This window comes from Drosophila kikkawai, chromosome 3R (genome assembly GCF_030179895.1).
Source record: "Drosophila kikkawai strain 14028-0561.14 chromosome 3R, DkikHiC1v2, whole genome shotgun sequence".
NCBI classification, from domain to species: domain Eukaryota; kingdom Metazoa; phylum Arthropoda; class Insecta; order Diptera; family Drosophilidae; genus Drosophila; species Drosophila kikkawai.
Genome location: NC_091731.1, coordinates 28,434,581 through 28,541,760, shown reverse-complemented (window position 1 = coordinate 28,541,760; position 107,180 = coordinate 28,434,581). Strand labels below are relative to the sequence as shown.

The 107,180-nt window shown below is 44.4% G+C and overlaps 14 protein-coding genes and 1 non-coding gene across 18 annotated transcripts; 2 read left to right on the top strand and 13 right to left on the bottom strand.

Annotated features, from left to right (window-relative positions):
* The first annotated feature begins 8,853 nt into the window (after nucleotides 1-8,853).
* Nucleotides 8,854-9,600, top strand: LOC108080896 (uncharacterized). Its single transcript, XM_017175798.2, has 4 exons — nucleotides 8,854-8,913; nucleotides 9,006-9,161; nucleotides 9,217-9,384; nucleotides 9,440-9,600. The coding sequence occupies exons 1-4, from the start codon at nucleotides 8,854-8,856 to the stop codon at nucleotides 9,593-9,595; spliced, it is 540 nt and encodes a 179-aa protein (XP_017031287.1). The 3' UTR covers nucleotides 9,596-9,600.
* A 449-nt stretch (nucleotides 9,601-10,049) lies between these two features.
* Nucleotides 10,050-12,373, bottom strand: LOC108080938 (uncharacterized). 2 transcript variants are annotated; one of them, XM_017175842.3, is made up of 3 exons: nucleotides 12,186-12,373; nucleotides 11,632-12,129; nucleotides 10,050-11,360 (listed from the first exon to the last, which is right to left on the bottom strand). In XM_017175842.3, the coding sequence occupies exon 3, from the start codon at nucleotides 11,356-11,358 to the stop codon at nucleotides 10,141-10,143; it is 1,218 nt and encodes a 405-aa protein (XP_017031331.1). In that variant the 5' UTR covers nucleotides 11,359-11,360; nucleotides 11,632-12,129; nucleotides 12,186-12,373; the 3' UTR covers nucleotides 10,050-10,140. The 2 variants fall into 2 exon arrangements, with proteins under 2 accessions (XP_017031331.1, XP_017031333.1); XM_017175844.3 differs by having other exon boundaries at nucleotides 11,632-11,912.
* A 608-nt stretch (nucleotides 12,374-12,981) lies between these two features.
* Nucleotides 12,982-34,073, top strand: beat-IV (beaten path IV). The gene is made up of 7 exons (XM_070287429.1): nucleotides 12,982-13,386; nucleotides 21,378-21,835; nucleotides 27,346-28,046; nucleotides 28,158-28,293; nucleotides 29,917-30,050; nucleotides 32,633-32,861; nucleotides 32,942-34,073. Exons 2-7 carry the CDS (start codon nucleotides 21,781-21,783, stop codon nucleotides 33,046-33,048), a joined length of 1,362 nt encoding a protein of 453 aa, XP_070143530.1. The 5' UTR covers nucleotides 12,982-13,386; nucleotides 21,378-21,780; the 3' UTR covers nucleotides 33,049-34,073.
* An 8,445-nt stretch (nucleotides 34,074-42,518) lies between these two features.
* On the bottom strand, nucleotides 42,519-45,119 carry LOC108080984 (nose resistant to fluoxetine protein 6). Its single transcript, XM_017175910.2, has 9 exons — nucleotides 44,849-45,119; nucleotides 44,424-44,796; nucleotides 44,287-44,360; nucleotides 44,024-44,226; nucleotides 43,858-43,970; nucleotides 43,588-43,798; nucleotides 43,347-43,528; nucleotides 42,824-43,289; nucleotides 42,519-42,757 (listed from the first exon to the last, which is right to left on the bottom strand). The coding sequence occupies exons 1-9, from the start codon at nucleotides 45,117-45,119 to the stop codon at nucleotides 42,548-42,550; spliced, it is 2,103 nt and encodes a 700-aa protein (XP_017031399.1). The 3' UTR covers nucleotides 42,519-42,547.
* Nucleotides 45,120-45,510: 391 nt separating this feature from the next.
* Nucleotides 45,511-48,585, bottom strand: LOC108080934 (nose resistant to fluoxetine protein 6-like). 2 transcript variants are annotated; one of them, XM_017175838.3, is made up of 9 exons: nucleotides 48,286-48,585; nucleotides 47,849-48,221; nucleotides 47,720-47,793; nucleotides 47,461-47,663; nucleotides 47,293-47,405; nucleotides 46,914-47,124; nucleotides 46,680-46,861; nucleotides 46,158-46,623; nucleotides 45,511-46,097 (listed from the first exon to the last, which is right to left on the bottom strand). In XM_017175838.3, the coding sequence occupies exons 1-9, from the start codon at nucleotides 48,542-48,544 to the stop codon at nucleotides 45,918-45,920; spliced, it is 2,061 nt and encodes a 686-aa protein (XP_017031327.1). In that variant the 5' UTR covers nucleotides 48,545-48,585; the 3' UTR covers nucleotides 45,511-45,917. The 2 variants fall into 2 exon arrangements, with proteins under 2 accessions (XP_017031327.1, XP_070143470.1); XM_070287369.1 differs by lacking the exons at nucleotides 47,849-48,221; nucleotides 48,286-48,585 and having other exon boundaries at nucleotides 47,293-47,640; nucleotides 47,720-47,789.
* A 489-nt stretch (nucleotides 48,586-49,074) lies between these two features.
* LOC108080895 (nose resistant to fluoxetine protein 6-like) lies at nucleotides 49,075-51,954 on the bottom strand. The gene is made up of 10 exons (XM_017175797.2): nucleotides 51,559-51,954; nucleotides 51,133-51,499; nucleotides 51,005-51,078; nucleotides 50,741-50,943; nucleotides 50,575-50,687; nucleotides 50,306-50,516; nucleotides 50,062-50,243; nucleotides 49,541-50,006; nucleotides 49,257-49,478; nucleotides 49,075-49,202 (listed from the first exon to the last, which is right to left on the bottom strand). The coding sequence occupies exons 1-9, from the start codon at nucleotides 51,836-51,838 to the stop codon at nucleotides 49,257-49,259; spliced, it is 2,118 nt and encodes a 705-aa protein (XP_017031286.1). The 5' UTR covers nucleotides 51,839-51,954; the 3' UTR covers nucleotides 49,075-49,202.
* A 300-nt stretch (nucleotides 51,955-52,254) lies between these two features.
* On the bottom strand, nucleotides 52,255-54,907 carry LOC108080933 (nose resistant to fluoxetine protein 6-like). Its single transcript, XM_017175837.2, has 9 exons — nucleotides 54,632-54,907; nucleotides 54,201-54,573; nucleotides 54,073-54,146; nucleotides 53,816-54,018; nucleotides 53,632-53,744; nucleotides 53,368-53,578; nucleotides 53,126-53,307; nucleotides 52,605-53,070; nucleotides 52,255-52,550 (listed from the first exon to the last, which is right to left on the bottom strand). The coding sequence occupies exons 1-9, from the start codon at nucleotides 54,900-54,902 to the stop codon at nucleotides 52,317-52,319; spliced, it is 2,127 nt and encodes a 708-aa protein (XP_017031326.1). The 5' UTR covers nucleotides 54,903-54,907; the 3' UTR covers nucleotides 52,255-52,316.
* A 1,135-nt stretch (nucleotides 54,908-56,042) lies between these two features.
* LOC108080893 (nose resistant to fluoxetine protein 6-like) lies at nucleotides 56,043-58,609 on the bottom strand. Its single transcript, XM_017175796.2, has 9 exons — nucleotides 58,342-58,609; nucleotides 57,934-58,288; nucleotides 57,804-57,877; nucleotides 57,547-57,749; nucleotides 57,382-57,494; nucleotides 57,116-57,326; nucleotides 56,869-57,050; nucleotides 56,347-56,812; nucleotides 56,043-56,286 (listed from the first exon to the last, which is right to left on the bottom strand). The coding sequence occupies exons 1-9, from the start codon at nucleotides 58,607-58,609 to the stop codon at nucleotides 56,053-56,055; spliced, it is 2,106 nt and encodes a 701-aa protein (XP_017031285.1). The 3' UTR covers nucleotides 56,043-56,052.
* An 805-nt stretch (nucleotides 58,610-59,414) lies between these two features.
* LOC108080892 (nose resistant to fluoxetine protein 6-like) lies at nucleotides 59,415-62,277 on the bottom strand. The gene is made up of 8 exons (XM_070286800.1): nucleotides 61,424-62,277; nucleotides 61,294-61,367; nucleotides 61,036-61,238; nucleotides 60,869-60,981; nucleotides 60,602-60,809; nucleotides 60,355-60,536; nucleotides 59,830-60,292; nucleotides 59,415-59,763 (listed from the first exon to the last, which is right to left on the bottom strand). The coding sequence occupies exons 1-8, from the start codon at nucleotides 61,555-61,557 to the stop codon at nucleotides 59,527-59,529; spliced, it is 1,614 nt and encodes a 537-aa protein (XP_070142901.1). The 5' UTR covers nucleotides 61,558-62,277; the 3' UTR covers nucleotides 59,415-59,526.
* A 530-nt stretch (nucleotides 62,278-62,807) lies between these two features.
* LOC108080931 (nose resistant to fluoxetine protein 6-like) lies at nucleotides 62,808-65,331 on the bottom strand. The gene is made up of 9 exons (XM_017175835.2): nucleotides 65,038-65,331; nucleotides 64,625-64,982; nucleotides 64,498-64,571; nucleotides 64,231-64,433; nucleotides 64,053-64,168; nucleotides 63,786-63,996; nucleotides 63,559-63,701; nucleotides 63,033-63,504; nucleotides 62,808-62,971 (listed from the first exon to the last, which is right to left on the bottom strand). The coding sequence occupies exons 1-9, from the start codon at nucleotides 65,303-65,305 to the stop codon at nucleotides 62,837-62,839; spliced, it is 1,980 nt and encodes a 659-aa protein (XP_017031324.1). The 5' UTR covers nucleotides 65,306-65,331; the 3' UTR covers nucleotides 62,808-62,836.
* Nucleotides 65,332-65,747: 416 nt separating this feature from the next.
* Nucleotides 65,748-68,458, bottom strand: LOC108080985 (nose resistant to fluoxetine protein 6). Its single transcript, XM_017175911.3, has 9 exons — nucleotides 68,188-68,458; nucleotides 67,802-68,129; nucleotides 67,672-67,745; nucleotides 67,407-67,609; nucleotides 67,235-67,347; nucleotides 66,968-67,181; nucleotides 66,593-66,774; nucleotides 66,060-66,534; nucleotides 65,748-66,000 (listed from the first exon to the last, which is right to left on the bottom strand). Exons 1-9 carry the CDS (start codon nucleotides 68,456-68,458, stop codon nucleotides 65,788-65,790), a joined length of 2,073 nt encoding a protein of 690 aa, XP_017031400.1. The 3' UTR covers nucleotides 65,748-65,787.
* Nucleotides 68,459-68,769: 311 nt separating this feature from the next.
* Nucleotides 68,770-71,378, bottom strand: LOC108080891 (nose resistant to fluoxetine protein 6). Its single transcript, XM_070286805.1, has 9 exons — nucleotides 71,144-71,378; nucleotides 70,700-71,072; nucleotides 70,572-70,645; nucleotides 70,311-70,513; nucleotides 70,140-70,252; nucleotides 69,862-70,075; nucleotides 69,624-69,805; nucleotides 69,094-69,565; nucleotides 68,770-69,030 (listed from the first exon to the last, which is right to left on the bottom strand). Exons 1-9 carry the CDS (start codon nucleotides 71,376-71,378, stop codon nucleotides 68,836-68,838), a joined length of 2,061 nt encoding a protein of 686 aa, XP_070142906.1. The 3' UTR covers nucleotides 68,770-68,835.
* A 2,366-nt stretch (nucleotides 71,379-73,744) lies between these two features.
* Nucleotides 73,745-73,868, bottom strand: TRNAL-CAA (transfer RNA leucine (anticodon CAA)). Its single transcript has 2 exons — nucleotides 73,831-73,868; nucleotides 73,745-73,789 (listed from the first exon to the last, which is right to left on the bottom strand). It is a non-coding gene; the product is annotated as a tRNA-Leu (tRNA).
* Nucleotides 73,869-74,991: 1,123 nt separating this feature from the next.
* Nucleotides 74,992-78,005, bottom strand: LOC108080925 (uncharacterized). The gene is made up of 6 exons (XM_017175829.3): nucleotides 77,932-78,005; nucleotides 77,331-77,546; nucleotides 76,203-76,277; nucleotides 75,706-76,114; nucleotides 75,468-75,604; nucleotides 74,992-75,413 (listed from the first exon to the last, which is right to left on the bottom strand). Exons 2-6 carry the CDS (start codon nucleotides 77,542-77,544, stop codon nucleotides 75,094-75,096), a joined length of 1,155 nt encoding a protein of 384 aa, XP_017031318.1. The 5' UTR covers nucleotides 77,545-77,546; nucleotides 77,932-78,005; the 3' UTR covers nucleotides 74,992-75,093.
* Nucleotides 78,006-78,426: 421 nt separating this feature from the next.
* Nucleotides 78,427-105,687, bottom strand: LOC108081139 (extracellular serine/threonine protein CG31145). Of its 2 annotated transcripts, XM_017176168.3 has the most exons (12): nucleotides 105,649-105,687; nucleotides 104,546-105,315; nucleotides 99,768-100,643; nucleotides 95,808-96,086; nucleotides 88,311-88,435; nucleotides 87,283-87,361; nucleotides 86,514-86,606; nucleotides 84,205-84,448; nucleotides 81,068-81,148; nucleotides 80,660-80,772; nucleotides 79,850-79,990; nucleotides 78,427-79,744 (listed from the first exon to the last, which is right to left on the bottom strand). In XM_017176168.3, the coding sequence occupies exons 1-12, from the start codon at nucleotides 105,670-105,672 to the stop codon at nucleotides 79,546-79,548; spliced, it is 3,024 nt and encodes a 1,007-aa protein (XP_017031657.1). In that variant the 5' UTR covers nucleotides 105,673-105,687; the 3' UTR covers nucleotides 78,427-79,545. The 2 variants fall into 2 exon arrangements, with proteins under 2 accessions (XP_017031657.1, XP_017031658.1); XM_017176169.3 differs by lacking the exons at nucleotides 78,427-79,744; nucleotides 79,850-79,990; nucleotides 80,660-80,772; ... (4 more) ...; nucleotides 88,311-88,435; nucleotides 95,808-96,086 and adding an exon at nucleotides 98,100-99,412.
* Between the last annotated feature and the right edge of the window lie 1,493 nt (nucleotides 105,688-107,180).

The window sequence follows — 107,180 nt, the reverse complement described above, 5'->3', positions numbered from 1 at the left end:
TTAGCCCGATGGCTTAATTAGGAAATGTACCCGGTGGGAGCTCAACTCTGTTCGCCGATTGAAAAGATTGATGAACCGTGTAAGCCCCGTTTCAGAGAGGGACGCCAGATTGCAGGCACGCCCCTCACAATTAAAAGCCTTTAATCTGCCCTGGGCATAGGCTGTCGTCTCATATCGCCATTAAAGATTTATGGCTCGACTGTGTATCTGCCATTAGGCATTCCCTTTGTTCTCGCCCGAAACAAAGAATCTGGTCCGTAGGCGTCTTATCTGCTTGTTGCTCTGTTGATTCAGGCAGCCCGCCCTGGTTTCTTTTGTGCTTCGGCTGCCTCGTCCTTCTTGTCCTCGTCTTCGTCTTCGTCCTCGTCTTCCACTGAGTGCAAGAGCCGCATAATCCTTTCTGGCAATTAGCTGGCAAATCAATGCCGCCTGTCAGCGGCTATCGGACGAATCTCTGTCCCAGCCGAGCGGAGTTAATTTGATTTATGCTCCGTTAATTGGATGCCCGCACCCAATTGGCCCAAGTGTGTTGGTGTAAGGGCCAGCATTAATCCACTAATAGGAGCATGAAAGTATTATGTGTAAACACGCACATAAACACGTGCACACACACACTCACGCACCAGCAAGGATACAAAAGCAGGCGGACACGGACGGGCAGGAGCCGCTGCGAAAACTTACGGAGGGTCATGGTGATGGGACTAAAGTTTGCTCCGAAAGCAACAGGACGTCCTTGACTGAAAAACATTAAATATAATTACGAGTGAAGCGGCATCCCCTTCGCACGCATACACGAGCAGAGCTAAAAACAGAGGATGCCATCCCTGCCAACTGTTGGACATTAGCTGGTGCTTATGACAGGATCCCTAACTACTTCTTTGCCTGCACTTTTCAGGCTGCCGGGCACTGAGAGAAATAAAAGGAATTGGGTTTCTTTTTGGAAATTAGTATATCATAAAGAAAAATATAACTAAACCTTTAATTAACTTTTTAATATGAGGAAATTGAGTCTTGATATTTTAGTAACAATTTCATCAACATTTTGCCTCAGTGTAGTTTATTAAATTTACGGCCATTGCATCCGATATATCTCTTCTTCAGCTGAAATTCTTTGCCAGAGCTACATACGTCGGGGAATTATAAGCAGCCAACATGTTAGTCACACTCTTTTGGCTCCGACTGAGCTCGGGCTGCCAGCTCAATACACCGTCAAATAGCTGGCCATCAACAAGTCAGCACATGGGTATAAAAAGGGGAATTGCTGAAATAAAATCAATGAAAACAATTGGTGTTTCACCCAGGAGAGAAGCGTGCGACGACAAGGACCCGTACTCCGAGCGAGCGGGACGCAAATTGAATGACTGACAAATGCACTTATCTCCCAGCCAGTTGGCCGAGCTTTTGGGGATTTGCATACGCAAAAGCCAACAAGGAAGTACACAAGAACATACATACTCGAGCAGCAAAATCCTGACAAGAACAACAAGTAATCAAACAAAATGAAATCACAAAAAAGCGAATTCTCCAAAGTCCCTCGCACGAGTCCTTAAATACATGAATAATAAAAGGCACTGTAAATCATCCCCTGCCCTCGGCGACCGTTGAAAAGTATGCAATGAATTTCGAGTGATTGAATTTTGTTTGATTAGAGAATAGCCGAACGTCAGTCCGTCCGTCCGTAGGTCCATCTTGAGGAGTGCGGTCCATAGTCGTGCTGCCCCCGGCCATATTGTGCATTATTTATTGTGCGTAAAGGGCCAAGAACACACATGAACAGCGCACATAAATCTATATATGTATGGGCAAAAGCACAATAATAATTTTCCTTGCCAGCATAGAAATCTTGCACATAATAAACAACTGCAGCAATGCCATACTTGAGGGTACTTTTTAATAAAAGCAAAATGACCACAAAAGCTCTCGGGAATCGTTGGTTATATTAAAGCAGGCAGCAGGGGCGGCAGCCGTCTCTACAAAAGCATTTCCCAGGCACATCGAAACAGCTCGCGGGCAGCTCAGTTCGACTCGGGGAAATCAGAGGAAAGTTGAGACGGCGGAGGCAGCGGCAGGCTGGGAAAAAATACAATAAAAATTACTGAACCGAATGCATCATAATGTTTATGTCAAAAATGAACAACAGCATGAAAGGGCCGCTCCATGGGCCAAGTCCAAGGAGTTCAGCCAGCTGCCAGCTGCCCGGGCCAAGATGCATTTCCTGTCCCCAGGCGCAGGGCAGTGGTGGCCCTTTGTTCCAAGGATCTACCGCCACAGATAGAAAGGGATATGCTCAAGAAACCCACAGCTCACACCAACACTCAGCCGGTGAAGCGTCTAAATTGATTACGGCCAGCCGAGGCCAAGGTATGTGAGGCAAGTAAATAGAGGCCAGGAAGAAGCTGCAGTTAGGTAAGTTTTTCAGGCCAAGTCGGGTCTATTTTTCCGAATCAAAGCAGCTTTAAGAGTGTTGTGGCTTCCACAATTAAAGTCTAGCCCGGGATACCTTGAATATTACGTTGCACTCGGCTGCTCTTGACTGTCAACGTCAGCTCCAGAAACATTATCGGAGTAACGCACAGCTTTTAGCTGCTAAAAACAGCATCACATAATTACGAGGTGTCAGTTTCTGGGTGGCTCTCTCTCTAGCATAATGTGAGTTGGGTATGATGAGGCTTTAAAGAAGTGCATTCAGTAAAAATTACTGCGAATGAATAACCAACAAGTAAGTATAAGTTACTGAGTAAGTAGCATCTAGTACAAGGGTATTCTTCAACTGAATACATTTATTTACAATTTATTTTTTGTGCTGCTCTTACACTTTATTTTGTAACTCATTTTTCTGGTTTTAATTCGCTTTTAACTAAGTATCGCCTAGTCGGTTCATCAGGTGGCGCCCGTGGCCGCTGCCATTAGGCAACCTGCTCGACAAGCATCATCTCCAGCCCCTCACTGTCGGCCACCAAGTGTCATAGAGAAGTGTGCTAAAAACAGAAAGAAAAAAAAAAACACATTTGGAGCGGCATTTCTGTGCTGTGTATTATTCCAGTGTTTTTCATTTCCTACTCCGGCAAAACGCCGCAAAGCGCCCGAGAGCGCACTTCATTCACACTCGATGCGTACTGCCATTGCCGGGGCGACAGTTGCCGTTGCCGTTACAGGTGGAAATGAAAAAAAAAAAACACACAACAAAAAAAAAAAATATCAGCAAAAATGAAACGACTTCACTCTACTTCAGGCTGCCAGGCACTGGTGCTGTTTTCATGGCGAAATATTTACGATTTGGCATGTAAAGTGGCGTTTCTTGTGCACTTTTCCGGTAAATTCACACCCCTCACCTGCGGGCCTCGGATTTAAAAGCCACCTCCTGCCCATCACCCGGTCCTTACCTTTGTTTGCCCTGCAATCCTTTTAATGCTCCCGTCAAGTACTCGCCTTTGTGGCAGTGCCAGAGAATGTTTGTGGTCCGACCCGGCGATGATTAAAATACTCGATTTGGTCCATTTGACTGATTGAGCGGATCACAGCAATCATATTTATTTCCATGAAAGATGCATCGTGGCCGAGACAGGGGCCCGAGATTCTCCCACTCGTCCTTGAGCTGTCCGGGGCTCTCGCAGTCAAGGAGCGGGGCTCAGGTCGCATTCTTCATCCCCGGCGACCGCCTGTCAATTTGTCTTTTCATTTTTCTTTTGCCACTTATTTCCTGGCGCGCTGCCGTTGAATGCATTTTTAATTGGCTTCAAATTTCCGGCCGAGCTCTCAGAAAGACGAGGCACAAAGGGCTCAGGATGAAATTGAGTTTTATTATTAAACGCTCGGGTGTAGTGGGCAATCAGCTCCGGAATTGATTGTAAGCTTAAGCGCGACGGCGACGGAAATGGTGCACAATAAAAGGCTAAACATGATATCCAATGTTTACTTTTTTCTTAACACTCTAGCAGATATTTATTTATATTTGTTTATAGAAGGTCAACAAAATACTAAAAGCAATGACTTCTTTTGAAGGAAAACAAGAAAGGAAACTAACTTCTGTATACCCTAGCAGTTTGCCATAGGATCATCATCGAATAGAGAAAATCAATCATAACTAAGCCAAAAACTCATTCATTTCAATTCGGAAAGCATTTTTACTGTGTTAGATTTAGGTTAATAAATCGGAATACTAAATTAAAAATTTAAATGTTAGCCAGATATGTCTGGAAAGACTCGCCTGTTGATGCTAATCAAGGCTACATATGATTCTAAGGGTCGCTAATGGATTCTTCTGACTAAAATGATAATGCCCTGCAATGATATTTCATAAATCATAGTTTCTTTGTCAGCATAAATATTTAGGTTTCCACTATAGTAAAACTTAATAAATGAATATTAAATTTAAGTAGAAGTTACCGCCTTAAAGTCCATTTCAACACGATTCTTGAAATTTATTTTATTTTGATTACAGTGTGGACTGGAGAAATTGCCACTAGACTATCAGGGCAGCACCATCTCCGTCTCCATCTGGTCGTCATAATTCAGAGCTTCGCCACCACCACCATCACACAATTCCCTGACCTGGTCAGACAAACTTTTCGGGCCGAGAGAAATCTTTCAACTTTGTCTGGGGCAGGAAAAGTGCTCACCGTACCGTTCCACTCCCCGGTGCCTTAAAATCGCACTTAGAACCACTTTGCCGGCGTTTATTGATTTCAATGATGACCCCAAATTGCTGCAATGAAAGTTGACCACGCTGGCTGGGCCACTCGAGGCGACCGGAAATGAGGTAAAGTGCTGGGCGGGCAGGTGAGGGACTCAGGGACGCAGGGACGTCGATGAGGAGCAAGGTGAATGCGAGCAGAAGGCCTTGACATTTTCCATCCGTTGGCGTATCACGAAAGCTTGGCAAAGTATTTAATTAAAATGAAACGCAATCACACTCGCACACAAACACACTCGGGGCAGAGAGCTCACTTAATCCATCTGCACTTCTGGGGAATACCTGTGCTGCTGCATTTTGCGGCAATAAATTCAAAACCAACTGCGTGTGATGCTCAACAAACTGCCAACTAACACACACGGATGCAAATGGGCATAGACAGGCCAACAGGAGCGCACACACCGGCAGGAGACAACACTCATACGCAGTGTGACCGACCCAGTGCAGTGCTGATCTCTCCTGTGGGCCTCCCTGCACATTTTTGTTACCAAGATTTTAACTGTCAGCAAGTTGGGCGACTTAATTTGAATTTACGGCACCGCCAGGGGCGCCTCCCCCCTCTCCCCGTGGGGCCTGGCTATTATTTCGCACAAACAGTATTAAATAGTGGCGTAGCTGCTGGTCTGGCCCTGGTTCCGCTTCTATCTCCTTTCTGGTCTCCAGGTCGAGGTCTGTCCAAGTAAACCTGTGTTCGTGCCTGTTCCACGGGTGCGCCCTCTGTGTGAGTGTGGGGGTGACAATAATATTCAAATTCCACTCTGCTGCAGTTGCATGGGCAGAGGCTGGCGTGGGTAGTGGGAGATGGGCGTGGCAATGACACTTTTACACTCCATATATCTGCCTAGGAAGTCGCCACTCTCCTGGCTATCCCTTTGAGTGCACTGAGAGCAAAATATATCTTTTTAAAGACAAGGGTTATTGAGAATGAGGTAGCCAAATTAGAATAAATATAAATTAGAATTAGCTTCTAGCTTGGTTTATTTTGGTTATCCAGTGAATACTCCATTCTATGTATTTTATGACTTCCGTAACTTTAGTTTTTTAATGACTTTATATATTTTTTAGCTTAATTGATGTCCCATAAATACAACTACATATATTTATTTATAGCCAGCAAGGACTTTCTCCGAGTGCTGTTCTCAAGCCCCGCTGGCGCTCTCATATTTATGTGTCTCCTGATAGCGCCGCTGCAGTCAAAAGTTTTTCTTGCGGCCCGCCGTTTGCGAGTGTGCATGTTTATATGCTAATACTTTAGCGCACATGGCAGGGCGCTATTATCGCCACTGCCACTTGGGCGTCGAACTTCCGTTCAGCCCTGCTCCATGCTCCTGGCCCGGGATGGAGCGGAGGATCTCTTGGCACTGAGCTCTCGGCAGCCCAGAAGCATTTGCAATTTGGGTTTGCATTCGAGCTCTCGGGCGCTGCTTTCGCCGCCCGCTGAATGTTGCAAAATGAATTTTACTTCATTTTGATATGTTCTCCCCGCTGGCTTCAGCGCCGGGCACATAAATACTTGGGGGATGTGTGGGGCGTTCTGTTCAGTTTGTTTTGCCACTATCGCCATGATAATAAATTTTATTAATCTCGCCGTCGCCCACACACACCCACGCGAGCAAGAGCGGAATGGATATGGATGGCGGAAGCTCCCGCTCCAGACACTCGCTGATCAAGTGCTCAACTAGTCGAAGGCATTTGTAAACGTGGTCGCAAACAAGGACGCGCTCCTCCCGCGGGACCCGTCGACGTCCTGCCACTTATTTTCATTTACATTTCGTGGCAGCTGCCGCCGGAAGACGCTGCGCTTGCAGTTGCATTCCCAGTTGCAGCTGTGCGGCGAATTTATTATGTAATTATTTGTTGTGCATTCTAATTGTGTGGCTCCAGCATTTCGCCGACTCGAGGGATTTTTTTTGCGAAATAAGCAGAGCGCCAATTAGCGGGAATGAAAATTGGGAAAAAGACTTTCACTGGCTCTGAATTAGTTTGAATTTGCTCTCAAGAAATCTCAACACGATTGATTACTGTCACAGGGTCCTGTTTACTTTTAAACTTTTATATTTGACCAATTCGTCTTAAATCTATCTTGCTTTTCCTCATAGTGCCTACATCCTCGAATTGACCCACTACAATATACCATCGCTTGCCAAGCTAATCAGGCCACTTTCACAGAGGTCCTCGGAAAAAGCGGTCCACCGCCGTGAGCAAAACTAAATCCCAGCGAAAGCCGCCTCGTTCCAAAGGGCCGAGTGCAGAATATACTATATACAGATGTGGTCTGGCTGCTGCAACTCGTGCGGAAGCGGGCCCAACTGGCTAATCAAAAATTTATTTAATTTCTTGGATGCTCAAAGGCCGGCCGCAGCGAAAGTGCGTCCGCAGCCCGGACACCCCGGCGCCCAGGCCCCGATCCCGATCCCCAGAAGACAGGCGGCGGCGAGGATGGGGGGGGGATGTGTCCGTAAATGCCCGGCATCAAATTTGATGATGTCAACCATGAGCCTGTGCGATGGCCATGTCCTGTTGCCGCTGGTGCTGCTGTGCCGTTGCTGTGGCTGTTTCTGTTTCTGCGGGAAATGCAGTCTAAAAACCAACAAATGCCGGAAATGCGCCGCTGCCGCTGCAGCTGCCGCAGCCATTGCGATTAAACTTTCCGCATTAAATATTTCGCCCGGACCCGGCGCACGAAGTTGGATACTGGCTTCTGGCTGCCGGCAAGTGGAACTGGGACGCCGGGCGGATGTTGCGGCTGCCTTTTCGCCAAATCTAATTGCAAATTTCATGTACCGACAGCCTCTGCCATGCTCACGCCTCCCAGGACGTGCCACGCCCACGCGACAACTATATAAACATTGTGGCCACTGGCAACTGTCATTTTTTCCTTGTTCGCGCTTCCCGTATGGCTGCAGTAAATCATGAAATTTATTTAGCAACATGCGAGCGTCCAGAAGCGCCGCAAAAAACAGGCAAATAAATTGCACAAATGTTGTCCGCACTTCGAGTGGCACTGTTGCCATGGCTTCCTTCAGGCCGGGCTTACACCCAACACCACATCCACACGAACGGGGGCGGTCGCCCCTCCCCCGGGGCGAAGTGTCATTAATTTTGATGTGTTTTTAATTCGGTTTTGTTGGGCAAACTCATTGACAAAGCCTCTAAAGAACACACGCCTCGGAGAGTGCAGCATGGAAATGCTGTTTGGGATTTAATTAAAACTAATGAAAACTTTGCCCTAGCCCCTCTCACCACCTCTGCTCCTGCATCCCCCCCGTCGGCCGACAGTCAATCTTGCAATTTGTGCCCAACGACAGATGACAAGAGGCAGAGAGCGGCCGCAAAGGTCCTGCAGCACAAGCCAAGCCGGGCCAGGCCGGGCACTTGGCCGACATTTCTCCAAATCCAACCGGACTCGAAGGGCGGGGGAGGGGAGGGGGGTTTGGGTTCGACCTCCAGGCAAAATGACAGAGGAAAGTTGAAAACACTTTGGCCACAATTGCGCAAACCGAGCAAAATGAGCTGCAGCCACGCACTCGAGGCCACCTCTGAAATGAGCAATGAAAGTGCGTGGCCAGGGTGGAGACCATCCAGCAATTAGGCAACTCCTCCAGTAAAGTAAGCAAAAATTTTAACTTTTCGTCTCCTCACAAATGGTTTGATGTAAGTCAGACATGTAATTATAAACAAGAGGAATTACTACTTATCTATCTAGTTGGGTTTTTTGGTGATTAATTTGAATGAAATATAAGAGGCTTAAAATACTTAAAATAATGCTCTGCAATTTGTTAATATACAAACAATTTAAAAGGTTTTGTATGGCAGACTTCATACTTGTCGCACTTAATGACTTTGTTTTAAATATCAGAAACAGCTGAATCTAAAAAATGAGTTTAATTTTGTTTAGTTCAGTGTGTTCCATTTTTTTATGGAGTGCTGCTAATTGTGAATCATAAAGTAATTACTCTTATAAATATAAAATTTATGGTTCAAAAAGCATCAATGTATTTATTAAATGCTCTGGCCCACATACTTTATATATTTAAAAATTCTGATAATATTTCTGAACTTAATGTTTCCGATGAGATCTTAATTGCTTTTTAATTCCGTTCTGCCCAATGATCTTAGCGCTTTTCACGTATTTTTTCAGTTTGTCCACTTCATTCACGATGAGTTTTGTGTACATTCTATTAATGCAGGCTACGGTGATCCTCTACTTACATTCGGAAGTAAAACTCGAAGACTTAAATTAGTTTCCAAAATCATGTAATATTCCTGAAGAATATGACCTAAAAAGGGGAAAATCTATTTCATATTTCAGGTCACCGGTAAAGTAGAATTCACCAACTTAAAGTGCACTTCCTTCGACCCGAAGTTCAGTGAATTTGAGTATTGCCACTTCAAGGCGATCAATCGGACCTTTAAATACCTTTCTCTAAAAGTAAAGCTCTACGAAACACCCATTACCAACGTCAAGGTTTTTATGACAAAAATTCAATGCATTTATGATTAATAAAGAGCCGCTCCCGCAGGTAAACGTTGCTCTGCTGAAACGATTCGGTGGATACAAACCGTTTCTGTACAACGTCACGGTAGATGCTTGTAAATTCTTGAAAAATCCAAGTTCAAACGCAGTGATCGTATATCTGCATGGCTTCTTCAAAAGCCACTCCAACATGAACCACACTTGCCCATATGATGTGAGCTCGAAATATTCATAGTGCTAATGCAATAAACTTTATGAAGTTCTTTCAGCACGATCTTATTGTAGACAAACTGACAGCCGACTTCCTCAACACGCAGGTCACGGAGGTTATTTCGTTTCCATTTGGCGAATTTCTTTTTCAATCGCAATGGTTTGCCTACGATATTCTTCGCGCTTCGGTCAACGTATATGTTACCCTCTCTTAAATGAATATCACTCCTAATGTATAGAGAACCCCATATGGAACGCAATCTCTGCTGATTTTTGCAGGATTTACTTTAATACAAATTATCTAAGTCTGTAATTTCCTGGGTTAATACAAACCTGTTTCCTGGAATAGCGATATATGACGCTATGCTCCTGAAGATTTGAGCAAACAATACAGCCAAATATAAATAATCCATATGTTTCGATCCAATTACATATATTATTTTGCATTTATTATTTCTTTACTGGCACTGCACTTGGTTCCTTCTTCTTTAAAGTTTAAACTTCAAGATTCACAAAAACACGTCCACGCTGTTTGATTAGTAGGAAGAAGTAGAAGTGTTGGATAATACAAATATGTTGTTTTGCTTAATATCGATAATGTTTATAACACTATTTATATCGATATCTTTATCTAAACGTTAAATAAATAATAATAAAAATGCATTCAAATTGCGTGTATAGGCGCGGTTTCTGTAAAACTATTTTATTTCAATGAATTTTGTCGAATAACTTTATAAAATCGCCAATAAAACCATTCAAGTCAATCTCTCTTTCTGCCTTGGTAATATTTGGCAGGGGAAGAGACTTTTAGAAAAGAGGATGGCGTCTTCTGCAATAATTGAGATCTGACACGTTCTTCGGGGAACTCCTGCTTGGAAGGATATGGGGCAAGCGAGTTCCTTCCACTAATGCTGCAGTTAAGCTCCGATTTTGCACGTTGGGAATGAGAGATGATATTGAATGATGATGGACTCCAGGATAAGCGGAGATGGCTGAATTTGGGATCTGAAATCGGCTTAATGGAGCAATTTGAGGCTCCTCCAGCGGGACTGATCGTCACCATGAAGGAGTGGGAGGATCCCTCATTCAGCAGTCTTTTATTTTGCTGGTTCAGAGTGCAGAGTTCCACGAGGAGATCGCCGATCTGTTTAGTGATCTGCCGGCCTCTTACAGTAATACTTGGGCTCTCCGCGGACTTCTCTAGGTGCTTATGGCTTATAATGCTGGGGATCCCACCCTGATATACAGGTTTTGGCGTTTGGGGTTTCTTTGTGGTAGGTTCTTCTACAATGGATATATCGGGACCCAACTGCTTATTGTCCTCATCCTTCCGCTTGATATCAAAGGTGCCCTGTCGCTGGATGCCGGGACGCTGGGGGAGCTCAGCTGTAGGTGCCTCCGTGTCCGGAACTGGAATGTGCTTTGGCGAACCCCGCAACTGCTCCAGCTTAAGGATAACCTCCTCAATGCTGGTGTTGCTGTTGTTGCTCATAGTTGGGGTGATGCAGGTGTCATTATTTTCCTCCTCTGGAGGCCAAAAGGTGAGATCGTACATATCCTTCTGAAATCGTTGCTCTTCCTCCGCAGCTTTAAGCTCCGCCAGAGCTCTGGCACTTAAGTTGATGGGCATATCCAGCTCTGGAGGTGGCTCTGTGTCTTCCAGCAGCTGAAGGCGTCTGCTTTCAATATCCTTCAATACGTGCTCCATCCTCTTTTGTTCTACTCGGCTGAGAGCCAGGTCCAGGCCGCTACGCGTGGTGAAAGGTGCGCCATCTACCAAGATAAATGGTACGCCATCATCATTGGTCCCATGAGCAAGATCTTCCAAACCTAACAGCGTGTCGTTGGTAGCTTGGACATTGGCGGGTCCAGGCAGATCTTCAATGCCTGATAAGGTGTCATTAGGGTTGACGGCATTCAATGAATCGGTTGGATTTGGTAACGGAGCACCTTGGCTCTTCTTTTTATTCAGCATCATTCCTGAGTAAAACGTAGAAATGTAAATTAGTTTATATACGACAAATGTTCATGAGGTGACTGATATGAATAAAATGTAATCATATTCTACTATACTACACTATACTACTGCTAGATGTCGCCGAACAACTTAAGATGACCCTGTTTATAGATGTATGCACTTGCTTCGACCAAAAATCCATTTCGAATAGGCGACGCCAATCGCATTGGTGCATTTGCTTGTGGGCCAAACGGCAAGACCGTGATTAGGCCAACATGAAGCTCAAGAACTCACCTGTTCTCCAAGAAGCCGACGTGTTCGCTCCCACGGTTGCTTTGTTGGCTGCTCGGCAGCAAACAGAAATTTAAATCCCTTAGAAGTACTCGCCAAGAAAAACGAAATTGAAAAGGATAAAAGTTCTGCGTGCCCGAGAATCAACACGAACGACCCTTCAGCCCCTGATCCAGAGCCTGCTCCTGCTCCTCCTCTTGCCACTACTACTCCTGGGCACTTGTGGCTGCCTTTGGCCAAATAATGCGCGGGACGGTGGAGGGGGCTTCGGGCGAGGTGCGGGCCTGGAACACAATCCGTAAACCAAAACTTTATTTTGTGCTGATAAAAACTTAAATGTTGCTGCCGCTGCCGCTACCACTGCCACGCAATCGTAAATGTTTGATATCCCCAAAGGTTAACAATTTCCGTTGCCGCTTGGCTTTGCTTTGCTCAGCTTCGGCCGGCCAAGTTAGTTCTCCTTGTTTTCTTTATTTTGTTTGGCAAGAATTTTGCGGTTGGCTAAATGAAACCGCAGCGTTGCTGAGTGCCGCATACATACGTATTCGAATACAGACCTGGTTGCGGGGTGAGTTTGTCTTTGGCCTGTCTGTTGGTCGGCCTGGTGTTGTGTTCGAACTGGGGTAGGGATGGGCGACTACTTGCTACTTGGGAAATGGCATACTCAGTTCAATTTAGATAATTTAGACATTGACAAAAGTAAAGGAACGCAAGTTGCCTTAGTGAAATAATCGGTGGAACTGAAGGACACCCTGCTTCCAAATTTTGAGGTGATGACAAATCAGGCTAAGCATCTAAGGCTATCGCCTTAACTCTTTCGAGTTATACTTAGTATCAAAAGTAGCTATTATAGTTACATAAATATATAGCTTTTTGAACCAGAAAATCCCAGGCTATTAAAGACACCCTCATTTAATGGAGATACTGACTTCTTTTTGCTTTCACTTACATATAAATTAATGTTGACTATAAAATAAACCGAGCATATTGATTATGCTTCCACTTTAATTTCAATAATTAGAGTACCTTTAAGGAAATGCAGTAAATAATTTTAAAATAATATTTAGTATTGTAAAGGATTGATTATATTATTAAAATGATAACAAAGCAAAGAAGCTAACAATGATAATTTATAATTCACGTTCAATAATCTTGAATGCCTGTTGCCAAATAGCTAAGAGAACGTTATTTTCCTCTCTTAAATTTACGATATTCAAGACTGCTCTCCGTGTTCTAAAAAGCTCTTGTTTGGCGCCGAGGGTTCGGTACGAAGGACTCGCTACGAGGACGAGCCATAAACAAATCCAGCCGCTCCTGTCCGTGGCCCTTCAGTTAAAATCGGTGCGAGCTGTCGAAAGGACGTGCACAGCGGTCTTTGGTCGGTTTCGAAATATTGAGTGAATCGAGTGGCAATCGGGGGCACTAAGGACCGAAGTTCGTGTGTCTGAACGTGGCCAAAGTCAGAAGGCAAAGGCGCGAAAACACATTTGTGGCTAGTGCGATTTTCATCTTTTTTTTGCTCCCAAAACTGAGCCCCCAGCCGTGTGCGGGCAATTAAAGTTCCGGGCGCCCCGCGGACCTGGTGGCCATCGTGAATTGCATGTCGCGGCAACGAGTGCATGTCAGCGTGTGAGCCAGAGCCAGTCGAAGAGGGCTAACAGCGGGTTTCTTTTGGCCAGCTCTCGTTCGCCTAAGTGGAATTATCAGCCAGCAAGACAAACGGCACGTAGCGCCTGGCGAATGAAAACCCCATCAAAGGCAAGTGCAAATACCGTGATGGAGGGGAGTGGCAGGAAATCTAATTAAGGCTAAAATGGCAACCTGTGAAGCCCAGGGAACGGCATTCGGTTGACAAAAACCAAACCCCAACCACAAACCGAAAGGAATTCGCATACATATCAAATTTATGAAAGCCAACTCTCCCACACACGCACCCCAAACTGAACAGGAATGTGTGTACGTGTGTGAGTCCTGGTCAGGGCAGCAATTTATTTATTTGTTTTCTTTACTTATGCAGCAGAAAGGACAGGAGGGCCAGTGAGCCAGACTCTTATAAAAACAAATGTTACACAATGAGGCAGGGCCACTTTAAATTCTTAAAATATTTCCGCTCATTTTATAGGGTTTATGGGAATCTCTTAGTGGAAAAAGAGCAGTTTTATTCTTACTGACTATTAACTTGTTGTCATCTGTTGGATATAAATAGAATTTAATACATGCTTTACAGAAATGCACAAGACTTTAAGGCAATGGAAAACTCAATCGGAAATGTGACAGAAAAACCAAATAAATTATTTATTAATTTATGAATTATTGTTTTGTTTATGGTTTTTATATACTATTTTTGGCTGCCACCCAAACTTGTGTCCACCCAAATTAAAGTCCCAGCTGGAACTTAAACAGGATTTGACCTCTGAACCGGTGCAGAGAGCCCCCTGGGCGGTCATCCAGTGCGTACGTGGGAGTCGGGCGCAAACAATGCACATTCTAATATGCTAAACGGTTGCCATTGTAATCCCGCCCCACGACCGCAACTGAAATTATGGCCAGGCCGCACAAACAAAGCGCGACGGTTAGGAAAACAATGGCTCAGTGCGAATCCGTTGAGCCCGGCTCAGTGGAGCTCCGCTCCGCTCGGCTTGCCTGGGCTGAAGTCGTCATAATTTCAATTAAAATTCAATTGAAATTATATGCAAAAACAAACAATGGTGTAAATTGTGGGGCTTGCCGGCACACCCATAAAAGTCAATTAAATTATGCATTCAGCGATATTTATCAATCCGCCCGCCCTGCACCTACCCCTGCCAGCAAACATCCCAATATATGTGTGTATTTCCCCGTTTTCTGCTCTTTCTTTTTGACCGCTGGCCTTTCGCTTCGATTTCTGTATTGATTGGCCATAGAAAGGTAATTGACATTTCAATAATTCCATAAATAGTTAAGCAACTACCGCCCGCCTAGGGCCAGCCCTGTTTTCTCCGTCTTCCCATTTCCACTGCTTTTATTTTTTCTGCCTTCTATTTTCAATTTAGTTCACGCCACTTGAACGAACTTAAATATTTCTTCACACTTTGCCTTGTCGCCATCGCCTTTTACCGAAAGTTTTCCAATTATATGTCGCCTTTTTTTCGCCAAACAGTTTTTCCGAGCGCGCTTCATATTTGCTTTTCCTCCCCGTTCCATGTCCCGTCCCCCTGTATTTTCCTCTCCGGCCGGAGAAAGTTTTTATCGTCGCGCAGAAAAAATTATGCTGGCATTGCCTTCTCTCATATGATTGGCATCGCGGCGGCCCGAAAGTTTTGCCCTCCGGCAAATGGTTATCATAAGCGAAATCGCTGCACAACCGACGTAGATTTTCCCGTAATGGAAATTTCATCACGAAATGCTTTTCTATGTAGTTTAAATAAATGTCACTTTCCGGAGTCGGATCGAATGCAAATAAGTGTTAATATAGGACAGGCCTAACCTAAACTCAGAAACAAGTCGCGCTAAAATTGTTGAAATTTATAGATTTTTTCTTGACGATATTTGCATTGCAGCAGGATCTGCTTCGGTAACCGTGTATCCGCATCGGAGTATCTGTATCTGTGCCATGTTCCAAGATATGGCATACACGTTATTTCACTTTAGTACATTAGGGCAGACTTCCTTCTGCCGGTGCGCTTAATTTCCGGCGCAGTCAACAATACGAGCCGGGATCCCCGGAGAGGGAGCTAGGTGGCCGGGCATAGGGATTAGGGATTGCTCTGCTCCTCATCCCGCTGCTGGCATTGCTTTCTTGGCAGGTCTTCAAAGGAAGCGGGGACTACAATTATAAGAAAGCTGAGAGAGAGAGAGATGCGACTCCAAGGGTTTTGCTAAAATTAGGGATACTTTTCTAAACTATTTCCCCTATCCTGACCGCATTCACGTGTCCGAACCGACCCTTTTCGCCTTTGTCCAATTAAGGAGCTTAAGTGGTTGGCTCATAATTAGGTTACTCGGCTTACTGCCAGCTTGCCGCAATCTGAATCCTCAAATATGTATACTTTTTCATTTAATTTATTAAAATGCAATTTAATTATTTCAATATTTACGGAACCCCGCAAACATACACATACTCACTCACCCCTCGGGAGAGCCAATCAATTTGGAGTTCATTCGCTTCACATGTAAAATTTATTTTTCTCGTTGCGCAGGCAGGGAGGGCCCTGGCGTATCACTCATACGCACAGGTGCTCGGAGCCTGCAGGTTGATGCCAGGTCCTCTCGGGCACAACATTCGCAGCCAACAAATCTTGCGTATAGCATTTAATTTTTTGACTTCTCTCGCGGCTCACGCGCCAACTTGTGTGGGTGCCCAGGGGGCGGAGGGGTGGCACGTCAGGGGAAGGCGTATCATTTTGGTGGGGAGAGGTACGGAAGCCGATGGATGCCCTTTAAGGGACAGACGTCGGTTTTGGCCGCGTTGAGCTGCGGTTGCCAGACCAACGCCATGGGAATGGGAAAGTACCCGAAGATACGAGGAGGATGTAGCCACAAAGTTGCCTTGGCAATACGAGAAATGCTAGTTGCTGAGGAATGTGTACACTGCGCATAATAATGTATTACTTTTGGGCATTCAAAGGGGGAAAATTAAGAAAATTTCAGTGAAAATAAGTTCGAGCTTTAATTGTTCATTTAATGAAATTAAATCACTTCGTCAGAGGTCAATGTACATTTTCTCTGGACTCTTTAGTTTAGAAATATTATTTCCTGAATTTGAAAGATTTTTCTCCATGTAAGGTCTGTCGGAGGTAGTCTGGCCTAACCGGGCAACTATTTATAGACAGTGCTGATGAGCCTTGGCTTATTCGGAACATGGCACTCCGCTGGGGAAGCCGCAAGCCCTTGGGGAATTCCATTGAATTTGAATTCCGTTTGCTGGTTATTCCTCGAATATTCGCCTTTCAATTTCCATTAGTCTGCCATATTCCACTCGCTTTCGTTTCACTCTGTAAATTGCCTTTCAGTTCGCTTTTGTGAAATATTAAGTACTTTTTCATTTCCTTTTCCGCCGAAAGTCCCTCTGCCTTCGTTTTTGGCTTTGCTGCGGCTCGATTTCTGTTTGTGGCGTCGCGAGAAACAAAAACAAAATTTGTTTGCCATAAAAAATTGTCGCAAGTTACGCGGCTGGGTGACAAAATGTGGAAGCCCGTCGTCCTCCCCCCTCAGATATTCCCTTTCCCCTCCGTCGGCCTCTCTGCCCGCACAATTACGGCACGCCGTGGCTTTCCACTTATTTTCCACGCCGAGCTGCTTTGTGTTTCGCCGGGCGCTTGTATTTTTGTTTGGCTTTCCTTTCTCACCGTTTTCCTTGCTGTACTGTGCTCATTTATTTTTTATGTGTCTTGCACCTGAAACGACACACATTGAGTGCGGAACGCGGAAGGGGGGGACTCGGGATCAGGGGTAGCCGGGTCTCTGGCATTAAAAATTTAAGTTTTATGTCAATGAATGTCCTCCGTTCCGGCCTTTGTTTGCTGCATCGACTTCCTTTATGAGCATTTTTCACGGTGTTTTCCCTGCGCTGTTGATTTAATTTTTGGGCCCAGCCTGCTGACTCGAAAAGTTTAAGTCGAAATTAACATGGGACAAATGCTTGCAAAAAAAAAAAAAATAATGGCCATCATCAAACGTGTCTTCGTGCCGGCTTAGGCAAATGATAATTTATTTATAATAGTTGGGCCTCCGCATGAGGTCTGAGGTCGAAGAACATAAAAAGAGGAAACCATAAACACTTTTTAGTTGGTTCCATTCCATCTTTTTGTGTGCGCTCATAAACTCATTTTATTCCCAGCACGTGATATTTGTCCGCATATGCGAAACTTTATTAGTTGAGCACTCAATGAAAAGGCCATCAAAGAAAACACTCGTCAGGGACCGGCTCTGGCTCTGACTCCTACATTCCCTCCAGCGGTGCGGGCGAATAAAATTTACAACATCGGCAAACATTTCCCCAATGAATTTGCATTGTCAATCATGCGCCGCTTGTTTATTCCCTTATTTGCTGTTATTTTTTGGCAGTTGGCAGCTGCATTTTATGAAATGTTTTTACGACTCACTTTCGTTAGATCGGAACGAATCTAGCAGGAAGCTGGGCAAGAACAAAAAATAAATGTTGCCCATCAATTGTCATCGATATCCTGGTCTCTAATCTGTCAAGCGGCATGGGACTTTCCAAGAGTCGCTGTGTGTGATTTCTGTGTTGCCACAGCAAAGCCACATGAATTTATGGCAGGAGATGGAATTTAATATATTTTCAAAAGGAAAGCCAGACAGCTCCGGAAGTGTCGTGGGAGCAGAGCTTCGCTTGATTTACTCTCTGCCCTGATTGCCATTTAGTGGATCTGTGCGGAGAGCATCTGAAAACACCTCATTAATGTCCCCGAGAGCCAAAACCTCTCTGAGGTTTCCCTTTAATTCCAGCCCGACCACTTTGTTCAGAGCTAATTAACTGCCGGGCCCCACTTATCCGCACTGAATTTGGCCCCGAGCGCTAATGCAAAATGTATTTTAAATTGGATTAAGTGCCAAACATTTTGACTTTGTGCCAACAATAATTTAGCCTGTTGAATTTTAATGCGATTTTTGGTAATGTAACTTTTGCCGTCCACCCTAAACCAACACACACCTGACCAGGCCACCTGTCCGCGCACCCCAGCATATATGAATGTACATGAACGCGTGTGTGTGTAGTGATAAGTGCGACCCATGTGTCAAATGAAAAATCAATAGCATTACAGACACAATGCACATATGGGCACAAACACGTGTACCGAGATGTAAATAGCTGGTTGACATTCTGACAACGACAAACCGTTCGGGGCCGGGCCCTTCAGCTGCGACCCCCGACATTATTAGGTCACTTGTGGCACTATGTGTGTGTGTACATGTGCAGGGGGAAACGAAAATGGAAATCTGGTCGGAGGAACAAATTTAATTTGCCAGGCCATCGCCGTTTGGAAATTATAATAATTGCTAAAATAATCGATTTGGGCCATGGCATTGGCTAATGCATATTAAATTACCATAATACAAATGATATCCCGGCTGCTCACGGATACACACTGCACACTACCTACCCACTAGGTTCCCTCTCCCTCCACCTCCACCTCCACCGAAAACATACCCTCAACAGACCCTACAAAGTTGTGTCAACAATGTGAAAGATAAACAATACCAGCTTGCACGTGTGTGAGTGTGCCAGGATACACACAGGCCAACACAGACACACAGGCACACGGCAAGGACTGAGGAAAAACTTGCGACTCAGCTCTGCGTTTGTTGTTGTTTCGGGTTTTGTTTCACAATAATAAAGTGCGGCTGCAGCTTTAATAACTTCTGCAGTCAACAAGAGCACCAACAATAACAACACAGTCGCTCCGATAGAGACAAAAATACAAAGGATCTGCAGGACGAAAAAGAGCTAGGGCGGGGGTGGGAAAACACACAGAAACTGCAGAGCTGCATGGCGAAAGTTCAGCAGAGGATGGAGCTGCATTCTAATATGATGGGACCGCAACTAGGAAAGTTGCCAACCCAGTGGCAGCGTTGGTTGACGAGCGGTTAAGGGGGGTCCCGAAGCAGCTTCCGGGACCAAAGGGGGCCAGGGGAGGTAGCCGCACACAATGCCAGGAGACGAATTACATTTGTCGCGCGATGTTTGCACATATTTAAGCAACTTAAGAATTAGCCAACTTAGCTGGAAAATGCAGCGTAAAAATGCTGGCAGCCAGCAGTTCATTCGCTCGTTCCTTCACTCCGAGAAAAGCAATGCTCGGGGGCTTACTAAAGAAAGATAATACATAAAAGTATAAAAGCATCAGAATTTCCTTAGACTTTAAGCTGGAGCATTTTATTATATTATAGTGCACAAGAGCTCTTAGTTTTTACCAAGTCTTCAAGGTTATTTTATTTTTATTTTTTAAGTTTTCCTTTAATATTATAAAAACATATACGAAATTAGCTAGTGTACTTTTCTAATTATTTATTCTTTAAAATTATTAAGCAAGAAATGGTTTATTTAACCTAATTTCAACCCGATCCTCCACAAAACCTCAAGTCTCCCTAAGATATTTTTCAATCCCTTGGAATAGGAACTTTTTTGGCTGTGCCATCCATTCGGGATAACTCTCGAGCAACCCAATTTGAGTTGCCCGCGCTTTGCAATGCAAAATGGCGGCGCTCCGAAAGTTTTTGCTGCATAATCGCAGGCGCAGCACTTTGGGCTAAGCTAAGGAGGAGGACCAGCAGGAGTAGTGGCAGGAGCAGGAGCGGCAGAAAGAAAGACAGAGAAGGAGAGCAAACAAACTTTGCTGGCACTGCGCATAATGAAGCAACGCAACAGACAAATCCATCTCCGAGTGTGAACAAAAAGTCCGGGCCGGAATACGGGTCCGGGGTCCGGGGTCCGGGGTCCGGGCAAAGTTTCTGTTCTGTTGCCAAATGCGAAAAGAATAAGACGCGACGAGCGTCACAGTTTACTTGGCATTTACATTTCCGCTCTGCCGGCTGCCACCCGAAAGTTGTTTTCCTTCCATCTTTTTTATGATTATTTCAGCTTCATTTTTCATTAAGAGCCTGGCAGCGCCAAATGTTTGGCCCGGCCCGAGAATCCAAGGATATCAGACCGCAGGACGAACTGCTGGCCCCTTGATTTATGCGCATTTCATGAGCACTTCGACGGCTGAGGGCCCCGGCACGTGTCCTTGAGCATTGTTTTTTGCTAGACAAATGTCCATTAGCTGAGTGGGAATGTGAGGCCGGGAATACGCCTGCCGTTTTTATTTCTTGCGCCGCAGGAAAAAATCCCTGGGCAGGGCATCAGCGGGTCGCCTTCCTGTGAATTTTTCTAATACATTTTGTTGTGTGTTCTTAGAAAGTTTTTTATGGATTTTGATTCAGCTCTGATTTGCTCAAAGGCAAAAGCATTTCCATATGAATTCTTAATTTCGTTCGATTTTGTAATGCTTTGCGGCAGCGGCACACACGACCTGACCTATGACCTCAGCTGCGGCAGTTGCCACAACAGCTGTCAACGCCCACGCCCACGCAACGCCCACGCATTAGCCTACGTCCTTCGTTCATCGTCCTTCGATTTGTAAGGTTTATTTATAAGTTTCGGCACTGGCCAAATCTATTTCCACTCGAACATCTGACGCGAGGAAAGTGTGGCTTGGCTCCTGTGGCAAATATAAATGACAGCCTAATGCTGATGGGAGTGTTATGTAATGAGTCCTCATTTCCATTTCCACTTCTAGTTCCACATTCACTAGCATTTCCATTTCCATTCTCATTCCGAGTGCCAACCAGGAAACAATGAGCACAATCAATAAGTTGTCTCTGCATTCCGGTCACCGAAATCATTTGCTGATGACCAAATTGAGGTTACTGTCATTTGAGAAAAGAGAAACGGATAGCGAAACAATGTCATTTGATTGAGAATTATTCTCGGGCTGCCTTGAAGAGGGAAATGTTTTGCTAGTGCTCTGACCCGGAGAGAAATGGAAATGATGAACTCGGCCAACCTCCCGTTGAGCCAGAGTGCAAAACAAATTGAAAAGCGAACTGTATTTGGGGGCGGGTTGAATGTGAAAAATGGCACAAGCTGGCCAGTATATCAGAGAACCCCTCCCCCGGACCTGAGTCGAACGATTAGGATAACTTTACCTTAGCCAGGCAGGCCATCAAACTTTATTAAAACCCATTTATTTTGCTCTTCTTTGCAGGCTGCAAGAGCGGGACAAAGCCGAGTTTAATGAGCTGGCTGCAGCGGGAACACATGAGACTGTCGGAGCACTTGTCCTTGGCCACAGGATCGAGCCAACTATTAATGGCAACAGGCTGGAAGTTTATGCGAAAAGTTTCCCAAAGTAATACGCAGAGAAAACACAAACCGAGCTAAGTCCCATCAGGCAACAATAAGCGGCAAGGCAACGCAAGGAAAGGAAAGCCAAGCCCTGCCAAGGGAGCCTGGGAAAAACGCTTAAATCAGCACAAGAAGCCAACAGAGTCAGAAAAGTTTTCCCAGCCAGCGGATTTCCAGATTTCCATTCGCCGCACACCGGCATCGTCATCACCATTGCCATCTCTGTTATTGTTTCGCCAAGGATTACATATTATGCGATAAACATGAAATACACAAACGATACACGACTCATTGTGTTCATTTGCTGCCTGCTGCAAGGTGAGTGCAAAGTATTCAATGTCGTTCGATGGGTGGCTGTGGGCGGACGGGCCTTTACCGAGCATTTCCAGTTCAATGCCTGCGCGTGTCGACACCTTGCCAGTCAATAAAAAGCAAATTGTAACTGCTCGACAAAGTCACTTGTGGCGTTTTAACACCCAAACGCACATACCGCAGTCGCATATGTAACTCTCTGTGCGTGTCGGCAGCCCAAAAAAAGGGCATAACCGCCCACTAATCCCCGACATACATTCCGCCATTCAACCAGCCGCCATGCCATTCCCAGGATCCCCTGCCACGACCCGCTCGTTTCACTTATTTCAGTTATTTTTCTTGTGTGCCGCATGCGGAGCGCATACAAATGAGTGAGGAACGACCCAAGGTTGCGCCACTTGGCCGGGCAATTTTCGCTTTATTTTAAATAAAACATGATAATTTTTTTAATAGAATTTCCCGTAGCTTAATGTGCGGCTCCAACTCAGGCCCCGCAGCAGCTCCCCATCCTTCCTCGCTCCTCCGCTGAGTGAGCTGTCAATTTACGTGTGCATGTGTATGTGCCGAAGTTGGCTCAATTTCCATTCGCTTACGCATCTGTCAAGTGCAGCCAGAACGTGACTTGACAGACGCAGGCAGCTCTCCGCCGCTCCACCTGCCGGCTGCATTTTCGCCCCAGTTCTCGGGGGAAATCACTCACACGTATTATACGGTAGTGACGCAAGACCACGGAACGCGAGAGGGTGTGCATAAATTCCATTTCATTTTACAAATATGTAATCGCGCCCAAACCCAAAGTGCAGTGCGCACATCGATTTCCGAAGGGCAAACTCCCGACGATTCCAGCCACTTTCTCGCGAATCGCGCAGCTGCAACAATGGAGAAGAACTTTGGCAAATTGTTTGTGGAACGTGAGCTCCGCCTCATACTTGGTGGATTCCGTGTAATTCTTTCAACTTTAAGTGGCTACAAATGAGTCCTGGCCATGTGATCAAACATTGCGCATACACCGTGCGGCGCGACAGTTTACATGCTGCGCCAGGGCTTTACGTCTTTGTCCGGGCATGGCCATTGTTATTCTTATTTTCAATTACACGCCAGCTCAGCAACCCGCTTTTCCATTTCCCCGGCTTTCCTTTCCCCCTTCCCACTCCCTGTTGGCTCATCACCTGCGGTTATTTTGATTTTAATTTGCTCGTTTCTCGCTCGTCAGCTGCTGTTGCTGTCGCTGTCGGTGTTCTCTTGCTGTTCTCTATTTTATTCATAAATGTTGTGTTGCCAGTCTCGCCATTACACACTCTCTGCCTCAGTGCGAGTGTAAGTGTGTGTGTGTGTTAGTTTGCCTTGTCAGTGTCGCTTAGAGTTGAGTTGCCATTTTGCCTCCGAGTGTCTGTATGTCTGCGTGTGTGTGCGAGGATTTGCGCCAGATTTGTGTCAACTTGAATACATCAGAAGCGCTTGAACAGATTTGCATGTTGTTTCTGCCTTTTTTACCCTTGTTGTGGTGCCTGCAAACAAAAATAACAACGAAAGCAACAAGAACAAAATGCACACGCAATCGCGCAGCGCCAACGGGGCGTATGAGTACTTTCGCCTTCTCTGCCATTTAAAACTGTTGCATACTTTTTTGCGCCGCCGCTGCCGCTACCCAAGCATTGTTCTTGTTTGCCAGCAGCAAGGATAGCCTTTGTTGCCGCTCGGTTACTGCACAAACTCAGCTAAAACTATCCCAAAGGCTTTTTCATTACAATTTCGTCTAGGTCCTTTTTTTCCGCCTCCACATCCTTCTCAGTTTGCATTTTGTTTTCGCCGCTGCCGCTGTGTTTTTTTAAATATAATTGTTTGCGTATTTAGAACAAGGCCACACCACCAATTCGAGGCTGCAGTAATTGTTTTTTAAACGCATTTAATAAACAACATTAAGCGGAGTTTAAGCTGTCAATGCCGCAATAAATATTCATCAGGCACGAGGCCCGAGTCGGGGAGGAGCAAAAAAAGTGCGAGCGAAAAACGAACGTCGGACTTTTTAATGAAGTCTAGACGCCGCAAATAAGAAATGCGGCCTTAATGAGCTGCCGCCTTTCCAACTTGGTCTTCGGTTCACTATCAATGGCAGCCGCCCGTCCCTGTTGTTGTGTCTTCCAGTTTTTTGACACTTTTCGGTAACATTTCCGCGGGACAGCCTATCGCATTGTCTGCCAGGTCTCGGGTTCGGGCCAACATTTAGGGCGCAGAATGATTTAGCAGATAGCAAAGTTTGTTCTACAGTCGCCAGCCAGCCTCCAGCTCCCTGAGCGGGCCGCATAATTGCTGTGAAGGCGCAAACTCATTAGTGGTATAAAGTTAGGGGCCGTTCAACCGATCCGAGTTTCCCCATCATTGATACCAACTAAGCTGCTACAACCGATTTTTGTTGCCGACTTTATCTCCTAATGGCGGCCTTCATTATGCGCTATTTGGCAACGCACAGTGGGTCAGTTTACCTTGTGCCACCCGCCCTTTCCGCTTTTCGCTTTTCCCTTCTCTCGCCCTTCCGGAGCTGCCAGCTCCTTCTTTGTTTGCCTTTCCACTTTTCTGTCCCTCGGCCCTGCTCGGTTCGCTTCATTTCGCTTCTTTTCGTTTTGTTTCGCCTCCTCCCGTCCTGTTTGCCAATTTTATCGAATTATGCTAAACACCAGAGAAGTCGGGGGCTGTCGGATCCGGAGGACTTACTTAACCTGCAGGTGAGCTGAGAGGCAGCTCCAAGCCGGCAACGAGGTGCGGGGTTGCCCTGTTTAAATATGCGTTAATGAACGAAATTATCATGCATACTGAATGATATTCCCTCCTGCTGCTTATGCATATTCAATTTACATCAAGTGCGCCGCGTTGCTTTGCGGATACTTTACATACTAATTTAAATATGAAACTTTATTTTAGCAACTTTGAAAGGAGCGCGGAGCCATAGTCAAGTGGTGCTGCTAGTTTTCAGGCGCTTCGGGGCGAACTGATAGGCAGACGTTTAAAAGTTTTACTCTTTGGGCGAACGCCTTCGTTGTCTTTACCCCAGGGCATACTGGTATTCCCCACATAAATGTTAATTATAATTGAAATTATGGGTGAGGGTTCTTATAATATAGACAAACAAAATATACTCTTTAATAAATATACTTAAATTGGTTACATTTTATGTATCAGAACAGATTAATTAAGACACAATACTATGTACTTCTTTGGATCGACTTTTTATTACAATTAAAATAATTAAGGAAATGTCCATGAGTTTATTTTAAGTTGACACATATTAGAATTTAATAATTACAAATATGTACCTCATTGCTTTGAGCTTCCAAAATTCATTCAAAAGCTTATATTTCCTTCCCTAAAAGGACAGGCCACTTCCCCTCGTAAGGATGCATTTAGACAATGTTGAGATACTTGGCTGCCGGCATGTTTACAACTTGTATGTGTGTTTTTCCACAAATTCATTGAAATGGAATCCCATTCCGGGGCAAGTCAACTTGTAATTTAATTTGGGCTCTGAATGTAAGCTTTCGTCGCTCCGCTCCGCTCGACTTGGCTCTGCTGTTATCAATGCAGGAGGGGTGGCTTGTACGTTTCACTCACTGGGCAAAAATTCTTTGAAAGCACACCCCTTCTGCCCGTCCGCCCGCACCCCTGTTGCAGGCAATTTTAATCAGCTCTCATGCAACTTTCACCCATTGTGCGCGCTGCCATCCCTGCCATCCTTTTCGATCCTGACAGACTGGTTTTCGGCTTTTGGGGCTGTGTGTGTGCTGCTGCTCTGACGGGACTTTGCTGTTTTATAATTAACATTAAGACACTTTGTAGCGTTGCCCAAATGACATGTGTTGGCTGCTGTTCCCGTACCGGGCCGGGCCGGGCCGCTTTTTCTTGACTTGGCTCGCAGCGCACCGCATCTGCAGTCGGCGCCTGTTTGGCCTTTGTTTTGGTTCCAGGCAGCTTAATTTCATTAAGCCTATTTCCCGACTGACATCAGCAGGTGGGCGTGGCGGACGCACCCCGACTCGTCCATCAAAGTCGCTGTCATAAAAATTGGCCAATTAAACAACGTGTGCCGCCATTAAAGCCCACGCCAAGGACTCCACATTCCGCGCTAATTAATGCCCAAATGTAATTAGTTGAAGTTGGCAAGGCAGTACATTTCAATGCAAAATTCTGGCACTGACTCGTTTATATTTCGGCGATGGAAGTGAACGCAATCTAATTCATTCCCTAATTAAATACAGCTCAGAAAATCATAATTGCTTACTGCACTCTCGAATGTCAAGTATACGCCATCGGAACCGCATCCACAGCCGCATGCCAGAGTCCCGCCAATTCAATCGTTCGACATTAGCTTCAATCGGTTTTCCCGGCCCCTGAGAGCCGGAAAAGTTGTGCAGCTGCAATGGAAAAGTTTTGTTCGCAAAGTCCCAGATCAGAGACTGACAATCTGTTTAATCCCATTCAATTGCTGACGTCTTCAAGCGGCCGGCAAAGTTTTCCAGCTGCCAATGGCAGTGCCAATGGCCAATTAGCCGACCTCCCTGCTCCTAATGGCCGGACATTTCAGCTCGGATATTCAAATATTTATGACGGCTGTGAGTCTAATTTAACGCTGGCTGAGCAGCTTCGCCCAAATAAACCGCAAAACGCCGCATTTGTTCGGGGCCAAGTGACAGCCAGGATGTGGATAAACGGCCAATATCCTGTGCTGTGGCCCCTGTCCTTGGGCCGCCACTCCATAATTTGCGGCCTTCGCTCGGCGGCGTTGTAATTTTACAAAGGATTAAGCCCGATTACGCACTCATTTATTAATATTTACGAACCGCCCCGACACAAGATAACAGATAGCCTGCGTTCAGGACGACGGCCTGGCCATTCCACCTGCCGCAATTTGCCCTGCTCCTTCGCCAGCATATTTCAGAATTGCGTCTCATAAATAAGCAATTGACGATCAAACCGTGGGTTCCTTTTAATTAAAACAATAATTGTTTGCCCAGGCCCGCGACAGGACAGGACAATAGAGGCGGGACGGAGTAGTGGCCTAGTCCAGAGGACAAATCAATTATGCAAATACTTGCTCAGCGCTGCCTGGAAGGCGGGAAATTTGCGCCATCATCGGCAACAAAAAGTTGACTCTTCCTGACTGCCCCGGAAAGTGCGGAAAATATTTTAATTTTCCTCCGGCCTTGCTACGACCGTCGTAATCCTTGGCGAATGCCCAGCGGGCCAGCAGAATCCTCTCCTCCCAGCGTTATAGCCTCGCATTCAACGCCCTTTTCTTATGCAAATATGCGCTCTATATCCCCGGGTGCCTTGTCAGTTTATTGATTTCCGAGATGCGCTGATTTCAATATATTTGTCCATATTTTGGCACACGGAAAAATGTCTATATCAAGAAAAAAATTATTTAAGGTCCGTGAAAAACTGATTTTTCTCAGGGTTAAGGCTATGAGTGGTTTTGGCATTTTCAAACTAAAATTTCTAAAAGCCAAATTTCATCCTTGCAGGTGTCGCCGTGGGCCTGCGCATGATCAAGGTCTCCATTCCGGCCTACAAGCTGCGCGGGGAGTCCGCCTTCCTCGAGTGCCAGTACGAGCTTAACCGGACGCACCACACCGTTACGGGCCTGCAGAGCCACTCGGACCACGACAGGGACCGGGACCATGGCCACGGGCACTCTACCCACGGAGGCAACAACGGTGGTGGGGACTTCCACTATCCCGACGGCGAGGCGCTGGATGAGGAGCGCTCGCCATATCGCTCACGGATGCGCCAGAACCAACGGCAGCACGGCCAGCGACAGAGGCAGCGAGAGCCCATTGCCATGCGACAATACCAGAGCAACCACCAGCAGCTGCCGGCTCCACCGGAAAAGTCACCCTACGGCCACAGCGTCTACCGGGGCAGTGCCGCCTCTGGCTATCTCGGCGCCCAGGTAGGTGCCAGCACCCACAGTGGCTCCATGTCGGTGAGCTCTTCGAACAACGGCGGCCCGGCCCTTTACATGCCCGAGTTCGATCGGGCGGACAGCTTGGACGACAGTGTCGATCGGGAGGACAACGAAGAGGAAGAGGAGGAGGAGCCGGCTGAGGAGGGAGAGGCTCTGTACGCAATCAAGTGGTACAAGGACAACGAGGAGTTCTACCGCTACGTGCCAAAGGCCCGGCCACCCAAGACCAGTTACCGGGTGGATGGAGTGCGTGTCATAGTAAGTGTATCTTTTGGATACTTGCAATCCCTACTGTAAAGCCTTTTAATTCTTATACAAAATCTATCCTGACTTTTATTAATTCTGGTAATCTTCGACATCCCTTTTCAGGAGGAGCTCTCCGATGCCAGCCGCGTGCTGCTACGCGGACTAACCCTGAACTCCACCGGACTGTACCGCTGCGAGGTGTCCGCCGAGGCGCCCAACTTCTCCTCCGTGCAGGGCGAGGGTCGCATGGACATTGTGTGTAAGTACCTAGCTCCAATCAATTCACAGTCACGTTTCTGATTTGCCTGAACTAGGGTCCATGTTTTTATTATATTTGCGGCACCCCGCAAGCAGCACAGAAACGAGCAAATGTTTGCCCAAAAAATTTCACATCAATTACAGGCAAATATTGAAAGTGCAAATACGGGAGGAGCGTAGGGCGGGCGGGGGCGGACTTTAAATCCGCTTCCCTCTGGTTTATTATCGGCATCGCAGTGCCGGAGCTTGTTTGCTTATTTGCTCGTCAGCACTCCGATACAGACGGAACCCAAATGTGAATACTATTCATGATTCGTACACAAACTTTCGATTCAATCTGCTGGTGTCCTTGCTGAGCAAGGAATTTCAATAAGCGGCAAAGGAATTACTGACTTTCAATAAACGCTAGTGTGGAAATTGGTCCTGACTGACGATGGACATAGTTTAAATAAGTAAAACAAATGCGATGCCGATGAGGGAAATTCAAATTAAAGTCTGTCATTCATATTGATGGAAATCTCCTTTTACGACCTGGAATGTTAACTGGGACCCTGAAAATCAGCTTCCCCATAAAAGCGTCCCAGCTTTGACCTTCAATAGGGCCCAGGCTCCTTTATTATTCTATTATTTTTGGTAAAAGCTTTAGCTGTTTTAAATTGAATATTTAAAAGCGTTTCCGTTGTTCTGTTTACCATTTCTGCGGTTTGCTTTCCCTGCCGCCGCCCACACACTATATATATATATATATATGTATATATATGTACATTCTGAATCGGATCGAGAGTTCATTTCTGCAGCTTCTGTCCGGCTTTCGCTTTGGTCGCCTAATGCGACTGGCTTGTTGTTGTTTGTTTTGGGTTTCTTTATCGGCGCGAGCGAGCGGAAATGCTTTTAAAAAGTCATTCATAAGCTTTAGTTTCATAACAGCATATTCCTGTAATCCCAGCCGGGTCTCTGCATTTTTTAACGCTTTACACACGCGCTAAACCCGGCTGGCTGGCCTCGCCCCCGCCGCTTCTGCCGTGTTTTACTATTTTTATTTACTTAAACCAAATGGCCAGCGGCAAAGGGAATATATAAAAAGACCTGGTGGAGCGGAGCATGGCGGAGGGTGCGGGGGCCACGCCAGCGATTTATAAGTTAAAATGCCATTTTAATGGATATTTCCGCAGTCTGGCCGCTTACAACATATTTTGTGTAGCGAGTCCTGCCCCTGCAACTGCAGTTGTTGCTGCTGTTGGTTTATCTGTGTGTTTTATGCTCTACTTGGACAGCGGAAAAATATTTATTTGTATATCCCATTGAAATCGTCTGTGCGAAAGGGGGAAGTCCACCAAAATGGGGTGTTTGTGAGTGTGCGTGTGGTGTGTGCCTGGTAAATATTTGCCCGGCAAAGCAGTAGAAAAAATTGTTAATAAATTACACGACCAAAGGGCAAACCAAGAGCGAAGCCGCAGCAAATATTTATTGGAGACTGGTTGCGGGCAAGAATTTGGGGGAACGAACAGGATTCAATGCTGGGGAAGATAACATCGCAACGTATAATATCGGGCATTAATCCACTTGGATTCATGCTAATCTTGTTCCCATAATTGATGTAACCTATATACCTCCTCTCTTTCAGTTCTGCCCCGCGACGGGCCGCACATCAGGGGACAGCAGTATCAGTATCAGATCGGCGAATACTTGTACTTAAACTGCACGTCGGGCAAGTCGCATCCAGCCTCGCATCTTCAGTGGTTTGTCAACGAGCAGCCGGTGAGTTTGTTAACACGGAATTTAGTTTAGATATTCTACACATAGAGAAACTAAGGAGGTACGAGGAGAAACTATACTTTTTTGAAAACGGTAGAGGTTGCAGATTAACTTTTCTAGCATTTTAAATAAAGGAAGAGTTAATATAAAACATAAAGTTTAAGCTAGATTTTATCGGTATACCAGCCAATCCCTCTTTCGCAAATAAAATGTTACAACATTCACTCTTTTTTTGTGTGGGGTCCACACCTAAACGCTCCTTCGCCTCCGCCCCGCGCTAATCAAGAGCCCGCAGGAGGAACAGCAGGAAAAAATGTAGAAATTATGCATACAGTAAATATTTAAGCCTCTAACAACGCGGCAGACAACAGAGCCCCAGGGGGATGGGCTGGGATCGGACTGGGATCGAGGGCCGATGGACCCAGCTGGCCGAGCGAGTGGTTTAGCTTGTTGAAATAATTTCATGAACAAAAATCATGTAGACGGGCAAGCTTCGAATACATTTTTCGGCTTTTCTTCAGCTGCAGCGACGGTCGGGCTCTCGTTTTTGGCTTTGGCATGTTTTATGGCCCGATGTCGGGGGCTCAGGCTGGGCCAGGTGTGGGTGTGGAGTAGGTTTCGGTGGGGACGGGACCGAAACTGAAACCGAAACTGGGACTGGGCCATCCATCTGGCCGAAAGCTCGTTACATGTCTGCCATGGCCGGAACACCAGAATCGAGAGGTGGCCAGCGGGTTGGGGTGGGACCACTGCATTTTATCGTCGGCGCTGACTACATGGCACTCAAATTGTGTGAATCGAGGCGTTAAGGTACGAGTTAGTTCATTGTACCATGCTGACTTCCCCTCGTCCAACGCTGGAGGGGATCGGGATGCGGAAACAGACGGAGTTGGAGTTGGGACGAGGAAGTGGACGGGTGCGGGTGCGGGTGTGGGACCTTCGTGCCCCTTGTTCGCTTTGTATAAATACGAGAAAAATCAATAGGTGCGATTAGGCACGATTCCCGGTTTATTTGCCTTCCAACAATGGCATGGCAGATGGCAACATCCCTCATCACCCTTCCTGAATAATGAAGCGGCGGCGCTCTCGGTTACATCCCTCAAATATATTGGGGTAGCCTGGAGAGCATAAAGTTGTTGAACGTTTATTTAATAACATTTGTCTTGCCCACTGGCCGTTGGTACAACATGTCGTATGCTTGTTCTCCCGCCAGGCATTCGCGCAATTTACAATAAAAGTGTCCATCAGCAGGGGCCAAATATTCCAGCGATTCCACGAAAAAAGCCAAACTTATAATACAACCGCCCCGGCCAGCCCGCAAAATGCGTAGAAATAAATTTTGGCAGCGTCTTCGGGGAAAGTTTCCTGGAATGCGACGGGCATTCTAAGTGCCCTCATTTTATTGCCTGTTTTCCTTATTTCCTCCTTATTTTTATTTTTTGGGCTGGACAGGACAGCTGACGGCATTGCCAGCATGTTTGTTGTGTCAGCAGAGAGTGGGACTCGGTCGCAGTTTTAATTTATGCCTTTAAAGTTTAAACCGAAGCACAAAGGCTGGCACGGGCCAACCAATCGCCTAACAAATGGCAACAATTTCGCTGGCAAAGTGCTAACCCCCTCTTCCCCTCCCCACCGACCCTGCGAGGACAGACCGAATTCGAATTCCCATTCCGATTACCCTCGCAGAACCCAATTTCGAAGCAAATCGAAAAAAAAGCAGCAGGGAAAAAGTTCAAGTTATTTATTTGAGCGTTTCACATTTTTTATCAGGTCTGCACATTTTTCTTATTTATGGCAAATGATTTTATTTCTTTGCGAGCCAGTTGTAAGTATGAGCATCCCTCCCGTTTCGGGATCCCTCTCCTATGCTCACCCTCCATCTTCGCCCCTCGTGATGGCGGTGCACTCTGCTGACAGCGACAAACAATGAAAGGGAGGAATTATCAAGCTCTTGTAATTGTAACCTTCAGCTCAGACTCCGGATGCGACTGCTACTCCAACTCCGATTCCCACTTGGAACACAAAGGCATCCCCCTTAAGCATTTGCCAGACATGTACCAGACACGCCCATTGCCGGTCCCGTTTCTGTTTCCGTTCAGTTGCTCATACGACGCGTGTGCCAACCCCTAGAACTTGATGGAACTAAACTCCTGATGCAGGCTTTTAATTCCGCTGGTACACTGTGCAAACGAATCTAGCTTAAATGTCAATAAAATTGCATTATAATAATCAATTTTTAACTCCTCTATTGGCATTTCAATTTCGATTTAACTTTTAAATGCATATTAATTTATTGACAAAAATAAACAACCGCTTAGAAATTAGATTAGATTTAGTAGAAAACAGATTAGAAGCAACCGCGTTTAAATTAATATTTTGAACACTTAAATTCCACTCACTTTTAAATAGTGACCCCATTCTGGCTCACAAAATTAATGATTTTCAGCCAGATTTAAATCAGTTTTAAATTATCGCTTTTGCATTTAAATTCTTAGATAGACAAAACACTCCAATTTATAGAGGATGCTAGGGTGTTTTTTTGGTAAGTGCATCAGTTAAGCGGTCCCTTGTTCTTTCCGTTGCAGATCCTCGACGAGCACTACCTGCACAAGTACAACGACATCGTGCACAAACACGGGCTAATCACCTCGACGCTGGGCCTGCAGCTGCCGCTGGAGCCTCGCCACTTCCACGAGGGCGACATGCGCGTCAAGTGCCTGGCCAGCATATCGCCGGTCCTGTGGAAGGGCGGCAAGGAGAGCGTCCTGCAGCGGCGGCCGGGGATCATCGACAACCGCGAGGCCATGCTGCTGGGTGAGTGACCTCTGAAACGTTGTGGTCTCCGACCCTTAATAATTCAGCTTTCCCGCCCCTTTGCCACTTAATCCTTGCAGTGAAAGGCGCAGCCGGGCACTCGCAGAGCAGCTTGCTCCGCTCCCTGACCATTGCCATCATCCTGGCCAGGACCGGACAGTGGCTGCTCGGCTCGGAGCTGACCTAAGCGGGCTCCTGGAGATGGCCAGAATTCTGCTCGACTCGTTTCAATTAACAAACATTCATTTCAATTCAATTCAATTGCAATTGCAGAGCATAAATGGTGATTTTGTATACTTTAAGTGTAATATCCTTAGTTGGTAAGCGAGGACGAGAATTGAAATACATACAAACGGGGTAAATGTGTTATAGCATGTAAAAATCACAAGCAACGCGAGCAGAAACGAGTTAAATAGTATTAAAGGATGGGCAGTTCGTCTCGCCAGAGACCCAGAGAATTCAATTAGCAAAATTGTTAAGTAACTAAATTCCAATCCCATATATACGACATATCCCCGCCCATCGTCCCCCCTAGAAGCCCAGCTGAGGGTTCGTTGTGCGTAATTTCTGTGTAAATACTTCAATGGAAGCGACAAAGTCTAGGGCAAACTTTGGACTTTTGTCAAATACGTCTGAGTGGCATCAATTTCGAATGGGAGCCGGCAACTTTGCCATAACAGATGCTTAAACTACATAATTGCTGAGAGCAAAGAATAAAACAAAAAATCGGAAACGTAAGCTGGAAAATTTTCAGTGCCCCCTCTTCAGTTACATCTCTGGCAAGTATTTGCTTCCTGACTCCCAAAAGTATTTTCCATTGTTTTTAGTTTTGTAAATTGAGTCTGGAAAAGGGAGAGGGAGCTCGAAATTAAATTAGATTGTTGACGGATCAATTACTGATAACTCTCCAGCTAAAATCGATCTTAAGCTAGAACCCCCTAGAGGAAATTTCGGTTAGGGCGCACCCTAGTTGTAAGACCTGTATAAAAGAGAACCTGGATATGTGTCATATCTGTAGACGTAAGAACTTTGTTTAACTAGAACTCTAAGCTAGCGGTCTAAGTTGTAGCCGAACTGTCTCCCCAGAAGAACCCCTAATTGTGTGTAGCATTACCTGAAGGATAATGTACGGAGGACATAACTACTATATAGGGCGATATGTATATGTAACAATAAACGAGTACGACAAGACCCTTTTTCCCCAGAGTGTTTAAACAAATATAAATGTGAAAGCAAACAGTGTTGTCTTCTTCTTTTCCGCGCACACAGATACACGGGCAGAGATACGCAACCGGATACGGAAACGTTATCTGCAGCCAGACACACGCAAACACACACACACACACCGTACAGCAGACATTAACACCTGAAGGACCAAAGTTACTCCGGCTTCCCCGCTTGCAGAGGTGTTAAAATCGTGGTGGCCCCTTGCAGCGCCAACAAAGGAGATACAAAAAATAACGCACACATATATAGAACATAAAAGCGGCAAAGTTAAAATAACACGTACAAATTTTGTATGCAAACAAACCGCAGCACACATACTTACACCGCCCATGCCGGCTACCACACACACACACACCCACGCGTTCACACAGGCACGCACGAAATGGCGGCGAATGAAAAAATTGCGTGCAGCCTTTTAGGCGCTGGCGGCTAACGCAACTCTGCTCGCTTTTATATGCCATTGTAGCCGGCTCCTGCTGCCGCCGCCGCCGCTCTTCTTGGCCAGCATTTTGATGGCGCACTAAACTTTATGCGAGGCACATAAATAGAAATGCACGCAAAAACTTTCACAAAGCGCTAAGCGAAATAAAAACAGTGGATCCACGGGAGTGGGTTGATTTTTTGAGTTGAGGAAGCGATGGGTTAGCAAAACATAGGAGGGGGTGGTCACACGCAAATGCCCCGGGTCAGAATGGTACTCATGCGTGGCCAGCGGCAATTCAAGCGATCTGTTTACCTTCGGTAAGCCACCGCTGACCTAGCCCACCTGTTCCATTGTCCTCCACCCATCGCCAGCAACGGGTCAATCTAATCTGCCTCTGCACTTGGCCAGCTTGGCCAAGATTTATGTGTGCCTTGCATTGCATAAGCGGCGCCATTTAAATGTCTGGTCTTAACCTACATAGAGAGAATAGGATATTGGAAATGGGAGATTAAATATTCTGTTTATAAAACAAGAAAGAAAGCTAACTTTGGCCAGCCAAAGTTTGTATACCCTTGCAGGTAACAATTAAAATATATCATAACTAAGCCAAAAATGCATTAATTTCGATTCGGAAAGCAGTTTTGTGTTAGTTTTTATTCATTTAAAAAAATTGCATACCAAACTTAAAATTTTAAGATATCAAAATTTTTTGCCATTTTAATGATGTAACCCCTTATCGAATTTCGCAAAAATGGCCAAAAAATCGATTTCTTCCGGACATGTCTAGAAAGATTCCCCTGTTGATGCTGATCAAGAATATATATGGTTTATGGGGTCGGAAATGATTCCTTGACTTAGAAAATTATTATTTTGTATTATAAAATCTGATTTTTTATATTAAAAAACTTCTTGATTTTTTTTTAAATTAAAAATATCATAACTCGGCCAAAAGAACATTAATTTTAAATCGGAAAACTGTTCTGTGCAATATTTTCTACAGTTCATAAATCTGCATACTTCATTTAAAAATTTTAAAAGTTCAATTTTTTATCAAAATCCAAAATTTTAATGATGTAACCCCTTATCAAATTTCGCAAAAATGGCCAAAAAATCGATTTCTTCCGGACATGTCTAGAAAGATTCCCCTGTTGATGCTGATCAAGAATATATATGGTTTATGGGGTCGGAAATGATTCCTTGACTTATAAAATGATTATTTTGTATTATAAAATCTGATTTTTTATATTAAAAAACTTCTTGATTTTTTTAAAATTAAAAATATAATAACTCGGCCAAAAGAGCCTTAATTTTAAATCGGAAAACAGTTCTGGGCAAGATTTTCTACAGTTAATAAATCTGCATACTTCATTTAAAAATTTTGAAAATTCAATTTTTTATCAAAATCAAAAATTTTAATGATGTAACCCCTTATAAAATTTTGCAAAAATGGCCAAAAAATCGATTTCTTCCTGGCATGTCTAGAAAGATTCCCCTGTTGATCCTGATCAAGAATATATATACTTTATAGGGTCGGAAACGTCTCCTTCACTGCGTTGCAAACTTCTGACTGAAATTATAATACCCTGCAAGGGTATAAATATATTTTCAGCAATAAACTAAGGCTACATTCTAAAAAAAATATTCACCAGCTCAAGAAACCTCTCAAGCCAAGTTAAGGGATTAATATCAGGATTCTTGGACTTTCTTTTTACCGGTGTTGCCATCAGCCGTCATATGTTCGGGCTTGCCAGGAAGTGGGCGTTGCCGTGGGCGGAAGGGCGCTGCGGAGACTAAAAAAATTTATTGCCAGCGATTGCATATTTGATAAATTTAGTTTGCACTCTGTTGGGCGCGGTCAGGAGCCTCACAGCGATGGTGTTGGAAATTATGACGCGTCAATTGGCGGGAGCAAACAGGGTGGAGGTACCACCCCAAGAGCCAACTCACCTGGCCTCCGACCTTTCCCGCTACCTTCCGAAAGAGGTGCGTGCGGAAGTAGCTGACTAAATTGCAGCGGGCTGAAACAACAATTGCTTTTGATTTAAGTTGCATTAAATTAGTTTCCACACGGCGGCTGATTAATGAGTGCAGCGAACTTTCTGACAGCACCAAGTTGCTGCCGAGGAGGGGGCGTGGCAGAGGGTCCTGCCGCAGACACTTAATCAAGGGGGCAGTGCTGAAAGAAGGTGATCAGTGGGCACTTGGCAGACTGAAATTTATGACTGGCAACGGTTGAAAATTTAAGTAAATATTTTTCAGCAATTTGCCAGATTTGTTTTCAGCAACTTGGCTTGCCGCCGCCCGTAACCTTTTAAGTGGCCAGGACTGCGTGATTGGGCGAGGTCAGTCGCACAAAAAGGTTAAAACACAGTGTCCGTGCACGGCCATGCATAATTTATTACGCCACCGCCGATGCCCGTTAAAGGCGAATCAAAATGCACTTTATTGCACAACGAACGAAACGGAATGCAACAAAATAATACGGCATTGCCATTATTTTCCGTCGATTGATATGCAGAAATGAAATGACCGAATGGCTGGCCGGTCGGTCGGATCGGCGGGTGACTTGACCACTTTGGCTATTTGCATAATATTGATTCCATTTCCCAGCCTCACCAGCCGTGGAACACGGACGTAATTTCATTTCGACCTCAGCCGCCTCGCCAGCGAGTCATGCTCCGGCCACATCTTTGGCATGGACTATCCAAATAAATTTCAGACGAGCAAATTGAGTAAATGGGAATCCCATGAACCGCACGACGAGCATATGAAAGTCATGAGCTCCACAATCAGAGCCGCACTTGAGTAGCCCGGCTCGACATTATGCAAATCGAGGAACAGACGGAAACGCAGGCGGAGGCGGAGGCTGATGAACTGCCGCCTCCACTGGCGATTCCATTAGAAATGGTGGAGCCGATGTTCGGCAATTAAGAGAGCCGGCCATCGAAAAACGGAACGATAAATGCTAAAATGAGAAATGCCAATGCCAGTGCCGCAGCCAGATCCAGAGCTAAATTCAGGACACGGGTCTCCTAATGATGTTTCACTCACGAAATGTCCGAAAACCGGAATCGAGTGGGTTCGTCTTCGCATATGTCGCACGACCACGAATGATCCCAACACCCCTTTGCCAACAGAGAAAGAAATTTAACAATCTGCTTTTTAATTTAATCTTATAATCAATATTATTAATAACTTGCTAATATTAAAATTAGGATTTACTGATGTAGAATATCAGGTAAAATTAAAGAGAGCCTTAAGTTTTATATATACATTTGTCAGATATACATTTTGGTCTCAGTGTGCTACCAAACACTGGTGGCATTTGCATGCGAAACTGGCTTGTTACGTTATGAATACCAGAGCTTCGAGAGGCAGGCAGGCAGGCAGGCACTCGCTGTGACCCAACTGGAGGTCAGCTGGAAACTGCAGTGGGTTGCCTATTTACGGCCCAAATTAGCGGTCGAATGATGCACTTTGGGCCGTCGCTCCGGCTCTGACATGCCTATTCGACTGACAAGGGAGTCGAGCCTGGCGCGCGGATATTAAGCCTTTGATTGATGGCCGCGAAATGTGGTAATAGCTTTCGGCCAGCTTCGTTCAAATGGAGGATGCATTGGAGATGCATAGCGGGTGCAGTGTTTCAATTAGCCCGGCAGCCAGTGGGGGGTGAGAGGTGTCCACCCACCCTTGTTCTTGCACAAAGGCATCCACATAAAGTGGCTACAAGTATGCGGCAATTAGCATTTAACGAGCACCACATGCCAGCCACAATGGCATGACACGGCCCAGGACAAGGCAGTGTCCTCAGACACTGGGGGAGTCCTGTCGACATAATAATATACACACAACTACAACACAGTCGCACACACGTAGCTGGTGGGGAACAATGTCATCGACAAAATACAAGCCCTGCTGGGTAGTCCCTGGGCAGGAAACTCTTTTGTTGGCCCAGTCAACATTTCGGACCCCCTCTGGCTACGCCCCCATATAACCCCCGCCCGCCCACAAAAATCCTGATTACTTAACTAAATATGGCAGCTTATGGCGGGACACGGCCACTGGCCAGTGGCACTAAACTCTCTGATTTACACGATTTACATACGCTCGGCCAGAGGCGGGGCATCGGAGCGGAGTGCGAGGCTTTAATTAGCAGTCGCGGGTTTATCAGCTAGCAGCTGTCCACCTGAGTCGGAGAATATCTAATGAAGGCACCAGGACAATGGCCAGAAACATTGTTGGCAGCACAGTGAGCTCTTAAAGCTGATATCATAGGACAAACTTTAAAGGGTTCCGCGGAATAGTGCGACGCCAGTAAACAGTAAACTTTGCAAGGTGAATGGTGTCTAGCTTATAGGTGAAAACCCCAAGTGTTGCTTTGCCTACCTTCTGTAAAAACAAACTTAATTATTTTCCAAAATGGAATTCTATCGAATAAACGGAAAGGAAAACACAAAAGTATCCTAATTACGTTTTTTTGTCCCAAAAATAAAACTTTCCTTTGTGCTCTACTTGGAGGCCCTTTCCTCGCGGAGTTCATTAGCATGTCGCGTCTTCTACAATAACTCAGCCCAAAGACAGGCCAAGGCTTGGGATCCATAGTCTTATCAGTGGACTCTTATCTGGGATACATAAATTCCTGCCTCGACTTGGCGTCGGCAAAGTTTCTTGGGGTTTCATTTGGCTGGCGAAGAGGAGCAGGAGGTGCGGCTGGGACAGAGGCATCTGGAGGTGCGGGATGGGGCGCTAATTAAGACACGCAAAGTGCGGCACCAAGACAAATGGTTCCGTGGCACGTAAGCGGCGCGTCAATCTTGGCCAAGGGCCACGGAGCACGGCTCCACACTCCGCCCACGCCTCGCAGGCCCGCAGGCTCAGACATTTCGTCCAGACTTCGAACAGGTTTTGTTCTCGCAAACTTTACCACTCCCGGCTCCTCGCCGCTTCGAAGAGCACCCCCGACCGCCAAAGGTAACGCCTCGTAAAAAATGTCAATGAAGTGATTTATAAAAGAAGCCTAGACGCCGCCTCCCAAGGCCAACGCGCTAATGTGGCCGCGTTAATGAAAGTTTGCATTTCGGCAATTGTATTCATTTGGTTATCGCCGGTCAGCCTATAATCTCGGCTCAAGCATAATGTCTTTATTTTTCCTCCCAACTCTGTATTGCTGCGTGCTCCGAGCTGCACATTAAATTTTAATGCCATATTTTATCCTGCCAGAATTTACATAAATTCATTGTTGTCGGTACCAGTGTGTGTGTGTGAGTGTGTGGTGTGTGGGGGCTCTAATCAAATCAAAAGAGTGACGGCTTCTCCCTTGCCCTCCATGAATTGCTAAGCAGACATGCAAACTTCTACGGCCGAATGGCCCGGAGTTTTGACTTAAGTAAAAGTCGCTGTCTCCTTCCCACACAAATACATAAAAAAATGTTCGAGCATACAAACAAACACCCATCCAATCTTCTTGTCCATGTTTGTGCTTGTATGTGGCTAGAAAAATAGCAGCTCACGTTGCGCATACGACGCGTTGCCTGGCAGAAGTCCAACGGACCAAACAACCAGTCCCCCAACAATGGCAACAACAGTGCAGGCTCAGCAACAACCAAAACGAGCAAGAAAGCTCACATTTTCTACCTCGACTATGGGGGTACCCGGCATTTAACTCTCCAAATCATAGCGTTGCTCTTGGGGTTAATTATCTGCCAACAAGTTATCTAAAATACACTTCGTGATGTTAACATTTTTCTGATAGAATTATGGCAATCTCAACCTACACACAATACTCCCTAGTGCTTGAGGGGTATCAACAACAATAACGAGAGCCATTGCTCTTTGGGCTCCCATTGTTGTTTTCCTTTGGCTATATAGTATTTTTTCCATTTCTCCAACAACGGAAGGCGTTCCTAGGAAGGCGCATGTATAATTAGAGCTATGAAGCATGTCCGGTGAAGTTTGGCATTTAAATGCGGCAACAACAGCAACAACGGGGCAGCAGCAGAGGTAGCCAGATCGCCATTTTGCCATTGCCGACTTTCGAATTGGGCAAAGCTGGCGAGAAGGGGGATGGGCAGGGGATGGAGTAGCTAGAGCTCCCATTGTTGTTGCCTAGATATATTTTATAATGCCACAAACATGCACGACCCGAGCCCTACATGAGACTCTGTGTGCATTTCGTTTAGTTTACGTACTGCGCCTCCGCATGCAAACAGGACACGAAGGAGGTGCGGAAGCAGGAGGAGCTCGAGCAACCGGAGGAGCCGGAGGAGACCCTAACCAACCGAGTCCCGGTGATCCCCGGAGGAGGAACAGAGCGAGCGGAACAGGAACTTTGTGTGCAACTTTATCTTTTGATTTATACAATAATAAACACAAATGTGCACAAAAGTTCTTTGTACTTTGTTCTTTGCTCTCGCAAAGCGGCACAAATTCCGAAAGTTAAATCGGGAAATGTTTACATGAGCAGTTGACTCCTTGCTAATTGGTAGTCCTGTCAAAGGCTCTCCTCTCCAGGGGCTTTCCTTCTCGGAGCCCATTACTGTGGCTCTTACAAGGGCTTATGGCAAGTGACCTCCCTGTGGGTCAGCAGGGTCGCTGGACACGGCAGATCTATTAGGCGCTGGGATGTATCGAAAACGGTGGTTATACGGGGCATCTACTGTCCGGATCGATTTTCAATTGCAGGCGAACTGGAGACGGGGCCATTCAATGAATCGTAAGTTGCCCGGTCCTCCCACAGAAACAGAAGTGTGCCTTAACCCATTAAATGCAAGCAACTGCAATCGAACACGCAACCCCTCGCGCAGTCACAACACGTTAATGCAACTGAGCCGGCAGTCCAATAGTGTTGCCACCTCTGGTACTTCCTTGCCAATTTGGAAAAACAAAAATGTTGTCATTCTTTAAAAATTTAATTTAATTTACAAAAGTCGAAGAAAATTGATTGAATTCTAAAATTCAGTATGCAGATATGTAAGCCTTGGAAGAACTATCATAGACCAAAATGTTGATATCTTAAAAAATAAATTTATACAATCTTTATATAGTTAAAGTTAGCATCCTCTCTAGTTTTATTTTTTTAATTAGTTATAATTTTAATAAAGTTAAAATATACATTTGTTACGTTTTAAGAACATTTTTATAGCTCTTAGCGACTTTTTGGTTTCCTGAAACTGACAGCACTAGTGCAGCCCTGCAGAAGTCTGCTTTGCCTTGCTCTCTGTTCCTTGTTCCCTGCTCCTGGCTGACTGTTTCCTGGAGCACGATGTGGCGGCGGCGTCAACGCGGTGCACATTAAGCTTAACACCGGTTAAACGCGAGTTGCGCCGAAACGCCACTTTAAGGCGCTGCCTGTAATGGCCGCCAACTGATTCGGTATTCGCCGGAGGTGCCGCGTAATAATGTTAAATATCAGGTGCAATGCAGCTGTCCCTGCCGCAATCGAATTGGAGATGGAAGTGGAAATGGCAGTGGCAGCTCCAGTGCAATTGAAGGGGGAACTGGAAGTTGAAACCGGAGTCGGAGCGCACCAGCAGGTACTAATTAAGTTGCCCGGGAGCCGCGTAACTGCCATAAAATATGCGCAGTGGGAATTCGAATTCGGATCCGGATCCGGATCGGTTTGTCGGCCGGCAGACACTCATTCTCATCGCAGTGCAACGGCTGTGGCAGCGGCAGGGTAGTGGCAGTGGCAGTTGCAGTTGCAACGCCGGTGGCAGTGGCACGTAGTTTATGGCGTCGGGCTAAGCGAAGTCGACGCGAGTCAAGAAGTTCCCCATTTGTTTCAAGCCTTAAATTTCCACGGGACATGCAACCAGAAAGTGACGAGGAAGGGAATTCTATGTGGTGGGTGCTCCACCAGCAGCCGGAAGCGTAAAAGTGCATAGATAAATGTCTTACTCAGTCAGGACCAGGGCCAACATGGAGCTACTAACTGGCCATAGACGACCACAGGGTGTTGGGGATTACAAAAGAATACTCATTAAGGACCTACAATAGATTACATATATTTACATTCTTGGTACATTTTGGGAATATTTTAATCGGCAGGGGTTTTGTTAGAAGTTCCACTTTCTTCTATTTCATTTCGATGAGCTTCAACTACATCTGACTTTTCATTGATGACAGCACTGACCTTAGATTTTGGCCTAAGGAAAATGTCAAGTCCACTAAACGGCGCCTCTATGATCAGGTGCATAAAATAGGAGAACAGCAATGTGACCCCAAAACACGACCAGAAGGAGAGCATCTAAACAAAATATATATTGGAAATAAAGAACCAAGACTCACATTTTCGATAATTGTTAAAGCTTACCACTCTGTAGTCCGAAAAGTAGGAATTCGTCCGGACACTTCTAATGTTTATTTCCTGGAAGAACATGTGCCACATATACACGGAGTAGGAGAGTCTTGATAGGGGCTGCCACAGCGGAGAGGAGAGGAAACTGTTGGCCATTCCCCCGTATCCTTGCATACAGGCAAAGACTACCCAGCAGAGAGCTAAAGGCCAACCCACTCGGGTGAGGGTGTAGTAGAAGGACTCAGCCAAGGTAGACAGAGGAGGACCACTCCATTTTGCATCCGGATACAGGGCGAATATCGATGTGAAGATCATGGCCAGGCAGAGAATCCATCCCGACCACACGGCTATCCTGCTCAACCGGAACTTCTTTCCCCTATTTAAGTACAGGAAATATCCGAACAAGAATCCAATCAGCCAAGGAGCCGCGTGTGTGTGGGTGGCCAAGTACAACTTTCTTGTTGCCTCGGAATTGGTGTTCCTATAAAAAAAAAAGGTTTTTCATATATAGAAAGGTAAACTTGTTTGTGAAACTTACTTTATCAGCATCGAATAGTTGTTGACCATCATAGTGGCAAAGAGGCAGCCAGAGAACAGAACTATTAGGACGAATATTCCAGCTGCTGCCTTCTTGCCCCATTTGTAGAGAGATATCAGCAGGATCGGAGAGAGGATGAACAACTGCATATCCACTGACAGGTACCAAGTATGTCCAGGACACTGAAAGCAATCATTCAGTTTTATTTATTTTATTAAGATTAATATACCCATGGACTTACGGCATTTTCCATGTAGTTGTTCACAAAAAGCAAAGTCCAATACCAGGTGCTCTCGCAAACCGATGTCCCCATGTATCCGCCGGAGAACATCGGTCCACCCGATACTATGCGCATGAGTCTTATGTAAACCAGAATCGCTATCGCCAGAACAGGAAGGATGCGCATCAAGCGATGCAGGTACATCAGTGGCACATTCAACTTCCCCTCGGTTCTGTGGAGTTTCTGGCTATAAATCAAATTTTCAATTGTTAAATAGCGCAGTTTTCTTACTTATCCATTGACCGTAAGGCAATCAACGACACCAACATGCCGCCGAGGAAGAAGAAAGAGTCTACTGAGAAGAAACCGTGGACAATAAAACTGGCATATGGTGATTCAGACCACTAAAAAAGCAACAAATTAATATATCTTTTTGCATTTTAAATAGAAAACTTACCGATAAATAGTGAAAAATATTCAGGTTTGCTCCCATAGTATATATAGTGTATTGATGGCAGTAGACCACCCAGATTAGTGATAAGCACCGAATTCCGTGAAGACAATCGATTACATTGGGGTTGCTCTTGTTCTCCATGACGCGGAAGAGAGCCCGGGAGTTGGCCCTGGCCGAGAACACCTTCACAATTGGGGGAAGCTTATCTGAAATTTAAGAATTATTGTGAAATATTCAGGAAAAAAAAAGCTTGTTGATTAACTCACCTTGGTCTTCACAGAAAAAGTAGTCGTATAGCGTAAAAATAGCCACAATAGCAGCCATCAGTGATAAGATCACCCTATAATCGGAAGGTGTTGTTAGTATGTTTCATTTCCATTGTTTGAAGTAAAGTTATTCTTACACTGTGAAAATGGTAAGTCCATCCCAAGGTTCAGGTTCATCTGTCTGGCAGCTGCTCTCGACTATACTCATACTGCTGCTGGGAATAGTTGAGTTCAGGAACTGCTTCATCAGTTGCCCCAAGAACGTGTTCATGTGAGCAGCCGAGCAGGAGGCGGGAAAACAAGTGGCAGTCTTAACTGACAAGGTCCCAACAATTGAATTATCGAGTCCTAGCATTTTTCCGGGAGAAACCGAGAGGAAGCAGTACTTGCCCCGGATGGTTCTCCCTAGGCTGACCTCTTTTCTTATATTCAGGCACTCGTCAAAGTTTCCCAGGTCGTATACGTTACCAGTAAGGAATCCCGAGGGTATAGAGCCCCACGAATCGATCACTGTCATGATCAGATTTGTAAGATGAGTATTTCTTGAAATATTATTACTTACTTTTTAAGGCCCAATATTGTCCAGCCTTGAGGGCCGTCATGAACTGAGTCCAATCGCTGAGGCACAGTAAATCCTCCTGAGTTGGCAGTCTGGGCTGTTGAAGTCCAAAATCAGGGGTTGTGTCATTCAGGACTTGCTCAGCAAACATAAATCCTAATGATCTGAGCTGTTTGATATGCTGAAAGTCCTGCAGGACACCGGTATCCTTTGGCTCTGCGGCGGCAAAGCGAATAAGTCCGCAGACAAAAATTAACGCGACTATGTTGGCCATGCTAGCTCAACTTGATTTGATGTTTGCTGTCATTTTCAACCGTCTTTTATATGCGAATTAGCTTGCGATAAGCACCTTCTACGAAATTTATTGAACCTTGTGTAGTGATTCACAAACATTGCCTGATAGAGTAATCTTTTTATTTGTTAATCAGTGCCTAGTTAATTGGTCTATCTACCAAAATGTTGTGTTTATATTCTTACCTTATATGTCGAAATTTATTGGGTTTTAATCGAACTTAAAGTAGTTCAAATTTGATGTCTGCAGGCAATGCTGATGATATTTATATACATAGTTGCGAAGAGTTATAGTTTTGCATTTAAGATTGATTCTGCGTAAATGTGCCCTAAATAAAAAGGTACAAAAAAATTATAAATAAGGAAATTATGGATGGTTTTAATATTAAATGATTTATTATTTATATATATTTTAAACCATATATATTCTTGATCATCAGGTGAGACTTGGAGGCTTAACTCTGTTGTTTTTATTAAGAATATGTCTTCGCTTCACTCGATTTCTTTTGAAGTTTTATATGTTCAAGTCCACTGATAGGCGCCTCAACGATAAGGTGCATTACATAGGAAAACAATAAAGTAGCACCAAAAGCCTACGTTTGGTCTACTTATAATAGTTTCACATAAAGTCGATAATCTTCATAATTGTAATGATAATCATTTCATAAAACTCTTACTCTCAAAAGATTTAGATTAACACAAAGTTTTCACAAAACTTGTAAGACTTGTAAGCAAATAGGATATTTAAAGATTATTACTTTTGCCCTAAGCCTAATTATATTTAAGTATTAAGCTCAAAATCACAATTACTTTCCGGCTGTTTGTGGACTGACTTTGTTTTAGATTCCATATTCCTTGGCCTTATAAAATTGTCGAAGCCAGCGAAAGGCGCCTCAATGATAAGATACATAACGTAGGAAAGCAACACTGTGAAACCAAAACACGACCAAAATTTACACATCTGCAAATAAAAAATAAATCTCAATATTTCACTTGATCTATTTAATATTCATAAACAAACCTGGCTATAATCCGAGAAATAAGAGATGGTCCTAGCACTTTTTGCGTTTATCTCCAAAAATAAAATGTGCCATATGTAGACGGAAAATGATAGCCTCGAAAGCGGTTGCCACAATGGAGAGGAGAGGAAGCTATTGGCCAGTCCCCCGTATCCTTGCATGCAGGCGAAGACCACCCAGCAGAGAGCCACTGGCCAAGCAAGTCGGGTGAGTGTGTAGTAGAAGGACTCCGCCAGAGTTGACAGCGGTGAAGCACTCCACTTTTCATCCCAAAAGAGGGCAAAAATTGAGGTGAAGATCATGGCCAGGCAGAGAATCCATCCCGACCACACAGATACCCTGCTCAGTTGGAACTTCTTATTTGTATTCAAATGCAGGAAGTATCCAAATAAGAATCCAATCAGCCAGGGAGTGGCGTGAGTGTGGGTGGCAAAATACACCTTCATAACTCCTGCTCTGCTGATTTTCCTAAATTAAAATTTTTTTAGAATATTTATAGAGGTGCAAACATAAAAGTTATTTACTTAAACAACATTGAGTAGTTGTTTGCCAGCATCGTGGCAAAGAGGCAGCCCGAAAGCAGGACTATGAGTATTACTATTCCAGCAGCAGCCTTCTTGCCCCATTTATAGAGAGAGATCAGGAGGATAGGGGATAATAGGAATAACTGCATGTCTACGGATAAGTACCACGTATGAACGAGACACTGCAACATAATAAATTAGTAGCTAAATTGTGTTCGATAAAGCATAACTTACCCTTCTCTTCTTAAAGTTATTTAGGAATAACACTGTCCAGTACCATTCACTCTCACAAGCTTCCCTTCCACTAAATCCACCTCCGAATAGTGGTCCTCCTGATATAATTGGTATCAGTTTGACATAGACAAGTATCGATATAGCCAGAAGAGGAAGGATGCGGATCAATCGATGCAGGTATATTAATGGCACGTTTAACTTGCCTTTGGTTCTGTAGATTTAATCATATTAGCTAGATTTTAGATTTTTCAAGTATACGAATATGAAATTAAAATGTAAAGGTCTACAGACTTACACATACCGAAGTTAGTTTCCTTTCTCATTACAAATTCAATAAACAGATCATCGCTTTAAATAAGATTTTTGTAGAGACTTTTACCTGACCATTAAGCGCAGCGATATCAAGGCCACCAGCAGGCCGCCGAGGAAGAAGAAAGAGTCCACTGAGAAAATCGCATGACCAATAAAACTTGTAAACGGTTTCTCAGCCCACTATAAAATCTGCAAGATAAGCCTTTATGCATAATGGTAAATATTTTTAAATTACCTCTATAGTGTAGGATGCATTAATATTCGCATCGGCAAGAGATATAAAGTACTGATGACAGAAAACGACCCATATGAGAGTCAAGCACCGAATTCCATGAAGGCAGTCTATAACATTCGGGCTGGAATTATTCTTGACGATGTGGAAAAGTACTCGCGAATTTGCTCTGGCTGAAAAAACCTTTGCAATCGTAGGAAGTTGACCTTAAAGACATATTAAATACTGAAATCAAAGATGAAAACTTTTGCAGCCTACTAACTTGGATTCTCACACAGACAGTAATCGTACAACGTAAAGAGAGCCACGAGAAAACTCATCAGGCATAAAATTATTCTGAAATCCGTAAGTAGGTAAATTTTTCACTAATTTTTATGCATAATAAACTTACACTGTAATAATTGTGAGACCATCCCACGGTTTATTTTGGCTCCACTGACAACTGCTTTCACTGATTCTCATTTCCAAGTTGGGAATAGTTAGGTTTAGGACCTTACTTAAAAGTTGTCCTAAAATGGCGTCCATCTGAGCTGCCGAACAGGAGGCAGGAAAGCAAGTGGCCGTATTGAACTTTAGGGGTTCAGCCAGTGAATGCTCGAGTCCGAGCACTTTTCCGTGGGAAACTGTGAGAAAGCAGTACTTGCCACTTATAGTTCTAGTCTGGTTGATCTCCTCTCTGACGCTTAGGCACTCGTCAAAGTTTCCCAGGTCATACAAGTTGCCGGTCAGGAGACCCGAAGGAATGGAGCCCCAGGCATCGATCACTGATACAAGACAGATTTGAAATGTAAATGTAAAATGTAAATTTACAATAAACGACTCTCTTACTCTTTAAGGCCCAATATTGCCCACTTTGAAGTCCCGTTGCCAGCTTATCTATGTCACTGTGGCATTTCTGATCCCCTTCGCCTGACACGTAATCGGTACTATTCCTTGTTAAATCTATGAAGAGTTCAGCAAACTGAAGACCCAAAGATCTGAGCTGCTTGATCCTCTTGAATTCCCGCAGAACATCTCCTTCCTGGGGCTTTGCGCTGCTGATGAGAACAAGGCCGCAGAGGAAAATAAACCCGACTGAGTGGGCCATGCCAGCTCAAAGCGTTTTAGCGGCTTGAGGTTAAACTCAAGCTCTCTTATATTCGAAGAAGGTTTAAATAAGCGCCAGTTATATGAACAAGTAAGATGAAAAGTTGAGCACTAAAGAGAGACAAATTACGGGCAAGTAGAAGCTTTTCAAGCTGTCTAAAAGGTAATAATTTGTATTGGTATCAGTTAAATGGCCTTAAGCAATTAGACTGCTTAGCTTCGTATATTTATAGAATTATCTCTATGCCTAGTGCGATAATAATCATTTGAGAAATGTTGTGGTATTTTAATTAGATGCATAGCACTTAATGGTATCAGTCGGGTCGAAGCTAAGCGGGAAGCTAAATCAATTCCATAACCTACCTCATATGATCCGGCATAAGTTGTTTGATTCCGGTTTATTTCACCATTATCTTTTAATTAATATATATAATAAATTTAATGCATTTAAATGACGACTTTTAAATTGAGTTTTACAACTATATAAACTATATATATAAACTAAAGTAAAAACCACGAAGCTATGATACTGGTTATATAAAGTTTATTCATACCGTTAAAATCACAATAAATCAAGCAGTAAATCTGTCAGCATATTTAATAAGAACCACATTTCGCATTAACACACTCTAAACATCTCCTCTAGTTAGTGAGGCTTACTAAGCTGGCCGAAGAAAAAGGTTAATTATTATACATAAAAAAAAACTTTTTACCTAATCAGATGTTATTGTTTCCGCTACACTCTGCTGACTAATCATGCTGTCATCCTTTTGGTTCTTATCTGCCTTGTCCAAATCCGGCTTTACCTGGCTGACTGTTTTAGCTTTTGGACGCCGCAAAAAATAAGGTAAGCCGCCAAAGGGCGCCTCAATTAGCAAATACATCATATAGGAGAGCAACAGGGTAACGCCAAGAGTCGACCAAAATTTAAGCATCTGCGGGAAGAAATTACTGAATTATATTTTTAAGACACACTACCTTGCATAAGTAAACCTACCACTTGGTAATCGGAGAAGTACGAATTCGTCCTAGCACTTCTGGTGTTTATCTCTTGAATGAACTTGTGCCACATATAAACTGAATAGGAGAGCCTGGAGAGAGGCTGCCAGAGCGGGGAGGAAAGGAAGCTGTTGGCCAGTCCCCCGTATCCCTGCATGCAGGCGAAGACCACCCAGCAGAGGGCGAGTGGCCAACCCACTCGGGTGAGGGTGTAGTAGAAGGACTCCGCCAGGGTTGACAAGGGTGGAGCACTCGACTGGGCTGCCGGATACAGAGCAAAGATCGAGGTAAAGATCATGGCCAGGCAGAGAATCCATCCGGACCACACGGATACCCTTTTCAAATGAAACACTCTGCCCCTAGTCAAGTACAGGAAGTAGCCGAAGAGAAAGCCGATCAGCCAGGGCGTTGCATGTGTGTGGGTGGCAGAATACATTTTGTTCATTGCCTCTTGACTGAAAGTCCTGTGACAAAAGTTGTTTTAATAAGCAAGCTATCTTGTTTACTAAGGATACTTACTTCATCAGCATTGAGTAATTGTTGACCATCATGGTGGCAAAAAGGCAGCCAGAGAGTAGAACTATGAGGACGAATATTCCTGCAGTCGCCTTCTTGCCCCATTTGTAAAGAGCGATCAGCATGATTGGAGATAAGATAAACATCTGCATATCCACCGACAAATACCAAGTATGGCTAAGGCACTGAAATATAAAAAAATTATATATATTTAATCATTAGCTGATCAATATAATCTGGTTTCTACCTCTTCATTTTTGTAGTTATTTAAAAATAATAATGTCCAGTACCAGCCGCTTTCACATGCCGCTTTTCCACTATAACCGTCTTGCAGAAGAGGTCCGTCTGTCACAACAGTCATGAGCTTGGTGTAGACCAGAATGGCCACGGCTAAGAGGGGAAAGATGCGGAACAAGCGGTACAGATACATCATGGGCACATTAAGCTTTCCATTGGTTCTGCAGATACTCAAAAAAAATTATTATTATTGAAAGGAAAATAATATTGAACACTTACTTTTCCATTGATCGTAAGGCAATCAAGGAGACCAGCAAGCCGCCAAGGAAGAAAAACGAATCCACTGAGAAAAACCCGTGAGCAATAAAGCTGGTAAATGGGAGTTCAAGCCACTAAAAAATTAAACTCATCAAATTACTATTGGAATAAAATTGTAATTGCCTACCTTTATCAATTGAAATTCATTTATATTGGCTGCTATCACTGTGAATTTGTATTCATGAGAAAAAACCACCCAGAAAAGGGACATGCACCTTATTCCATGAAGACACTCGATTACATTGGGGTTCCTGTTGTTCTCTACAACGCGGAATAGCGATCGAGAGTTGGCCCTCGCCGAGAATACAGTCACTAACACAGGAGGCTTATCTGGAAGTTGTCGGTTATTGTGATTTTTTAAATGTAAACAAGTTGCTGCCGATTAGCCAACCTTGGTTCTCGCATAGAAAGAAGTCGTACAGCGTGATGAGACCCACGATAAAGCCCATCAGGGAGAGAAAAGCTCTGTAATCGGAGGAAGTTAATCAAGTGTCATTATTTTAATAAATCCTCACATACACTGTGAAAATGGTGAGTCCATCCCAGGATTCACTTTCACTCGTTTGGCAACTGCTTTCGCTTATACTCATTACAGTGATACTTGAGTTCACCAACTGATTCATCACCTGTCCCACGAGGGTGTTCAAGTGAGCAGCCGAGCAGGAGGCTGGAAAACAAGTGGCAGTCTTTATGGAGAAGAATCCACTTAGCGAATCATCAACTCCGAGAGCTTTCCCTAGTGGAGCTGAGAGGAAACAGTACTTTCCACGGATAGTTCTGGCTGCACTGATCTCCTTTCTGACATTCACGCACTCGTCAAAGTTTCCCAGATCGTATGAGTTGCCAGTCAGGAGTCCCGAAGGAATGGCGCCCCACGCGTCGATCACTGTCATAATAAATAACGTCAAGTGTTTTTTATATTAGTTTACCATAGGAATTGCTTACTCTTCAGGGCCCAATATTCTCCAGTTTTGAGTGCGGTCAAGAACTGAGTCATATCGCTGAGGCACAGCAGATCCTCTTGAGTGGGCACTTTTGGGCCAATGATGTCTGAGGCATTGATAGGTCTGTCCTTTAAGAGTTTTACAAACTCTAATCCAACCAAGCCCGGTTGCCTGACACTCTGGAAATCGTGCAGCACATCTGCGTCCGTCAATTGTGCGGCACTGATGAGGGCAAGTCCACAGAGGAGTTCCCAGGAAAGTACCCAGACTGTTGCTGCCATGATAGAACCTCAACTCGTTTTGATATTTTCCGATCAAGCTCAAAGCCTTTATAGGCAAATTACCAAGCGATAAGCGATTTTAACGAAATCTAATTCCGAACATCACCTTCGGAAGCCGTTATGTGTCAATTAACTGGCGATAAGTACGTTCTATGAATCATATAGTATATTATATAGATTAACTCATGGAGTGCAAGGGTATACAAACAAAATGTATGCCATAAATATAATACAAATTTATTAAACCCATCAACGTTTTTAATACTACTTTGCATTAAATCAACTTTACATATTGAAATAAACTTTGTTTTTTTTTTTTTTTTTTTGAAGCTAATAGAATTATGTTACGTTTATTACGGAGATAGCACTAATTTGCACTTTAAAACTTGGATTTTAATAAAGAAAACCTTGTTAAATACATCAAATTACATCTTTATTGTATACCAAAATAGGAAATATTAGAATTATATGCATCAAATTAATCAGTTCGCGATGGAGCATTTTCTTCTGTCACTCTCAGATCCCTTGCATAGTCATCATTGTTTTTATTCAGCTTTGTCTGAGACGAATCCCGATTTAATATTCCTGCATTAGAAGGCTTCTTCTGAGGCCTTAGAAAGTTATCCAGGCCTCCAAAGGGCGCCTCTACAATCAAGTACATAAAGTAAGAGAGCAAGAGCGTGAAACCAAGAGTCGACCAGAATTTCAGCATCTGCAAAATGGAAATTAAAATCCATGACTCCAATACTTGAACGAGGTAACCTACCATTTGGTAGTCGGAGAAGTAGGTATTGGTCCTGATAGTCTTTGCATTTATCTCCATGATAAACAAGTGCCAGATGAAGGCCGAATAGGAGAGCTTTGACAACGGTTGCCACAGGGGTGAGGAGAGGAAACTATTGGCCAGTCCTCCGTATCCCTGCATGCAGGCAAAGACCACCCAGCACAGAGCTAAGGGCCAACCCACTCGGGTGAGAGTGTAGTAGAAGGACTCCGCTAGAGTTGACAAGGGTGGCGAACCTGACTGCGTCGACGGGTAGAGAGCAAATATTGAGGTAAAGATCATGGCCAGGCAGAGCACCCATCCGACCCAAACGACAACCCAACTCAGCTGAAATTGTTTTCCCCTATTCAAGTACAGGAAGTAGCCGAAAAGGAATCCGATTAGCCAAGGGGTGGCGTGTGTATGAGTAGCATTGTATAACTCCTGAGTCCCATCTGCACCTCCGCTCCTGCGCAGAAACCGGAATGAGAAATATATATGGCAATAGCCCAAGTGTCGCTTACATCAACTGCATGGTGTAGTCGTTGACCATCATCGTGGCAAAGAGGCAGCCAGAGAGCAGAACTATGAGGACAAATATGGCTGCAGCAGCCTTCTTGCCCCATTTGTAGAGAGATATCAGCAGGATCGGTGAGAGGATGAACAACTGCATGTCCACTGACAGGTACCATGAATGGGAAAGGCACTAAAAGATATGGATCGATGCTTGAATCCTTGCTTAATAGCTCAATTAAGTTAGTTTTACCTTTGCTTTAGTGTAGTTATTCACGAATAGCAAGGTCCAATACCAACCAGTTTCACAATCCGATTTCCCCGTGTATCCGCTCTTCATCAGAGGGCCATCTGCCACTGCAGTCATGAGCTTAGTGTAGACCAAAATGGCTGTGGCCAAAATGGGGAGAATGCGAATCAAACGGTGCAGGTACATCAGAAGCACATTAATCTTTCCCTGATTTCTTGAATAGAAATAAGTTAATAATTGTTGTACTACAGTCTCTTCGCATCTTACTTTTCCATAGAGCGAAGTGCCACTAAAGCTACCAACAAGCCGCCAAGGAAAAGAAACGAATCCACCGCGAATCCTCCATGTACAATGAGATTGGAGTATGGAAGCTTCAGCCACTAATAAAGGACACACAGCGGAGATTATTTTAAATAAAATATTAGGTACAAGCGTATGCCATTTGACCTACCGTTATCATTTGCAATATATTAATACACGCAGAGAGAATATTAGCTCCGTATTGGTGGCCAATAATCACCCAGAAGAGGGACATGCAGCGGATTCCATGGAGACATTCGATTACATTCGGTTTCGACTTACTCTGCGTGATGCGGAACAGAGCTCTGGAGTTGGCCCTGGCGGAAAACACCTTCACTATTATCGGTACCTCAGCTAGAAGTTGGTTTAAATTTAGGAATCAAAATAAGCGACTATCAATTATCTTACATTGGTTTTTGCAAAAGAGGTAATCGAACAGCGTGAAGAGCCCCACAGCCAAGGCCATCAGCGATAAGAACACCCTGTAATCACAAGTGTTTAGCTAGTAGAGCTGTTTGAATATGATTCATTATTACACTGTAAAGATCGTGAGTCCGTCCCAGGGTTCACTTTCACTCGTTTGGCAACTGCTTTCGCTGATACTCATACCATCTATAGAACTACTTGAGTTCAAGAAGTGATTCATAAGCTGTCCCACAAACACGTTCATGTGAGACGCCGAGCAGGAGGCCGGAAAGCAGCTTGCTGAATTGAAGCTCAAGGCTGACAGGGCTGCATTATCGACTCCCAGCAGTTGACCAAGGGAAACTTTGAGGAAACAGTACTTGCCACGGATAACTCTAGTTTCACTGATTCCCTTTTTGATATTCAGGCACTCGTCAAAGTTTCCCAGGTCATATGAGTTGCCAGTAAGGAGTCCCGAGGGAATGGAGCCCCACGCATCGATCACTGTCGTTGGATATAGATTTTTTCAAATTACTATTTTCTTAGTCTCAGAATCCCTTACTCCTTAGGGCCCAAAGTTCTCCAGCTTTAAGTGAGGCCATGAACTGTGCCATATCGCCAAGGCAAAGCAGGTCCGCTTCAGTAGGCAGTCTGGGGATCCGAATGCCTAAGTCATCGAGTGTTATATCCTTGAAGAATTCAGCAAACGCAAATCCCAGAGATCTAAGTTCACTGATTCCCAGAAAATTGTGCTGGACATCTTTATCCTTCTGCTGTGCGGCGCTGATGAGGACAAGTCCACAGAAAAAAATGACTCCGAATATGTTTGCCATGGTAGCTTAACTGGAACTAAACGTTTCCAATCAAAATTGAAATCATTTATAGCTTGCGAGAATTGCTTCCTACAAAACAAATTGATAAGCTTTATATGAATTTTTACAAAGAATACTTGTAAGATAATCTTTCAAGTTCTCTGGGAATTCGATTAATCTAGTTTTTATATAGGGAAATATTTTACTGCTCATATTTGTAGAGTTTTGAATAAAGGGTATATCAACTACTAAACACGGAATTATGCTTTTGAATTTACAATTTTCGAAAGTCAAATTTTAACTCTTCTTACTCTTTATTTATTTTGATGATTGTGCTATATTTTTTGAGTCCTAAAATATGGGTTGTAACCAAATTGTTTTTAAGGGAAATGAGAAATTGCGATTAATCGTTACAAATTAAAATCCAAAAACTCAATGACAGTTATTATTTCTTTCAATCCCATTTAACTCTCTGATATCGAAAGCCTTAATCTGCTATAAAGGTTTTCAGTTAGAAATCCCGAAGGAAGGGAGACCCTGGGATCAATCACTGTTATTAAAGATAATATTTGTGAATTTTAGCAATTACCCTACATTAAGAAAAACTTAAATTTCAGCGCCCGATATTTACCAGTTAAAATCCCTGTCTGAAATCACTGAAATGACACGATCTTGTATACTCAAGGACCAAATCATTCAGGATATTATTTTGCCCCTTTGTAGCGATTTAAATTCAATAATTTGAGTTGCCCAATACCTTTAAGGGCATAAATTTTTCAGTTGTCCCAAGCTAATGGCTGTTGATAAAAACCAACACAGAATATTTACACCGATAATGTAGGCCATGCTAGTTAAACGACTATTCCTCATTTCTGATCTACTACCTCAAACCATTTTATATGAGAGTTACCTCACCGAAAAGCTCTATCTCGAAAAGCTTTCTGTTATCATATTCAGTAAAAACTTTCGATGGGGAAGGCATTCATTCCAGTTCTCCCGATCAACTTTCCTATTTGACTTCAAAGAACCGATCAGTCCACGCAAAAAGATCAAAAAGATATCTTTTTTTGATCAACGGCCAAGTCTGAGAGAAAACAAAAAAGTACAATTTATTTCAATAAATTTTGTTTAAGTACTAAGTAATTTCTTATATGAGCTCCATGTTCTATACCTATTCGGTTTGTTTTGGATAAGTTGTTCCAGCTCCTTCCATTTCACTAGAAGCGTTATCATATATCTGACCCTGCTGAGTCTGATCTGAATGAAAGTCAGGATTTTTCACATCGATTGGTTTAATCTGCGGCCGCAGAAAAATATCCAGTCCACCTAAAGGCGCCTCAATGATTAGATACAGCAAATAGGAAACTAATGCGGAAATACCAATATCTGACCACCATTGAAGAATCTGAAAAAAATAAAATTAGAATCTCACCTACTACACATATTCTAGCTACAGTAAACGTACCACTCGGTAATCGGAGAAATAGGAATTCGTCCTAAAATTTCTAGCATTTATCTCTACGATAAATAAATGCCAAATAAAGATGGAGTAGGAGAGTCTGGAGAGGGGCTGCCAAAGCGGAGAGGAAAGAAAGCTATTGGCCAGTCCCCCGTATCCTTGCATGCAGGCGAAGACCACCCAGCAGAGAGCTAAAGGCCAACCCACTCTGGTGAGGGTGTAGTAGAATGACTCCGCCAAGGTCGACAGGGGTGCAGCAGTCCACTTTGCATTCGGATAGAGGGCGAAGATCGAGGTGAAAATCAGGGCCAGGCAGAGAATCCATCCTAAGCCCACGGACAACCAACTAAGCTGGAACTTCTTGCCTCTAGTCACGTGCAGGAAGTACCCAAATATGAACCCAATAAGCCAAGGAGTGGCATGTACATGAGTGGGGTAGTACAGTTTCTGCATGGCATCCGTAGTGGTGCTTCTACGATAAACAAACGTTTCAAAAGAGTGGAATAGAATACTATAAAACGTACTTACTTTAACAACATGGAAAGGTTGTTGACCATCATCGTGGCAAAGAGGCAGCCAGAGAGTAGGATTATGAGGACAAATATTGCAGCAGCTGCCTTCTTGCCCCACTTGAATACAGCGATCAGAAGGATCGGCGAGATGATGTACAGCTGCATGTCCACCGACAAGTACCAGGAGTGACCAAGACACTAAAAGAAGTTATAGTGTGGACAATCTTAAAATTCTATCCAAAACATTAGATTTCTTTGTGTACCTTTGCATTTGTGTAATTATTCACAAACAACAAGGTCCAATACCAGCCGGCCTCACAGTCCGCTTTGCCGCTGTAACCGCTTCGAAGTAGAGGTCCGTCTGCCACGACAGTCATGAGTTTGGTGTAGACCAAAATAGCCACGGCCAAAATAGGAAAGATTCGGATCAAACGATGAAGATACATCTTGAGTATTGGCAGTTTTCCCTTGGTTCTGCTGATAAGTTTAAATTACATGTTTTATTTTAAATGTTTAACAGGTTACTTACTTATCCATTGAGCGCAGTGAAAGCAATGACACCAGCAAACCGCCGAGGAAGAAAAAGGAATCCACTGAAAAGTGGCCGTGTAACACAAAACTAGTGTATGGTAGCTCAGCCCACTAAAAAAATGTATGATAACAATGCCATATCTGATAAAATGAATAAACTTACCGGCACAATATGCGTAAGGTTCAGATTAGGCGAGAGAAGTTTAAGTGAGTATTCGTGGCAGAAAATAACCCAGAAGAGAGTCAAGCACCGGATGCCATGAAGACAGTCAATAACATTCGGGTTGGAGTTACTTCCCACGACTCGGAATAGAGCTCGAGAGTTGGCCCTGGCCGAAAACGCCTTCACTATAGCGGGAAGCTGATCTGAAAAGTGGGGCTTATTGTGAACTTTTCATGGGGTATTTTCTAATAACTCACTTTGATTCTTGCACAGAAAGTAATCGTAGAGCGTAAAGACAGCCACTAAGGCACCCATTAGTGATAGGAGCACACTGTAATCAAAGCCGATTAGCTGTTAAAGGCAATTGAAATTTAAATGAACCCTTACACTGTGAAAATAGTGAGTGCATCCCATGGTTCACTTTCACTCGTCTGGCAGCTGTCATCACTGATACCCATTGTGGTGCTTGGAATGCTAAAGCCAAGAACTCTTTGCATAACCGTGGTCACAAATAGGTTCATATGAGCTGCCGAGCAAGAGGCGGGAAAGCAAGTGGCTGTCCTTATTTTGTATATTTTCGCGAGAATCGCACTTGGAGCAGTTTCTAGGAAACAGTATTTTCCTTGAATGCTGACGCCCTCGATGATATCCTTGTTGATATTGAGGCACTCGTCGTAGTTTCCCAGGTCATACATGTTGCCGGTTAGAAGGCCAGAGGGTATGGAACCCCATGCATCGATCACTGAGAGAACAAGGATAAGTTAATTGATCCTTTTTCTTCAATTGCTTACTTACTTTTCAAGGCCCACATTTGGCCATTGCCTAGAGCACTTGAAAACAGAGTCAAGTCCCGAAGACACAACATATCCTCCTCAGTGGGCAGTCGGGGATCTGCCAAGCTTATATCACTGAGAGTTACATTTTGAAAGAAGTCGGCGAATTCAAAACCTAAATGACGGAGCTGCTTTACCCTTTGGAAATTATTAAGGATATCTTCCTGCGGCAGCGCGGCACTAGAAAAAGCGATACCGCAGAGAATAAGAAAACCGAGTATGTTGTCCATAATAACTGAACGGCAATTGATTGCTCCTGTCTGGAAGCCAAATATTTTATGCGCGACTTACCGAGGCGATAAGTGTCTGATAACAGACATTTAAATGGGTTGTAGCTGGCCCACACGTTTCATTGGTTCAAGAGTCCGATAATGTACAATCTGCGAATTTTAAAGTAGTCCATGTGACTCCGTATTTATGGCTTCAGAGTCTTAATCATCGGTGAGTAATGAACAATTAGAAACTACCATAAACCCCTTAGGAATATAGTGGCGAAGGCAACCTCTACACCAAGAAATCGTTACTAGCCCTGTTAATTTCTATTTAAACTGTAGAGTATTACAAACACTTTTATATCTCTCTATACATAGTCTAACGGGTCGATAATGCTATTAAAAAAATAAACAAAACTTCAAACAAATATATGTATACCAATTAAAACGTATTTAAATAATAATTATAATGGATTTTTTAAGACTTATTTCATGAAATGTAGACTTGTGGGGAAACATTATCATGTACAAACTCTTGGAGCACTTCGTCACTAAGTGGATGTTCTACAACAGTGATTTGCTTAAGAATTCGTTTTGAAATCAAAGATTAGTAATCGCTTATACTTTTATTGACGGACTTGAGTGTCTGGCTAGTATGGGGTTATTTTGTTTACTTTATGAGCTACTTAAAAGATTATTCAAATCGATGATAAGATGTTGATCTTCACGTGATGAAGTCTTATGACTTTAATGCAAAATTGATGGGTGCATTCAGCAGGAATATGTTAAAGTTCTTTTTACTTAAAGTTTTATTTATTTTTATTGTCATTCGTCTTTTCCTTTATAAATAATAGGAATTTTTAATTCCACGTAACACTATTTTATATAAATAAGAGATATAAATAAACTTATATAAAATGAGTTAAATTGAAATCCTAATCAGATTTTGTTGCAACCACCGTTTCCGTCACTTTAAGCTTAGTGGGGACATTATCGTCTACTTTCTGCCCTGATTGTAGCTGAACTGGATAAGAGGTTGATTTTTGGACAGCAGAAGGATTTTTTTGAGGCCGCAGAAAAATGTCAAGCCCACCAATAGGCGCCTCAATGATGAGATACAGCAAAAAGGCTACCAGCACGGAAATACCGATGTCTGACCACCACTGGAGCATCTAAAAAATTCAAGTATAATTTAAGTCAAAACTTAGTGGGAAAATCTTTTGAAAAGCTTAACATACCACTTGGTAGTCGGAGAAATACATGTTCGTCCTAACACTTTTCGCGTTGATCTCCTGGATGAACATATGCCACATGTAGATGGAGTAGGAGAGCCTCGACAAAGGTTGCCACAGCGGGGGGGATAGAAAGCTGTTGGCCAGTCCCCCGTGTCCTTGCATGCAGGCGAAGACAACCCAGCAGAGAGCTAAAGGCCAACCCACTCGTGTGAGGGTGTAGTAGAAGGCTTCTGCAAGGGTTGACGTATGCGTAGACCACTTTGCATCCGGATATAAAGCAAAGATCGAGGTGAAAATCATGGCCAGGCAAAGAATCCACCCCGACCATACAGAAACCCAACTTAGCTGGAACTTCTTGCCCTTGTTCAAGTGCAGGAAGTACCCAAACAAGAACCCTATAAGCCAAGGAGTGGCATGTGTGTGCGTGGCAAAGTACATTTTCCGCATGGCTTCCACACTGAAGTTCCTTTAAAAACAAACAAAAACTAGTTAAAAATGTTCAAAAGCGATCCTGTAAATGTTACTTACTTTAACAACATCGAGTAGTTATTCACCATCATCGTGGCAAAGAGGCATCCAGAAAGCAGGACTATAAGGACGAATATTCCAGCAGCCGCCTTCTTGCCCCATTTGTAGAGAGCGATCAGCAGGATCGGAGATATAATGAACAACTGCATATCCACCGACAAGTACCAGGTATGGCCGAGACACTATAAAAAATTATTAATAATTTTAAGTTACAAAATCAAATTGAAATCTCATCTCCCGAGTGCACCTTTGCATTGGTGTAGTTGTTCACAAACAACAAGGTCCAATACCATCCGGTTTCACATTCTGTTTTCTGACTATAGCTTTGTAACAGAGGTCCGTCTGCCACCACAGTCATAAGTTTGGTATAGACCAGAATAGCCACGGCCAGGATGGGAACGATGCGGATCAATCGGTGTAGGTACATCAGAGGCACATTCAGTTTCCCCTTGGTTCTGCACAGAGGTTTTTAATTGTTTAGCGGTTTGACTTGGAAAGCGTATTTTCTCCTTACTTATCCATTGTGCGAAGTGCAATCAAGGACACCAACAATCCGCCGAGGAAGAAAAATGAATCCACTGAAAAGAATCCGTGCACAATAAAGCTGGAGAACGGAAGCTCGGCCCACTAGAAACCGATAAGATATACTTTTGTTTTTTGGAAGGACTTTCGTTATCTTACCTGAACAGCGTGGAAGAGGTTGAGAAGCGGAGAAAATGGCCTAGTCGTGTACTCATGGCTTATAACCACCCAGAAGAGAGAAAGGCAACGGATTCCATTGAGGCAACTGATGACATTCGGGTTGGAGCTATTCTCCACTATACGGAAAAGAGCTCGAGAGTTGGCTCTAGCCGAAAAAGCCTTCACGATAGCGGGAAGCTGATCTATAAAATTGAAGAACATTATTTAATTGCTCAGAAACCTTTCTGGACAACTCACCTTGGTTTTTGCAGAAGAGGTAATCGTAAGCCGTAAAAACAGTCACAATGGCACACATTAGTGATAAGAGAACTCTGTTATGAAAAGTGGTTAGCCGGTAGTAGTAATTTATGATTTTTTGATTCCTTACACCGTAAAAATAGTGAGTCCATCCCACGGTTCCCTATCACTTGTCTGGCAGCTGTCATCACTGATTTCCATTGCCGAGCTGGGAATGTCCAAGATAAGGATCCTCTGCAACATCTGACTCACAAAAAGATTCATGTGAGCTGCCGAACATGAGGCAGGAAAGCAGGTTGCTGTCTTTAAAGTTATTGATTTAAGTGCACCACTTTCACTGGGGAGCAGTGCACCTGGGGAGGCCTTCAGAAAACAGTATTTAAGAAGTCGGCGAACTCAAATCCTAAGTGACGGATCTTCTTAACCCGCTGGAAATTATTAAGGATTTCCTCCTGCGGCTGCGTTGCGCTAACGAAAACGAGCCCGCACAGAAAAATAAAACCTGCTATGTTGACCATGGTTACTCAAACGGTATTGACGGCTTCTGTCCGGAACCTGATGATTTTATGCCGATTCTTATGCGAATACTATCAAGCGATAAGGGCCTGATTACAAAGGCGTCTGGTAGGTTCCCAGTCGTACAATGTCCATTTCTGAGAAGACGCCTGATAATCGGCAATCTTTTTCATTTGAAGTAGTCCCGGTGACTCCTTATTTATTAATTTACAGTCCTAATCATTGGTGAGCCACGATTTACTAAAAACTTCATCACAATGATATAGGGGATTTTTAATCACTTTTATAATGTGTTTTGGTAGACTTAAGGTAATGCTGCTTGTTTTGACCGCCTTAGCTTCGCGGAAAATTATTTAAATTGTTGATAAGATGTAGACTTTCACGTTGAATTTGAAACTGGGTTAATTCAAAGAAAAACTGTAATCGAGTTCCTTAAGTGTTTTCTGATAACTCGGTTCCAAATTATTATAATTTCTCAAATATATGTACAATTGTGTACTTTAAGGATTAGTTAATTGACTTTTTCAGATCAAAAAATACTAAAGGAGGCTTTTCTTTAAAATTGAAAAAGAAAAAGCTAGTTTAATATTAACTAGCTTTTTCTTTAAAGCCGTAAATAAATAGTCGGTGACGAATTCTACGGATAATAAATCAAATTAATCTAAAATATAAGCCACAGTCGAGAGTGTGAGATACCCAGTTACCTAAGTTGTATAAAAGCTTCTAGTATATTATAGGATTTTAATTAAATTATTAGCACATGTGTATACATCCGTTTAATTCTGTTTAATTTTTAGAGAACAGTTGCTTTTTCTTTTGGCCAGTGATATTTTTCAAGAATCTAATATCTTTATCTAATACCTTTACATATGTATATCTATTCTCCGTTCGCCATAAATTATAACAGTTCGCTTATGGTACCCAGTAAAAAAGGAAAAGCAAATATTAAATTAAATATTTAAAATTATATTCTTAAAGCTGCTTAAATAATATCTAGACACAAGTTAACAGTCAACTAATCGTCATTTTATTCTTGCTGTGGTGTAGTCTTTTTTCGTAACCTGAATAAACTGTCGAATCCTCCCAGAGGTGCTTCAATGATGAGGTAGAATACATAGGACAATATAACGGTGAAGCCAAAGTCCGACCAAAACTTGAGCATCTATTGAAAGCGGAATATAGTTAGTTATCCAAAACATGCACTGTCAGAAAATGATACTCACCGCAGAGTAGTCAGAGAAATATACACTCGTCCTGACGCTTTTGCTGGTTACCTCTACGACGAACATGTGCCAGATGTACACGGAGTAAGAGAGTCTGGAGAGGGGTTGCCACAGCGGCGAGGATAGAAAGCTGTTGGCCAACCCTCCGTATCCCTGCATGCAGGCGAAGACGATCCAGCAGAGAGCCAGTGGCCAAGCCAGTCTACTGAGGGTGTAGTACAGGGACTCCTCCACAGTGGACAGAGCTGGAGCGCTCCACCTGCTCGCTGGATAAAGGGCAAAGAGCGAGGCGGCCAGCATGGACAAACTGAGAAGCCAGCCCGTGATCACAGCCAGAGCATTCAGGCGGAACTTCTTTCCCCGGTTCACATGCAGGAAATAACCAAAAAGAAATCCAATGAGCCAGGGAGCAGCGTGCCTGTGGGTAGCCTGGTACAGCTTGTGACTGGCCAAATCATTTCCACTCGTATTCCTGCAGGGATGGATAACATAAATAAGAAATTCGAAAATTAAGTTGCCGACTTACTTGATCAGAAAGGAGAAGTGGTTTACCATCATGGTGGCCAAAAGGCAGCCCGACAGCAAGACTATGAGTACCCCTATGCCGGTCACAGCCTTCCATCCCCATTTCCAGAGAGCGAGGAGGAGGAACGGTGAGATTAAATACAACTGCATGTCCACAGCCAAGTAATGGAGAATGTAAATAGTAACAGAGACTTATTCAATTAACTTTGAACTTCAATAAAAACTCACAATATCCGTGGTGGCGTAGTTCTGGATAAACAGTAGGGTCCAATACCATCCCTTTTCACAGGCCTCTTTGCCGTGGTAGCCGTTGTAGAAGAGAGGTCCTCCAGAAACAAGGGGCATGAGCTTCATGTAGACGAGAATGGCGACAGCCAGGACGGGCAGGATTCGGATCAGGCGGTGCAGATACATCAGTGGCACGTTCAGTTTTCCCTTCCTATTGTTAAAAATCCCATATAATTATAAATAAATAAAAGCAACTATTAAATTTACGTGTGCACCATCAAACTCAAGGCAATCAGGGAAACCAACAATCCCCCGAGAAAGAAAAAGGAATCTACCGAGAATACACCATGTAGGACAACATTTGCAAAGGGTGTTTCAGCCCACTGAAAAAAAACCACCACGTTTTAATACAAATACTTATTTGGCATAATTCAAAAACCCTTACCGAAATTACTTGAAATAGGTTTATATTGGGCATGGGCATAAAATACAAATATACGTGGGAAAAGACGACCCAGATAATCGATAGGCACCGAATGCCATGCAAGCAATCGATAACTTTTGGGTTGGAATTCCTCTCCACAATACGAAAAAGGGCTCTTGAATTGGCCCTGGCCGAAAATGCCTTAACCAAGGCTGAAGATTCGGCTGCGGAAATACGTAAAAGTTAACTGTACAAATGTGTCTAGGGTATCCTTATTGATCCACGCACCTGCCTGGCTTCCTACAAAATAGTCGTAGATCGTGAATAATGCTACAAGAATAGCCATAGCCGACAAGACCACCCTGCAAAATAAACTATAAGTATCCTGAAACGGTTTAATATGTGACCAACTTACACTGTGAAAATTGTCAGTCCATCCCAGGCCTTGCTTTCGTTTGTCTGGCAAGTTGACTCGCTTATACTCAGACTGGAAGAAATATTAAAGCTGAAGCTGTGCAGGGCTTGTTCCAAATACTCTTCCGCCTGAGCGGCTGAGCACGAGGCTGGAAAGCAAGTTCCTATATTGACGGGCCTAGTCTTCAGAGCAGCAATGCCAAGTATTTCCCCGAGGGACACACTGAGAAGGCAATACTTTCCCCTGATATACGAGCTGTTGAACTGCGTGCTGATGCTCAGGCACTCATCAAAGTTTCCCAGGCTGTAAAAGTTACCGTAATATAGACCCGACGGTTTGGAGCCCCAAGCATCGACCACTAAGAAAATATTATTAGTTTAATTCTTAAAAGAATATTAATAGGACTTACTTACTTTTAAGTGCCCAAAAATCTTTATTCTTCAGGGCTTCAAGCCAGCGGGTCAAGTCTGCAAAGCACGCGACTTCCTTCAGGCCCCAGGCCTTATCCTCGATTTTGGCTATGCTGACATTGGCAAGCTCTACTCCGACCGGCCGTAGTTCCCTTAATCGTTGGGGTAGCATCAAGAGATCTATGAAGTCTGGCCTCGAGGCCTCGATCAATCCAGATGATCCGATGATGCCCAACCAGCAGATCGCAAAAACGGTGGCAACTTTAACCATGCTCGTCAACAATCAGAATACCACTTGTGGCCACCTGCTCTTGGCTTTATATGGCAATCTCGTGTCTTGTAATCGCGGATAAGAGCTACATAGATGCGATAAGCCCTGGGCTAGTTTTGCCACCTGATTAGGTGTACTAGCAGGAGACGTATAGAAGGGAAATTTTACCTTTCACGTATGCCGACTTCCCCGATAGTGAGCAATCAGCGGTATGGTCGTCGGGAACAAGTGACCGTGCTATCAGGACCGAGGTAATCGGAATGTTTGTTGATTTTACTATCAGGCTCCCAGAAATCGGCCTTCTGCGAAATGGTGAATGAACCCGATATAGCAAAAATAGAGAGATATGTTTGACTAAAAGCCGGTAGCTCCTTATTTTTGGATTTCCAAATTTTTATTTAATAAGACAAGTATTTTTTTCGGTTTGAATACGAGATAAATGCATATATACAAATTTATCATTCATATAATAAAATAAAAGGTTAGTCAGACAAAGTTATGGGCTTGTTTTCAGTCTCATTGGGACCTCCCGGCGCATTGCCATGATCTGAAATTAGCTGGGGCCTTTCAACTGCTGGTGAGATCCTGCGAGGCCGAAGTAGGCTGTCAAATCCGCACAGAGGGGCCTCAATTAAAATGTACAAAAGAAAAGACATCAGCACAGTAAAGCCCAAGTCGAACCAAAAGTGTTCCATCTGCAAGAAGTAGATCAATTTAAATTGAAGCCAAGCTGTGAAATACAAATTAAATTTACCGCAGTGTAGTTCGAGAAATAAGAGTTCGTCCTGACATTCCTGCTGTTCACCTCCTGGATGAACATGTGCCAGATGTACATTGAGTAGGAGAGCCTGGAGAGAGGCTGCCACATGGGCGAGGAGAGGAAACTGTTGGCCAGTCCACCGTATCCTTGCATGCAGGCGAAGATGATCCAGCAGATGGCCAGGGGCCAGGCCAAGCGGGTGAGGGTATAGTACAGGGACTCCTCGAGGATGGACAGAGGAGGAGCACTCCATTGGGCCGCCGGATAGAGGGCAAAGATTGAGGTGAAGATCATAGCCAGGCTTAGCAACCATCCTGTCCACACTATTGGCCTTCTTATCAGGAACTTTATGCCTCGATTTACATGAAGGAAGTAACCGAACAGAAATCCAATCAGCCAGGGAGCAGCATGCCTGTGCGTGGCCAAGTACAGTTTCTTATTGGCAATTTCAGTAACTTCTGAGTTATTTCTAAACAATTAAAATGTTATTAGGTAATTGTAACATCGTATACTTGGGAGCTACTTACTTAATGAGTAGTGAGTACTTGTTGATCATCTGTGTGGCAAACAGGCAGCCCGAGAGCAGGACTATTAGGCATACAATTCCAGCAACAGCTTTGTTTTTCCACTTGTAAAGGGCTATTAGCAGAAGCGGAGATATGATGTACAGCTGCATATCCACCGCCAAGTACCAAGTGTGATCCAGACACTGACAGAATAGGAAGTAATCGTATTAGTTAAACTTAATCCACTTTAATGGAGTATCTCTGATTAATTAACTAGTTTTTCCGATAACGCTATCTGAAAGTTATCCCTTTAAAATCATTTGTTTACCCATTACCATGTCGGTAGCAATGCAATTGGTTATACAGATTACGAAATATGTAGTCACAATTACTCACAATGTCCAAGACTGCGTAGTTCTGAATGAAGAGTAAGGTCCAATACCACCCATTCGAGCAAGCCACCTTCCCGTGATATCCGTGTTTGAGCATTGGTCCACCGCTGACCACGTTCATCATCGTCATGTAGACGAGAATGGCGATGGCCACGACTGGCAGGATGCGGATAATGCGGTGCAGATACATCAGCAGCGGGTTTAGTCTTCCCTTTGTTCTGTTAATAGTTTGGGTTTAAAATTAAGCACTGACTGCATTTGATATACAGACTTCTCCATAGCACGTAGAGCAATCATGGAAACGAGTAGGCCACCAAGGACGAAAAAGGAGTCCACCGAAAAGTAGCCGTGCAGAATAAAGCTGGAAAACGGTTGAACGGCCCACTGTAAGTATAATAGGATTTTAGTCAATTCTTGATTCCGAGGTTCATCATCTTTCCTACATCCTGCATATCCGCGCTGTTCAGGTTGGGTGATGTTGTAAAGAATATGTACTCATGGGCATAAATTACCCAGAGGAGTGACATGCAGCGGATACCATGGAAGCACTCGATTACATTTGGGTTCGTTTTGTTGGGCACAATTCGGAAAAGAGCTCTGGAGTTGGCCCGAGCTGAAAGAGCTCTTATCACGGCAGGAAGATTTTCTAGAATAAAAGCATTTAGCTTATATATATCTGGATCTAAAGCATTCTAACTAAGAACTCACTCTGATCATGGCACATAATAAAGTCAAACAGTGTGAACGATATCACTACGCATGCCATCAAAGATAACACCACTCTGTAATGATAAAAATCATTATAATCGAATCACATATCGACTGTAATTACACTGACATTGTGAAAATGGTCAGACCATCCCAAGGTACGAGATCACTTGTCTGGCAGCTGGCTTCACTGATTTTCCCACTTATGCTGGAGTTGCTAGAGTTGATTATTTTGTGAAAAAGTTGGTCCACAAAGGGCTGCATTTGCATGGCTGAACAAGAAGCCGGAAAGCAAGTAGCAATTCTTAAATTGCTTACAAGGAGAAAACAATATTTTCCATTTATTTCCTGCTTGCTGCTAATGGACTGACTAATTGATAGACACTCGTCGAAGTTGCCCAAGTCGAAGGCATTACCAGTTAGAAGTCCAGTGGGAATTGATCCCCACGAATCGATCACTTATAGATAAAAATAACAAAATGTTGGCTCACATTGTATTAACTTGGCTGGACTTACTCTTCAGTGCCCAACGTTGCCTGCTGGAGAGACCTTTTATAACTTCTGCCAAATCCTGGATGCATACGATATCCTCCTGTCTGGGCGCTTGGAAATCCAACACACCCAAGCTTTGCAGAGTGACATTTCTAAAATATTTCGTAAATTCCACTCCCAAGGCTTCAATTTGTTGCAAAATCTCGTATTGCTGCAACACTGCAGGGTCCTTCGACTGCGCGGCACCGATGACAACGAGCCCCGCGAACAATAAAATACTAACAACGTTGGGCATTCTTATTCGCTTTCGATTGATAGCTTTTAGCCAGGTGCCCGTGATTTTATATGGCCATGCGCAATCTGATGATAAGCGCTATCTACAATTATGACAATTGACAACCGATTAGCAAAACCGTATTACCGGGGAAATAGCATTTATACTTAACGCATGCGTATTTAAAACACCGACTGTTTTCGATCACTCAACTTTCCGGACAGCCGGAAATATCAGAAATGTAAGGCCTTTTGGGTCTGTGAAACTAACTCTTCATTATGATTCATATTTATATATTTTACGATTAAGATTTATTCAGTTCATACCACAAATAAATAAAAGAAAATTCCACCATCAATATTATACACAATCATACACATAGAAACAGCAAGTCGGCACTAGGCTGGCGTCGGCTTGTCTGGATTTACGTTGTTATCAGTCTGATTCATGGGAGCCGCAGCTGAAGTCAAGGGCTTTGGATTTCCTCTGGGTCTCCAAAGGGCATCAAGACCTCCGATCGGTGCCTCGATGATGAGATATAAAAAGTAAGACATCACCAGACTGATGCCGAAGTCCGACCAGAAGTTGAGCATCTGCAATGAGTCAGTAAATAAAGATAAATAAAGTGAAAAAAATACTATGTCGTTATTACTCACCACTTTGTAGGTCGAGAAGTAGGTGCTGGTTCTCACATTTCTGCTGTTCACTTCCTGGACAAACATGTGCCAGATGAAGATGGAGTAGGAGAGCCTGGAGAGAGGTTGCCACAACGGCGAGGAGAGCAAGCTGTTCGCCAAGCTGCCGTATCCTTGCATACAGGCTAAGACGATCCAACAGAGGGCCAGTGGCCAGCCCACCCGGGTGAGGGTATAGTACAGGGACTCCTCCACAGTGGACAGAGCAGGAGCACTCCACTTTCCCGCCGGATAGAGGGCGAATATCGAAGTGAAGATCATGGACAGGCTGAGGACCCAACCAGACCACACAACTAGTCTATTAAGCTCGAATTCCTTTCCCCGATTCAGGTGCAGAAAGTAGCCGAAAAGGAACCCAATTAGCCAGGGAGCAGCATGTGTATGGGTGGCCAGGTACAGCTTCGCATTGGCCTCGCTATCTGCCCCGCCCTTACTAAAAAATAAGAACTGCATAAAGTGGATGCAAACCATGGCAACAAAGAGACACCTACTTGCGCATCATGGAGTAGTGGTTGACCATCTGCGTGGCAAACAGACAACCAGAGAGCAGAACGATTAGCACCAATATGCCAGCCGCCGCCTTCTTGCCCCATTTGTAGAGGGCGATCAGCAGGAGCGGGGAGATGATGTAGAGCTGCATGTCCACTGCCAGATACCAGGACTGATCCAGACACTAAAATGGAACCGAGTTAAAAACTAAGGAAAAGGAATTCTCCAATGAGCACTTACCACATTCTCCGTGGCATAATTCTGGACAAAGAGCAAGTCCCAGTACCAACCATTCTCACAAGCCTCTTTGCCATGAAAACCACTCTTAAACAGTGGTCCTCCACTCACTATTGGCATCATCTTCATGTAGACCAGAATGGCCATGGCCAGGACGGGAAGGATTCGAATAATGCGATGCACATACATCATCGGAACATTTAGTTTTCCCTTGGTTCTGAAAAAGGAAAAATTGATCACATTACTAGTTTAAATTAAGGAAATTGTATATTAAAACTCACTTTTCCATAGTCCGCAGGGCTGTCATGGATACTAGTAGGCCGCCAATAAATAGGAACGAATCTACTGAGAAATATCCATGCAAAAAAAAGCTGGCAAATGGTTTCTCCAGCCACTGTAATACAGATCAATAATATATTCTAGTAATTTATTTGGCTTTGGGAAATGCTTACCGAAATTGCATGGGTAAAGTTTATGTTCGGTGAAATCAGGGAGTACATGTGCTCATGGAGGTAAACCACCCAGATGAGGGACAGGCAGCGAATGCCATTCAGACAGGAGATCACATTTGGGTTGGAGCTGTCATCCACCACGCGGAAAAGAGCTCGAGAATTGGCCCTGGCCGATATAATCTTCACCAAAGCTGGAAGTTGCTCTAAAGAGGATAGGATTTAGGAATTATTTAAACAAAAAATGTCCTTTAAATTACTCACTTTGATTTGGACACAGAAAGTAGTCGTAGAGAGTGCACAAAGCCACTATGAAAGTTAGCAGCGACAGAATAACACTGCAATAAAATACATCAGTTCGAGGTATCCACCTTTGATTAATCTTTGCTTACACTGTAAAAATAGTAAGCCAGTCCCAGGGCTCAGATTCGCTCGTCTGGCAACCGTCTTCATCGATACTGATATTCAAGCTACTGTCGCTGGAGTTGAAAATATTTTGGTACATCTGCCCTACAAACATCTCCATTTGGGTGGCCGAGCAGGAGGCCGGAAAACAGGTGGCAATTTTGACCTGCATGGTCTCCAAAGATTCGATTCCAGTATCCACGACATCCTTGAGGGGCACGGCCAAGAAGCAGTATTTTCCCTGGATGGTTTGACTGCTGCTAATCACCTGATGGATTCTAAGACACTCGTCAAAGTTTCCCAGATCGTAGAATGTTCCAGTGAGCAGACCCGAGGGAAAGGATCCCCAAGAATCGATCACTGCGAATTAACAAAGTAAGTTCGCTATGATTAGCATTTAAAATTACTGCAGGACCTTATGTTTGACTTACTTTTTAGTGCCCAGAAGCTTCCAGCTTTCAAGCCCTCCACAACTTTGTCCATGTCTGCCAGGCATTTCCCATCATCTGTTCTTCCAGTTCGTCCTTCCATTATATCCAAATCCAATAAATTGGAAGCCGGAGTCTTCAGGAACTTGAAGTGCTGATGAGTCTCAGCGTCCTTTGGCTGTGAGGCACTAATTATTGCAAGCCCGCAAATCAGCACAATGGCAATACCCTTGACCATGTTGGTTGGATTCCGTTTAATTAACTTGGCCAGTTGGGAAATGCTTTTATACGACGATCCCCCTTGCTGGTAATCTAGCGATAGGCGCTATCAGCGGGTATCCCAACAGGTATTGCCGTATGGAAAAACCCCTTGGGGGGAGCAAAAACTCATGGGAACATCCCTGATAATGCACGAGCATGTGGTGGATGGCTATTTTAAGTACAGACAGACTCGTTTTGGATTTCCCTGGTTGGTGGTAAGAATAATAAAAATATTTTTGATTTGCAAAGCTTAAACGGAGTGAATTATTTATTTCTTTAAGGTTCTAAAAAAATCCCCACACAAATATTTCTACAGTATTAGTTTAAAATATTTTTTGGAGGAGTAGCTTACGATTCCTTTGCGGAACTTCAATCGAAATTTCAACCTACTTATTAGCCAAGGACATCGCACTTTCTCCACTCAGTCGTGCCTTCCTTTCTTTTTGTTCGCAGCTTGAGCCCGACGTAAACCTATTAAATATTTTTTCTCAATAATTTTCAAGGCATTAGCTCATCATCAATTTGCTGCTTTATGAAATTGGCAGCAATCACGTTATGCTCGCCCAGCCACGCCCCCAAAGCACACACACAAACAGTGGGTAAAAGAGGAAGCCAAGCACACACACACACACACACACTGGGGGTGTACACAAACACACCCACCTATACTTAAGCACATTTGCTTAATTTTCGAAATGAGTTCGCATGACTTACAGCACCTCCCCAGGACCCCGAACCGAACCAGCCATCTAAGAACCCAACCCCGCATCTATCATCCTGTATCCTTTATAGCTGACTCTTCTTTCGCCTTTGACGCTGGTCTGAGTCATTCGTTTGCTTTCTCGTTGATTAAATACGGAAATTGTTTGACTTTAGTTAGGCGCATGCAATTAATTAAATTAGAGCACCCGAAAAACCATCAAACGACAGAGTCCTTTCGTTCAATGGAAAAAAGAGTTCAAAGTGCGAGCCATGGAGATGCTCGGGTTGGATTTCAAGGCGGTTATTGAAATTGAATTATCATTTTGTTTCGTTTTTCGGGGGCTGGACTCTATGCAAATTTCCATTTATACAGAGCCCCGAACCGAATCCCGGCCAGCTCCTTGGGCCGGGGTTTACGACTTTATTTCATGACAGATTGTCATTTCAGCTGGCGGTGGGAAAGTGTAACACGCCAATGCCGATCCCCGTCCCGTCGGCATAATGAGGCAATGGCGTTTTTCCATCATATTTTATTGGGCCAAGGAGCTGCGCTATTCATCATGTATCCGTGCATACGGAACGCCGTTCGCCCGTTGGCCAACTTATCCAATCCTGGCAGAAGAGGAGCAAAGCGGCGCGGCGGAGGCGGCGGCGGCACGTGCCATAAAGCGGCGTGGCCAATAAAGTCGGTCGGTGCCGTTTGGGGCGATAATAAACATGCTAATGCCCATTAAGAGGCGAGTTTGAATTGAAAATCCCCTGAAATTAATACGAGCGTCGACGCAACGTGGCTTTTGTTAATTGAACATGTCGACCGTGTAAATGCATAATTAAATTACTTCAACTTTAACTAAATCGCACACACTGGCTGACTGCGAGAAAGGTGCGCTTAAATACTTCATTAGGGCCAATTCATTTGTTTAAATGGCTGGGAAAAGAGCGTGTGCCACATAATTGAATGCACTACATGCTGCACATCTGTCCGCCATTCTGTCGGTCCATGTAATTACGGTAATTGGCTTCAAATGCTATTAAATATTTGTATAACAGAAAGGGCATGTAATTATGTCAAGAGCCCCACTAAACATAGTTTAAATATTATACAAAATGCATAAACAAAAAGTGGGCATTTGTTTTAACTTAACAGCGAACAGGTAAGAGGATGGCTTTTAAGTAGCGTGAACAATAAATACTAATTGAGGATTTTGCAGTTTTACGCTTCGTGTGCCTTTTCTATAAGCTGTTCCATTTAAGCCTTGCCAAGGTTTTATTTATTAACAACAATTATTGAAAAGAAGTTCTCAAATAAGAGATTATTGGCTTAGGCTTAAAAATCATTACTTAAAATAAAAGCTATAAACATCTGTGCACAAATATTCTTTAAAGAATTCAAATATTTTAATTTTTCTAAAATATTAAATTTAGTATGCATAAAAAATTATAAAAAAGCTTTTCGAATTGAAATTAATATTTTCTTTTTGATCGATTTTTGAATCAATGCCGTAAACCTATGGCTTCCATTCTTGTTAGTTTTTGAACTAACCAACCAATTCAAAGACCTTTTTAGCTCTTGTTATAAAAAACATAAAAATCAATTAAAAAAATAAAAAACAACAATAAAATAAAAAACAAAAAAAGCTTTGTCAGAAGTGGGATTCGAACCCACGCCCTCAGAGAGGACCAGAACGCTCGCACACCGCCCTTCTGAGAAGGGCAAGACAGTTCGCCTTGAGTCTGGCGCCTTAGACCGCTCGGCCATCCTGACACGTTGCGAGCGGATGCGCCAGAGCGCACCCATAAGCTGCCGGGTGGAAAAGGGGAGTAACTAGCTCCCGGGGCCTGGTTATTAACTCCTGCTGCGATGACTACGGCGATGATGACGATGATGGTGATGATGATGGAGCGACGGGCCAGAAAGCAATACACCGCAAACACACATTTTCACACCCAGGCAGCGTCGCATGTCTGCCAGCTATTTATAGATTGCCCCCTCTCTCGCAAAGCTCGCGTGTGTGCTTTCCGGTGGAGAGAGCCGAGTAGAGTGGAGAGTGTGGAGTAGAGAGTGGAAAGTGGCTCTTTAATGGGCACATTGCATACTTTCGGGCACAAGTTGAATTCATTGTTGTGCCAGTGCAGGCGAGCCAGGCCCAAACCAGCCGAGAGAGTTGATCAAAACCCCCGCATTCCCAACCGTAATTACTTGCCATTTGGGCAGATGACTCTCGATATACGTTAATCCCGGCCAGCAGCCCAGAATCAGGGCAGACAAAGAGCAACTTTGGGCAAGTCAATTCAATTTCAATTTATCAAATGCTTCAGCAATTTCTCTAATTGAATTTCGTTTCATTTGGCGGAGCATAATTTATAAAATATAACATTTCAATGCCCCCAATCCCGTCTCTTATTGATGCCATTCACTCAGCCCGAAAAGGAGACGACCGGCTCTCTAAGCCATTGTACGTACGGACCGAGGAGCCCACAGTCCGAAGTCCGGAGTTCAGTCCGGCCGTAACGTAATCATTCTGAGCGCATTCCGCATTTCGCCGGCAATAAGTTTGCTTATAAATCACAAACGTCCGACGGCCGGCGAGCAAGGAGCATCCTCCTCCAGGCTTTTAAATCGATGAGCACATCGCTGGATTGACAATAATTTTTTAAAAATAATTTTATTATTTCATTCAGCCGAGCACTCATGCAGACACACAAGGGAAAACTTGGCAGGCAGAGCAGTAGCGGCAGTAGGAATGGAAGGAGTCGGGCTTGGGGGACGGGAATTGGAAGTTGGGGGCCAGGCGGATGTCCATCAGCTTCAGTGGAGCGCTGACCGGTCATGCCTGAATGTAAACGCAGCTCGGAACCACTCAAGGGGCAATAATACAAATTTGAGCTCTTCCTTCGCTCCCTCTATATCTTTAATTAAACGCGACAAAAAGCGAAATCTAGTTGTGTTTGTCTCTGCAGTCATATTCAAACGAATCTAGGTCTTATGCCTAGGCCCTGGGCCAGCGCTTGTCATACTGCCCGATGACGTACTCCAGCTTCCTGATGGCCAGCTCCACCTGCTGGTCATCCACCTGGTGGTAGAGCACAAGGCGGGCAAAGGCCCAGTCCCGGGCACTGGCCTTCACCACAATTCCCGATCCGTATGCGTCCGTCAAGCCAGTCTCAAGTTCTTCGGGCTCCACAGTGCCCAAGCGGGTGGAGAACTCACTGGCTGTTAGGTTTGGCTGAGTGATCTCCACCAGGAGAATGTTGCTCTGCACAGTTTCCAGATCCACAGTGACGTTGGGGCTCTGCAGTGCGTGAATAGCTGGGGAGAAATTCTACAGTAATAATTTGGGCTGGAAAAAGGAGAGCTACTTGCCTTTGGCGATTTTCTTGGTCCGCTCATGATCCTTGCCAAGCAGCGGAACCACCTCCTCCAGAGCCACTAGTCCGGCGGCGGCAAGAATGCCCACCTGGCGCATGCCACCGCCCAAGGCCTTCCTCAGTCGTCGGGCTCTTAAATATTTAAGATAACATTATTTCGATGTCTCAATCATTTTCAACATAAAAAAAAAAAAAAACAGCACTCATCCTGCCAGGTTCTGAAGGAAACTCACTCCGCAATGAAGTCCTTGCCGCCCACTAGCACGGAGCCCACTGGGGCCGATAAGCTCTTGCTGAGGCAAATGGACACGGAGTCGAAGTCGCGGCAGATACGCTCCACGCCCACGCCCAAGGAGGCGGCGGCGTTGAAGACCCGAGCTCCGTCCATGTGCAAGGCAATGCGGGCAGAACCGGTGCCCACGCCTGGCTGGCGAACCAGGGCCGCCAGCTCGTCCAGGAAGGTAAGGGGCACCACCTTGCCGCCGCAGATGTTATGGGTGTTCTCCACCACCACCAGCGAAGTGATGGGCTCGTGGTAGTCATCGTGCCGAATTCGGCGGCGCAGCTCCTGCAGGCTGAAGGTGCCGTCCTGCTCGTTCTTCAGCGTGGCTAATTGGACGCCGGCCAGGTGCGAGGCGCCACCTAAATGTGATTAATGGAGACGTTCCGCAGTCATTGGGTGTGTGTATATAGTATGTGGGCTGCTGCTTCTGTGGTTTGGCGTTCTCACCTTGTTCGTACAGAAAGATGTGCGATAAATCGCCGACCAGGGCCTCCGTGCCGCGACGATGGCAATGAACCATAACTGTAGGGATTAGCAAAGGAAGCACTTGATTATTCACTTGGCCTCCTCCGAAGGATAATCAAGAACTCAACCGCAGACAATTTTCAGTAAATAAGTTAAATAAGTTGTAAATCTTAATTTTTTATCACAAAAGGATGTAATAATTTTAGTTTAAAATATCCGCTCAGTTTCCGGGTACTCTTGATAATCATTCCCAAAAGTTTCTATTAAACGCTCAAAGATTTACCACCTGGCAGACTTAATTGCTTTTTGATTAACTTTAAGTACGTACTTCAATTTTTCGAGATAATTTGTGACTAGCAAATACAAAATCATCCTAATTATGAATTATAAATCTTCCCGAAAGGCAAAAAATATGATAAAGAATTATGATAATAAATACATCTAAATTATAAAAAAATCAAAGAGCTATGCACTTCTTATGCATATATTCCTTAATAATCAACTCAAAGCTCAAAAAAGAAAAGCATATTTATTTCACCTTTTATCGCCGCATACCTAATGAGCGACCCTCGTGAAAAATTAGCACAGTCATAAGTTTGAGTGCATTTTCCTTTCGGCTGAAATGCAAACTTCAGATTCCATTAGAAATATTAATTTGAGGGAATGCATAAATTACTCGAGATTGCGTTGCCCGTAGCTGCTGCTGCTCCTTGGGCGTTCGTCCTTTGGCTCCTCAGTTCCTCGGCTGCGCAGTTCCTCAATTCCGGCGCTCCTTGCTCGACATTGTATATAGTATGCCCCCCAACCTAACGGTGGCACACGTCCACGTCTAATATTAAAGTCTATAAAAATTAATGTTATGTTTATGGCCACCCTTAGCCTTTACGATAATGTACCTGATGCATGATATGAGCCCAGCTTTCTTGTTTCTTTCGCCATTCTGTTGGCTCACCTTGCCCTTTGTAATCTGAGACTGGCCTCACTTTAAACTAATAAACATAAGCGATTCCCCACTACGGAAATCAACTGGCGGAGACCGAAAATGAGCTGCCCGGAGCCGGGTTTATTTACGACCCAGTGCCTGCGCCTGTGCCCTGTCTTGCCACTCACTTGCCAGTAGATTTCCCATGGTGCCGCTGGGCACAAAGAGGCCCGCCTCCTTGCCGAAAATGGCCGCTGTCCGCGCCTCCAGTTCATTCACGGTGGGATCCTCGCCATAGACGTCATCCCCAACTTCGGCGGAGGCCATCCGTGCCCGCATCTGGGCCGTGGGCTGGCTGACGGTGTCCGAGCGCAGGTCAACAACGGCGACGGTGGGGGCCATTTCTGCGAGGGAAGTTGATTAGCTCGGTTATTTGCATAAGGTGTGGGCCACATCCACTTCTTTATGGCCAGCTCCAAAATGGATTTGTACACTCATTTACATCGACACGTCAGTTGCACTGCCTTCAATTAGACACAAAAAATTGATATGGGGAATGCGATAGGCGGTTGGGGATCCAATGCCATTCAAAACAATCTCAATGGGCGGAGTGTGTCTACTCGAGACATTGGAATGCGGCATGTTTTGCGGTTGCATAATCATCCTATTATTAACACTTGACCTCTGACTGAACATGTACATATATTCAGTGTCTTTTTTATAGTCTTAATTCAATTTGCCAAAAATAAAAAGCAATTTAAATAAATGCCCATCAATAACAACACTCACTTTAGCAATTAACAGATAAAGCAGAGAGCGACTATGGAACAACGTGCTCGGACCAGAGCTATCAGAAAACTGACCCCAACAGCTGCTGCTGCCGCCGGAATTAGCTCCGATATTTTACGAGAGAGGAGCCTCCAGCAGTGCTAAATTTGAGCAGAAAAGCTGATAATACTGTTCCCCATTGGACAGCGATCGAACTTATTCATTGGAAGAGCCAGAAGCACTCACGCCGCGCTCTCTGAAGCTCTGTATACACTTTATGTTGGATGAGAACAGTTTGATAAGGCACTCTTTAAAATGTTATATGTTAATTAGAAATATTTATTTATTTATTATTAGTTAATTCGGTCTTCTTAGTAATTTAAAGAAATAATTTTTTTACAGTATAAGATCTAAAGGGAAAAATCTTTAACATATTTGCAATATAATTCTTACTCACCCAATGATTTTCATTTGAAATTTCCACATCAAATTAGATTCAATTCAAACAACTTGACATTTTCTTTGGTACGTTTTTTATTAATTACATCAGAAATTTTCACTAAAATTTTACTAATCCTAACACAATTTAGTTGTTGTTTCCTTACTCGTTTTACCTGTCTCTTCTTGGCCAATTAACAAATTCGGCAGACGACGTCTGCTCGCTCTTTAGCAACCATTCTAGGTACAATTGAAAAACGTTACAATAATAAAAACAAATGTAACTTAACTATGTACGCAATAATATTAATCATTAGACTTTTAACAGTAGTTCTCTTAGTTCTTTTGTTTTGTTTCCCACGTGGTGAAGTACATGATTCTCGCTGGAACTGATTGGACTAACTAATAAGACGATCCGACGGACACGTCGCAATGCGCCCCCGGAATCGGATAAAGCTACGCCTGATATCGATCATAAAGTTAGGTTGACTTACAAACTAAACTTGCAACAACTTTTCTTGAGAAGAGGGGCTCGGGTCTGTGGGGGGACTGGACTGGAGGGGCACTTTGCATACGAGGAAAAACGTACGCTCATAAAAGTTGTAAAATGTATGAAAAAAATTATAAATAAATATTTAGAAAATAGTTTGAATTTTTCAGTAGTTTTCATTTCAGTTTTAGTTCTTCTTGTTAGTGTTTTTTATAGTCTTTTGAAGAAGTTTCCTTCTGGCGCACGCCGGCAACATGTTAAGATTTCCTTCCTTCCTGGGTTGTTTGCACAATGTGTCCTTGTTTATGTTTGGCACCCACTGTATAAGATAGTACTAAGTGTGATTGGGGTGTGCGATTGCGTGGGAGGTACTCTATTTTCATTGCCAATCAAGACCAGAAGGGGACATTCTGCCCAGCAAAACTAGGTGAAAGTATAAACATTAGAGTGAATTCATTTCCGTTCTTGGCTCTCGGCTGATTTGCTGGCTTCCCTTTGTTTTTGTTTTTGGTATGTGCAGACAGAGCGACAGGGAATTGTTTCACTTAGGACGTTGACCTTTTTCAAAGATCGATTGCCACAAACATTAACGCTAATTGTATTGTTTTGTTTTGCTTCAACACACAGGACACGCGACTAACAGCTAGGGGTTTAAGCTAATGCTCTAGGATGATTTGTTGTTCCACTCTCGCCGCCGCTCCTCATTGCTACGAGGAGAGGTCCGTCTCGGACGCATCGACGTCGCCCGGTGGATTTCGCTTGATGCAATCCCGTATGCTTTGCAGGATTATGCCGGTCCGCCGGTCGAGGGCATCCAAGTGAGGCTGCCACAGCACCGGACTGACGGGATCCTGACTCAACGACTCGCTCAACAGCTGCGAAAGCGTCTTGGGGCCGTTGTGAAACCTGGCGGTGGACAGAGTTGAAGAAGTTCGGGGATTAAGTATTAAAATTTTTCTTGTTAGTTTCTTGTATTTCTAAAATATTTTGGTTTTGTAATCATATACTCACTCCAGCAGCTTAACGAGCGTCGACTTGCGTATGAGGCAGCATTGCAGTACGGGCGCCAGGATGGAGAGCTCATCGTGGTAGGGACGCCCAAAGCCACGACCATGGTCCAAATGCAGGGGAAACGTCTCGTTGCCGTAGACCCTGTAAAGCAAACGAAAGCCGTCCCAAATTAGAGTGAATGCTGCAATCAGCCGGTGCCTCTTTTCCCCAGGCGCCAAAAGAAGGCATAATTGCCAGGCCGAGTGGGTGAATATTCGAGGGAAGAGAGGGCAGAATCAAGAGCCAGGGCAGATGAAGGTGTGAGCCAAGTGCCGGCGATGACATCGCCGTAAGCCCAACAAACACTTTTGCATAACAAACAATTTAGCAGCCAGCCAGCCGGGCCAAGTTGGCGAACGAGGAGGTTGGCTCGAAAGCCAAATCCAAAGCCCGGACCCCCGGCATCGATGATGTGGGGCTATGCAGTGCGGCAGTGTCGGCTGAGGCTTACGACGGCTGAGATGTTTCGCAACCTTTCGCAGGCGGGCTGGAAATATCTTTCCAGCTGCTGCATTTGCATCTGGTCCTGGGTCTCGGCCCAAATCTGAAACGGCGGCTGCTTGGCATGCAGGTACTGGCATATCCCTGGCAAATGCAGGCGCTTAGGCGCACACGGGGCGCATACGTAACGTAAGGCAGCGCAACGTGCCGGCGGCGGCAGGAAGCCAACAAAGCCATGTGTGCGGAAATAAACCGATCGCATTAGTTGCCCTGCCAAGGACATGGAGCCACCCAGGTGCACACATCCGGCTCAGCCCGACCAATACTCACTTGAATGTCTCGTAATGATGACGATCCATGTTGCCAGTAAGAAAATCAAACACGGCCATGTCCATGAGGTCGTAGAGCCGCCTGCCCTCGTCGTAGGGCGGAATGTCCCGGACCTAAGTGGATATTGCAATGAGAGGGGATGAGAGAAGGAAAGAGGGAAGGAAGGAAAATCAAATGCAAAATTAAGCTGCAGTTTCTCGGCCAGCGCTGTCTTAATTAAGTCTGCCAAAGCTCCAGTTACAGCTGCCCATCCTCCTCCTCCGCTCCCAGCGACCACAATAAAAACATTTGCATTTCAATCGAGTTTAAATGCAAATTAAATAAAAGAAACCGCAGTGAAGGGAGCTGGAGGTGGACCCAGAGCTGGAGCTGGTGGAAGCGTAGGGCCAAAGGTCTTGGAATACATACCAGGGCACAATAATTGGCATCTGTCTCCCACTGGGCCTTCTTCCTTTTGTGGTAGGAGCGTCGCCAGGGATGCCGCCACAGCTGTTTGGGAGAAAATAAAGAGCAGAGGGTTGGCGGAAATCAATTCCCATTTCTGGAGGCAAACAGCAAACGGAACGGAATACGGGAATGCGGCTAACTGAATTCCCCGAGAAAGCCTTCCTAGGCCAGGCAAGGCCTGTCTTAGCGGCTGCCCTTCGAAGGCACTCGGGTAAAATGTATAAGAATATTAATTTTGCTTTATGGCTGCTTCTCTCGCGAATTCTTCCAACTGCAGGCGAAATTAATTTTGCTTAAATTAAATTATTTGCCCGGCGCACTGGCCAAGGCAGGCAATAAAAGTTTCGCCCAACTTTCGCCCCGCTTCACTTGCGGCCACCGCAACTTACCTTTCGTCCCTGAGTTTTTGGGGCGCAAAGGTGGTTCGAGGGTCGAGGTTGGAGGTTGGAGGTTCGCGGTTAGCGGTTCGCGGTTTCAGTTCGGGTTCGGGGGTCAACAATAGCGACAACAACAAGAACGGTAACAGAAACAGGAACAGCAGCGGGGGCGGGCGTAGCAACAAAAAGAATATATATGAAATATATAAAAGAATTAAAAATAAGGGGTACTGGGGTGGGTTCAGGCGTTACACAAAAATGCATAATAAAAGCTCGGCGCGTTGGGCGTTTTATGCTGAGCGGGAGGCTCCAAAGGGGAGGCTCTCTCCAACGGAGGGTGTAATGACCGGAAGCAGGGGCTATTCGCGCAGGCAGAGGGCAAGGCAAAGCACACACAAACATACAGAACGAGCGGAAAAATGCAAACTGAGGGAAAAGCAACAAACTACAAAAAAATAAAGGAAGCAAACATAAAGCAGAAAACTCAGGTAAGTTGGCGTTGGCATGGCGACCCGACCACCACCCCCTCTGAGCTGCCCTTTTCCCCTTAGCATAGTCGCCGAAAAAAAACACGAAAAACAAAAAATGCATAAATCAAGCAAAATTAAATTTTATAAGACCAGCGGGAAAAATGGCAAAGAAGCGAAAAAGATAGAATGTGAGGCAAGCAATTTGCAATTTTTGTTAGCTTCGCGTTAAATGCATTTGATAAATTCGCAGAGCCCGAGATACTGTCAAGCGATGAAAGTGCTTTAAGATTATATGACATCCATGCCTACAGCAGAGACTATAGATTATTCCACCTGCTTATTTATTAACTTGGCCCTCAAAGCAATTATCGCTTTTGAATGCCAAATGGAATCAATACTAATGACATCACATCAAATATGTGGCTTAGGTTAAAATGATTTTGTTATTATGACGTCATGGTTCTTAGTAAATTTTGTTATTTGGTTAAACAATATCAGAATGTAATGATTAAGATTACAATTTTAAGACGGCATTTAAAATCAAGTTAAATTAATTAAATTGTTACTCGGCTTAAAAGTATGCAGTAAAATGTTTTTTTTAAGCATTAAATGGCTCTTAATGAATAAAATATGTGTTCACGTGATTTAATTCCAATGAATTCTGAATAAAAACTATAAAAACCTTTCTCTTTTAAAACTCATTTAATCTTCCTCTTAATTCACACAATTATTTGTCCATCAACATATCAATGGACTCACTTTCAGCTCATCTCGGAGCTTGCTCTCCCGTGTCCCTTCCAGGAGCTTCTATCCCTGGCTTTCCTTTCAATCTTTGCCATTCAGTTAGATTCCCAAAGCATTTAACAAGCGTGCAAATCAAATTTGCAACTTAATTAAAATTCTGTTCAGTTACAAAAAATTTGCCCGTTGTTTACAGTTCGCTCGCACAGCCAGGGAAAATAGAACTTGGCTGGGCCGGAAAAAAGAAAAGGGCTAGGGAAAAGTGGAAAGTGCTACGAAAAGGAAAACGGACTGGGGGTGGGGTGGGCACTGGAGAAAGAAAAATGATCTCTTGTGCATAATTTACAGTTTTGCCTTACGCCAAATCTCAAGTATACACTTAACCATTTTCTACTTGTAAACTGTTTGGAGAGCGAGCCGCAAAAAAAAAGGGGGGAAATAAAGAGAATTATTCCTTTGAGGCTTCGGGGCAAGGATACTAAAAAAATATATATCTATGTATAAAATAGACTAAAAATAAAATGCCTGCGCTGCGGCAAATCTGTGAGGAAACTGATTCTGGCCGGGATTCGGGCGGGTAGCGGAGACGACGGCGAGAAGGGTCTGCAGATGAACCCTTTTTATAGCCCTCGCAAACTGAGACAGCCGAGTCCTGAAGTGGACTGGACTTGGCTGGTCTGAACAGGGACAGGCACAGGGACAGGGACAGAGACTGGGGCTGGGCTTTAATTTTTCGGTAATTTGCATTTAAAAGCTGTTGCCGTTGTCCCTTTTTTTCCCCTATACTTTTTCATGTTGATGGAGTGGACTCTAGAATTTATTAACGCCAGCGACCGAGTCCCGGGCTCCTGCATTTTATATTCCATTTTACGCTTTACCAGACGCTGAAGAACTGATACAATATTTCTGCTCTTAATTCAACGACCAAACGAACGAATGAATGAAATTCGAATGAAGTGGCTGGGGGATGAGTGGTGGTGGTGGCAAGGTAAGCGGTAAAACGAGCCCCGACAAACAAACAAAGGATAAAAGGCATATAAAAACAAAAAAATTATGCAAATTAAAAGTGAGTTCCCTCCGAGCAGGGCTATTTAAAAATTCCCTCTTACCCGCTTGCCGGGGCTTTAAGTGAGTTGTTTTCGGGCTGGGGTAGAGCTTTTATATGTAGGCAGTTCTAGGAACTCGTGCTGCCCAGTGACCACTTTTCACCGCTCTCACCTGTTGCCCCCCACACACACATACTACCACACACGGGGAGAGCTTAAGGACTAACTAAATAAAGTGATTTGTTAGGCGCCCGAAATTGGTAATGAAAGCGAAGAAGCGGCCAGAGCATAAATTGTAATCCGAGGCAGTGTTGAAGCCGCTCGTGCATTAATCAAAAACCACTTAGGCTGGTCCACACAGACACGAGATGGAGTCCCATTTCAGCCCATTCCATCCCAGTTCCAATCCCATGCGTGCTGAGGATGAGGATGGTGAGGAGGGTCCTGCGACCCAGGATACGTACCTTGCGATTGCCGGACTCAAAGCTGGGCAGAAAGGCGGCGAAGGAGCCCTCCAGCATGTCCGGATTGCCGCAAATGGCATGCGAGGTGTCACAATAGTACGAGCACTTGCCATGGAAGCATAAATTCAGCGATGGCGAAACAAAGAACGTCTTCAATAAATTCTCCTCGGCCAGTTGATAAATTTCGGTCGTAATGTTCAGCGTTCGGCCGGCGACGGGCATGGCACGGCGGAATCCCAGTATCCTGAAACCAGAGAGGGGTGTAGAGGAACGGTTAACAAAATGCCAAATAAAGAAATGTTTTCCACTGGAAAAGAAGCCTATAAAAATGTATTAATTAATTTACATTTACTAGTTAAAATAGCCCTACATTTAATAGAATAATTTAGACTCTTTTATTAACTAATATATCTTATTCTTTAAAACCAAATCCCCAATTACTACTTATATTACCATACTTTTCCCCTCAGTGTCCCAAATAAAAATACACCAAGGGAACTTTTCCTTAATGGTTCAGGGAGGCGGCGGCACAGACGGCGTGTGAAGCGGAATGCGTAATCAAGAATAAGGAAAATATTTGTGGATTGTTGTCAGGGCAACCAACGGTAGGGAAAAAGTACAATAAGGAAAATAATTCTTTGTTTATTTAAGGAAACCCAACCGCATAACAATTGAGCTAATTGGGTGAAACCCAAGCCAGTTTTTTGCCAAATTTTCATCAATCAAAATCGACACCGCCTCCCGTAGATACATCGATTTTCCCCAGCCGAGATTTTTGAGTCATCTTTCCGTTGAGTCACGGTTAATCTCACCGGATCTTAAAGGGTTCAATTTAATCCCCCACACACACGCAGGAGATTTATGGTCGGGTGGGTGTGGTGTCCAGACTGACCAGAAAATATTATCGAAATTATTTGGCAACATGAAGAATGTTCATTGTCTGGGGGTTCGACGGCAGCCTGGGGTCAGCGGGGAAAATACGATAAATTTATATCAACCCACCAGGCGCGCCGCCGCCCCCGTGGCCACTCCATCACTCGCTGGCCAAAAACTCCATTAGAGGGCTGACAGCCTGGACCGGGCCAAGTTTGGCCAATGCTCGAGGACTGTCCGGCCAAGTTGTAAGGGGAGTAGTGGGAGTAATGGCAGCATGTGCGTGCGTATGGCAGCCACAACAATTACACAAGTTATGACGCCTTATCTAAACTCAAAAATCCTCGGCGGGTGGAGACTGGCAATTAACCTGGCTGTCAAAGTTTTTTCAAACGCAAGCAGCTGCTAACTATGCAGACAATATTCCAGTCTGAATTACGGCAGGACATGTCTGGCCACTTGGCCGGGTTAATTAGCCATGAGAGGGGCACAGATATCTATCTGCCTGTGGAATGAAAGTTATGTGGCCACATCATTTACATGAGCGCTCTCGCCCCTTTCGGGAGGGACGAAGGCTTGAAAAATATTCTTAAATATCATTTAATGGCGCCATTTGGCCTTGGCCTCCATGCGAGGCTAAGTGTATGTAAATTTTTTATATTTTATTCGTCCTGCCATCATAAATAATGAACATAAATTGACTGCGGTCTGACCTCAGCATGTGTCCGGGCGCTCCCGGCAGTATGTGTGTGTGTGTGTGTGTTGGAGAGGATTATTGGGATTCTAATCGCAGAGGGTCAGGCATCCAAATTGGTCAAAAGTGTTATAAATTTGAATGCCGAATGTTGGCCCTGGGACCGGCTTACATTGCGGACAAATTGGTTAATTTGATTACTTTGTCAAGCCCTAAAAAAAACATATAACTTTCAAAGAGCCATAAACGTGAAATGTGGCAGAGAAATTTATATTTTTTAAACCCGTTTTCAATGGCAATGTAACCGCGATATCGGTCAATAGAATGTCGGATATTGGTGGGAAATATTCAGAATATATTTTTAAATTAAATTCAGGTAATTCCTCAAACCAGAAACTCAGATTATTCAGCGAACTGCACTGAATACCAGTGTCCGTGTTTGCCTAATTGAATATTTCAAATTGATTTTGCCAGGCATATATTTCCCCCCTCCGCCTTCTCTGTCTGTTTTTGTTGTTGCGGTGCCGGCAATCCATGAAACGCTCACCATAAATATTTACGTATAATTGAAAATTAAATTAAAAATAAATAAAAGTATGTCGGACATTTACACGACGCCGCGTGCAGATTTAATTCAATCGAACGATTCCCGCCCGGAATCCGAATTCTTGTGCACTCGAATGCCTCCGGTTGAATTTCAGCAGCTGAAATGTCGATAGGGACGAGACAACACGACACTCACCTGTCCAGGTGGAAGGCGGCAATCTCGGCGTTGTGGCGCTCGTAGTCCGTGAAGTAGAAATGGTTGGGCAGCGTTTGCTGGTCCCTCGGAAACCTGCGGAAAGGCGATTGCGAATGCAACATAATGAAATGAGGAAAATGAGTAAAATGAATAGAAACTGCGGGCTTCTGTCACCAGCTTAATGCATTTGCGTGGGCCACTTTGGACTTTGCCTCGGCGCTGGGGACTGAGACGGAGACGGAGGGCACCTGCATTGCTACGTGCCGGCTTAATTACTTACACGGCAGCACGAAAGGGAGTGCAATTAAAAAAAAATACATATATTTGAAAAAAAAAAAACGCTTTCATTTAAATTGCAAATGAATGGCATTATAAGGACACTTTGCACTTTGCACCAGCTGCTCCACCTCCTGCCGCCACTGCTCCTTCTCCTCGTGGGATGGTGGGAAAACCAGCACATTGACCAAGCCAACGCGTTTAAATCTCATTAAAAAGTGCATGAATGTTTTAAATTCGCCAGCAGCTTGAAGTGCCACCACAAAACGGCAGCAATGGACGTGGAATTTCCATCGACAGGCCGCAGGAAAGTCAGCGAATAAAAAGCGGAATTTTATTTACTCAGCTACGCGAAAAGTGTTGTCGACAAGTGGGCAAAAGTTGCATTCATTACGGAAAATCGGATGCGGACGTGGCCAGGACAAATGCATTAAGCGGCGACAGACTGCGAAATCTTCCTTGGGCTTTCTCGTCGGGGAAAAACTCAACTCACCGCATCGGCTTCATTAAGGCCTTGATATCGTTGGGATACTCGATGATCAATTTCAGCTGGGTGCCGCCCTCCTTTTGCACTGCGAAAGACATGGAGAAAATGAATGTAAATTAATCAGGCACTCGAAATTAATTGAAGCAAAAGCCGAATTCATGGAATTCGCACTCCAGCGATCACCGGCGGACTGGCCTGGATTGCATAAACAAATTACACTCGACTAAATACCAATTAAAACGCACTCAAAGGGCGGGCTCTGCACAAAAAGAAACAAAGTTTTCACACAAATATGGGCGCATACGCAACCGCACAAAGGAGCCCGAAAACAAAAACCATCTTGGCCGGGTTTGCGATTCGGTGTGTGAAGTGAAGTGCATAGTTTGATCATTACACAAACAGGCAGACTGACCGTAAACGAAAATAAAACCAAATATCCTGCCGCACACAAACCGCATTTCATTAAAATTTATTTGAAAACAAACAAATGAAACCGGCAGGCACGAAAGGGGAGTAAGAGAGGGGTTTGCTAACCCAGTATTACTTATGAATTATGTCTTTAAAGTTGGTCTAAAACCCAAAGCATGCATGCCTGCCTCTGTGTTGCAAGAAGTTGCTTGTGTACGCGGCGTATACGTGATAAATGCCAGCCCTACAAAGCCAAAGTTGCAGCAATTATGCTGGCACAGTGTCATTGTTGCACCCCATCCCCATCCCCCCTCGTTCTCTTCCATCCCCTAACTGCAAATGAGTTTTCTTTTTGTTGCTCGGAGCTGCTCGCTGTTAAAAGTTTATTATTAATAAATTATGAGTTTAATGAATGCGCTGGAAAAACTTTGCAATGGAAATAGTTTCGAAGCGGCACCTCAATAATACCAGCCGCCGAGCTCTACATAATTGAGTTAAATGTGCAGCTGAGCCCGCAGGAGTCCAGGGCCTGAGGCCTTGGACTGCCACCCCGTGCCGTACAACAAACTTGGCCGGTATTTATGACTTTACAATCCCACAATTGCAGCGGAAGCAGACTGTCTTACCGACATGCTGTATTGGCAGCTTGATCATGTCACGTAGCACCGCATCCACCAGAGTGTCCTGCTCGCCGTACAGCTCCTTCTTCGTGATGCGCAATTGGAAGCGCTCCAAATTGCTGGCATTTGCACTGCAAAGAGATGGAAGTTCGGATACAGATATAGAGTAGCAGTCGCAGAGGCAAAAAGGGCAACAAAATGTTAGAAATGTAAGTAAAAATCGAGCATCACAGCCATGAGCCAGCTGTCGTTTCCAGGCTAAAAAAAAGGAAGCCATAAGGGCATTCAGTCTCCGAGAAACTGCACTTGGAATAAAAGTCACCATTAAATTTCAAGAACTTTTCAAACTAGAGTAGAATGTTATTTTAAAGGCAGTCAAATTACAAGAGGCGTAACGCCATAGGAGATATGCACTTTGGTCTCTTGAAATGTTGCTTAAAGAGAAAGAGTTCAATTTAAGACTATATTTATTCTGTATTCTCAGGTAGTCTAAACCTTCCTTACCTACTTTAAGAGGTCTTTGGTTAATCTAATCCATAGCACATTTTCACTGGCTAAGTAAATAATATTTCTGGGTTTCTAAAATGATTAGTTTTCACTTTTATTTATATATTTTTTTAAATTATACTGATTGTCACAGAAATACTTATTTTTATTCTCCAAGTGTACTAGTGCCTCAAGGGTCTTTTGGGCTCCCTCATAAGTATGCCATGCCTTGGGGGCTGCATATCAAGATTTCTCACATTGATTTGTCAAAGCAATGCCCCTTTTTCCCTGCTCGGCTTTTTCCACCGCTGTCATGACAATTTGGTTTGCAAATGCCAAGACACCCGCCTGCCCCCCGAAGCTGCTCAGGCTGCTCGAGCTGCTCTTGCACACATCAGCTGTAATCTTCGGTGGTCGATTTTCCCTGTTGCTGCCAGACTGGCAATTGTCAGAAAATATCTTTTCCTCTCCGATTATGCTTTGGTCTCCCTTTGACATGTGCCGCTCACATGGCAAATGCTTTTGTCTTAAGCTCTTGCAGTTACGCTTTCGGATTCCGGATTTAGTCCAATTTGTGCTGGTTAAGCACTAAGAGCCCTGCCAGAATTTAAGCTGCAAAGTGCTCTCCTTTGGCATTAGCTTTCCCGTTAGCCGTTTACTTGGACCGATGCAATGCGACAACAGCAACAGCAGTTTATCCCGCCAGCACTCGTGACAAATTGAAATGCAAAACTCTATACTGGAATCCTAGATGCGAAGCCGCCGTTGGTCAGTCAAAAATGAGGAATGAGCAGCAATGTCTGCTCCATTGTGCACCGAGTTTATCACGATAATGAAGTCATATCCGTTTCTCCCCCTTGGCAGCTCTCAATGGCATCTACATAACTCATTGTCCTTCGAGGACAGACGCCTTCCACTCCTACTCATGCTCCACCTCCACCTCCTGTTCCTGCTCAGTCATAATTTGCCCGCTGACGTCTGTTATACTTCAACGCTTAACGCTTTTTATGCTGCCTAGCTCCTCCGGATTGCCCTCGTGCCAACCCCTTTGGCTGCCTTTGGCCTTTGTGCGCAGGAAGGAAACAAATGTCTGGCAGCCAGCCTTCTTGTGCCCCGAATGACTTTCAATATTTCAGCGTTTTATGGAAACGGTGACAACTTCCTGCCCGAGCCCAGACCTACCCTACCCTTTCCTTCCTCAGTCCTATCGTCCTTCCGCCCGTTCGTGCTCCTGCCCGCCTGACAGCTAAATTTAAAGTGCCGGCATAAGAGTGCTCACAACCAGGCGACAATTGTCATGAGCCGTGATGGCGACCGCAGTCCGAAGAAGGCCCAAAACACTTGACGAGGGTTCAAGTCAGATTCACGTGCTACTTGGTAGTTCCAGGAAGAAAAGCGCCTTATCAGGAGTCCAAGCCAGGGCCAAGTCAGCAGGTTTGAAATGGAATTAGGCACCTTATGGAACCTAAGCATAACTTTAAAAATAGAATTTTCTAGGTTTTCTTAGAAATTTTTTTTATTTCTATTTGATGTATCAATGGATTACCTTTATTTTATATTTCAATAAACTAAAAACAAGCAAAAAACCAAAGGAAATCTTTTTTTAAAATTATAGAATGACATACTTAGCAATACACATTGCTTATACATTTCTGGGGAAGTTAGATCAGAAAGAAATATACTGAGCAAAATTTACTTCCATAAACCTTCTTTATCCCCTCACGTTTTGATTCCTTAAATATTCCCTTGAAAAGGCTAAGGAAACAAAGGAATTACGTAAGGCAAAGTCAAATTTGTGCTCATGTTTCATTTGTCAACTGCGGTGTGGCAACAGAATCCGCAGCAGCAGCAGCGGCAGCAGCAGCTGAATCGGGAGCAGGAGCTGCGTAATTGATGAAGCCCGATCCGGACATTGACTAAGCACTGGCCGCTGTCCACAGTGGCTATATATTGTGTGTGTCTGCGGTTAGCGCCGGCTTGTGCACAGTGGAGCCCCCAGGCAGGAGGAATCAATCCCAAGGGCTGTACAGGGTGGCAAACAAGTCATCACCTTTGAAAATGGCTTTACATTGACAATTGTTAGATTCATAAAGGAAGCTAAATATATCAAGAAAAATATATGAAAGAAGATTTCTATGGTAACTAGGATTTAAAGTAAATAAATACTGCCTTGAAAATTATTTGCTTTTAGTCAAATAACATCTGATGCTGAGATTGTGCAACCTTCGGTGACAACCTAATTGAGTCGCCCTGTGTCTGTGGCTTGTAAATGCCCGGCCAATCGCTTTGGCCAGCTGTTGCACTTTTTGGGTTAGCAGGGAAACACAAGGAGACAGAAAAAAGGCCACCAGCCGAACGGAATTCAAATCCCTTTAGTAATTGAGTCACGTAAATCAGTTGCAGCGGCCGCCAGTCAACAAAGCCAGAAATCGCATTACAAGAGAAAGTGAAGGCGTTGTGGAAAACGGGGGGGAAGGTGTGCCATTTGTAGGGGGTATAAATAGGGAAATAGGGAAAATAGGGGCGGCGGGGCTGTGACGTGGCACGCCAAAAGCGCACGTGACACGTGGCCCAGGACACACACACACTCGCACACATGGTGGCTAACAAACGCTGACAACCACAGTGACAGCCAACCACCGCCCGAGCGCAGGTTGGAGCTCCCTTCACCACCTTACACCCCCTTAAAGCCGCCCCTACCCCCCACTACAACCCCTAAATCCAGCCCTAACGTAGCCGTGGCCTAAGCCCGCGCAAAACTTTGTTATGCAAAGCGTTGACAACTCAACGACGTTGACAACAGCGTACCGCAGCAAAAACAGAAACGATAAAAAAATAATTGGAAAAGAGATTTTCATATAATTGGTAGCAGAGAACAGCGCCCTCCTCCAATCCCTTCCAGCACGTTCCTGGCGGTTACTTGCGTCAAAAGTTTACTTTGAGTTATGTTTAGCGGAAATTAAATTTATTTATGTCAGCGACGGACGACGGGACGGCAGGCAAAGCTCCTCTGAATGACGCTCACCAATCAGCTTAATTGCGCTCGGTTTGACAATTTGACAGGACAGGGCAGGGCAGGGTAGAGCAAAGTCCTGCGTCCTTGGGCCTGCAAAACTGCGACCAGGAATAAACCTTGCTTACAGCTTGAAATTCTTAAGCAGAATCGCACTTAATGTAAACATGAAAAGATGGAAAAGGATACTGTAAGCAAGGCTTTTGTTTACTGTAATCTTTATCCGAGAACTTGTACTTAATGAATGAGGTATAGATAGCGAAGGAGTGTAGGTGTTAAAGTCTTTTTATAAAATATTAAAATATATTTTAAGACACAATTATTTAATAGTAAAATTGTCACAAAAAGTTTGATTTTATTTGTATTTTATATAATTATAATTTGTATTTTATATAATTATAATTATCAATTTCATATTCAAGAAATATGTATAAAATATTACAAAAACTATTAAAATATTCCCTGACTTGAAACCTCTCATCTTCATTGCGTATTTTAATTTAACGGCTTACTCTTGAGCTATAGTTAGACATGATACTTCAAGACCCGACCTTCGTGGGAAGGGGAAACCAACTTTTACGCTTCGATAAGAATTACTAATTAATGAAATATTAAATTTCAATTGCCACAGGATTGGCGTAGCTCAACCTGCAGACATTCCGCGTCCGAGGCAAACTTTGTGCCTCGGGATTATGACTCAGCCGACTGGCTGGCTCTCACTTGTTGTTCCCGCTGCTATTGTTGCCTGAGCTGGAGCTGGTCCTGGCGTGTGCTCTGGTACTGCTACTGGTACTGGTATTATCCTACCGCCAGCCCAAGTGGGTACTATAATAACAGCTGTCAGCCGGCATGTCCTGGCCTTTGCTTAAGCCTGCCTGCCTGCCCGCCCACCATTCCCGTCATCCCGGCAGCCCGCAATTATTTCGCCATAAGAAAATGTCAGTAAAGTTTCCCTTCTTTCCCATTTTCCCCGGGCAGCTGCGACCCGGCCGCCGCAGCCACGGAGCCGCAAAAGTGCTGCTTAGATGGAGACGAGGAAAAACTTTGTGCGTGTGAAATTTTGCGGCCGCCAAGACCAACGAGGAGCCATCCAGATGGACGGACCCGGACCCGAACCCGAGCCCGGACTGCAGCACGGACACTTTTGAGCCGAGTTCGCGGAATAAACCCAAAGGAAGGGGCGGAGAAAAGTGAAATTAAACTTATATTGTAGCCGGGTCCTGAAACTTCAGCGGCAAGAGCGCGAACATTAAAACCAATGACAGCAAACCAACTGCAGCTGGGATCCGAGAAAACCAAGCCCGGCAAAATCCGATGGGAAGTGGAAACTTCGCCGGGATGTCAGCAAGCTCTCGGAGTTTTACACACTCGTCGACATTGAGCATAGTCTTTTATTACTAAGCGCACTCTCCGATTCCCATTCCCATTTCCCGCATCCTGTAAAACACTTGAACAATTTCTGGTGCAAATAAGATTTAAAATCTTATGATTTTTCGATATATTTATATTTAGGAAGTGATTGATGATAATATTCTAAGCAAATGGAAAAATGCTGTACATTACTTTTCCATTTATATTTCTGAGCATACAGATAAATATAATAAAACCTTTCTAAGAATTAAATAAGTCATGAAAAAGCCCCAAAGTAACTCTTAAAAACTTCTACTAATTTTGGCATATTAAAAGTTCTTTGAGTGCATTTTCTTTTCCCGGATTCGTTGGCATTCTCATTTTGACCGACAGCTGCTAAAACTTCTTGTGTTTCTCCTTTTAAGCTGGGTGTAATTCGCTCGAAATAAGATTTCTGTCGCCGCTGAGCGCGGTCGCAATTGCAGGCTAATTAAAAATTTGTCATACTAATTAAACGCAAGACGTTGGAGGACAGTGTCGCGACCCCAGGATTTTTGGCTGAATCAGCGTTGTGGTGGTAGTACGGCAACTTTGCCGTAATTATATAGCCGGGCTAATGTCGGACAGGCTTTTGTAGTCGTCGCCCGGTGCACCTGACTCCTCAGCACTGCCGCTGGCAATATCTCATCTGGTAATTTTAGGCGCATTTGCATTTTGTCACATTTTTTCTTTCACCCATCCTCTCATTCTCAGTTCCTCGGATTCTTTGGGCTACCAAGTTACCCGAGCTGCGTTGCATACTGTGCGGGCATTGGGCCAAAAAGTGCTGAGTAAACCGCAGGTGAAGGCGGAGTGATGGTGGGCTGTTAGATAAAAGACATCGTCGAGCATGTAGGGACAGAATTTTAATGAGATATAGCCGACGACAGGCGACAGGAGACAGGAGCCTCAGCATCTGGGTTGTGACGTGATCCTATTTCACAGATCTTGATATCCATTTTAGGTAGAACAATTACAAGGGGATAAAACTAATTATAGCTGCAGTTGAATCTGACGAAATACTTTTATTTAAGATCATTTAAATATATTTTAGTTCTCCATTAGATTTTTCGTTAGAAATATTGTCATTTGTGAATGTTTTTAAATGCCTTTTAGCTTAAATTTTTATATTATGTTTATGTACTGTTTAATAATAAAACAAATCATAAATTGCAAAGTGGAAAACTCACTTTCTTAAAATTTTAACCTGAAAAAATTGCAGGTGTTGCCACTACAACAGCAAGAGCATCCCGACTTCTTGATGCATTTTCCGCCGTAATCCCTCAGCCACCTTTTTTACCATGCACATTTACTGGCAGCAATTTCGCTTGTTAATGAAATTTGCATTTTGCTACGTGCGACACACAAAAAAGTAGCAAACTTTCCGGCTTGGTTTTCGGTGATGTGCTATAAATTAGAAAATCAAGCATTTTATGCTAATGCCGACGCCCACACTTAGCCAGCTCAGACAACAGACCAGCAGGCAGGGTCCCTTACAGCCCGACAGCAACCCACCTCAGCCGAAACAACAACTTGAGTTTGACAAGTTTTTGCGACTTTGCATTTTCCCCCATTTTCGATTTTCCCCACCCTTGCCGGTTTTCCGCTCTTCTCTGCAGCGCTGAACCAATTTTTGTGCAACTTCAGCTGGGGCAATGTTCGCCAACTAGTGGAGCAAATGAAATTACTCATACGCTACGTATTCAATTTTGATAAAAACTGCCAAAACGATTTCGAGTGTCTGTTCATTGTAAAAGCAAACGAAAAACGCTACTAGAGAGCAGTGTGCCAAAAGGATGGAAGGGGACCGAAAAGGAAAAGACGGAATGGGATATGGTGGGATGGAATGGGATGGGAGGCAAGATGCCGGAGGAGAAAACTAAGCTGATTACCGAGCAAGAAAATCAAATGAAAACTCGACGAAATAAATTTCATTGCTGCCTCAAGTGTGCGGGGAAGAACCCAGAACTGAGAAACGAGAAACCGACAAGGGGGAGATTCCGCCAAACGGTAACGGAGATAAGCGTAGGGAGCGGTGGGTGCTGCAAATCCACATTGATTTCTTTATTGCACTTTTATTTGATTGTGCTCGCACGAAATTACGCATACGCCGCGTTGAGACAAGGCAAACTCTCATCAGTGTTATCGGCAGGGGAAGGGTCCTCATCCGAGAAAACCAGTTGCCGGCGGCAACAACAATCAGGCAACACTTACCAGCGACAGATAGAGACATGCACATAAAGATCTCTGGGCACAAAAAGCTTGGGGAAATGGAGTGGGTCTGGGATGGGGAGGATCCGGGATGGGTGGTTAAATGTCTAAAACGTAAATGTGTCACGTAAATGGAGCGTAAATTTCAATAAAAATCATTTCAATTCCGTTGAAGCCCGAAAAGTGCTGTAACTGTCTCTCCTCTTCCCTCCCCCAACCGGTTTCCTTTCCACTTCCAGTTGCCAGTAAAGCCCCCGTTCTACTATCAATTACCACGTACCCGGGCAAAGTGGCTCCGGGCCCCAGGTAAAAACTGTAAGCATTATGTCCTTCCGCCCAGGGGAAATTGAATTTTTTTTGTCGCTCTTGGCTACTGGCTCCTGGTTTTTATGCACCACACTCACCTGGCCTTGCGATGTAGCATCTCGGCCATCGTGGGATTGTCCCGTCCCACATCCGGCGCGTTGTCCACAATCACATGCGAGTACTCGTCGCTGAGAAGGTGCTTCTGCAGATCCGCATAACGATCGTGCGGGGTGGGCTTCCGGGTGGGGATGCTGGCCCCCGTTCCGGGTCCGGCCGCTCCCCCGGAGGCTCCTGCTGCCGCCTCCTGGCCACTGGTTGCCCCGCCGCTCTGACTTGCCGCCGCCTGCGTGGAGGCCTCCTTCGAGCCGGATGAGTTGCTGCAATAAAAGGAAAAGTAACCGTGTTAAAAGAAGCTGCATGAAAGTGAGTTTGCGAAAGAAACGCCATAATTAGCGGGCACCCGAGGGTCGTCGGGTCGGAGGCACTTGACAATGGGGTGGCTGTCGCTGCTAATTGCAGTTCCCAAGAGCCCGACTGCCTTTTAGTGGCAGCCATCGAGCAACCAGAGCAGCCAGAGCAACTAAGTGCCCCTGGCCAGGCTCCTAAAGACACGCACTTGCACTTGCAGGTGAGCTAAAACTTTGTCAGCCCGAGTTTTAGTTGCGTTTATCTAAGACGAGCTGGAACAACCACCAGCCCAGCAGCCACCCTCAGACCCATTCACCAGACACACACATGAGACTCTTCACTTGACTGCAATAAACTGGAATTGCAGGTACTTCAATGAGGCCCACCCACATCCCACATGGGGCTGCACAGTGGTGGACAAGGTTGGTATGGCCCTAAGATATACTATGGCTTCCATTTCTACGTTTAAGGAGAGGATATTTTCTACAATAAGTTAAATTTAAACATTTAAAATATGGCAAGTCTATCTCTTTACAAATGTTAGAATAAATAAAAGCAAAGTTCTATGTTTTCTTAAGAAGTTATAGTTATTTTCTAGTCTGAATAAAAATTTCTATATAAATTGTGGTACTTAAATTTATGTAATATATTTAATACTTTTATTTGGCATAATGGAACCACGGTTCGTGTGCTGGTAATCAGCTGCCGTTTAGACAGCGCCTGCTTCAGACAAAAAGCGTGCTTGAAAAATGAATTAAAGTTTCAGAATTTGTTGCATCCATTTTGCTAGCCTTGACTCTTGGCAGCGCTTGGCGAAATGCTTGAGATATAACCGAGCCTGGTCCCCGGCTCGTTAGCATGCAGAGGTCCTGGTCCTGAGATCCTCGTAGCCGGAGAAAGGCCGGAATTATGTGGCAGTTGTGTGACCATTAAGCCAAATGACATCTCTTCAGCCGGGTGCAAGCTGCACATCATTAGACCCGAATCTTGAAATTTGAGTTTCTCGGTAAATTGTCGTTTTTATACATTTTTTAATTGTTGCAAAAGTTCTGAAATCTCTACGGAATATAGCACAGCTGGCCCACTGCCCCTCCTGGTGCCCTACTCTACTCCACCTTGCCTTATCCGTCAGTCAGACAGGTGTGCACATGTGCCGGAGAATGCAAAAACTTTTTCAATTAACAGTTGCCAGCCGACGTCTGAGCCAAGACAGCAGATAGGCCAAGAGACAAGAATGGCAAAATGGCAAGATGGGTGAATGGCTGGATGGCTGAATGCCTGAGAAGCTGTCAACATTCCCCAAGGGTATGGGATGAGACAATATATGACGGCAAAGCGGCTTTCACCTCGCCCGCGGGGCTTATTAAGAATTTTGCGCTCTAACGCAGATTTCACGCGTTTTATTGGCAGCCGCATAATGCCACTTTATGGGGTAATAAGTATTTAAATCTCTCTTTGAGCTAAGAGGAACGAGAACGGAGCACGGAGCATCCAGCCCCTAGAACCAAGCAGGAAGGGTCCTCGCTTTGTTCGCGTATTTATGGGGTTCGTTCAAAATTGATTCTGCCGCAGACAGTGGCCCTAAATACGTAGTGTGCGTAGCCTCAATGAAAGCATAGTGTTGTTCTCGTTCTCGTTACCGGTGATCGATGTGGCGTGCACTTAATTACACTCCCGCGAAACTTTGCTCATTAAAGTGTCACGTGGTGCGCGTAACGCTGCCCACATAAGCTGCCCATGTGCTGCGGTTAATTAACCAGTCAACTGCAACTGTAATGGCAAAGCGGCCACAGGATCATAGTTCGAAGTTTATGCAGGTCGTAAGCGATGACACTGGTACACAGTTAGTCCTGACATAAGGTTAATGAATCTACTAGTCGGAACTGTAATGGTATATCCCTGGGAGTGTTTCCTATCACCATATCCTTAACTCTTGAATAAATAAAGTGTTTTCTACTGAAGGAATTTGTTTTACGAATAAATTGTAATTTAAAAGAGTTTATTTACACTGTAAGTTTTATAACAAGATTACAAAGGTATCTTTCGAAATCCCTCTGCTTATAATTTAATTTAAAAGGGTTGAGAGAATCTCTCGGCCAAGAAAACACGAAAAAATCAAGATTGATAACAACCCAAAAAAACGCGAATCATCACTGAAAATGAATTTTACTTGAGCTTCTTGGGACGACGAACACAGCATTTACAGCATTGCCAAGTACGCTGCCACAGTTTTCAGTTTTTAATGAAATAATTAAAAAATTATAAGGCAAGCAGGCGCAGCAGGAGGAGACAAGCCGGGAAATCGGGGGAACTGTGATGGGTGGCTTCCTCCTTCTACTCAGAAGACGGAGGCGGGCAAACATTTGATGCTTAAATAGAATTTATTACGCTTCACAGCCGCGTTGCACGACTCAGTGCATGGAGGCATCATAATTTTGCATTTGCCAGGGCGCATAAGTAGATAGCTGGGCGCTGGAGCGGAGGAGCCTCGGAGGGAGCCTTGGAGGGATGGCATCCCTCAGACGCAGCAAATGCGGGAAAGCATTTTCCGAAGGCATTCATTTTACGGGCGGTGGCAGGCGGCTTATGAATTAATTAAATATTTACTGGCTAAACATTGGCGTTTTATGTTCCCGGAATGAAAAGGAACCGAACCGAAACAAAGAGGAAGCGGGATGGTATAGGTCCAGGCTCGTTTACTGCACCTGGGAGTAGGTCTTGCCCACCTGGAAGGATGGTCTTAACAGTTTCCCTTGCGCCTTGCTGCGTCATTTTGATGTTTTATTACTCGGCTTCCGCCAGCCGCAGCGAAATGGCGGACGACACCCCAAACCACCCGATTTCGCCCGATTTCACCCACTTACCACACGCAACGCAAAAAAATGAAGTGTACAAAGGTAAAGCGACTTGCTCTGTACATATTCTATGGCACCCGGCATTAACCCGGCTCCTGTTCCTGTTCCTGTTCCTGCTCCTGCTTCGGCTTCTGCTCCTTCTGGCTTCTTGTTGTAGTTTCCAAGAAGTTCGCCCTGGCCTGGGTTTATGTTTTGTAGCAAATTACGTTTTAATGCCGGGCCAACCAAGTTTTATTGCAACTTTTGTTGCATTTCTGCTAAATTGAATTATGTACACTGCCGTGTTCAGTCGCCAGAGGGGACTGCGCCCATGGGTATCGTGGATGGTAAATCTGTATGGGGCTGTGTTGATGTCCGGGGGTGCTTGCCCGAGTCAATGGCCCGGCCCCGTTTGCGATTTGTGCATAATTTTTAATCCGCAGGAATGGCTAAAGGTTGCCCTGTTGGTTAGAGTTGGGAATACTAAATAAAAAAGCTATATAGTTTACGATCCTTTTGATTTTCTAACACTTTTCTGAGAGTTTTTACAAGCTTTTTACTTTATTAAACATATTATTAATGGCGCCTAGTACAGTCTTTCCCTTTAAAGGAAACGATACGATATTAACCTCACATTTGCCCATTAATTTTGTGGATATCAGTTCCAATAACTGCACATGCACGAATTGTAACTTGTAACTCAACCCTCTCTCAAAGACGGAATTCAAACTCTTATTAGAAATCGAACATCAGTGATTAATGCCAGGATTTTGGCAATATATGTGGGTCAGATTTCACCTAGGAATACGAGCTTACCTCTTCTGCAGGAATTTGCGCTTGAACTCATGCAGCATTCCACCTCCGCCGCCAGCGCCCGTGGCATCGTAGTCGTTGCCCAGCCGGATCTTCTGGTGCTGCTGCTGTAATAGGTGGCGATTGGCCACCCCAAAGTCCATCTGCACGTCCACAATGAGCAGCAGGGTAAGCAGGACCAAGGTAGCGCCCAGGCTGATGACCAGGCGCTCCTTCAGCTTCATGGTACGCAGGACGGCCATGATTCGATTGCTGCTGCAGCTGATGCTGCTGCTGCCTTCTGCGGAGTGATTGCTGCTACTGAGTGTTGCTGCTGCTGCGGCAGTCTCCAAGGAGTTCTTCCTGTTGCTGGCTCCAAAGCTGCGCAGCCTAGTCAGCCAGCCAAGATTTTTGCCGCCGCCACCTGCACCCGACTTGTCGGCGGTGCTCCGGGCAGCCTCGGTGGCAGTGGTGCTACCGACAGTTTCCGAGGTGGTATTTCCACCGGATTTGGCGGTGTTGGTGCTGCGCACAATGCGCCGCCTGATGACAATACGCCGTTTCGGCGCTGCCTCTTCGTCCTCCGGCTCCGAGTCGGGATATAGCACGCGATCTGGCTCTAGATCTCTCTTTGGTTCTTGCTCTAGGTCGGGGTACTCCTGCTCCGCTGGTTCCCCAGCCTCGACTGCAGAAAACCCACTAACTGGCTGTCTCCACGAATTTGCAACGCCTATTTGTTCAGCTGATAACTGACCGGCGTAGGGGCTATTGTAAGCGTCGCTATCAGTGATGTGCCCTTGTTGCTGCTGCTGTTGCTGCAGTTGCTGGCGGTATCGAAACCGCTGCAGGCGCTCTGCCAGCGGCGTTGACTCCGCTGCCGGAACCGCCGCCGGTCGATAACTGCAAAAAGAGCGGGAAGAGAAATTCATTAATAACCAATGAAAATTCAAGGGTGGAGGTTAGTGCGATATGGACTCCTCGTGATTGGCAATCACAATTTAAATATGATTTTATATTATTCAAAGGCACTGGAAGAAATTGAGAATTGTGAAATAAAAACTACCACCAGGAGTATATATGTAGTCCCAAATGGAAAATATTCATATTCATGAAATCAAATGACAATTATTTTAAATACTTTTCATGCTTTATGCGTATTCATATACACAACTTTAAATAAACATAAACAACAACTTTAAATAGCAATTAAAATCTGTGAACTTTAATTGATTGATTTTATATTTATTGCTGTTTATTAACATTTTAAATCTATGATAACACTCAAACTAATTTGTTCAGAAATCGTTCACTAATTAAAAAGCCAAAAGCCTACAAAAAAAAAGAACACCAGTCAAGGTTCATATATATTTTTGCAGAACAAATTAATATGAAATCAAGTATTGATTTTACATTAGTTAAACTTTTTCTGTATAGTTTGTCTGTATAATTGCATTTCTTTTTTTTATGAATAAAATAATATTTTTCAAGGTTCGAGTGTTTTGATAAAATGGCTATTAATATATTTATTATTTTTTCTGCTGAACTAATTTTTCAATTGGCTGCTGCTTTTAGCAACTATTTCCAAACCCTCTTTGGCCTCGCCTGTCTAACCATAACAAGCCTCGAAAATATGAACCTTTGAGACGCTTTGTAGTTCGTATTTTGTGTCTGGGTTATTCATAAAGCGGCGTCGGTAGCGGCGTCACGGCATCCGCCATTTTGACTGGCACCGGAAATGCGACAGCAGCCATTTTTTTCTTGTAGCCAGCCACTGTTATCGCAGCCGATGTTTGTGTTTCTGTTGCTGTCCTGTCGCTGTTGCTATTTCTGTTGCTAGTGCCATCAAGTTGCCCCTTCGTAGTCCTATTTTATTGTCTCCATTTTTATTGTTCATGTTTTTGCTGGGCCACGTAGCATGAAGCATATTTTTCATGCAGCCCGTTACGAGTTTGTTTCGAGTCCCGGCCAGTCGGAATTTGAATTGTGACTGTAACAGGAAGAGCTGGTCGGTGGAATAGGATCTGGCCATGGAGTAGGAATAGGGCTAGGAACTAGGAACCGGACCTGCAAAGTGGCCGTTGTCGGTTAACGAAGCTTGTTGCTGCCGCTGCTGCTGTTGCTGTTGCTGCGACCCAAAATTGTGGGCGAAATGTTGATTTTCCCCCTGGCAACGCTGGCCGTAACTGCATTAAATGTGGCCAAAATAAACGAGTCTGCGTCCATGTCTGTATAAGCTGCAAATTGAATGCAATACCCTTTGATTGACGGCCCTTTACCGACATATACATATACTGTGCTGTGGTGTGCTGACGTAACCCAACTCGCAAATTAAACGTCAAATTCTGCAGTTGGTAGGCAAAAATTGCTGATTACGAGAGCCGGGCTGATAGGAATAAAATGACAGAGCCAAACAAAGGCAGCCGAAAATGTCTGAGAAGGAGCCACGTCAATCAAATCACATATCATGCCAATTTTCTATGCTGGCGCTGGCGAGGAAAGAGGCGAGTAACGAATGGGCCCAGGGAATCCCCGGCAATTGCTCATATCCATGACGAGATGATTTGACAGTCGCAGGCTTTGAGGGAGAGACATGACCAAGGGGTTAAGCGCAGACAAGAGCGGAGTGAGTGTAAATGGGTGTGCCTCGAGTGGGTGTGTAGACATACAAGGAGCTCGGCTAAAGAGACACCCAGCCTGGCAACACAACGGCATCCCCCGCGTTGGCAACATCAATGGGCAGTCAAATGCAAAGCACATACGTAATCCGGCGGGGGAAATGCCGAAGTGGAGGTGGAAAAGCGTCACACACACGCGCCTTTTCCCTATCATTTCCCGGTGAGGGAAGCGATAAGCACTGGATGACATGGCGAGTGAAGTCAGCGGCAATTGCTGTCGTCGCAGTTTGTTGCTGCTGTTGTTGCTGTTGCTTGATAAAACTGCTGCGTTGCATTAAATTAAACTCATGCGGTGTATTTAAACGCCGCATCGTCGGAGTCCACTGAGAGAGAGGGGCAACAGCAACACCACGAGCAACACTAAGAGCAACACCAACACCAACGGCAACATCAGCGGCATCGTTTTAATGCAATTGCTGACAACAGCAACATCAGCAGCGGCCCCCGTGAGTGACAGCAATTTCCTTTCCAATTTGCGCTTTGTTTTTATTAATCAGACATTTACCAGGGACCCGGCAAAAAATAAAGAAAGCAAAAATGGAGGCGATGAGCTTGGGTGCAAAAGTGCAAAATAATTTAGAGCGCACAAGATGCACAAGATTTGAAAGGGAAAAGTTAAGTATTCACTTATCTGTCAATATGCAAATATTTTGCACAGCTTAAATGCAACTTGGCCTAAACTATTTTTACAAAATAAAGCTTTAGACAACAGTATTTATCTGTCATAAATATGCAAATATTTCAAAAGGTTAAAAGTAAAGCAAGTATGTTAAACATTTTCATAGATTTTGCATATAGAAATCTGTGGCCTTACTGAACCAGAAATTGATTATATAAAATATATAAGTTCTCATGTCACAAAGAATTAAGAATGAATAATGGCTATACAAATTATTTACTTTAGCAGAAGTACTAACAAATTGGAGATATACCTACACAATTTTTATTTGTATTACATTTTGGTTTATTTGTTAAATTATATTTGGTTTTGTGACATTTCAATGCCATGCCTGAAACGGATGTGATTTTAATTGGTGTTTGACTATTTTCTCAGAAAACAGATGGCTCTATATATTTATATTTTCACCTATTTCTGTTATGTGTAAACAAAATGTTGACTTTACGCGAATCTGACTAATTTCATGCCGTTGTATTATTTATTTTGGAATATTGATTGAATTTATAGAATTTCAGAAATATTTTATTCAACTAAAATACGTTAATTGACATGTTTGCGTTATTTTTTATTAACAAGTATATTTAAGGCCAAAAGATAAACCAATTAAATATACTAATTGGGTCATTCTAAAGTCAACTAGGTTATCGCCACCGGTTGCCGGCCATAAATCAAACTCACTTTCAATCTAAACTTGACAAATACCTTTCCGCTACCTTTCTCCAGCTCAATTAGCCCTCGACCAGGCCATTGAACTGGGTTATATGGTATTGTATATATTTTTACCGCACTTGAATCGGTGTTGCAAGTATACAAACCCCACTGCTATCCGGATATGCAATGCATGATTGGGTCCTAGGAGACCCCGTCCCCCGTCTCGTAATCTTGTTGTTAGCAAATGCGTAACCCGCTCGACTCGGGGCAAATCAGCGATTGTGCAACAGCTTGAAATGACACGCTCGGTGCATCCAACCGCCCCTCCCCCGTGGCAGCTGCCTTGCCCCGCCTGTGACCTGGTCTGCCACGCATCGGTGAAGCACGAGAATCGCAACAAAAGACCCGACTTATTGATCGATTCGCTGTTGCTTTTCGTTTGCTGCCAGCACGCTATTAGAGCGGTTTGCACTTGAGCTGCTTACACACAAAAGTTGCCAGCTTGCCTTATCGACAATCGACCAATCGACCCAATCGAACGGCAATCAATCGCGCTGCAATTCGATATGCAAATGATGGCCAAACTGTTGCAACGGCCAAAAGCGCGGGTGTCAATGTTGGCTTGGCTTACACGCTTGCATCATTTACATGGTCGCCGTGGCCAATCCTCCTTGAGCAAATTGCGGGAGTTTAGGGAATCGCATGGGGAAATCAGTGGGAGAAGGGGCAAATGGAAAAGCTAAACGCAGTCGGGTTAGTTGCCTCTCCTTTTCCTTTTTGGCCCTTTGTCAATTTACCTTTGGCTGTGCAAACTTTCGCGCTGCCCGGGCTCTGACTCTGGCTCCCAGTCGAAATCCCAGTCGTCCTGCTGGGAAAATCCTCCTTGTCGGCTGCTCGGGCTCATGCTGCTCAGGTGATTCAATGGCAGCGATTTCTCAGCAGATTTGCCCCAGGTCATTTCATTACCAAAGTCAACAGAAATGTCCTGGCGATGGTTTTGGTATGGGTCCTGATGCTGCAGCTGCTCGTTGCTGTTAATAAAATTTTCCACCTGGCTCGTCGAGCTCCAGTTTTTGTGCTCCGCCGGAGAACGAGTCCGAGCCAAGGTCCGAGTGCGAGTCGGCCTCATTGGCAATTCAAATGCACTCGTCGCAGGCCAGCAGCCATTGTTGGGGCTTGGCTGGGACTCGGCATTGTCCTGGCCATTGTATTGTCTCACTGCCGATTGATTCGCAGTCATTGGCAATTGATTTATGCCCAAGGCGGCTCGCCGGCCGTAATCATCGTCGAAGCTATGGCCATTGCTCCAGCCGGCCAGTTTCCCTGTGGAACGATGCAGCAGCTGCAGCTGCTCAGCATCCCGGGACCCACTCCCATTTGCAGGAGTCCCATTAGCGGCAAATCCAATCCCCTCCTGACCCACTCTCTGGAGCGAGAAGCTGCTCTGGCTGCGGCTCCTCTGACGGGCTTCTTTCCGCTTGGCCAACTCACCGGGCGTGGGAGCGAAGAGGTTCCGGATACTGGCATTCCGCTGTCTCAAATCCACTTCGCTGCCGCCCGACTTAACCTGGATCGATGGAGATACGATGGAGATACTCGTGATTGTAAGTGCAGGACGAAAGCTCTTGCCCAATTTCATTCATGCTCGGGCAGTCTAGCGGGTTAGTAGAATATCCAACGGGGGGAACAATTGTTATCTTACGGATAGTGCCAAACCAACAATAATTTAAGCCATCAACGCAACGCAACAACGGAACTCAACTCAACCGAACTCAACCCAAACTCAACTCAATTCAACTCGACTCGACTAAGTTCGAGTGGGGGAAATGCGGAGGACAATGCTCGGTCAACTCGGCGCCCTTTCATAATCGGATGAAAACATTTGTGGAGTGCTACTTACACTCGTCCTCGAGGCAAGTGACATTGAATGAGGCGGACTCGAGGAGGCCAACTAGGAGACACTTCCTCCTCCTCTCCAGAGGGTCATCAAGTGGATGTGGAGCGTTCGCTCTGCCGATTTTTCCTCGCTTTTCTTTGGCGAGTGGGCTTCCTCGAAAGCTGGATGAGTCTATTCACAGGGGGGTTTGGGGCGGTAGAGTGTGTGTGCAGAGAGACACAGAGGAAGAGCATGAAAATTTGAAACGTTAGACAGATTAGCATAAGCGGATAATTCCGGAAGAAAAAAAAACACAGCAACAGCAACGGTAACAGGAACAACAGGAGCGGGCAGGCGGAAAACCCGAGCCGAGTCCAAAAAGAAATGGACGGCATGTGTGAAACGTTTAAGTGCTGATGGTGGGCGAAAAACTGAGGCGAAAGACGAACTGGAGCTCTAGCACTTCTTCCAGCTGAGTGGCATTGGCAAAATGGGAAAATATGTGAAGAAAAATCCGGCAATATCTTGGAGCACAGATATTTCATGTTTACCAAATACCAACAGCAGTCACAGATGGAAATTCGTGGCGCCAACGAAGTGGAATATGTCTCTCAAACGATTTTTGACTATCTTTAGATGCATATTTTTGGAAAATAACAAAAACAAACAGACAACAAGGATCTGCAGTCGATCTACGACAAAGCGAGTGGAATAAATAATACATTTCTTTAAATGTTTGAAGCACAGCATAAGAAGCTTTAATGATGAATGCTTCTCAAAATAAAAAGAAACCAGGGGACGAGAGAAATGCATTCGGAATTCTGTCCCAGGAGTTTTCCCGGCCCCACTCTCCCGTCCTGGGAAATCCTTTTCCCCGACTGCTGTCCTCGCATCCTGTCTCTTTTTTCCCGCTTCTTGACATTGACATTTTTCAGCTGCATGTGTTGCGGCAAGATAGGAATACTTTCCATTTTTTTCTTTCCTTCCTACAAACTGTGTATGTGGTTTTTCAGCCAAAATAATCAAAAGTGGTCGGGGACCCCAGGAAGATGGCGAAAGGAGAAGGCTTCCCATCCGATGCAGCGTTACATCTGTTTTGTTTGTGCCAAGAAAGGAGAGGGAAGCTCACAAAAAATTGCATGTCAAGTGAAATTACTTGTTTGCCAAAGAGAAACGGGTTAGGAATAGGGTAGCTGGGAATGGGAATGCTAAGGGAAATCCATACGGAGGATATGCAGGAGTATATGGCTCCTCCGAATGACAACTGCAGTCCACGTAGACTAACGCACTCGCACACAACAATGCTCCGGTGTGTGTGTGCGTGTGTGTCCTTGCTGAGACTTTGATATACATATACGCAGACGACACTTCGATCTGCCGGGATATGCGGCTAAGCACGATAAATTGAGATGAATGTCTGGCATGCAGCTAAGTCTCTACAGCTATCTGTCTATATATCTATCTATCTATCTATCTATCTATCTATCCGTCTATATATCCTCCGGGCAGCTCAATGCGAGTCATCTTATACTCTCCGCACTTGACACATTCCGGGG

Bases quoted from the DNA above. Each gene is read 5' to 3' on its own strand.
- LOC108080896 (XM_017175798.2), top strand. From the start codon at position 8,854: ATGAGTTTTGTGTACATTCTATTAATGCAGGCTACGGTGATCCTCTAC. The intron at 8,914-9,005 runs GTAAAACTCGAA...TTCATATTTCAG, and splicing joins TCCTCTACTTACATTCGGAA to GTCACCGGTAAAGTAGAATT. The intron at 9,385-9,439 runs GTGAGCTCGAAA...AAGTTCTTTCAG, and splicing joins ACCACACTTGCCCATATGAT to CACGATCTTATTGTAGACAA.
- LOC108080938 (XM_017175842.3), bottom strand. From the start codon at position 11,358: ATGATGCTGAATAAAAAGAAGAGCCAAGGTGCTCCGTTACCAAATCCA.
- beat-IV (XM_070287429.1), top strand. From the start codon at position 21,781: ATGAAATACACAAACGATACACGACTCATTGTGTTCATTTGCTGCCTG. The intron at 28,047-28,157 runs GTAAGTGTATCT...ATCCCTTTTCAG, and splicing joins TGGATGGAGTGCGTGTCATA to GAGGAGCTCTCCGATGCCAG. The intron at 32,862-32,941 runs GTGAGTGACCTC...TAATCCTTGCAG, and splicing joins CCGCGAGGCCATGCTGCTGG to TGAAAGGCGCAGCCGGGCAC.
- LOC108080984 (XM_017175910.2), bottom strand. From the start codon at position 45,119: ATGGCCAACATAGTCGCGTTAATTTTTGTCTGCGGACTTATTCGCTTT. The intron at 43,290-43,346 runs GTAAGTTTCACA...TTTTTTTTATAG, and splicing joins AACTATTCGATGCTGATAAA to GAACACCAATTCCGAGGCAA. The intron at 42,758-42,823 runs GTAAGCTTTAAC...TATTTTGTTTAG, and splicing joins ACTTTTCGGACTACAGAGTG to ATGCTCTCCTTCTGGTCGTG.
- LOC108080934 (XM_017175838.3), bottom strand. From the start codon at position 48,544: ATGGCCCACTCAGTCGGGTTTATTTTCCTCTGCGGCCTTGTTCTCATC. The intron at 47,406-47,460 runs GTAATTTAAAAA...CAGATTTTATAG, and splicing joins ATGCATCCTACACTATAGAG to TGGGCTGAGAAACCGTTTAC. The intron at 46,862-46,913 runs GTAAGTTATGCT...ATTATGTTGCAG, and splicing joins ATAACTTTAAGAAGAGAAGG to TGTCTCGTTCATACGTGGTA.
- LOC108080895 (XM_017175797.2), bottom strand. From the start codon at position 51,838: ATGGCAGCAACAGTCTGGGTACTTTCCTGGGAACTCCTCTGTGGACTT. The intron at 50,517-50,574 runs GTAAGTGTTCAA...GAGTATCTGCAG, and splicing joins GCCTTACGATCAATGGAAAA to AACCAATGGAAAGCTTAATG. The intron at 50,007-50,061 runs GTAAGTATCCTT...CTTTTGTCACAG, and splicing joins AATTACTCAATGCTGATGAA to GACTTTCAGTCAAGAGGCAA.
- LOC108080933 (XM_017175837.2), bottom strand. From the start codon at position 54,902: ATGGCAAACATATTCGGAGTCATTTTTTTCTGTGGACTTGTCCTCATC. The intron at 54,147-54,200 runs GTAATAATGAAT...TTGTGATTACAG, and splicing joins GGACTCACGATCTTTACAGT to GGTGTTCTTATCGCTGATGG. The intron at 54,019-54,072 runs GTAAGATAATTG...ACCAACTTCTAG, and splicing joins CCTCTTTTGCAAAAACCAAT to CTGAGGTACCGATAATAGTG.
- LOC108080893 (XM_017175796.2), bottom strand. From the start codon at position 58,609: ATGGACAACATACTCGGTTTTCTTATTCTCTGCGGTATCGCTTTTTCT. The intron at 57,878-57,933 runs GTAAGGGTTCAT...CTTTGATTACAG, and splicing joins GCACTCACTATTTTCACAGT to TGTGCTCCTATCACTAATGG. The intron at 56,287-56,346 runs GTACGTTTACTG...TATTTTTTTCAG, and splicing joins ATTTCTCCGATTACCGAGTG to ATTCTTCAATGGTGGTCAGA.
- LOC108080892 (XM_070286800.1), bottom strand. From the start codon at position 61,557: ATGAATCTTTTTGTGAGTCAGATGTTGCAGAGGATCCTTATCTTGGAC. The intron at 61,239-61,293 runs GTGAGTTGTCCA...TCAATTTTATAG, and splicing joins CCTCTTCTGCAAAAACCAAG to ATCAGCTTCCCGCTATCGTG. The intron at 60,537-60,601 runs GTGCACTCGGGA...AATTTTTTATAG, and splicing joins ACAACTACACCAATGCAAAG to TGTCTCGGCCATACCTGGTA.
- LOC108080931 (XM_017175835.2), bottom strand. From the start codon at position 65,305: ATGGTTAAAGTTGCCACCGTTTTTGCGATCTGCTGGTTGGGCATCATC. The intron at 64,572-64,624 runs GTAAGTTGGTCA...TTTATTTTGCAG, and splicing joins GGACTGACAATTTTCACAGT to GGTGGTCTTGTCGGCTATGG. The intron at 64,434-64,497 runs GTGCGTGGATCA...GTATTTCCGCAG, and splicing joins TTTTGTAGGAAGCCAGGCAG to CCGAATCTTCAGCCTTGGTT.
- LOC108080985 (XM_017175911.3), bottom strand. From the start codon at position 68,458: ATGCCCAACGTTGTTAGTATTTTATTGTTCGCGGGGCTCGTTGTCATC. The intron at 67,610-67,671 runs GTGAGTTCTTAG...CTTTTATTCTAG, and splicing joins TATTATGTGCCATGATCAGA to AAAATCTTCCTGCCGTGATA. The intron at 67,182-67,234 runs GTCTGTATATCA...AACTATTAACAG, and splicing joins GCTCTACGTGCTATGGAGAA to AACAAAGGGAAGACTAAACC.
- LOC108080891 (XM_070286805.1), bottom strand. From the start codon at position 71,378: ATGGTCAAGGGTATTGCCATTGTGCTGATTTGCGGGCTTGCAATAATT. The intron at 70,646-70,699 runs GTAAGCAAAGAT...ATTTTATTGCAG, and splicing joins TGGCTTACTATTTTTACAGT to TGTTATTCTGTCGCTGCTAA. The intron at 70,514-70,571 runs GTGAGTAATTTA...TATCCTCTTTAG, and splicing joins CTTTCTGTGTCCAAATCAAA to AGCAACTTCCAGCTTTGGTG.
- LOC108080925 (XM_017175829.3), bottom strand. From the start codon at position 77,544: ATGGCCCCCACCGTCGCCGTTGTTGACCTGCGCTCGGACACCGTCAGC. The intron at 76,278-77,330 runs GTGAGTGGCAAG...TAATCCCTACAG, and splicing joins CATGGGAAATCTACTGGCAA to TTATGGTTCATTGCCATCGT. The intron at 75,414-75,467 runs GCAAGTAGCTCT...ATTTCTCCCCAG, and splicing joins GACCAAGAAAATCGCCAAAG to CTATTCACGCACTGCAGAGC.
- LOC108081139 (XM_017176168.3), bottom strand. From the start codon at position 105,672: ATGTCACTTGCCTCGAGGACGAGT. The intron at 100,644-104,545 runs GTAAATTGACAA...CTCTTTTTGCAG, and splicing joins GAAAGTTTGCACAGCCAAAG to TTATCGACCGGCGGCGGTTC. The intron at 96,087-99,767 runs GTAAGCTCGTAT...CTTTTATTGCAG, and splicing joins CGCAAATTCCTGCAGAAGAG to CAACTCATCCGGCTCGAAGG.